The sequence below is a fragment of the Aythya fuligula genome, chromosome 2, assembly GCF_009819795.1.
Source record: "Aythya fuligula isolate bAytFul2 chromosome 2, bAytFul2.pri, whole genome shotgun sequence".
In the NCBI taxonomy this organism is placed as follows: Eukaryota; Metazoa; Chordata; class Aves; order Anseriformes; family Anatidae; genus Aythya; species Aythya fuligula.
The window spans coordinates 86,723,911-86,824,997 of NC_045560.1; the positions used below are offsets into that span (position 1 = coordinate 86,723,911).

Genomic DNA, 101,087 nt, shown 5'->3' on the forward strand with positions numbered 1-101,087 from the left:
ATACACTAATTTAAAATGTCAAACAATATGAAACAGTGTTTATTTTTGTTTTTTCATAAAACCCATGAAAGCTGATGATTCTTTTATTGAAATTTATTGTAAACACAAATGTATCCAGAGCAACTTGAGTAACAAATAAAACAAGGTAATTATAAACAATAAAGGCAAAAGTTAACACTGATCTGTACTTTCAACTGAATTTCAGATTCCATCTGAATAGAGCTAAGCACAAGTTTAAGAAATACTTCATTCAGTTTTGTAACACAACAATAATGCAAAAACAAAAACCAAAGTGCATCCTTTGGTTTGCAAAGGGAAAGAATGAGGTATACTGTTAATACTATGTTCATAGAAAATAGTCTATTTAAATGTTCCATGCTATTATGTACATGCCCATGCATACGTACACACAAACATGCTTTGTCACCTCTTTTCAAGCAAAAATGCAGTAACATCAAATAAGCTTGTGAGCTATTATTAAAATTAAATTTCCCCTGGGCAACTAAAATTGGGGTGAAAATACATGCATGAAAATCCATTTATAATCACTCTTGTGTCCTGTAATTACAAGCACAAAATACTGTGCTTTGAATACACAATTATTTTTCCTCAGAATGAGCCCATGTGCACAGGTCATGGTTTGAGCTTCTCCTTCTCCCTCTCCAAAGGTTTCACTACACGATTTTTAATATTATTTAACTACTGTGGCTAAAATGGTAATAACACTTCTCTGAAGTTTACGTTTGCAAAACCTCCATCAGTTTTGCAACAGGCATATAGAAGAAAAGTGATTTAAAGCAGCAGAACTTGTACATGTTGTATAAAAAAAAAGTAGCATGTATTTCCCTCTCTCTTTAATGATGCATTAATAGGCATAAAGGGAATTGTTGCTGAGTTGGAATATATGCATTAGCCTCCTCTGAGCTTAAAGGGACAGAGAAATTGATCTCGCCAAAGAGAGCTTTTCTCCATGATTTTACTTGAGCCATGAGTTATTTTAAACAAAACCAATCTTCATTCCCACAGTTTGGAATAAGCCTTTTTATTATTATTAAGAATGTGTTTTATTTCTATTTTACCTAGGTTTTGCTAAAGTTATTACTAGAGACAAATCATAAGCTAAAGGCAGGCTTTTCAGAACTTAAGTCAGAAGCAGCAAAGATATTTTTAAAGGATGTTTCATAAACAGATGACTTCTAAAGCTTAAAGTTTCCTGTGGTCTATGGAGATGATTTTTGTATTGCAAGCAAAAATAATAATAAACAATACGTATCTCCAAGCATGTAAAAATGCAGAAGGGTGCGGAGAGTCCTTGTACTGAACAGCCCACAGTCTAAATGACAAAGGGATTTTTAAGTTTTGTATTCTTGCATGTTAAACAGAAAAAATAATGTTGTAACACATCACTATATGATGAATAATTTAAAAACAATTAATGACAACAGACAATTGCAACTACAGCTTGTGTGACAATTCTTCAATAACTACTTATCAGTCAACTAAAGAGGCATCAGAGTAGTGAAAAAAGAAAGAACTAGAGCAGTGTGTGCACAGTAGCCTTTGAGAGGTGGCATGGCATAAAGAAAATAAAAGAAATAAAAATGAAAAGATGAAAGCTAACCTAGTTTTAAAATAGTTACGGAAGCTTGCTTTTTTTTCTTGAAGAGTTGTATAAACTGCTTATTTATAATTCAGCCTCTCAAATATACATGAATTGTTAGAGTAATGTGTACCTTGGCTTTGTCTCTTTCTGTTTTCAGACTGACTGCTATTTGAAGGCCTTATTTTATACAGCTGGGCTAATACTATTCCACAAATTGCTACCTTTCTAAAGCTGTGATGTGAACCTGCCTGAACAACTGCCACTTTAGCACCACAATAAAAAATACCTTTCATATAACAACTCTCTTCCTTTCAGGAGGAATAATGAAATGAAGCAAAGTAAAAAGGAATGATCATCCGTTTCCCCAAGTAGCAAATCTGACAGTGCACATAGCCGGAGGAGTCACTCTGAGGATATTTTCTCCCCTATAAAATTCTGGACATTCAGAGATGCTCAGTGGCGTACACATCCTGCTGCACGATTCACCCTGACCATGCCTTGTACTCACAGTGACACCACATCACCAAAGCCCACCTCACTATTGCATGGGATTTTCTGAACACCTCTCACTCCACAGGTTCCCAGAGGTTCCTCCTTTTTTGCCTCTATGTGTTCTCACTGAACACAGGGGGATACCAAGGAAAGCTTCTTTTATTACAGTTGGAAAGATGGGGCACGCTGCCTGCATGAGAGCAGGTGAAGGAAAGCATGCGCTACATGGCCCCCTGGGGCATGGAAGCTGCAGGAGGCTGCATGCCTGCATTGGGGTGAGCATGCACATACTCCAGGCCTCACTCTATTCATGTGTTAGGCTAAACATGGTTGTTTTCAGTGCTTTTACATGTCCAGATGAAGTGCCTGAAGAGCTGAGGTTTGGTTTTCATGCGGCTATTAACAGGCAGACAACCGATTTTTAACCTGGTAAAAGGTATAGCCTATGTTTGGAGTCTCTTTCTTCACATCAAAGCTACTCATAAAAAATAGTTTTCAAAATTTCAGTACCCCTAACCTCAGAGAGCAGATGTTTAATTAAGTTTCCTGTCTAACAGCCAGCTTTTGCACTCTCAATCCCGGGCTAATGAAAATGGTCATCACACCAGTTTAACTTAAATCATTCCCTGACACCATCATTTCTATTTCACCTACTGAAGCCTTTTTGTTTTAGCTTTAACTGCTTCCTAGTGGAATCAAGATAAACTAGTGCAGGCTGTTTTAAAAGAAGTGTGATGACCGTATCATGACTGTTTTAGCTAATGCAAGAATCTCAGGCAGACGAACAGAAGGGAAAGTGTCTTGAACAGAGATGCAAAGTTTGATTCTCATCCAGAGATGCAGTTGCTACTGCAGTTGCAGATGCTACTGTTGTCTAGTGGGAGAGCAGAAAGGGGAAACCTGGACCTGCATTTCTTATACCACAAGAAGTTGTTAAAAGTGGCCTTGAAATAAGAGTCTCACGTTTCTCTTTTCTAGTTCATAATTCACATTAACGGAAACACTAAACATTTGGTCCACTAGCAGATATGGAAGATTTTGACTACAGTATTCCTAAATTTTATACTACAACACTACAAAGTGGTCAGGTCTCAGTTCTGCAAGGGTCCTAGCACTAGGTACCATCCATCACTTGATGTATCTATGAAGCAGAATGCACAGAGGCTGAAGTCCAGTAAGAAATCTTTAAGATGAAGAGGATATGCTCCTCCTACTTGGCCAAGGAGGCAAAGATGAGCTGCAGTTTGTTCCACTGAAAGCTCTAAGGCTTTGCCTTTCCTTTTACACAGCAGTATCTTGAACCTTCAGCCCTGGCTGATCAATGTGTTGAGTAGTTAGGCCAGGGAGAGGCAGAGGTCACCTATAGAGAGTCCCAAATGCTCAAGATCCTTTCAGCCTTTGTACCAGAGCTTCACATGTGAACATGTGAAAATGTCAGAACCATAAATTGGCTTTTCCCTCCTCTTCATCAGAGGCAGCCTTACCTTCCCAGGTCTTCTATTTCGTTCTGTCTTGCTCTAGCCACCACTAACTGCTGCCTGAAAGCATAGTTTATGCACTTGTAAGTGCAAAGTTCAAGTTCTTCTTGCAGAATAAGTGATGTTTGCTCAGCCCATGTCATGGTTTAAGCTATGTAAGGTATAAAATTACTGTTTTAGGAAAAGCAAAGATTCAATTCATTATTCAGAGGTAATAGGATAATTAGAAGACAAATACTTCTTAACGATTATTAGTAGGAAATGAGAAAGGTCTAGCTTAGCTCTATGACATGTAGCCTAGAAACTGTATAGCAATCTGGAATTTCATTCTACGAGTGTTAACTATTTGGCTTCCTTGCATCCTTCAAAACTTTAGTCTTGTATCCTGAAGTTTTAGAAGATTAAACCATTACTTGTCTGGTGAATATTTGACTGAGAGATACGAGATGGTGTTAACGGAAATAATTTTGTAAGCTAGGCCAGACTCATAGATGTTCAGAGAACCCAGCAGACAAAGAGTTTAGCACCTGCATCCTCCCATGGAGCAGCTTAAGTGCCTGGGTTTTCACAAGTAACAGTCACTCATGAAGGTACTTACCAGTGAAACATTAATATCCAGCAAATTTTCATTGCTCTCCTGAGTGCGGATACTGCAGTGCTACAGTTTTAATGAAAACATTTCTGAAAACATTGCCTAGCCTAAAAAAGTCTTCTAGTGCCAAGTACTCAGGGGAATCCAGCCCCAGCCACAAGCAAGAGCAGGGTGCCGCAGGCTGACAGGGATCCACTGCAGCAGCGGGGTCACCGCACCTGGGACTGCTCTGGAACATCTATAAAGCAAAACCCATAGATTATTGCGCTGATATATCATCTAATGCAGGTTAACAGGGAATAAATAAGCGAGCAAATAAGAAAATAATCTTTTTGGTCCCAAGCCTTTGCCCAGCTCCAGAAGGAAAGCATTATGCTTACAGATCCCTTTCCAGCTTTTCTTTGGCGTTTCTGTCCCAGCAGCCGGACAGAAGGTGCTTCAGCCATTATTGCTAAAATAGCCGCTTCTGCCCATTTCCCCTGCAAAAGGGAGAAATCGTTGCCGTGCCGAAGCACCTGTCAGCCGCTTGGAAGCACAACCCCACTTCCCAACTCGCCCATCTCCCCCCGCCCCTGCACGGCCAGGGAGGGCTGGCGAGGCAGGGAGCCTCACAAAGCTCCCCGACCCCCTTCCATCCCTCTTCCTCCCGTTGCTGCGAGGCCAGGAGCCCCCCGGCCCCCCAAAAAAAACCTCGTCCGCCATCTGATGGAACCGGGGCCGCGGCGAGCCCGCCCCCAGGGGCGGCGGGGCCTCGGCTCCGGCTGAGGGAGGGAGGCAGGGAGAGAGGCAAGGAAGGAGGGGAGGAAGGAGGGCAGGCAGCCCGCAGCCCCGCCATGGCAGCCGGCCGGGGGCCCCGGAGCCGAGCCCGCAGGTAGGGAGGGAGGGATGCTGCGGGCGGGCTGGGGGCTGCCCGGCGCCCAGCAGAGCCCCCCGAGGGGGCCGGGGCGGCGCTGCCCGGCCCGCCGGAAAGTTTGGGGCAGGGCCCGCGGGGCTCCGGAGGCGGGCGGGGAGGGATGGAGGAAGGAGGGGGGGGCTCTTAAATGGCTCCGGGGAGCCCTACCTCGGCCGCGGGGCTGCGCCGGCAGCTGGCAGCGCCTTGGCTTCCCGTGGCCGGAGCAGGTATTTTGGTGTGCTTTGCTTTGCCGGTTGGCGGTGCGGGAGCCGGGAGCGCTGCTAAAGTGCGGGGGGTGCGGGTGAAACGTGCCTCTCTGCAAGAGCTCCGAGGGGCTCTGCCTGGCCTCGGGAGCAGGGGGAGGAGGAGGAGGAGGAGGAGGAGGAAGAGGAGGAGATGTGTGCTTGTGCGGGGAGTTGAGGAGAGGGGCGGCTCGGCTCTGCGCGCTTTAGCGGGCTCGCTCTTAGTTGTCCCTCAAACAAACGTCCCCCCCCCCCCCGGTGGGTATGAAGCCGAAAAAAAACAAAAAACAAAAAACAAACAAACAAAAAACTTCACTCTGAATAAGAGGTTCGTGAAAACCATCGGGCGTGCAGTCAGCAAGCAGGGCTCAACCGGCTGATGTCGGCTCCGGACCGCGCTGCGTTTTGGGGAGCTCCGCTTCATTCGGCGTGTGGCCGTAACCCCACGGCGCCCCGAGCCTCGGCAGGCTGCCCCGAGCTGCGCGTCCTGCTTTTACCCAGCCGAAGACAGTCCGTGCCTAGAGCCCTGCTATTTATGAGACATCGCAGAGCCGGGCTGGAGGAAGGATGCAGCACCAGGCTGTTGTTTGCCTCTGGCGTGAGGTGCCGAGGCAGGCTGCGTGTTGTTTGAGATGTTGGATGCGCGAGGGGGGGGAGAGGCGCGAGCTGAAGTGTTCCTAATCCCTCTCTTCCTAGGGACTGTGGATCTGCGGAGCGCTTCCCTCCGATGTGAATGCAGTGTCCCCTGTGGGATGCAGTAGGTGATGCCCAGCTCTACTGCAATGGCAATTGGAGCTCTCTCTAGCTCGCTCCTCGTAACCTGCTGCCTCATGGTTGCCCTCTGTAGCTCCACCATACCCGTGCAGAAACTGGCCAAGGCTCAAGACAAACAGGAAATAAAAGCGAGCCAGGAAAAGAGGGATCACACATCGACAAGGGACAGCCAGACAGGCCCGGGGAAGATGAATGAGATCGGCAGGAGCGGGAGGGAGGAGGGCACCAGGGACTGGAAGAGCAAAGGAAGCAGGACCTACTCGAACAAGGAGTCGTGGACTAAGCAAAAGCAGGCTTGGAATAGCCAGGGCACAGGAGGTAAATCCGGGAGCATTCAAGTCCAAGAGCAAAGGGATGTGGCTGCCGAGGACCCTCGGGTGGTTGAAGACTCATCTCTCCCAGCTGCTGTGGCAAGCACTACTCCTGAGCCTCTGGAGGAGTATGCCTACCCGGACTACCGTGGGAAGGGCTGCGTGGACGAGAGTGGCTTCGTCTACGCCATTGGGGAGAAGTTTGCGCCGGGTCCCTCCGCCTGCCCCTGCCTTTGCACTGAAGAGGGACCGCTGTGCATACAGCCCGAGTGCCCCAGGCTCCACCCTCGGTGCGTTCATGTGGACACCACTCAGTGCTGCCCGCAGTGCAAGGAGAGGAAGAACTACTGTGAGTTTCGGGGGAAAACCTACCAGACGCTGGAGGAATTCATGGTAAGGGCCAAAGCAGAAAGTCATTTTGTGGGCCCTTCTGTCATTTGAAGTGACGTGGTGGTCTTGAAATGCTTTCTCGGAGGGTGTTTTGTGCCTCTCCCTCCCCTTTTCTTTTCTGTGTTAATGCAACTTCTGCAGTGCTGTAAAATATTCCCCTCAAACATGACCTTTCTTGTTCTGTGATACTGTAACATTTTTAAATGAGGGGGCTGATCTTTACTAATTCCTGTGGTATTTGCAGTAAAAACTACTGGAAAGGATGCTGCTTGGTGGTGAAGTAGATTTTATGAGAATTTCCAGCATTGCATTTGTTCCCTTACTCTGCTGTTAACAGTGAAACTTCTACCTTGCAAGGATCAAGCAGGGATTGGGGAGTTGACTCCCATTCCTAGTCATCAGACAGCGGTGATACCTTTTTCCTAACAGTCATTACTTTTCTCCTTGTTATTTGCTGCTTGAACTGGGCTGCCAAGGTTGTGTAATACTTGGTTTCTGAGAATGGTTATGGGCCTTCTTTTTAATAAGAGCGTGGTTTACAATCTGGATTACAGTGATGCTTAAACAAAGGACTTGAAAAGCTTTGTTTAGAGAAAACCTTTCAGAGCAGGGACTTTTAAGCAGCACTGTGCAAGGTCATTATTGTTGAAAATGCAACTTGTTTATTACGTTGTACTGAAAAGTTCAGGAGTTGGGGCCAATTTCCTGGTTGCTTATCTTGACTTTTTCCCTTTTGTATTTTATAGTGGCTGAGATCTGCAGGCAGGCTCTAAGAATTGCTTGGGAATTACTATTAGATACGGGTCTGATTTAAAACCCCAGTGTGAACACACCTGAGATTTTAGAATTGAATAGGTTGAGGGGAGTGTGAAATCCAGTTCGGAACTCTGGCAGCTTGAGCCCCTTGCAAGGTGGAGAAAAAGAAAATGAGTTTGTGAAGGCTGTAAATAAGTTACCACTTCTATTCTCTGTGGTACCTATGTGTTCTTAGAAACTTAGTTCAATTTGTAATGTCTTTCCACATGCTTCAACTTACTGAGAAATAAATAAATAAAGGAGCAGAAAGACTCCACTCAGAGTAAATCCCAGCATTTTCCCGTGGCCTCTTCTGGTAGGCAAATGCAGAGCCGTGGTTTTCAAAAGTGATTTTCAAAGCATGGCAGGGAACATAGTGTCCTTCCTTTTGCTGTGTTGCCCTCAAGGACTGTGTTCAGCTCTGGGGCAGCAGTTTTCCAGTATAAGAGGAAGATGTTAGTTTTAACAGGGGCTGGTTGGTGTGATGTGATGCTTTCAGAGGTGGGTTTTGGGATCCTTTCCTTTCCAGCACAGCTAATTCTAGAGGGTGGCCAAAGCAGTCATGCTTCTGCACGTGCTCTCTGTAGGTCTCCATATCAAAGTTTTAAAGGCTTTTCCTCACTGTTTGCTCACGCTTCTCTGACAAGTTGCACTTCTTTATCTGTATACAGCGCTGTCATATTAATGGCTGTAATCTAAAATACCTTGTTAAGTGTGTGCTGAGAGGATAAAACCTTAGGGCTTCCTGTTATACTTGAACGTGGCTGGCAGCCTCTGTAAAAAGAGAATGCCCAACAGTGACACTTACAGAAATGTTGTTCTGCACAGGCTTTGGCTTTCAACTTCCTTTTTAATCCCATTCAGCCTTTAGCAGCTACATTGATGCCCTCCTGTAATGGAATATCATTTTCCTTACTTCTTTCTGTTAGTCAGCTTTGGGAAGGAGGGAGAGTGAGTGCCTTCTCCAGAAATTCAAGGAAAGTTATCAGTACGGCTTGGCAGTGGATTTTCAGCCTGCTTGTTTCGGCATGTGGGGTCATTGGGCTCTGACATGGGTTCCAACAATATGAGCACAAAAGTGTAAGTGCAGACGTTTACCTCTGCCACTGCAATCAGCCGAGACATCTGGCTAAGGAAAGTACCTATGCAGTCAGATTGCTGCTGAGTGGAAGCAATTGCAAATGCAAATAATAGCACTCAGTTTCAAAGGCCATTTTACACGTTTGAAGTTGACTGTCTTACAGAGCTTGCTAATATGCTACCTCTTGATTAAGGTCAGGGAAAGAGTTTTAAATGGGCAGCAGTCTGATTTTTCTCTCTCTGCACGTTTATCTTCTGTTTGTGGCCAAGAGTGACAGACACCACTGAAGCAAGAAAAAGGTGACCTCCTAACTTGCAAGTGCAGTTACTTGCACAAACAATCATGTACTTGCCATACAGGCAAGTTTGGGAGTTTGCTTATGTAAAATTCATATATGGCTTTACGTAGCAAAACATTTCCTCGACGGGAGCCGGTGCTAACTCACAAGCTGAGTTTGCCAGAGAATGGGAGGTTTGATGCATTTCTTCATTGATTGGCAGCTCTTCCCGCAGGCTTTGTGTGTGTGTGCACACATGTTTTTCAGCTTTTTAAAAAGGGCACGGATGTCAATACAAAACCAAAACACAGGTGTAGCAGAAGGCTGAGGTCTCATAAAGTTGTTTTCATCAGCACCACTCTGCTCTCCGGTGAGTGTAGTGATGCAGTATGGCAAAAGCATTGCAGGATCCATACAGGTAAAATTGGTGCAAAAGCCTTAGCTGGTAAAATGCAATTAGGAAAAAAATCTGCACAGAAGCTAGGGATTGCTGAGCATGTACCCCACTCGGTGTTTTTCAGTCTTACAGTAACATTTGAAGATATAGTCTGACTTACAAAGTAATAGTCTTAAAAGGACCATAGATTATCTTCAGAAGTGTATTATCATTTGGGAAAAACATACATTTTTGAAAGTTGTTGCTTTGTGTTTTGTTTAGAATTTCTGTGCTACCAAAAACTGTTGTTTTTTTTTGTTGTTGTTGTTGTTGTTTGTTTGTTTTTTGTGAATAACTTGGAAATCTGAAAGTCAACAAACTCAAATGGATTTGGAAATGTCTGTGAAGGGATACAGAAGTAAAAACAAGGCTGGTATGTTTATTCTTGTCAGCCTAATCCTGTTGATGTTCTCCTAAATTGTATAAGTGGTAAGAAAATATTGATACATATTCCAGCAGAATAGTAAATCAGTTTGAGATTATGATTTTTTTTTAAGCTTAGATGTTTTCAAGGTTCAAGGAGAAAATGTACATTACAAATAATTTATAGATTCTTTTTTCAGCTTTTTTTTGTTTGGCATGTGGAAAGAGGGTAGACAAAGCTCAGGTTACTTCAATGAGTGTAAATTACTTGTCACTTCTTAATTATGACAATTTATACTAAGTTGCTGAATAAACCCACTGCCCTTACTAAGCTAAAGTTTTCTTCATGTCCCAGTAGTGGGAAATTTACCTGTTTATACATTTGTGTCATTCGTGTGCTAGTGTTTTCCCTACATCTTTAACTTCATAGTACAAGTTATACATCTGTTTATAAACCTCCCTTTAAACAATAATAAAGAAGGGTGTTTTTTTGTTGTTGTTGTTGTTGTGTGTGTGTTTTTTTTTTCCATCTGTACTCTATTTTCTACAGGTTTTTACAGCTGTCTGGTGAATACTTAAGACTTCTGTGCTTCTTGTTGTCTTTGCATGGTTTTTGCATAGGCAGAGCTACTTGTGTTGTGTAGTTTATGTTAATAACTTCATCTGTAGACCACACTTCAGACAGAGGTTGCTAGGTCATATTGCTTGCAGCCCAGCCTGGTTATGTCAAACGTGCTACGTGTGAGTTCTGCTAAACTGGTAGTTTCCCAAATGAAGGAGTGGGATGCTCATTGCATTGGCTGTCATTAGAAACTGTGCTGCAGGGAATGTTCTTGCGTTATAGGAGTGGAGGAGAGGAAACGAAGGACCAAATGTGTCTTTTCATTCTGATTTATTTAACTGTTGTTATACATACGCTGTCTTATTGTCTCTCTCTAGTGATGATTACGTCTCCAAGTATTAAGCTGCCATTAAGATGAGGAAAGAAATGGTGTTTTTCCTCCAGCTCCCACTACATCATGATGATATATAAAAAGCAGTGCTCCACCATGTAGTCTGAGGATGAACAGATAAAGGTTGACACTAATACCATTTTAGCAGCTACTGTAGTTTGCTTACATGCCTGAAAAGAGCTATGTGAAAACAAACGTATGCAGAACCTCCTCGACCCTGCTGCCATTACTCATCCTGGAGGGCTGCACTTAGATGTGTGGTCCTGCTGACTTCAGGAAACCGCACAGGAGCTCCGTAAGGTATGAAAAGTGGCATAGTAACAGTGGGGGGAAAAGAGAGCAGTGTCAGACAAAATGGGATTCATGAGCATCAGAATCTGGCGTTTGGTTGTGGCATGTAACTGGTTCAGGATAACAGCATGGCTGGAGGTTTTGCTGTGCTTCTCCAATGGGCTCTTGTGTGAAGTAACCACACCAGGCATATCTCTGTTTTTCAGTATGTTCCTAAGTGAGTGGAGGATGGCACCTTTGGGCCAAGGAGTAGAGAGAGAGTCACAAACTGCTGTTTACACAGCAAGCTTAACTGCCTGTGACAGAGAAGTCAGAGGAGAGTGTTTGTCTCGTCCAGTAAGAGAAACACTGGACAAAATAGTGTCTGACAGATGACAGTGCTTATTAAAGGTGTGCTATGTAAAGAGGGAGGCCCTCTTTGCCAGGGCCTGTAGTGACAGGACAAGGGGCAACGGTTGTAAACTAAAAGAGGGGAGATTTAGATCAGATATAAGGAAGAAATTCTTCATGATGAGGGCAGTGAGGTACTGGCACAGGCTGCCCAGAGAAGCTATGGATGCCCCATCCCTGGAGGTTTTCAAGGCCAGGTTGGATGGGGCTTTGGGCAACCTGGTCTGGTGGGAGGTGTCTCTGCCCATGGCAGGGGGCTGGAACTGGGTGATCTTTAAGGTCCCTTCCAACCTAAACCATTTGATGATCCTGTGATTCTATCTTCATGACCCTGAGGCAGATCTTCATCTGTCACACAGGAAGGGTATTCATGACTGCGGTATCACATGGGTGGAGTACTCGGTTCATGGAAGATGTAGTCTTCAACCATACTTGCTGTGTAGGAAGGACGGCCATCGTTCCAAATTACCATTGTTAGACAAAACTTTGATCATTTTTTTCTCATTTTATAGCATTTTCAATGCTTTGTTTAATGGCTTGTTGCTGTAGAAATTTTAAGCTTATGTCAATTTGGAATTTTAGTAAACAACCTACTTAATTACAATATTAAATATTACAGATGAGGTACTTTAGGAGTGGCATCTTTTTGCTGTTATTGTTTCCTGATTGTTAGTAGAGGTTCTATTTTTTTATATCATTTTCAATACTGAACAGCATAGCTACAAAGTGAAGTTGTGGGAGAGGGAATATCTGTTGTAGTTCCAGGTCTCACTGAACTGCAATTTGTCACAAATTTGCACATTTTTCAAGTGATGCCATGAAATTCTGAAACCAATTGAAAGCTATAGATTTGCCTTGTTGAGCCTTATCTGTGAAATTGAGTTCTAGTAGCATTGATCAAGAAGGATTCCTAATTAAACAAACTAATGAGTGTGTTTTTATAATTTAGTATCTTTTTCTACATGTAACTCCAGAGGGAAGGAGTCTTACCAGTGACTGGCAAATAATGAGGGGCTCAGGTTTGCTTACATTCAAGATTTCACATGGAATTTAAATGATTGCCTGAGATAGCTGACACTGAACACTGGGTCAGAAATCTCATCTGCTGATACTCCAGCTCTGCAAGTGAACATGGCAGTTCATGAGCAATTACAAGACAAAGTTCTTGTTCCTAAGCCTGCAATAAAAATCTGCAGTACTGGGCTGCTTGTAGCACTTTACCAACGCATGATGTGTTTTTGTCCTGGGTAGAGTGCAAAGCAAAGAGAAATCTGGAAGCAACTAGCTAGTGAAGGAAGTCTGAAATAAATAATAGCAATAAAAGCAGAAAGCAACACAGCAACAGACCCTATTTAGGCATGCTACGCAGAGGGGCCAGTGTGAAAAGATGCATGAGTGCATAAACAAATGACAGCCCTGGCAGGTGGGAAGAGAAGTGGCAAAGCATGGATGAGCATTTAGTTGGAGATGATGGGAGATGATGCTGTGCAAGCATCAGCATGTTTGAACTTTGGAAGTGAGAAAGATGTGAAAGTGGCGAGCAAGCGGAGAATGGACTTGAGGAAAAAAATGTGACAGGCTGCTTCAGAAATAGGGAGAAGATAGCAGATGATCTGCAAGCTAGAGGTCTGCATGATTTTTCACAGCAAAGGATTTTTTTTTTTAGGCTTGAGGCTACTCTGCTCGCATTGGAGAAATGCAGAGGATGGTTGTTTGGCATCAGCTGGAATCTGGAACGGGAAGGAGTCCAAGCGAAATCAGCCTCGTCAAATTGTTGACCTTAAGTAAACCTAGAATGTGCACAGATTATGGATTATGGATTTAGAGGATCATAGTAATAACATGCAGCCGCACTGTCATCCTGCACTCTGAGCATGGATAGCAGAGTGGTTTTTGCAGTGCTGTGATGAGATTTACAGTGTACCACTTGTTCCTCCTTGGCACTGTTGCTTCCCTTCACCTCCAGCTCCTTGAGTGGTACAAGGATGTTACAGATGCCACATGCAGCACCTTCTCAGGAACACTGAATAGGACATCTAGCAAATACAGACATTTTAAAGTCCATATCTTTTCTTGAATATGGATTCTAATTTGTTTGGAATTAATTTCACTGAAGTAGGTCATTTAAGTAATTATCTCCTGGTACTTCTATTCTGTAGAAGTGTTCAAAAACCAGTAATGTTTCAGAAGGTAAAAAAGGGATGACCCTTTTCTCTGTTTCATCCCTTTCTTTGAATTGCAATTTCTTTTCAGAAACTTTCAAATACTGCAAAAAGAATAGTTAACTTCTAGGAAATACATGAATTCACAGGATGGTTTTCCTGACTTCTCTATGAAAATGATCATTTTCAATAAAATGCAACTTCCTGCTACCAAAAACATTCAAAACTGGAAAAAAATGCAATAAGGATTTACATTAAATTTCATATTTCATTTAGAAAAAAAAAATCCTTTATTTTTAATACAATATTTTTGAATTTCTGATGGAATTTAACCAAATTTCATCTTAATTATGAACCTATTGTGCTGGAATTTTATTAAAAAATGGATGGGGAAATTTTTGATTTATTTATGTTAAAATATAAAGAGTTCTTGTTTCCAAGATCCCTTTGACTATTTCATTTGGGGCACAGGTTCAGAGCAGAACCTGTGACTCATTCTGCAGCAGTCCTGTAAATTTGCAGTAGCACAGCCTTGTCTCTTGTGTTATTCAGGCCATAAAAAGCATTTGGTTTTTAAAAGGGAAGGAGAAAGAGATCGGGGAGAGAACAAGAGAAAGAATTAAAAGACAAGTGGATTTGTATTTCAGGTTTCTCCGTGTGAGAAGTGTCGCTGTGAAGCCAATGGAGAAGTGCTGTGCACTGTGTCAGCTTGTCCCCAGACTGAGTGCGTGGATCCGGTATATGAGCCTGATCAGTGCTGTCCCATCTGCAAAAATGGTAAGTGACTGCTGGAAAACTAGGAGGCAGTTTCTCTCAGAGAGATCCAACTGGCTCTGTTCCGTTTTTGCAAAAAAATTTCCATTGCTTCCTTCTTCCCCAAAGGGAGATGGAGAAGGATTGCATGTGGGAGGTGTCTTCCCCGTGTGAGGAGGCAGATCTCCTCGTGACTGGGATGGACTCAGTTATGACCTACATGGATTTTTGTTACCCAGGAGACAATCGGAGTGTTAATGCCAGATATTCATGTGACTTCTGGATAGAAAATTTGCATAAACGCATTGTGGATATGTTTTATATAGCCACACTAAAACACATGCAGGCTCCTCATGTTATCCACCTTTCAATCTGAGCAATAAAAGTTACTTTTGTTCTCCCTTCTTATTTGTTCCCCTTTCAGAGATTCTTCTCTCTCTCTCTCTTTTTTTTTTTTCCCTGAGGCAAATCAAATGCACCTTATTGAGCTCATTTAATTTTCATAACTAAATGAATTAAACTCCCAAGTTTAATTGAATATTTTTCGTAACTAAATTAGACAGAAAGTCTCTCTACTCCCAGCAAGGGCTTGCATTAGATCAAAGTCTTGGTCTATTTAGAAGAAAAAATTACATGACACACTAGCTCATCACTTATAAAGAAGAAATGATAATTTATTAATAGAAATGAAAGCTGCAAAATCTCAAATGAAATTATATTTTAAGTTTAAAAAAAAAAAGACATTAAAAATATTCAGATAATTTGCAGACATACATTATCTCTCTAGAATAGGTAGGTTCCGTTACATTAGCTAAAATAAACGGATTAAAACGGTGGGAAGGCTAGGGGAGGAGAGAGTGTACAGCATGTGCTTTCCACAAATTCAACAGTAGATGATAAGGGACAGTTAGTTGCATTGGACGAGTTTCGTTTGTATGGGTATGGAAGAAATTGCCTCCCATCCCTTAATTGGTCATTAGAACCCTGAAGGAATTTGTTCCTGGTGGTGCAGCTTAAGGGTACTCCTGCTTCGGAGGTGAAGAGACATTTTTTTGAGGCATGGAGGATGGAGGGCACTCTTGGCAGGCAGGATTGTCTGTTTTCAATGCCAGGGAGGAGCTACAAGCACACCATGTTAAGTCTGTGTAGTCTTTCTCGATGAAGGTCCCAGGGGTGTTGCTGCTGTTTGGAGCTCCCCTGGTTTTTCCTGTCAGTTGCACATGCTCCTGCACTGTGTGGTGGCCATCTCCTGCGGTCACTTGCCTTTGAACAATGCTTGTATGACAGTGTGGGCTTGGCTTGGCTCTTCCCATAGATTCCCTGATGCATTTCCCAGAAAGGGGGCCTGTTTCAAAAACCATGCATAAACATGCCTTAGTTACAACATGGCTGCCTGCTCTCAAAGCACAAAAGCTGAATAACCTGAGCCCTGTCTAAAAGAAAAGGGTGTTCTGGTCCTCAGCATCTGAGTCTCCCCCATTAATAGCATATTCCTTCAGTATACCCACAAGCTGGTATCACTGACCCAGTTTTAAACCAAGGTGACCAGAGCTGACTGTTTCCACTGAGCTGTCCTGTCACTTCTGTGTATGTCAGAGAACCAAGAGTGGTTTTCCTTGTTAGCTTTTAGACAAGGAAAAAAAAAAAAAAAAAAAAGAAAAAGGAAAAAAGAAAAAAGAAAAGCCATTAACAATAACAACAAAAACAAGATAGTTCAAAAGAAGCTTGGCTTTTCTGGTTCAGCAGCTTTGGTATAGTATAGTAAAGCAATTCCTGAGAAATCCTTTCCATGTAGGGAGTTGTTTTAAAAAATACCAGGTTGTTTGCTTTCAGAGCTTATTTTTAAAGGATCGTGCAGTTTGCAAGGAACTTCAGTGAATTGCTAAATGTTTTAATTAGATTGGAGCAAAAGCCTATTGAGCAGGAAAACCTAGCCTGCCTCATCCTGTCGTTTTCAAGCCTACTGGAACAAATGCACTGCGAATGTGAGTCAGGGGAAAAAATCCCAGCATTGTGCTTCAGGATTGATTGCAGCAGAGATGACCTCAGCGACATCGTGTCAGTAACCCAAAAGAGCGTAGGAGATGCACAGTTTGCTCAGCCACATAACCTGCGTGGTGGGAAAGGCAGAGCCTGCTTTACAGGGAGGCTGTGGAAAGCATGCAAGGGAGATAGATGGCTGCTTTCACACTCAGCATCCTGCCCTTGATGGAGCAAGAAGAGGTAGGAGGTGAAGTTTGGGTTCTGTGTGTTTACTCAAAGCTGTGCAGTAAAAATGCAGATTTTGTTCTCAGATTTCCCTCCCATTCCTGGCACTTCATTACATGCAATGCTCTCCCAACTTGCCTGGCCTGTGGATTGCTGGTGGTGAACCAACAGAGTCAGAGCTAGGAAAGTGCCTCCATCCCTAGCAGGACCACATACAAATGCCCAATTAAGAATTGTAGAGGAAATCTCATGGGGCTGGTCATTATTAGAAATGAGTGAATTCAGTCACTTGGCAGATGTGAGACACTGTGCGTTATCCCTTGTGGGAAGGAAGGGGTGTAGTTGACTTCTCTAACCTGATTCTACAAAAGTGCTGTTAACCCTTCAAAGGAGGGATGGATAGGCTGTGGTGCAACAGTGCGTGTGCATAGGTACTCACTTATTTTCAGCATTAGAAGTGAATGGAAAACTAGCAAAGTGAGGAACAGTCTTAGGTGTAGGATTTAATAACCTTCTGTATCAAATCCTGTCTGTCAAGAGGGAGCCTAGATACTTTCATAGCTGAAGATGTTTTCTTCTTTGTGAACAGGGACAGGTAGTACTTTAAAGAAGTATTTGTTCAGAAAAGTAGCTTACAGAAGGGATAAAAGGTGCACTTCACTGAGAAAATCTTTGGGTAGGGGGAATTTTCATGCTTTTTATGTCACAAGTCACTACAAGTGAACCGTTTTATGGTTATTTCATCTACGTGCCCTGCAAAAAAGCAGTGTGGGGACAGAGAATGGAAGAGAGGATTTCTTTGTGTGGGGATTGAGCTTCATGCTTCGGGTAACCAACAGCAGCAACAACTAGAAAAATCCTCCATAAACTTGAATCTGACTTTAGAGAGCTGCATGGCATAACAAGTGCCCCATTCCGATCTCCTTCCTGCTTTACAGTGCTGGCAGTGTAGTTAGCTACTCCTGTGGAGGCACATCCTATTTACAGTGATACCAGTGTGTTCAGAGTCTTGCACAAACATTTCTACAGTCCGTAGTTACTGAAGAATAAAGATAATAAGCATAGTGCTCTCTCTCCATTAGAAAAAGGCTGGACATTTGTTGCCAGTGATTTGTTTGGGTGGCAAGGGGGGTGGTTAGTACTGAAAGTGAATTATTTTCCTAAATTGAATTACCTTGGTTGTCCGTTCCACTTCTGTTTTCAGTGTCAGAGCCCCGGTAGGCGCACACAGCTGGATGCAGCCGTGCTTGCAGCCTGCCACCATGAAGCAGACACAGAAGCTGCGTGTATGTGTGTGTGTAGGAAGGCTGGGTTAAGCCAAGAGCCCAGACGGAGCCTGGAGGGAAAGAACGGTTGCTAGACCGAAAAATACAATCAGATTGTTCCAAGGTCTCCAACAGGTTTTTGTTTCTCTATACGGCTGAAAGATTGCCCCAGATAAAGTGAAGTTGGTTCTGGTGGCTCCTCAGCACTTACCTGTTTGGGCGTTGGTGGTGTTTCTGCATCTGCAACAGGCAGAGCGACAGGTCTCCTGTTGGCAAAGGCTCAGAGATTGTCAGTCTAAAATATGACCACAGGTCATAGTTATTGTCAGGTATGTGTCATCCGCGGGGGGTGTCCTGCCTGTTTTCAGTGACCATGTGGTGGGGGAGATGTTACTCCAGGTGGAGTCATCTCAGGTGCCTTAGGTGGATTCCATCAGGACCTCCTGTCATGTTTGGGGTCGTACTTACAATTGAAATACATGTATTACGTGGCTGAAATTGCTTCTGATAGTAAGGTGCATGTCTAGCATTGTCTATGTGGGCAGAGGGACCTGTCCCTCCATAACAAGGCCAAGGGCAGATCCAAGGAAGTTTCGCCTTGCAGCTCTCAAGTGAGCAGGGTGTTTGCTTTTCCTGCAGCCCCAGCCTTAGTCAAGCTCCATGGAGAATCTGACCTGTAAAATTTAATGTCCTTCTGCAGTGTGTTTAAATAAAATATGATATTCCCTCAAGCGTGTATAGCTTGGTCTCGGGAATGGAGAAAGTATCATAATGCTGTCCCAGTAGAGGTCGAGACAGGACTATTGCAAACATCAGGAATTTAACTGCTGTGAAATTTAAATAAGCAGTACCTTTGATTCTCCTCTCTTCTCTCTATTTATCTTCTTCAGTCATGCCTTGGCAGATAATTTATATAAAGCAGAGACGACACAGAAGTTTCAAAGTCTGAGGGTGGTTCTTCAGTCTGCATTAAGCAAGGGATCAAATCGGGTGGTTCTGGTGGTCTTCTATATGTAAAACATGGGAATCCTAAATGAATTGTCCAGTTGCTAAGAATTTGTTCCATGTTTCTGTGTGTATCAGTCACTTAGCAAAAACTTCCACACAAAGTTTCTGCTTTAATTGGCTGTATTTCATAAAATGATTTATAATACAGGACTGTTAAGCAGGAAATCTTAATGTTTAAGGGGGAAAAACACCATTAAAGTTGCATGAACAGCTGTATGTGATTAAAATTGCCTAGAGAATATGCAGTTAGGTGAAAAACTGTAGCAGGTATTTTGGCAGCTATATATTGAAAACAAAGAAATATCAGACTTGCTCCTTTATGGCTGCCTTGGGCATTTAGAGTGGCTTCCAAATCTGGTAGGTGAAGTCAGTAAACTAACAATAGTAATTTTTGGTGTTGTTTTCTGCTATTAATGAAGTTGAGATGAAGTTCAGTCTACATCATCTTAATTTAAGGGACTCTTTTAACCCTATTGTATCTCTGTGCTTGCCTCTCATTTTCTCTATTTACTCTGAAGAGTTGGTGGCTACACAAGCAATGTGCTTTCAGTGCAGAAATCACAGGATTTTATTCTTGGGCTGTATTTTCCTCTTGGATCAGATCTGATATAATGTGCACCATTGCAAAGTGGGCCAAGCAAAAATGTATCCAAAAATCACAAAGTCCTTGTTGTTTCCAACTCACACATATGTGCAGGAATGTGCATGCATATGAGATATAGTGTTGACTTGTTTTCATGTTGAGCTGGCTAAGTAGTTGCAGGTGCTGTTGTTTCCTCTAAGGGCATTTCTTTCATGTGTTTTGCTGACTTCCAAGTTATTTGGTTTATCTCATGATAAACAGCTATCAGAGGATGAGAAGGAGCTGCCTGAAGACATGGCAAAACTACCCATTTATACTGAGCCTAAATCTATTACAAGAACAAATCTCTCTACATACTGTACATATATTTATTGCATATATGTACAGTGTATATACTTTTTTTTTTCCACTAAGAAGCCAAAATGCTTTCAGCAAGGAGTTCTGTTGTTGAAAGGCGGCAGTAACTGTCCCCGAGTACATCGCATGCTGTTGTTTTGCTCAGGCATGTGAGGGCAATCAGAAATTATACTAGTGTTTAAAGTAGTACTTTTATATTAGGTAGGAGGATTCAGAAGATCCTATTAGAATATAAAGGCAGTGTATCCTGTAGGCATTCTAGAACTCACTCTGCAATATTTTCTCATTACAGGCTGCTGCAGAGAGCCTGAGCAGCTTTTCTTCAGCAGCCAGTTTTTCTCCTCTCTCCTGATACTGCAGGCTTAGCTCTTGTGTCACACCTAAACTCTGCCCTATCAGTCACTTATGGCAGCTGGTTGACAGGGCTGTTGCTTTGCTGTGGGTTGAAGCAAAAGACGAAGAGAACATGCCCCAAACAGTTGACTGGCAGGGATGGCCCCAGGTGAGCATGGGAAACAAGCTTCCTGCTCCTCGCAATATAGTCAGGACACTGCTTCAGTGTGTCATGGCTCCTTTGCTCTTCAAAGATATTTAGCTTCAGCTCCAGAAGCAGAAAGATGGAAGCCAATATAAAAAAGAATAATGTACATATGCATATATATATAAAAGCACTGAAATTCTTGGGGATGTGGAGCAGAAGAATAAATTTTCTGACACCTTCCATGTATTAAAAAAAAAAAAAAGTTCTAATTTTCTAATTTACCTTATGTACCTTACATTGTTGCTTACCACAGTGGTTTCAAACACCTGCCATCCTTTTTGGTCCTGGTCACAGGTTCTGGTTCAGATAGGAAAGTGACTTCATGCTAATATCCACCAGGGTACTGCAGTGAACAATGTGCTGTTGCTTGATTTGTCCTGCCTGACAGTTTCTGTTTTACACAGAGGCATGTTTGGGGATTTGCTTATTTTCCAGTGAAATGGGTATCCCCTGAGTTTGTATTGGAGTTTGTTTTTTTTTATATATCTTATCTGTCTGTCTATATATGTGTAAATTCAAGATATCCTGAAGTCATATTGTGTCCCCTTCAGTCTCCACATACTGCATCCAGTGTTGTTTCTTCAGTATTTGAAGAAAGTTCTGAAAACGAATACTAAGGGAGGTGGAGTTTTCCTGTACTCATTCTTTACGCTGGTTCATTAGAGAAGAAACCCCAGTGTTAAAGTTGCTCCCATGTTTTTCTCTTGGATGTCTATTTTGATTTTGTATATGTCACTAACTGAAATTGTGGCAAAGATTTGGAGGGCATGTTTGAAATATTTGTGTGTGTCTCACTATGTTATCCTTGGAATAAAATTCTCTATCACTGGAATACCGTAGTATTTGATTAAATTATGATCTCTTAGATTCTAAAACTGTGTCTTGTTCAAGATTGCGTTGCCATAGGTTAATATATTGCCTGGTATTAGCTGAGCCACAGCATCTGTCCACGTGAGCTCTCAATTGTATTCTCTGCAAATAATCCCATTTGTAAATAGAAGCTATTTATTAGCTGGGTGCTACAGCAACACGGTAATAGGAGTACATGGCTGATTAGTATTTTGTGGTGTTCTTAAAAGGAGCAATGAAGAAAGATGTACACTTCGTGTGTTGCCTTTATTTTCACTTGGTTTCGTACATTTCTATTTTGTTAAGTTAAATCAGGCATCCAAGAATTTGCATGGCTTTGAGAGGAAGTGGAGTCTTACAGTGAAGTGTGGTGGTATGCTAGCGTAACTGCTCTCACAGTCCCCGTCCCCATCCCCCCCCCCCGTCCTGCCCCCCAGAGGAAGATGGGGAAAAAATATGATGGAAAGAGCTCTAGGGTTGAGATAAGGACAGAGAGATCGCTCAACAATTATTGTCACAGGAAAAATAGACTCAGTGTAGGGAGATTAATATAATGTATTACCTATCACTGGCAGACTACAGCAATGAGAACTAGGAGCAAAACTAATAACACCTTCCCCACCCATTCACCCTCTTCTAGCTACTTTCCCCAAATGACACAAGGGAATGGGGAATGGGGGCTGTGGTTAGTCTATGGCGCTTCGTCTCCGCCGCTCCTTCATGGTCACTCCCTGCCCCTGCTCCATGTGGGGTCCCTCCCATGGATGCCGTCCTTCCTGAACTGAGCCTGCGGGGGCTGCCCACAGGCAGCAGCTCTTCAAGCACTGCTCCCACACGGCTCTGTCCCACGGGGTCGATCCATCCATCCCCCAGGAGCAAACTGCTCCAGCATGGGTCCCCCACGGCTGGGCGGCAGCTCCCCCCAGACCCCCTGCTCCTGCGGGGGCTCCTCTCCACAGGCTGCAGCTCCGGCCTGGGGCCTGCTCCTGCGGGGGCTCTCCATGGGCCGCAGCCTCCTCCAGGCCACATCCACCTGCTCCACCAGGGGCTCCTCCACCCACAGGGGGGCTGCAGTGTGGAGATCTGCTCCATGGGAGACCCATGGTCTGCAGGGGGACAGCCTCCTTCACCAGGGGCCTCTCCACAGGCTGCAGGGGAAACGCTGCTGCGTGCCAGGAGCACCTCCTGCCGTCCTGCTGCATTGACATCAGTTCAATTTTTCCCCTTTCCTAAATCTGCTGTCCCAGAGGCCCAACCAGTGTCACTCCCTGTCTTGGCTCTGGCCAGCAGCAGGTCCCCTTTGGAGACAGCTGAGATCTGACATGGGGCAGCTGCTGGGCTCTGCTCACAGAGGCCACCCTGCAGACCCCTGCTACCAAAACCTTGCTACATAAACCCAATACAATGATATGCTCAAAATCTCCCTTTACTTCTAAATGCAGTGCAATTTTCCGTGCTTATTTTTCACAGGAAGATAAAGTGTAATGGTTAAGGAAGATGTGAATAGATCCAGGTGACTTACTGGTGAATGGAAGCAGAGAATTGGCTGATTTTGTTAAACCAAATTTTCCAAACTTCACTTCTTATTCCATCGTTTGTGCTGTTAACCAAGGTGGCCTTTCCACACAATGCAGCACTAGTAATGCAAGTGCTGCCTTAACTCGTCATAACTCCTCTTCCCTTGGGATGTCTTCTATCTTAAATGGGCATGACAGCAATTTCAGAAGTTTTTTTTTTTTTTTTCCCAGACCTGTTTAAACTTTAAATGAAGCACAGATGTGATGCAGAACAGGAAAATTTGTTCCCGATGTTATTTTAACTAGGGGATGACTTGTATGCCTCTTCATATGTTTGGAAATAGTCCCTGAAGGAGTAGGAGTGACAGGCTCTTGGGGAAGAAGGCAAAAGACTGTTATTTTTATTAACATTTGTAAGATTGCAGTGCTTGTTAATTTTTGGCTTGTTGCTGTAAATAGTGCCTTACTGTTTCAAACCACTGCACTGGGGAACTCCGCTATGTTGTGTGCTGTGAGAGTGCTGAGTAAAGTCCCTGATGATTGCCATTGCCCAGCAGGTCAAAATTCTTTATCAGCTGGAAACTCGAGTGCTTTAATGCACATTTTTAAAATTTACATTTTACAATGCACACTTTTAAAAATTAAAAATTTTTAAAACTTTAAGTTGGAAGCAGCTTTCACTTCGTGAACCTTTGGGTTGCTTCCATGACGGTAGTTATCTATACAGTTTTGTTTCCTTGAGCATGTTCAGGTGTACAGTTGTGATTCAAAAAATAAATAGAAAATAACAGTGCTAAAATAATTCCTTACCTTCACCAGCACAGTTATCGTAATGATGGGCATTCCAAAGATGATAGGCAACCTAAAACTTTGATTGCTGGTTTTATTTAGGAAAACCTTATAGTGTTTTCTTGCTGCCTACACTCGTGCTAGTTAAATTTTCAATAGAGGAATGACTTCCTAATGAAAACCACCACTTTCTTCTAAATGTCCTTTTCTCCTGCTGAGTCTTTAGCTCTCTTTTCTTCGGTGCTGGAGCCCTTGGATGAGAGTAATTTCAACCTGTTCAAAATTCATTGCATAAAACCAGCATACCTAATAGTCTTGTGGATGATGAGTATTTTTCTCCTCTTGTTTCTTGCAGTGTTGGGACACACTGCTGTGGCACACTGGCTAGTGATCACCTTCCTTTGAAGCACTTGGAAGCAGCCCATCCATAAGTCATACTCAGTTTAGCAAATGCAGCACAGGGGAAGCAGCTTTTCACTTCATGCTCACCCAACATGTGAATTATTTCTTTCATTTTCCAACGGAATTGATCAGATGGAGCAGTGGCAGGGAAAAAAAGAACAAGCAATGCATTGTAGCGGGACCCAAAATACTGTTGAGTGAATAGCATTGAGTAAAGAACATCTATATCCAAGCAATTGGCTTGGGGCCTCTTGTGTTTGAAATACTTATTCACAATGTGTCAAGTCTTTTCTCAAAGGTAGTTCCACATGAGTGTAGTGTTAATTGCTTTTCCCAGAAAAAAAGTAAAGGTGTTATTTCCTATGCTCCAAAATAGTTCCCATTCCTTTTTGATAATATGATCCTAAACCCTTGGTCTAAAGCCCTCTGGAATATTTTGAGTTCAAAATGGAAATCACCAGTTAAGCAGGGCAATTTGGGGGAAGATACGCAGTTTACTGAGTTCAATTAAAGATAGAACATAAAGAGATTCATGACTGTTAGAGATATCTTACGAAGCCAAGCAGCAAGACAGCAAAATGGTAAATGTAATTCACCATATCCATATGTCAGGTAGTGAAAGAAATTGCTTGGATATTTTGATGACCTCTTGTTAAGATTTCTGCCAAGGGGTTTTAGTTAAATATCAATGTGAAATGCTGTCTGTAAACATCTGTCAGGCTTCATTAAGAAAGGCTTGCATTTATTAGAAGTGTGCTATTATATAAAGACTGGTTCCTCCCACCTGGTTTGTATAATGTTGTGTGTTTGCTGAGCACTCAGCAAAAAGAGGTTGCAGAAGTACAGAGAAGAGCAGCAAGAAAGCTCTGAACACTGCTGAATATTCTCCTGAGAGAACAGATTAGGGCTCTAGTGTTCATAGCACTTGAATCAGAAATCACAGGGTAAAGTGTTTTACTGGGGGAGAGGGATATTGCCAATAAACATCGTCCCTGTACTCATAAGGCAAAATCAAGGGAAAAGCAAGAAAATCAAAAGTCATGATGCATAAAAAGGTCTTTAATGCACCGTGTAATTAACCCATGTAACACACTGCACAAGATAGCGCTGACACATATTTTCCCAGGATTAAAATAAAGATTGGATCTTTGATAGGGGGAATAAAACACCAGCCTAAATGTAGCTACAGTGAAACTGCTTGGAGTGACATGCTGTAGTCTGGAAGAAATCTGTTTACAGGAGTTCTTCTTTGCATGGGCAGAAATTCAGTGTTACTGTTTCATACGATCCACATCTTAGAATATCCTATTTGAACTGCTTCTTTTTAAAGCACTTTGCAGAAAAAAGGCTAAGGTACCTTGACTTTAGCCTGACCAGATGCATCCTGGAAGTACACATATCTTATAGTTAAGCCAAACCTAATTAAGAAATCTCTAAAACAGCAGCAATCCTTTTCCCACACAACCACTGCACAATCATTTTGATGTTTGCTGGGACACAATAGTACCATCAAAAATTATGCTTTCAAGTTGCTCAGTGCATGCAGATGATGGAGGAAAGAGCTAATGAGGATGCCTCTTGGCATGTTCTGCTTTCAGCTATTCTGTGAAGCTGTATTTAAATGACCTAAAGGTAGGTCACCCATAAATTGCTTGTATAATAGCTATTCATGCTAGCTAAGACAGCTGTGGTTGGTCAAAGGGCTCTCTGTAGTTATAGTTCGCATGTGTTGAAAGCAATCTACTGAAGGGTTAATTAAAAAAAAAGAGGCCTCAGAAGCAAAGAAATGATAGCAGTTTATGGAGTTATTTGTTATGTCAATGCAATAGAGAAATGTGCCACCCTGCAATGGAAAGCTAATTATTTTCCTGCCATGGCAGCTTGCTAGCCTGATATATTGCTAATGAACGGATTAGATAGAGGTTTGGCAGCCACTAACATGAGCGAATGATTGCTTTTAAGACCAGTTCACTGATGCTGAAGTCCAAGCAGGTAATGATTATGACAACTTTCCAAGACAATTCTGCAACCGTTTTTTTAGTATATCACTCTCTCTCTCTCTTCCCATAGGTATTTATATCTAATTATCCATATACATGCCTAAGCATTCATGCATACATCTGGAATATGTCAGAAGATCTCATTACCTAGTTTGTAGCCTAAGCATTCAATCCACAGGCTGAGTTTTTATTTCAGTGTGCTTAAATAAGGTATGTGCCCCTTCTGGTGTGGCTGTTGCGTTCTGTTGTGATCAGGTAAGCTGCTAAAACACACAAGACCACTAACATCCGAGCACTGGGGGAAGCAGGGTCTGTGTGCTGCCGAACGCTGCCTGCCTTGCTGGCAAGCATGCCTTCCTAGAGTGAACCGCTTGTGTGCCTGCGATGCTGAAAAATAACTCGTCTTGATTTTCTTGCTGGCAGCTCATTTAGCAGAGGACTTTTATCCATTGCGCAGTTTTCATTACGGGAAGGAGAAGCATTTGTCAGTATGAGAGGACTTCTTAATTTCACATCAGTGGAGGGTTTACTCCTTAGTCTTTTTAGTTAAGTTCATTCTGACAGCTGATTATTTCCAGGGAAGATGACTAGAGAGTCACGTCAGTTATCTTGAAATATATGTGCTTGTATTGGTGTATATCTCTAACTGATTCGGTTTTGGCTCTGAGGTCTGCTCTGGTGTCTGCTCCTTCACAGGGCTGTGGTGCTCTCCTTCTTACATTGCTGCTGTCTGTGCAGTCCCTTGGCTAAAACCATACACCAGCAGTAACTTCCATAAAAAAAAAAAAAACAAAAAAAAAAAACATGATGTCAGCCAAGTGGAGAAGCAGTCTGGAACCTTTTGCTGTCCTTGAAGCAAGTTTCAAGGTACTGAGGAGAAGAGTAAATCTGCACTCTGATTTTGCAGGCTGCTGCCAGAGATTAATATTCTGGACGGATAGGTGAAAGAAAGTGAAAATTACCCTTGACACAATTCATGTTAGTGTTAATGAGATACGTGGATTACAAAATCCAGACCATGCAAAATGTATAGATTAAGATGACATAAAACCTGCTCATATTTATCATATTTACCCCAAGCTGGTATTAGTTCCAAACGTTTATCTTCCCCTTTGAGGTCCAGCTGGGAGATTTCCAGTGTGTATGTGTGCATATACACATACATGCACATATGCTACAGGGGCTCATTAGACACCATGCTTAGTGAAAAGCATTTGCAGTTTGAAGTTCCCTCTTGAAACACTTCCCTGCAGGGGTAAAAAGCCATCATCTCCTTAATTCACCTCCCAGAAATGTAGGGCCAGTAAGGTGGGTTGTGTGCTGGAGCAGCAGCTGTGCATTCCTCACAGGTTTTCTTGAGACAAGATGGTTGGCAGCTGACTTTAATAGACTAATTTTTCCATCTGGACTGTATTGAAATGAATACAGGGGCAAAATAGCTGCTCCTGTGGGTGCATGGACCATTGCACCCTTGTTGTGCAGAGAAAGCCCCAGTAGTACCAAGAGCTTCAAAGCTACTTCTGCTACAGAGCATTAGAGGAGAAGAGTTTGCTTTGGTATTACAGCCCCTGAGATGAGAGAGAGCATTTTGTCTGGCTGCCTGAAAATGCGTGCAGCTGTCATATCATCAGGTGTGCTTAGCTTATGTTGCAATTCATTTGTTAGGAGAGTTGAAATCTACCTTCTTTTTTTTCCCATTTCCTCTATTTAATAAGTGAAAACAGAGGTCTGGATTTAATCGTGAAATTGCTACAGGCCATGGTGCATCACCACCCATAATTCACCCATGACTGTACCTGATGTACCTGAGTTGGAGGTGCACCTGTAGCTGCATGGTGTTGGGAAGGGGAGTAGAATTGTAGAATCATGGAATCATCTAGGTTGGAAAAGACCTTCAAGATCATCAAGTCCAACCCGCAACTTGATCTACTGAGTCCCTATGGACAGGAGGTTCAACTCTGCCCAGTTGGGTAGCCCCATAAAAAGGTAGATTCCCACCTCTTGTCTTTAGATGTCAGTGTTTTAAGGTCAAATCTCTTCTTACCATGTAGTGGATTGTCTGTAAATTCAGAAGGACATTGTCTGTGGCAAGGCGGGACTTGCATGTGCCACAGCTGTGCACAGATTCAGACTAGCAGTAGGGAAGCTTTGCTATGAACATGCTTTTCAGGAAGTTTAACATCAAGAAAGAACTTTGTAAATGTTCTACTCCTGTGAATTCTGTGTTTGTGTAGTGTGATGTGACTGGCCTATATGCTGTGAAGTCTGTTGTAATGTTAAGTGTCTTCCAGCAAGTAAGAATGGATGGATACTGCTGCTAAGAGAGGAATAGTGCACTAATGAGATCATGGAAGTCATGTGAAATGGGTAAAACAGCGAGTTTAAATAGTGGGGTCGAGTCATTTCATACGTTTTTATAATCCCTCATCTTCTAATGGAGTGACTTCTGATTTACCTCTATGTAAATCGCGAGATGATTTAATCTATTATCTTATTTTTCCCTCCCTGCTTGTTTGCTTGCTTTATAATTAAAAATCTGTGTTCATTAGCAGCAATCCAATTGAATAGCCGTTAAAAACATTTTCAGCCAGGGGGTTGATAAGAGAAGTTAGATACAGGTACTGTTGTGATACAGTTGAGATTTGCTGTTCTTTACATGGTGGGTACACAGGGGGTGGTGTCCACACGTGTGAGTGCATGTTGTGTGGAGCAGAAGGCATACATGTAAATCTTCCTTACCAATGCCCTGGCCCTAACTTTGGCATAGGTCACTTCAATCACCTTTGAAGATCTCAGCCAAAAAAAAACCCTCTGTATTTCAAAGTCAAAGGTTGCTATGAGTTGAAATTAGCTGTTTAGTTTTTTATTTAGAATTTTTTAATATGTGTGTTTTGTTAAAATAAGGACTACTTTTTGATGCCACATATTCTTTGTGGATGTAGCTTATGTGGATATGTCTCAAATAACAAGATGGATCTGTTAATGCAGGAATGTCCAGTGAATGGCCAAGTGGAGCTGCATGTTTGTGTTGGGATAGGCAATATGTTTGTAGGCTGGGCATTTACAAAGCTTCTGGATAATCTAAATTCCTGGCTCGTTGAGAATGCCAGGCCACAGGGATACAGGAAAAGGTGCTACCAGTTGCTGCAGCTCACTGAGCCAGCCCTAATCTCTACAGAAAGGATGGGACTCTTGAGAAGTTGCTGTTACCTTCTGCCTGTGAACTTCTCCTGGAGTTGCTTGTCTTTGGGGTCGCAATATGTGCTTAGTTCACAGCAGGTTGTGCTTCTGATCCTTTCTGGTTTTTATTGGCTAGTAAAAGAATTGTAAGACATGGAAACACATGGAAAATAGCAGAGTAGCCTCCTGTGAATGTAATTCTTCTTCAGTGTGGGTCTGAACGTGGAGGTACACATTGAGGAAGGCAAACTAGACTTGGTGCAGAAAGGAAAAGAAAGCTTCCCTTGATTTCAGGGAGACCATGTGGCCTTTGTAACTCTAAAATAATGAACTTATTTTCAAACAGAAGATTATTTGATTATATTTGCCTTTATAATTCAAGATAAAATAATATGATTTAAATGGGTGTCATGCCTCCCATTTAGGGAAGGTGGAATGATGACATTTGCATTTTGTGCTGTCTCAAAGCTTTGACTTCCCCAAAATTGTTTTACTGTGACAAACCAGCCTCGGTGATAATTAAAGAGAGAATTGCTTAGCATAAATGCATATATATGTGCTTTCAACATTTTCATAGAAAGACAGCTGAGTAGTTCCCAGCAGTGAACTCTTGGTGCTGTTTTCCATAGAGAAGATTTAAGAAATCCTGAATAATACCCAAAGCCCAATGTTCCAGCCCTCACGAGATGCACCCACAGAAACACCATGAGTCAGTATGGATGGCTTCCCATGGATTGTTTGGGAGTTTCATAACGTGGCACAGATTTATTCAGTCAACCTCCATTTCTGAGGTATTTTTCCTAGGAAGGTCAATGATCTGTCTGAGCCTAATTATCCCATCTGGCTAGTGCGCTTAAGGCACACAAGTTTCCTGCAGTTCATGTGCACAAAGAAATGATGTAGTTAGCATGTTATTTGTTTAGCTCTGACTCCTCAGCTGAACTGAAAGGTATCTGCTGACAGCTGCATGGCACAGATAGCCTTGGCTATGGCTCTGGAAAAGGACAGAAGTTTTGCACCTCCAGCTTTATGGGGAGGGCTTCCTCTGCTGCTCTGCTGTTGTGACTCTCATTTTCATCATGGCTGTTTTACTTATTTGTTGGTGGTCTCAGAGGACAAGCTGTGAGCTGATTTGGATCTTTTTTTTTTTTTTTTTTTTTTTTTCCAGAATTTTCTTATATTCTTCTGGTAGCAGTGAAATATTAGGTGAGATGTCACTAGTGGCGTCCCCCAGGGCTCGGTGCTGGGGCCGGTCCTCTTTAATATCTTCATCGATGATCTGGACGAGGGCATTGAGTGCACCCTCAGTAAGTTCGCAGATGACACCAAGTTAGGTGCGTGTGTTGATCTGCTTGAGGGTAGGAAAGCTCTGCAGGAGGATCTGGATAGGCTGCACCGATGGGCTGAGGTCAACTGCATGAAGTTCAACAAGGCCAAGTGCCGGGTCCTGCACCTGGGGCGCAATAACCCCAAGCAGAGCTACAGGCTGAGAGAGGAATGGTTGGAGAGCTGCCAGGCAGAGAAGGACCTGGGAGTGATGGTGTATAGTCGGCTGAATATGAGCCAGCAGTGTGCTCAGGTGGCCAAGAAGGCCAACGGCATCCTGGCTTGTATCAGGAACAGTGTGACCAGCAGGGCTAGGGAGGTGATCGTCCCCCTGTACTCAGCTCTGGTGAGGCCGCACCTCGAGTACTGTGTTCAGTTTTGGGCCCCTCGCTACAAGAAGGACATCGAGGTGCTTGAGCGGGTGCAGAGAAGGGCGACGAAGCTGGTGAGGGGCCTGGAGAACAAGTCCTACGAGGAGCGGCTGAGGGAGCTGGGCTTGTTCAGCCTGGAGAAGAGGAGGCTCAGGGGCGACCTTATCGCTCTCTATGGGTACCTCAAGGGAGGCTGTAGCGAGGTGGGGGTTGGCCTGTTCTCCCACGTGCCTGGTGACAGGACGAGGGGGAATGGGCTTAAGTTGAGCCAGGGGAGTTTTAGGTTAGATGTTAGGAAGAACTTCTTTACTGAAAGGGTTGTGAGGCATTGGAACAGGCTGCCCAGGGAAGTGGTGGAGTCACCATCCCTGGAGGTCTTTAAAGACGTTTAGATGTAGAGCTTAGGGAAATGGTTTAGTGGGGACTGTTAGCGTTAGGTCAGAGGTTGGACTCGATGACCTTGAGGTCTCTTCCAACCTAGAAAATTCTGTGATATGTTCAGAAAGACCTTCGGATCTTAAAGCTGCAGCACTGTGCAGCTAGCCTTGTCTATTTTAAGTCTTTATATAGACCTCCACGAGCTCTGTATGCAGTCCGCTTACAACCTCCAAGGCAGTCCATCCTCACAGTGCCTCTGTAACATGTAGAACTGGTACTGGAAAACATTGCTAGAGGAGGTGCCATGTACATGGTCACACACACATAAGGGATGTGGATGAAAAGGGAAATGATCATGTTAGCTTTCAGGATACATTATTAGCATGCAAACTGCTGAAACCCTCCATTCTTTCCTAGGGCATCCGTTCAGAAGGCCTGCCAAAATTAGTATGGATTACAGACAGGCAGTATATTTAAAGTTCCACCAAGTCTATGTGCAGAACTGAAATCTTCAGAGACATCGTTATTAATGAAGCTGCTCAGTCATATGCAACAATATAGATATATATTTTAAGACATCCATTTCCATGCTTTGTAATCCTATTTTGGCTCTGAAAAGCATGGAATATAATTCTCGCTCTAAAATATTTTAGATAAATCTATGGATTCGGTCAAAGCCACATGTTCAGTATCTGCTGCTAAGCTCTTTCATTAGTGGCTCTTGACAAAACAGTGCTATGTAAAAGGTGACAGTCAAACTGATAAAAATCCAATTTTCTTTGTTTAATCAGAAACAAGTGTTCAGTCTTTGTGTTTTCTCTGGGAGCTTTGAGGCTGCTGGCAGGATTGAGATAGGTCTGTAGGTATCAGGTTTGTAGCTTGAGTTCCATCAGTGGCTATTTTCCCACTGGTAGGAACTATATCCATTAGCAAAGGAACAGAAGACAAGTATGCTTAACAGTGATAAAGATTATATGTGCTAGAACTATAAAAGAGAACAAAATACTATTGTATCCCAGGCATGTGCTGATATATAGAGGTTATGAGATACTGCAATAAGGAAGAGGAAGCTCAAAGGAAAAGCTTGCCTTTTTTTTTTTTCTTTCTTTTCTTTTCCCCACCTCTCTCTAGAATAATTTCCTAAGAGTAAAACAGCAGTTTCAGAGAGCCAAAGAGTGCTAGCCCTAGTCACGTCTGTGTCTGTAAACACAGACGTGCATGAAGAGAGTGTAAGCCCATCTCTTCTGATGCTGGAATGAAAAACAGGGTGTTCTTCTAATATAATCATAGAAATGTGAAATTTGTCATCAAAAAGCTTCTTATCCCTTTGTTTGGAAGATGACTCAGGAAAAAAGATGGGATACCTAGTTACATGGAATGAAGTGATGTTGCTTGCTTTCTCCATAAATTTCATTTGGCATGTTGATCCAGTAGATTGGAGCAATTTGAACTCCAGACATTTCTAGTTCATTTCTGGTGATCTTTTATTCTACAAACATCTTTATCAAATAGTGATTAAGTGATTAAAGGAAAAGAGATGGAAGGTATGAGAATGAGGAAAAAATGAGAGAATGAAGAAAGAAGAAAGAAGAAGAAATGAAGAATGAAGAAAGGGGAGGAGAAGAAGTCAAGAAAGATGGAAGAGAGAGAACCAGGCTATGCCACACTGAAAAAAAAAGTTGTGACCTATAGTGAGGTAGGCAAGAGGCATTCTTACCTTAGTCTGATGTGTTTTCTTGTTATCTACGTGTGGGGGTGGAGAGTGTACCCATCCACTTCCCATTACTTTGAAATGTCTGCAAGTAAAAAATTAGGGCGTGTGAGGCATGGAAAGCAGAGCAGTGGTGGCCATATGTTGTGCAGAGCCCCTGTGCCTTCTTGGCTGGCCATAACCCCGCAGGGCAGAGCACAGCAAATTGCCTGGTAGCTGCTTCTCTGTCTTCCCTGAATCACTCCTATGAGCACCATATCCAGTTCATTGTTTTCATCATCATCAACAAAGTCATCCATCAACGTCTTAAAACTTTCTCCCTTGGATGGAGTTAAGCTGCCATTTTATTGATGAGCTTATTGAGATTGTATATGTGTCTGACAGTGGCTTCCATCACAGCATGGTTCTGTGGCTTTGGCAGGAGAATTTTATCTAAGAAGTACGAAACAAAATGGGGGCTTGGCAGAGCTAATTTATTTATTTTATTTTTTTTTTTAAGAAAAAGGAAGTTGATGGTAGAAATCTGTAATCAGTAGAGGCACTGGAGTATTCTAGAAATAGAGCTATTAGCTGAAAATTCATTTATATATATATATTTTTAATTAGTTATTGCCTTCAGTCATCATAGATTTTTCATGAAGTAGGAACTAATTGTGAGCAGCAGAGGAATTTAAGGAACCTAGAAGTGAAATCACTCAATCTTAAGTTGTTTTTCCTGGGTACACAGACATGATGTTTTTCATTGTTGGATTAAGGTGTCAGTCCTAAAGCTTGTGAAGACACTATGTTGTCTTTTGCAAGTAAAAAAGACACATGGAAATTGTCCTTTTTTGGGAGAGTGGAGGAACGAGAGAGGGAAGCTGCAAGATGCAGTCCTACATGTAAATTAAAATATCCTCTATTATACTGAAATTCAGTGATGTATTTTATGCACTTTCAGGCTTTTGGTGTTTAGGACAAGCATCCTGAACATGACAGACCCAGGGAATGGTGACCTGAGGCTGTCTCATCCAGTAGGATTCAATAACATCCCTGTGCTCTGTAGTTTGAGGGAAGACTGAGATGCCTACTTCTGTTTGCCACTATCAAAGCTGGTGTCAGCTGGAAAAAAAAAAATATTTGAGGTTGGGGGAATGGCTTGCTTTTTCTTCCTCTTTCATTTTAAGGAAACATTGCTGTCTTCAAAGAGAAATGCTGAAATAACCATTTCTGATCTATCTTGTGACACCTATAGCTAATGTGAAGTTTTGGTAATGGACTCATTGTTTGGATAAAAGAACTCTTTCCTTGCTGTATTTGTGTGGTTTTATGCTTTCTTATGTAAGTACTTCAAGAAGGATTTGCAGCAAAGATTTCTTGAGCAGATCAGGCAATGTTTCATGACTTTGCAGTACCTCCTTCCTCAATACATGTGGTGCATAAAGTTTCTTTCTTAAGGAAAGACTTCCAGTTTGGGTGGCTTTCACAATGTTTGTGATTGTCACTATGTCTGTGATTTGTTTGCTTGTCAGTAGTACTGAAAAAAATGAGTTCAGAAACTAGGACTAGATTAGGTAGCAACAGTTAAGTGAGTGAAAAACAAAAAGTAAAGCCCTGCTTTAACAAGTTTACAGTCAAAAAACTTATTTTCCATAAGGTGTGTGTTGCTCTATTTGTGAATAAAATACTTAGTTCCATGGTCTAATCCCTAAACTATCATTTGTATATCTTGTAGACGAAGTGGTTTTCTCACCCTGACATGTCACCTTTCATTGCCACAAAACAAAAGGAATTTGGCTACCTCTGGCAAATGTTTTTCAAGATGGAAGGAAAATATCTGATCGTTATTATTATTTGTGAATGGGACAATTTAGTAGAGTATGCTAGTAATCCTGCACTAATATAAAGCTTAAAAGTACTGCAAAAAATAGAGAGTACCATCAATCATTAATCTGGAAGCTTGGCCAGTAAATGAAGCAAGGAATCTTCAGGACACCTTTAAATGTAATTATTATTCATTAAAATGCTTACTTCAGCTTAATAAGTTTGCTTATTTGACCCTTACTTGACTTTCTTTAATTGATTTCATTAAAGCAATAAAGAAGCTGTAGATGTTTAAGTAAATCGGGAACTTTCCACTTCTTTGTCCAATCTGTTTAATAAGGATATGTGCATTCAGGCATGCATTAGTGACATCTATATTGCCTGTCTAGTTTATTTGGAGGGAAAAAGAATAGAGGAAAAAAAAAGTGTAAGAGCTATTGTTAGATGAGGATTTACATCCAAACAAAGGTGAACTATCTCTCGGGTTGTTTCCTCTTTTTATATAACTTTAATTGCCAACCTTCTGACTCTCTGACTTGGACTGTAGCCAGGTTAGATTTGGGTCATTGCCTATTTATAGCGTTTTCAAAATAGACAGAGCAGGTGCTAAGTTGTGTGTACAATTATAAGTGGTTACTGTGGGCTTCTGCTATGTGAAATGAGGAAGTCCTGGAGAATTCAGATTGCCACTGTCATAATCTTACAGATTTTCTGCAGCACAACTGTAAAGAAGGATTTCTTTAATATATATATGGACATATAGATAGAATAAAAAAGCCAAGAGTTATCAAGTCTGATTTGATTGTTTCACAGTCTGTGGGCGTGCAGTCCAAACACACTGAAATTAGGATAGACTGTTTTCTAAAGTTAATCTCCGGAGAAAGAGGAAAGAAAAGGAAAAAAGAAAACACCAAGACAGTAGAACTGCACTGAATCAGGATCCTGATCTAGGACATGGTCTTCTGTTGCTTCCCAAAATAAGCATCAGCAGTTGCATTCAACCATAAAAAAAAAAAAAAAAAAAAAAAAAAAAAATACAAAGTGGTTTTTTTTTGTGTTTATTAATGATGTGGATGGCTCTGAAGGGCTTAATGAAGAAGTCCCTGCTCCCTTTGAGTAAGACTTCATGTTCCCTCTGTTGTTGCCCAGTCTTCTCCAAAATGTTCAAGTCTCTTAGTTTCTTATCTTTGGCCTGCAGTTTTCTGCACTTTTCAAGCTTCTGCTTACCCTCAGAGATTCAGTGGGTTGGCAGGGCAGAAAACCCCTTCCCTTCAGCCCTTCACACGTTGCTTGCTGCTCCCTCTTCTGCCTTTCAAGCGTCCTGGCTAGCAAATAGGGTAAACCTCAGTCTCTGTAGCTCATGTAGCTTAAAAGAATTGACAGTGGAGAAACAACACCCAAGAGAAATCTAAAGGGACTATAGAGAGCATTTGTGTATGTGGCTGGAGCTGAAGGTGTGAGGAGAAAGCACGCACCTCAGAGCTGCAGGAGGAAAGGGCGTGGTGGTGAAAGGACCTTGGGGTACAGAAATATGGGCGATGCCCACAGTAAGCACTTGCCAAGGAAAGCTCGGTTAGTGAGATGCTCCCATGTGACTGTGCATAAACTGTAGATAAGCATTGGGATATTTAATTTTAAAACAAGCTGCCAAACGTTTTGAAGCTTCCCTACCAACTGCTCCCTATTGTCCCCTCCTGAGCTGAACTCAAAGAGCACACTCAGTACCTAACATTTTCCTGGCTCGATCCCTGGTGCTGTTGAGTTGATAAAAAGCAGGCCACCCCTGAAAATGAGCATGGCAGGATTTCAGGGAGGAAAGCCAGCCTCACCCACGGTGCCCATTTGCCAGGTGCGGGAAGTAAGTGATCTGCTGCCATGCTGGGGCTGAGCCAGCCTGGCTGGCTGTGCTCGGCAAGATGCGGCTGCAGCGCCGGGAAGCCTCGTGCACTTGCAGAAGTGTATCATCCATAAAACACCTTGCAATTTAAAGAATATATGTTAGCACGTTACAGGGTGACAGTCAGCTGTGGCTTCCAGCCAGCTGGTACTTCGATCAGTGGAAGCTTTGCTAACATCAGGTGGAAATCCAACAGGACCAAAGTGACAGAGGGATCATAGAATCATTAAGGCTGGAAAAGACCTTCAAGATCTTCAAGTCCAACCATTAACCATTAACTGCTGAGATACTTAAAGCCCAAATTGCTGCTCTGCAAGCATGAATGTGCACCTGAAGTAAATGCCTCTCCAATGCCCCCCTTAGATGTCTGTTATTCCTTTCTTACCAGTACAGTGCTACCAGGGGATGCATACTAAGTGGAAAACTTCCTTGCAGTTATTGTTCTCCAAAAGCTCAACAGTAGCATACTGTTTGAGCAGAGGACTTCAGTTCTCATGTCTGCAGGCTTCTCTGTTCACATTCAGCATCCTTTGTAATATCTGAGCAATGTTTTCTCCACTCGTAGCATATAAGGCTAGGAGAATTGGCATACCACGTTTGTCCGTCATTTTCTCTGCAAATGGAAGTCATCTTTGGATTACTGATAATTAGAGGATTTGTTGATTCATTTGTCTGCACTGCAAAGCTAATGGCTATTTGAAAAGGAAATAAAGTGGCCTCTGAGTGAAACTGAATGGGAGGGAGTTACCACGGCAAGAACTGTGCCCCCAGCAGTAGGTTTAGGATTTCATGTCTTTCTTTTCTGCATGTTTAATATAATTTAAAATAAATGGGAAAATTGAATGGAGGGGGACAAAGGGGAAAATGGAATGGAAAAGTGGATATCATTAAAGTGAAAAATCCTCTGTTAAAAATTGTGCAGTCTTTGATGTCTTGGTTGTTTACATCACATAACATTAAAAATAGGATTGAAAACACGTTCATTTTATACATCGTGTCTCAACCATTCCCAACACTTTCAAGTTGGAGTCGGTTAAGGAGTTTTAATGATAATGACCCAATTATTTTTAAGACTTGGTAGTAAACATATTGTGTCGACATTTTAAGAGTTTCAATTAATGATTTCAAATTTAAAACTTGATAAAAGCTACTGTAAGAAATAAATATGCAGTATAACACTCCATTGGCCAGGCATACTTTAATCATACTTTATTGTTACATCAGGAAGCATTAATTAAAATTGGAAGCCTGTGAGTAATTATTTCTTTCTTTGCAGCTCTCTTTGAGTGGCATTGCTATGTTCAAATACTGTATGAAGGTAATGGTTACAGTGATATGAATGTCAGTAAATAGATTGTAGAGCTGAGGAACCACAAACTGGTGTTTCCCTACATGGCATGTACAGTTGCACTGTTTATTTTTTTAATTTAATTATTAAACTGCTTCTTTATCTCCCTTAAAAGGAGATGAGGACATTAAACTGTACACTTTATAATTAACATAAGATGATCATAGACTCTTCTTTGTCTTCTGGAGATGATAGCAATTCTGGGTAGGTGGTATTAAGATATCATCTCTTCTGTATTAGTTGCCTGTGAGCCCACACCCAACTGTAATAGTTGCTTTGGACCTGTTCATTGCTTTTCTTGAGTTTGAAGAGCAAGCAGCTCCACTGGTTGTGGGGAACAGACGCCACCCTTGCTTGGCAGCTCAAGAAAATCCTGAACCTATCAGACCCATAAGATTCCATCTTGAACCAGATGGGCTTGCTGCTCCTTGAAACATCTGTCAAAGCTACATATTTTTTTCTCTTCTAGGCAAATGCTCAAGAGAAGGAGCTAAAGAACTAAGAACAGATTAGTCTAAGTTGTCCTTCTGTTATTCACTCAAGTGCAGTCAGTTTAGTTCCAGTACAATACAGTCTGTATGGAGGTAGGCAATGTGGTGTGTTAGAGACATGGAGAATGGAGTCTGCACTTCTGTGCTCATTTGTTCTATTTTGTAAAGGCATGGTTTCTTCTGGAGAGCATAATCTTCTCTAAACAAAAACAAACAAACAAGCAAACAAACAAAAAGCAAACAAACAAACAAACAAAAAAAAAAAAGCAAAACGAGCCATGATAAAACCTGTAACTTTAAATTTCATTTAGCAGAATAAAGATTTTGTCAGTCTTTCTCTGGCTTTCCTTTGCTCTGAGTTTTCATCCAAGATGAAGCAAGGCAGTTTGCTGCTGGGACCAAGTGTTCACCTTGCAATGTGGACAGGTGCCTTCTGGCAGAGCTGAGCTCTCTTGCAGTAATGACTTTACAGTGAACCATGGAGAGCTGGTGACCTGGAGCGACCTTTTCAGGGAGTCTGATGTTCCTCTTCCCTGCCTGATTAGTGAGCAGCTAGAGCACACGTATGTCCCCTGTAACTTGCACACTGCTGTAGCGTTAGAAAATGTTCCTGTTGTTTCTAAAGAAGCACAGTACACCACACCTGGGTCTTGGCAAGCATGTAAAAGGAGAAATTATTTTCACTGATGGTGATTTTCTGACTGATTTTCTACTGTACTGTAATATTTTAACTGTAGACATATGTTTTATCTCTGATTCAAAATATGTCTTTCTCCTTATACTTCCTGCAGTGTAGTCATACAGCGTACAGTATATGATGCATAGTAATGTACTGTGTGTAATACACACATGTATATGTATATGTGTATATATATGTAGATGTGTGCATACACATATTACTAATTTTGAAAACTATGCTCCTGCAGTGACTTTTGGTGTAATTTCATTATCTCTTTTAAAAGGTGAATAAAATGACCTGCTTATAACAAGCAAATGGCAGGATCACAGCTTAGTCCCTTTAGTAACATCCCACAGTATGTACTCCATACTTGCTTTCAATGCCCTGTCTTCTAGCTTTCCTGAGCACAGAAAACGCCACTGAAAGGCTGCCACAATACATGGGGAATGTATTTCAGTCCATGGTTTTAAAGGGGTAGTCATCCTCCACTGCTGTTTTAGTCATTGAAATGAGGTCAGAAATTTCAGCTCTTGTTACATCCTGAGGTGACCAACTTTTGTGGCTTGTTATGATTTTTGGAAAGTGCCTGTTTGTGTGTTCTGGTTTGGCATTAATGACCACCTCTTGGTGGTAGCCCAGGACTGATGAATGCTTTCTTGATGATGGCACCCACCAATACACATACTAGAGACATTAAACAGAAGTTTAATATAAGTTAAAAAAAAAAAAAAAAGAAGTTTAATATAGGTATCCATAGATGACAACTGAATTTCCATTCTTCCTTTAAGTATATAGCTATCTATCCATCCACAACTTGTTGATCCTGACAAGAGAAGCTTGCCTTTGCAGTAGGTGTCTCCAACTGATACTTTCCATCTCCTATGTGCTGGAGGAATGTTTATATGGTATTATTTATATGGTATTATTTACTTGGCACAGCAGAGTTTGTAGCAGTGTGAATTGGTAACAGTTTTGCTTTTAGGGACCTGGAGGTGGCATACGAATTTCTGAAATTTGTGGAAAGGAACAGTGAAAGTACATGTGCATTCACACACACACAAAATATATACATATATGTATATATATTCACCAACAAACATGTCCAAATATTTTGAGTTCCCAATTTTCTTTGCCTGCAAGTGCACAAATCAAGAAGCACACGAAGAAGATACTTCTCAGTGCAGTGCAAGTTTTGAGCCCATATGTTAGTAACTTGATCAATCTTTGGTTAATTTGTGTTGCATGTTCTAATTTTTTTTTCACTGGAAAAGTTATGTTTCTGAGCCTGAGTAGAATGCCGCTTGTTTATGGATTGAGCTCTAAATTACTGACCAGCGTCTGCTGCGCTTAGGATGAAGAACAAGCCAAGTGATTCGTTCTTGTGTGGTGGAGAGGTGATTCGAGAAGCTGGATTTTCTTGTGGTATCTTTGGTTTTCTGGAAGCAAAGGAACTAACCAAAACTAACATCTCTACTGGTAGATTGATCAGGATACCTTTAATTGACCCACACATTCATGAGCCTCCAGTAAATGTTGATGAGACGAGTTTTTTTTCTTCTGTTGTAACCAGCAGCCATTTGCTCCTTTTGAATGTTTTTGCTTCATCCTGTATTTTATGTCGTGTCATTTTACCAAATCTTCTTTTAACATCATGCAAGCTCAAAGAATTTTTGCACTTTCATTTAGAGCTGATAATTGGATGCATTCCGCAAACTTTATAAATGTTTTGTTAACACCATTAATTCTTTGGATCTGATTCATTTTATCAGTAATTGAGATAGATGGCCTTGGAAGGTTTTCAGTAGGGCTCATACTGTACTATTATTCTAAATAAAATTGCTCATTTTATGTGTTTTTTTTTTTCTCTCTCTCTTTTTTTTTAATTACGTCCCATTTGTTGTTACCAGCACTGTAAGACAAGGTCCAAGGCGAATGTCAGAGACTTTGTTATGTTCAGTTCTTTCTGTTTTGAGCATTATAAATTGGTCTGAATTAATTTCTTTAGATCTTTGCAGAGCTCTTTCTGTGAGCTTCGAACGTGTATTTTCTGTTGGGACACATGATCATGACATTTAAGTGAAGTAAAATTGCTTTCAAAGTGATTTTTAGCAAAGTCACTGAATGTTTGCTTTTCTAGTTTGTGCAGTCAGTGTATCACTGGCGACATCTGGCAAGGTTAACAGATGATTCAGCAGACTAACACTGTTCAAGCAGTGTTTCATAGAATCATAGAATATCCTGAGTTGGAAGGAACCCTTAAGGATCATCAAGTCCAACTCTTGACACCGCACAGGTCTACCTAAAAGTTCAGACCATGTGACTAAGTGCACAGTCCAATCTCTTCTTAAATTCAGACAGGCTCGGTGCAGTGACCACTTCCCTGGGGAGCCTGTTCCAGTGTGCAACCACCCTCTCTGTGAAGAACCCCCTCCTGACGTCAAGCCTAAATTTCCCCTGCCTCAGCTTAACCCCGTTCCCGCGGGTCCTGTCACTGGTGTTAATGGAGAAAAGGTCTCCTGCCTCTCGACTCCCCCTTACGAGGAAGTTGTAGACTGTGACGAGGTCTCCCCTCAGCCTCCTCTTCTCCAGGCTGAACAGGCCCAGTGACCTCAGCCGTTCTTCGTACGTACTTCCACGTACGTGTTTGTTGGTTTTTGTTTCTGTTCCTTTACAAATTTCTTAAGAACTATAAGGAAAGTGCCTCAATATCTGAGTGATCTTCTTGGATCCTAAAATACCTGCCCAACTTGCACTTGTCCTTCGAGATTGTTCAGATACAGCATGTCCCTCACCAGTTTTGGACAAGTGCTTTGACATCCAAAAAAACTATGGTATATCTTTGTAAATCCCCAAGGTAGTGAATAATTGTTCACTAATAATTATTCACTAATAATTCACAGCACTGTGTATGCAGATCTGGGCAATTTACGGGAGAATATTCCACAAAAATATGTCTTGTGGCGACATTAACTGAAATTTGTATCTTCTGTAATTTGCATTATAGTATCTTGCATATTTGGAAAAATGGTTTTGTGATCCACTTCAAACAAGTTTCTTCTTTATTTCTTGGCACAAAGACTTCCCTGCACCTGTGGGCTGGTAGTAACCAAAGTACAACAAAACTGAAGTGATGCTATGGCATTCAACCTTCATCTCAGTGACATCTTGTAGCACCAAGTACCGTTGTGGCAAGTAGAAGAGCATGAGACCTAGGGATGCTGGCTTTCAGTAAAAGCTTTTTTCCATGGCAAGTACCTTCCCTGTGTACTTTGCTGTGTGCATGTCTGTTGTGAGAGCACAATCCAGCACAGAGCCGTGATTCAGGAAATTACAAGCTGGCACTTTGAGAACATCCACAATACCCGCTGTGCCTGCAGAGCAGACTGTCTGCCTTTTGCCTTCTTCAGGAAACAACTGGACGGCTTCCATGCTTTGAGAAAGATGGACAAAACTCATACAGCCAAGAGGAGTCCTTGAGGTGCTTTTAAAATGTGCTTTTCAGACATGTTTAATTACACATCCAGCTGAGTAAAACTTTCCTCAAGTTTTAAAAGTCCCTGGCCTGTACTTTGACTCATGCAGCTTAAGGGATGTGACATTATTTCAGTCTTGCTAGTGTTTCTCTTCTAATCCTCCAGACAGTCTTTTCTCTTTTAATCCTTTGAGCAGATATATTTTCAAAGGACTTCTTTTTGTTTATAGTCAACCGCTAGAACTGCTTGGCATCTGTGCCTATTTGCATCATCTGAGCAAGCAGGAACAGAAAATCAAATGCCACTCTAGTCCAGCATGTCCAGAGGTGATGTCCCGAGTGATTACTATATTTTCCTCTAAATTCCCATCCACTTTTGTAGAAGCTAGTTCTAATGTAGTTTCTACAGAAAATCTAAACCTCTGGTGGGAGAGGGAAATGATTTTGGGGAAAAAAATCAGAAAAGTTTGTTTCTTCAGTAAATCGTTCTAATAACACAGGTAGAGCCTCAGAGGTTTAACAGCTCAAAATAAGTGCTAGTGAGACAAACATACCAGTCCACACACATACATGATAAAAAGTTGTCAACTGTAAATCCTAGAAGAATTTTTTGCAACTCATGTCTGCAGCTGCTGTGGATAGAGCTGAGGTGAATCAGCCTGTGAGCTGCTCTGGTTTCTGCAGGTGGTCCAAAGTGTCTGAAATCTTGACCTTGAGACTTTACAGGCTCTTGGTACCCAAAGCTCATCCCCTGCCTTTCTTCTGTTTTCTTAAGGAAATACTTAAATTCTAGCTCATGTTTTCAATCATTAGTTATAAATCAACCTTTCCCTTCCCAGCATCTGTGGGCTGCAGCTTTGCAACAATGGTTGATATTCACTCTTTGCTCCTAGAGGTAACTGATAGTGAAGTCTCACCCCAAGCCCTTACGAAAAAAAAATAAAAATAAAAATAAAAATAAAATCATCATGGTGCTACTTTCAGAAGCTATTGCAGACTTCTTTGCAATCATCTAGTTCCTGCTAAATGTTGTGGAGCTACTCAACACAGAACATCCATAATTCTCTTAGACACCTCATGCAGGAGGCCGCAGAGCTCCCCTTTGCTGTGTGCACTTGGTTCACCTCGGACTGGTTCTGCCTCCATCCAGCCCACAGCAGTTGTTCCTGTTTTGCAGACTTGAGGCATAAAGCTGATGTCCCTGGTCTAACTCATACAAGCCCATGGTGAAGGAAAAGAGTCAGTTTTGCTCACATATCTAGCTCTGCTTGCACATCATTGTTTTTTACAGTAAAAGCAATGGCTTGGCTGCACAAACCTACATTCTTTAAATCTCTGAAATGGAAATAGCCTGAAAACCTGGTCTTTTTTTTCTTTTTCTTTTTTTTCTTTTTTTTTTTTTGATTAGAGAACTTTCCAAATCTTTCAACAGATTAGTAAAGCTTTTGCAAACCAAAAATCAGGAAAATATCCAGGCAGGTTTTACCTAGCTATAAGAACTTGCTAATAAGTATGTCCTGAAGTATTTCTCTGCACAGGAGAGCAATCCTTATCACACATTCAGACAGCTTTGTGACAGTTCTGAAATACCTTTGCAGTATGTGGCAGTTTGGGATATTGGCAAAGGAAACACAAGTAAAGTGCATCCTGTCATCGCTAGAGAAGAGTTACCAGAAAAAGTAACCTCATCCCCTGATCATATTAGAAGGAAATAAAGAGCCTCTGCTGCATGCTGCAGTTGTATTAGGAAAGACTCTTCAAACAGCAAGAGGGTTCCCTGTCCAGATTCACATGAGCAAAGTTTGTTCTTACTCGAGTTCATCCTTCAGTGTTCTTTGTGCTCCCACACATCCTGTAGTCTGAGGTGTATTAGATTTATACCCAAAGAAATTTGATGTACTTCCTTTAAAAGATTGCATGTATCTGAAAGATGGTTTACAATCTGCTTGGTCAATCATTTGTGCAAGTGCCATTACTTTATAAAAATGAATTAGGGAAACATCCAAAATATCTTAAAATCGTAGTTCAGCAATGACCAAATGCCTGTAATTTATCACAGTGGTTTTTTTTTTCGGTGTCATTTTGTCTGGGAGAATAGATTGGAGTCCTCCTCAGTTGGTTAAACTCAGTTGGCTGAACTTGTTTGGAGTTAACAGTTTATATGAGTGTGTCCACATGTGCATAGATATAGCAGTTCCCAGCAACACAACATCAACATTTTGGTTTGGAAGTTGCATGTATAGTCTTAGCAAATCCATGGGGAACTTCAGTCTTCGGATTGTTTAGAATAGTCTCCCCAAAGACAGCAAAAATATGAAGGGTCACAAGACACTTAGTGCCTAAATTAATTGAGCTCATTCTGGAAAACTGTAATAAGCACAGGCAAAAAGTCAACGAGCAAGCAAGGGACACCACCAACTATGAAGTTACATAGTATGTTGGATAGAGAAAAAAGAATATACATATTTTTAGATATCCAATTGTGTAATCCTTTAAAACGAAATATTAATGGAAAAAAAAAAAAACAAAAACACAACACAAAACAAAACAACAAAGGCATGAAGAAATGGTGTATTCTTCCAGCTATCAAATTGGCTATCAAATGAAGCCAATGTCTAGCCCAAGCTGGAAACATGGAAATTTCAAGAACCCAAAGGTTTCATGGAAAAAAAAAATAAAAAAATAAAACAAAAAACAGTAGATAATATATACTGTGTGTTTTTCTAGATTTACAATAATAGAATCTTAATAGGACATTTTTGTGTGTGTGTGTATGCTAGAGAAAATAAATAAATAAATAAAAACCATATGAGAAAGATACTTACACATTTTAGCTATTGCTGTTGGAAATCACCAAAGTGGTAGTGGTGTTTTTGAGTCTGCATTAAACATATGTGGATATGTTAGGGACAGCTGAAACTTTGGAACTAGCATTTTTATCAATACCCTGCAGGAGATCAGGAGATGTGTAAGTGAATTCATGCAACATGCACTCCTCTAATGAAAAAATGCAGCACCCATGGGGAGATAGCAGATTGCTAGCCAAGACAGAGTACTTCTGAAATTGGTTTACAGCTTGGTATGCTTGCATACAAGATGCTATTTCTTGTATGCATGTGGTGGGCAGGGAATTTATGTAGCTAGAAAAATAATGCAGGGATAATAAAATGTATGCGCGGGGTGACACTGAGGACTGTGATGCACGTAGACCTGGGTCTGTTTTGCAAACCACAAAGAAAGTGGATTTGAGAAAACTCACTTAGATGTGAGGTGCTCCTGCCCTAATATCTGGAGGAAGAAAGGGTGTTCTTCAGTTTGTTTGATTTATATTATATGAACTTCTTTGAAATGTCTGTAATGCCCTGGGCTGGGTCTGGGAGCATGCAGACATGCAGGTTTTGGCACGGGAGCCTTGCTGCTTATGCTCCTGGCAGGTCATTCAGCCCGGGCTCCAAGCCTTGATGGCCTGGGTGTCCCAAAGGGGGTTGGGTGATACCCCCCCTGGAAGGTCAACCTTTTGTCTCCCCAAGCCTCTGCAACTATAACTCCACAGGAAAAAGCAGCACTTGTTTTGCTGTGCTGACTGCATTCAGGATGCTTTTCTAGTGGAAATGTGCCTTTGCTCTATTTCCTAAATGCAGTGTCCCAAGTATTTTCTTCATCATTAAAGGAAAGGGCTTGTTGGAAAGTTCATTCATACCTTGAGCATATGGGAAATTTGTGTTTCAAACTGATACCCCATAGTCCTGTTGGTTAATTTCTTCACTCTTTCATTTTTCCACAATTTCTTTTAACATCCCCATTCCTCCTCCTGCCACATGGACAAGGTGCATACTCTTCTTCCTAAATCTAGATGACTGAATGTCCTGCACAATCTTCTTGAAATTTGGCTATCCTTTTGTGGATCTCATATTTGAAAACCAAACACAGGGCAGAGGAGCATCTTAAACTGAGACTCATGCTTGAGGGAAGACTCCTCAATGCATTTGACTCCATGATGTAATTTGCCAGAACTGACATAAATTCTCATAAACACCGTGGTTGACATGGGGAGCCTCCCTTAAAATCTATTTAATAAAAAACAAATAGGAAGCCTAGGCTTACTAAGTCTGTCCATAATGGGAGTTGAGTGTTGTCAAATGTGGGTAGGCAGGCTAGTTGTTTCCTCATTTTTTCTCACTTTTTAACCACTTGGAAGTGGAATCTGACTTCTCACCAGAATCCTTTGTTAGAAATGTTCTTTTAAAAGCAACATCTTGTGCAGGAAGAACTTGTGATAGATGAGCTATTGCGAAAAATAAGCGACTGAGTGTGGCTTTTAAAAGCTCCACTTTGAAAAGAAATGAAGGCTGAGAAAAGGAAGTACCAAAGAAATAAAAAACAAAGTTTTTCCTGCTGCCTTCCATTGTGTCTGACATTTTATCCTATTTTAGGAGTTTGCCTCTTTCTGACAGTATCTGCACTCAGTCATTACTTGTCAACATAGTTTAATTTAGCATGAATAAATATGACATAATTAGCTAAAATATGAGTCTCGTAATTACAGGTGTAGAGTTGTTTTATTTATTAAGACTTTCTGCCCAGGGAAAATGACACAACATGCCAGGAAGGCTTAAAGTCTGGAATCTAAATTTATCAATTTGATTATTTAACTGTAGTTAGGGTATTTTCATTTTGTTGCAGTATCCTTTGACAGGTCTAGTGTTTGCAGCATTAGCTGAAGATGAAGATGCATTTAAGTACAGCTTTTATGGCAGGCATTTTGAAGAGCAGTTGCCTCTGTTTGCATACAATTCCCTCAGAGAATCTTATCTTTCCAACTGGATTATTTAGTCTTGCTGATGGTATGGTTTTACCTGGAGCAGTGTTCCTAATACAGTGGAAATCAACACACTCATGCTTCAGGGAAGGCTGCTTGATGTATTTTACTCCTTGATGTAATTTCCCAAGAACTATACAAATTCTAAGTTTCCATTCCAAAGTGCTTTAGCTTGTTTAAAGCATTTAAGTGATCTTGTTCACAGCATTATGGCCAGGGCTTCCTTTAAATTATTCTCTTTGTTTTTTTTTGTGATTGCAATTTAGAAACAAAATGATGCCTTGTTAGCTTGTAAAATAATAATAGAGGAAACATTATTTCCACTTGCACGTTAGACAGCCAGCATATATTGAGTGCTTGTTAGAAATTGTCTGGTGTCTCTATACTGCAATTTTAAGGAAAACTGTCACTTTCTTCTAAAGGACATAGGCGATTTTCCCTTTTTCATAGTAGAAGGGGAGAAATGTATTAAAAATCATTGCTATTCTTGTGCTTAAGAAAGTGTACAGATCCTCAGAATATAAATTCATAGAACTCTGGCTAATCTTACAGCATGTAAGTCCTGAGATATGGTTTGAAATCCTTGGCTAGAAGGCATCGTAAAGGAGAAAATCCTTATTATCGAGAACTTCGGTTGCTCATCCTCTGAATATCACCTCTGCTGTCTCTCACATTGTAAGAGCTAGTCTAGCTCGATGAAATTATTAGGTGAAGGCTCAAAGGAAGCAAAGGGCTGTATATGCATTTTCATACAAGGCACGATGAAACTGTGGAACTCATTGCCACAGTTTCCTGTGACAGCCAAGAGCTTGCACAGATTTAAAAAAACAGAGAAATTCATGCAGAGAATGTCCAAGCAAGATGTAAGGATCCTGTGGGTCAATACATTCTTGTGTTGATTCCTGGGGGACTCGGTGAACCGGTAAACGGAATGTGCAGCTGATTTCCAGCATTTTGGATGGAGCTAAGCCCTTTTGGATAGTCGCGTGGAGCTGGCTAACAAGTAACTGAAAAGGCTTCCTTTTGGAAAGAAAACAGAAGGAAGATACAATGAAAGTTCCTAGAATCATGGAGTCTATGAGGAAGCTCAAGTCCCAACCATTATTTGCCAGATACCTCAGCACTGCGACCAGTGGCTTTTTAGTGTTTGGTGGGCAAAGATACCTCTGCAACTCCATCTCTGCAGAGCCACCTTCCTGTTACAGAGAGTTACCACGTGTCGGTGTGTTTGTATTATTCATGGTAGAGCCCTGAGTCTTCTTAGAGACTTCTGACTGTACTCATCCTTTGTTTCCTTCATCTCTAATGTGACAGAATTCATTTATGTTTTAACTTTTCCTCACTGTTCAATTAGATTTGTTACTTCATGATTTAATGGCCGTGTCAAATAATTATGATTTAGTATTTGGACTGTAGAGCAAACTACTAAATGTTCCAATAGATAGAAAATCATTGATTGTAATTATTATGATTAATTTCCGAATTAGGATTGGGGCACTGATATGCAAGGTTCTGTACAAACACACATATATATAAATAAATAAAAATGCAAGAAACAGCCTCAGACTTGAGACGTTTACAATGCAATAAGCAAGAAATGGTAAAAAGAAAAAGGCAAGGAAATCAGAAGATACCATATGACTCTTAAACCGCTTAAACTGCTTGCTACTTGCAGGCTGAATCGTTTTTCCTCCAGTCGTCATGCATTTGCTGATAGAAATGAGATTCCCCTTAAAACTCCTTCTCTCCTGACCACTTCTCAATTCTCTCTCAAAAACATATCCAGAGCTTTCATTTTGCAAAGTTTCCTTACCAAACAGATTTTCATGCAATGTAATACACAGATTTCAGTGACACATGCATACGTTGAAAAATTGGAATAAAGAATTAGAGAAGAAATTACTGATCTGTTAATGTTTGCAGACTTTCAAGTACATATTGGGCTACTAAAGCTTCTTGTATCAAGTGCAAAGGGAATATTTACAAGCTAAGTTCCTGAGCAAGACAGGGATAAATCATACGGTGCAAAAGGGAATGAGTCAGAGGAGCTGGTTGTTTATTCCTCTTGGACTGATATTTATTCTCCCTGCAGAAGGACATTCCCTCTCCAGAAAGCATTCCTTTTCCACATCTCAGAATCTCACGTATTTCACAACACTTTGATCCACTCTGTAATTAAGAGTTCCAGCTTTTAATTTAGTTTTGCCTTCTAGGGGGGTTATGTAAACTAATAACTTGTATTCCACACGAGCTTCCTTGGTTTTCCTTCTGATTGCACTTTGTATGCTACAGGTGAGAAGTAATCGTTTTTATTACCACAGAGTAGAAGAATACCCTAAAGACAAATGGGGTGGCTAACATTATAATCATAAATTGAGCTCTTAATTGCTGATTGTGGGATATTTAGGAGCGATAACTTCAGTAGAAAAGTAAAATGTAATTTCTAGTTTTGCCACTTCCATTTTGTTTACTACTCTTTTTCTAGTGCACTAATCAGAGTTTTATGAAAATCAGTTCAAAGAGTCTTGGGAATCATTTACGATTTCCTAAGGCTCTGGTTTTGCCTAGAAGAAAACAAACATAGCTTTCAGATAAACATAAAAGCACCAGCTGTTTTTCCTCCAGAATTTTTACATCCATAATACTTGCCTTTAGAGATAATTTTACAAGAAAAAACATATAATATGTGGAAATATTTAAGAATAGGTTTACAGTAATTCTGTTACTGTAAATACAAAGTCTAGCTTTAATGCATCAGTAACTGTTCCTGAGGTCTGATGAGCTGGGGGAAAAAAACAGAAGAGAAATCTTGGAGGCAGACCAGCTTGACCTTATGCCAGCTTGACCATCTTTGGGGTCCGCTGCCTAGAAGCCAGTTTGGTTTTTGCCAGGACAGTTTTCTGGACTATTACTTCAATAAAAGGCCTGATCTGATTTGTTATTTTTTCCAGAGCATCTTTGCTGGAGTTTGCTGACTACTCCTGTGAACAGTAGCTTCAGTAATATTTGTAGTGCCAGCTCATGGCCTAGTGCTAGGACATATAAATGGTTCAGCCACTGACAGGGAGGACCCTGTTTCTTCCCACTTAGAGGAAAAGACAGCTTTGCAGCCTTCATTTCTGAATTTCTGCTGTTTAGATGGTGAGCTTGCAATACTCATTTACTAAATGAGTACTGATTTCTTTTGAAGGTATGTTTGTGTCCTGCTGCTTGACTGGTTTGCAGTATTCCCTCTCACTAGCCAAGCAGCCCTCCCTGAGATGTTAGGGTTGATGGCTAAATATGCAAATTAGATTCACTGATATCTCTTAAAAAGTTGCAGTGGGGATGTTGATGGAAACTTTTGGCTTATCATCATCATCTTCAGTTTCTCTCGCTAGACCCAGATTAAATATATTGATGTACACACAAATGTGGCTACTCCAAGGGGATTCACTCCTTTGCTGTTTCCTTCCCAGTTTCAAACACCTGTGTAATGGAGAGAAAAAGTATGCACTAATAATGGGAGAAGAGTGCTGCAATATCAAATTGTGGTCTTAACTTTGCAGCACATGGAAAAATCACTACTGAACTCAGACACGAAAAATGAAGAAGTTGAGCAATATTATGTAGAAGATTTCTTTTGGGTAGTGCACAACCTTTTATGTCTGCCCCTGTGAATGACACGCAATTTCTGTGCTGCAGCACTTCTCTAAGATGAAAGGGTTTGTATAACTCACAGAGACAATCTTTGCATTTAACAAAACCGGTTCCTGAATCTTTCATAATTCATGTCTCTCACTTCAAATCACCTGTCTTTCCATCTCCACAAAGAGATGATCCCTTAAAATCATTTTACCAGTCACCCTACCTGCTTTCCTGCCTTTCTCCTTACTGCTTGCACTCCCACTAATTTGGTTTCTTCCAACACCAGTGGATTCTGACTGTTTTACCTTTACAGTGAATCATCCTTACATCTTCTGTTTTCCCCCTTTTCCTATGCCAAAGCATTCCTTTGGGAAGTTATTGATTCACGGATTGTGTAAGGGTGATACGAATAGACACAGGAGGAAATTAACTTGTAAGACAATGATGGATTTCTAAATATCCACCACTGGATTAAGTTGCAGTTTAATATGTTTAGATTAATTTAGCAATTGATTGCATTTCTAAGTAGCTGTCTTGAGACATGGTCCTAAGTTAAGTGAAGTCTTGTCAGGAATGGGGCCTTAAATTTGAAGCTCTGAGTTCCTGACAGTTTCTGATTGACAGAATAATAGCTATTATTTGGTGCACCCCTTCCTGCCCTTCAGAGGAGGTTTAGATTGGACATTAGGAAGAATTTATTCACAGAGAGGGTGGTCAAGCATTGAGGCAGGCTGCCTGAGGAAGTGGTGGAGTCCCCATGCCTGGAGGCCTTTAAGAGACGTGTGGATGTGGCACAAAGGGAAGAAAGAAAGTGGTTTTTTGAGCCTGTGTCAGAAATCGGGGGCTGATATACGAGGAGAAGCTTTGTGTGCCAGGGAAGGGGACAAGGTGTGGACCAGACTGGCAAACTGCTATGGCAACACCTGCCAGTGGCCTGAGGCTGTGGGCAGCCATTTTACCCCCAGTGCGGTGCGTTGGCTGGCACCACAGCCTGCAGGCATGGCTGGTGTGTGAGACGGAGGGCGAGGAGGCACATACAGCTCCCCTGAGCTGGCCCAGCAAGGCCGCGAGCTGCTGGGTGGACAGGCTGAGCTGCCACCTGTCCGGCTGAAGCCGTCACTGCTTCTGTCCATGTCCCAAGGCCATGAGATGAGTGTCCCTCTGGAGCCACCTCTTCCTTTCCTTCAGCACACAGAGGGACAGGGGATGGCTGCCTCAATTTTAGGAAGCTAAATCTGGGTGCCAAGCCACTTAGATCCAGGCTGTCCAGCAGGGAGGACCCACACCAGGCTTCCCCGAGGTTGCATCCGGGCCTCCCATGGGTGCAGAGCTGCTCAGGAGCACCCCTGGAAAGGAGGGTGCCCTTTCAGACCATCGTGTTTGTTTGGTCCCTGGTATTTTCTCTTTGTCTTCCTGAATGGGTACAAAATACAGTCTTTCCAAAGCAAACCGTCTTAGTGCTGTGTTTCGTAACCACCAGGGGAAAATCATTAAAGTGGAAGAAAAGGTAGAATTATTGATTTAGCAGCATGGAAGCATAGCATAACTTCTCCTTTGCTCATAAAAATACTGTGTCTTTTCTCAGCTGTGAAGTAATTTAGGTAGGTGCATCTTAAATTTCCTAAAGAATTTTTTCTTGGGAAAACCTAACATCTCTGTTAGTTACAGATACACATAATGTTGGCATCAAGTTAAAATGACCTGCAATTACAACTGTATACCTTGAAAATTATCACAACTAAAGACAGTGGTAATTCATTAGGACTGGTGAGTAAACAGGTTCTTCATTTTCCATTCTGAATCCCATACACGAGAACTGTTTTTTCCATTAGATTTTTGTTTGAGAAATACAGCTTTTTATTTCAGTGAATGAAGCTAAAAATGCATGGCAAAGGATGTTGTTAGAATCCATTATGTTTTAAATTGATGTATGACATGTCAACAACTGTAAATATTTTTTTGGCATAGATCCATTTTGCTTCTCTCCCTGTAATAAAGGGTATACTTTCATCTATTCTTAGGCAGCAGATTTTTGGAAACATTGTAAATGGGAAAACTGGAAGCAGGAGAAAAAGTGGTCATTCTTCAGTATATATTAAAGAAAGCCTTTTGTGAGACTGTTCTATTATGGTGTAAAAAAATGTTAGTCTCTTTTGCTTTAGGACAGTTTTACACCAGTGTATTCTCTTTGCTTAAACTCATTTGCTGCCTCCTGCACCACCTACCAGGAAAATTAGGTAGTGTTAGCATTAACGTTACAGCTCTCATCTCAAGAAGGCGGTGGCAGAGGCAGAGAAGGCCGGTGGATGTCTGGAGCAAGACACGATGGGGAAATGCGTGGTGGGCAGGGCCAGAATGTGCTTAGGAGTGTTCATGGAGCACAGACAGAAGTGGGGTAACTTGGTCATGGAGAGGAGCCACTGAGAGAAATACTGACAATGACTGAGATTACAGGTGCCTGAGGGGATGATGAATAAAGTACAATGGTGTCCTGAGTGGGGAAGTTTGGATGGTAGAAGGTGACTGTGTTGTTTCAGTGGGGAATCAGTTGTGCAACTGCTCCTCCAGTCACACAAGCATCTTTTCAAAGAGATCATCATGGGCTAAAATAGTGCTTCATTGTACAAGTGTCCACAACTGAGCGATGACATGCGTGCGCTTGAGTCGGTCTCAAAAGGACTCTCATCTTTTGACATGCAACTCAAAGGAAATTGGTTAAGTGAGCACAACTCCATACTTACATTCTAGAAACTGCCACAGGACAAGTCTCTAGGTATGAACTTGACACTTCTGATGCTTCAGACCATATATTTCTGTTATTGCACAAACTTTATTCCCTTTAAGAGTCTGAACTTCCAATCCCTGTGTCTGCAGCTAACCAAGTTTTGCATAGCTTGTCTGTGTGAGGTTACACCGCAAGTGGCATCTGTGACACCAGACTGCTGGTCCTCTGGTACAGCTGCCTTTTTCTAGTTTAGTCTGTGTCACTTCAGTAGATTAACTAGGGACAGCCACCTCTAGGGAAACCGGATGAGGAACGAGAAATCTGTATGTGAAGGCAAGCCTCCCCCTCCCCCCCCCAAAAAAAAAAAAAAAAAAGTGGCAAACCTTATAAAACACCTCATTTTGCAAGAGGACTAGGTGATTGGGAAAATTGGCACAGTCTGCTGTGACAGTCTTTTTGGAATTGAATACTCTAGACTCAGTATTTAGATGTAAATAGTTCTCAGTAAGGAAAAACAACCTCAGATTTAACATTCAGGGTGTTTACTCTAAAGTAGGATTAAAAAACATCTGACCCTTGACCAATAAAGTTTTGTTGCATCTTTGTGTACATATTCTCACTCTCCAGTGGTTTATAGTGACTAAAAAAATACACTGATTTATATTCCACTTGATCGCCAAAGCAGCATTACACTGTACTTCACTTCCATTTTAGCTTTCAATTTAGTTGTAATCTTTGGGGATTTTTCCATAATAATCCTCAAGCACCCATTAGCATTCTGCATTTAGTACATTTTTCAGGATGCATGCAGTCCTGCACCTTACCAGCTGGTTACTGTACACCTCTCAGTGACCCGATGAGCCCGGCTGATAGGCTGTACGGCGAGAAGTGCTGCAGAGGTTTGTCTAATTAAAAGTGCTTTTAGTTCCAGTGTTCGCAACAGCACTCCAATGCGTTAAATTACTGGCCTGTAGCACATGCTTTCAGAAGTGCAAAGCCTATTTCAATCTGCCTAATGGTTTTTTAGGATAACCTGCTCGGGATCTCTTGACAACAGTGTTTCACATGGCTTTACGAGTCAGAGGAATGGGCTGACATGTCCCAGCGAGATTGGCAGACTTTGGCTGCGTGGAGGGGTGCACAGTCTTTCACCAGACCCCCAAAACTCACCGAGTCACTGGGGTGAAGGAACAGGTGAGGTAGGGAAGGATATGTCCCATTAACACCACTGCTCCCAGCAGCCCCAAGACTTTCTGTGTCAAAAGCATCCGTCGTGCGTTTTTCCAATGCGCCTCTGATTTTCTCATTGCCTGGGTGGTGACTGAGTTGCAAGAAAGCTGAGAGCAAAATTGATATGCTGTTTGCTGGCTTCTAAGCGTTGATATAATTTGCTGTGAGATAGACACAATGTTCAGCTCATGTCTAATTGGTGCCGGTGTTGGGTGGAACACAATATCCCTTTACAAGCCGTAGGACTTCTGAAAATCATTGTAAGCAGAGTATTCAAGTCCTTCCATATTTTCTCTGATAAAGGAAGTTGTTTGATGTAGTTTATTTTTGTGGCACTCAAACCCCCTATTTAATTGGGCCCTTTTATGCTCTGAGGCTTTCTGTTTGCCGCGTGTAGTATTTGATTGCGGAGTGTTCAATGTGCCTGAGCTGCTTTTTGTTCCGTACACAAAAAGCCGATATCTAAATTCCCTTTCTCTGAATACACATGAAAGTCCACGGGGACGGCACTGTTGTCAGGATTATGGACTGTTCCCTTCCTGCAAGCCATTCCTGTCTGTGTAAGAGTAATTGCATGGCCCTGTTCACGGCAGCATTTTGCACTTTGCTTCCATAGGTGCTAATGTCACCGCAGAGTGAGGCAGTGGAGAACTGGACTTGGGAAGGGTCGGTGATGAAAAGGATTGTCCCAGGGGCAGTGATTGCTGTGCTTCATGAACTGTTGAATTTTCGGACACTTCTCCCATTTCTAGGATTGGAGCTGGACCAAAGCATGATTCAGTAGTGCTCAGACATATGATAATTTAAAAAGTATAACAACAGAACGTGATCATAAGCAGAATATTAAAACCCAACTCTAAACAAGATCATAGTTTTTTTTCCTTCTGTATTAAACCACCTGCACACAGACTGCAGCAAGTGCCCTGGCTTCGTTACCCCTTTTGTGGCAGGAGTGCCATTGAGGACACGGTCAGCCTGTTTTGTTACACAAGAACTTCATTCAGCTTCTTCTGGCTGTCCCCTTTCCACAGATGCTGTTGCACCCACCCTTCTAAATTACGTGGCAAAATGCTGTTTTTAATTGTTTTGCCTTTGGCAGATTTTCTTGCAATCTGTCAGTTCCCTGTGCATCTAACAAAACATGACCCTAGAAAAGGGAGGGGGTTTATTTATCTTAAAAGCACAAAGGCTCTGTCTAGCGTGAACAAAACACTGCTTTTATGAAAGATAGCACATTATTCCCTGTCGCAGCTAGGTAAAATTGCAAATGGATGAATACCTTTGTTTTTATTCTCCCTGTCATATATACACATTTACTGGGAGTCTATTAAGATATTTGCCATGGTTCTCTGGCTGCCCGTATCTTAAGGCGCTGATAAGCCACAAGAAACAGTTCATGGTTCTTCGGGGTCCCAAATTGCTCTTAAAATTGGGTCTACCCGAATCCTTCTTCTGTAATTGAAAACTCTCTTTTGGATTTGGTTCAGTAGCATCCAAAGGTACCGAGGCAAGTAAAAGGTTGTGCTGGACCAGGAGCCGTCAGCATACTGACAGCAGCAGGGGTGATGAACTTATTTTTGCCAGGGAATGAGAGTCACCGGCCACAGAGTGCTTTTGCTGGCTGCTTTTTGTGCTTTATCTCCCAAGCTGACGTTTCGCAGGAGATAGAGGCATTATATATATCCACACAAGAGGGAAACAAAATCAAGTCGGGGAGATACAGACCCCTTAGAGGAGATTAGAGCTTGGAAGGGCACAAAGTACGTGCAGATACCATCTGCAGAGGAGGTGATTAGATGTGAGAGGGATGCGGGAGGGAACGCCTGCACTTTAAAACCGAGCTACTTCAGCATACTGCTGTGGATGGAGCAGTCAGCTTTTGGGGTGCTGTGATGTGCTGGCATGCCTTGAAACCCGTCCAGAAATTGCAGTGGGGGGTAGCCAAGTGTTATTGCTGGAAAATGAAAGTTTTCCATAACACGGAAAGGCAACAGGACAATTTCTCTGAAAATAATGAAGCATTTGTTTCTAGAAGTTTTATCTCTGGTATAAAACTGATAGTTTCGTGAAAATGCCAGCTCAACTTTGTCATCTGTTGATGGGATGATCAGCAAGATGGGAACAGAACAGGGAGCATTGCTCTCGTTCTGTAAAAGCCCAAGGTGCTTCTGCAACTTGCACGAGGTGGGCAGGGCTGGTCCTCAGAGCCCAAAAACGATGCAGGGGAACTGGCAGAGGGCTGGGGAAGATCAGCAGGAGCAACAGGGGGCAGGACTGGCCTCCTAGGTCTGCAGGCCTGCTGGTGGGATGGTTGGGAAGCGTGAAGCAGGTCTACAAGGTTAGGAGTGGCTGTCATCTCCTCTCCCACCACGGCGATTTGGGGAACCAAACCCAGGTAGCAGGCGGAAAGCATCAGGCAGTAGAAGAAAACTGCCCTACCCTGTGTGCAAGAGCTGTAGGCTCTGAGATGTAGGCTCTGCTACCAAGTGCAGTAGAAGGCTTTTTATGGGTTCATCAGGATTTTGGAGAGGCTAATCACATGGAAGTCCAGTAAAGACAAGGAAGCACAGAGCAGCCTTTTACAAAGTATCTGATTCAGAGAGCTAGAAGCCGGGCATGTCTTTTAGGAGCTGTTGCTCTGTGTTTGCTCTGTTCCCATGTACTGCCCTGCACATCTTTTGGCTGCTGTGGTGCAGGTGAACCTCTGATCTCGCAAAGCACTGCTATTTCTTCTGTGATGTTGTGGTTCTCAAGACTTCCCGGGCAGTGTAGGATCTGCCTTTTCATGTTGTAACTGTGGGAAATCTCTCCGTGAAATGTGACAAAAAAGAAAAAAGAAAAAAAAAACACCATAGAAATAGTCGCTAAGCTAAATGTTGAGGTTACGTCCCTTACAAAGCACTCTAATCCCACAGTGATGAATGTAATATAACTACCAGGTCTTCTATCAGATACCTTAAAAGTGACCTATTTGACTGCTGCAAGGAGCTATTAAAAGGGCAGCTATTAGGGAGTTTAGTAAAAAAAAAAACGAGCCCGGAGCAGTCTTACATCAAAGTGTTACATTGCAGAGGTTGTCACTGCACTTCTAATTGGCTAAAATTTGCCGTGACTTATTCTCCAGGCAAACACATTAACTTGCAGTTGAACAGATTCCTTTGTCCATAATTTGGTTTAATGCCCGATGAAAACAGTTGATTAAAACATGATTTACCGAGTCACTGTATCTGACTTGTATTTTTGAGCTACTAGGAAGATGGGCCTGTGCAAAAGCAGGGGCAGGCTGCAGAGCAGCTAGGCACAGCTCTGCAGAGTACGGCTGCGCTTTTGTGGAAGGAGAGGAGGAGGAGGAGGAAAAGCCTACGAGAGTCTCTTGCGAGGTTGTCAAGGTTACAGGTACTGTTGCTTCTGTAGGTGAGTGGCTTGGGCATTCGCTGTTGATAATTTGGATCGGCTGTTTTCTTCTGAGATAACAGAATTTGCATTTTAATTAAATTGTTGCATTTATCAACACTGAAGCGTAAAACACAAGTCACCGGAAGCTTTTCACAGTATCGGCATAAGGACTTTGAAAAAAAAAAAAAGACTTACAATTGTTGCATTTACCCCCCTAATATTTCTGAACTTCTTAAAATATTTAAGAGAATTTAAGAGATGAGAATCCATTTACAAACAGATTCTCAGTGCATTCACCACCAAATGGGCTCAATCTCCTAGCTGCTTCGATCCCGATACAAATGTTGTTTTGGAAGCTAGGATTCGCCGTTTCAAACAGGGGAAAACCCAGAGCCTCATTCCAATCTGGTGCTCAGTGTGATAACGGAGGATTTGCGCTGAACCCGCTGCTTCAAGGCATCGCTGCAGCAGCAACAGCTATGCCTTAGCCCTAGGAAAGAAATCTCTGTTGATACCAGTGTGGTGTAGCTCAAGCAGAGCCTGACAGCGCCAGGATATACTTTAGGAAAACAAATGATGTCGTGGTAGATTTCAAACTGTGCTTGGAATTGGTACAATATGTCATATTGAATTTTCTGCCAGATTTAAGAGTGATGCGGCAAGATCTTAATCTACTGCGAAGATGTGCGGCACCACTGACTTCCTCAGAGCTGCATATGCATATGCAGCTGGGGATGTGGCCCGGGAGGTTTATACTGTAGATCAAATGATCTCTAATATGCTGCTGCTGCACGGAAGGAAGACCAGATGCGAAATTCGGACAGAGAGGTGGTACCAAGGACCAGCTCAGAAAGCAGGCAGCCCGCATTGTAGACTAGAGAGGAGAATCACCCTTCACTGCCCTTCCACCACTAACATCTAGTCACAAAATCCACCGCTGCTTTGGCATTAGAGGAGCCCCCATTTACTTCAAAATGTTTTTCATGTGTTAAGTGAGATAATTTTGCAGACTTTAGAACTCACAAAATGTCTTGCCCTTTGTGATGGGAATCTGGGACTCACGCTAAATCAATATAAACTGCCCAGTTTTAAGTAAAGCAGAAGTATCAGCAAATGCCATGCCTTCGAGGCAGCTTATCCACTTGGATAAGAGTTTGGAGGAGACACCTGCTTCTGTCTCTTCCTTCTCTCTCTCCTAAAGGAGAGTGAGCAAGTGGCACTTTTTGGTCTAAAACTAGCCCTCGTGTGCCCACTCTGCCTCCTCATCCCACTGTCCACTTAAAATCTTCAATTTCTCAGCTTCCCCACAGCCCTCTTAGGCAGATGGAGAATGGCATCGTTAGCTGGATCATCAACGTTGTCCCTCTGACCAGCAGCTCCCGCCTGGCCCCGCTTCCTTTCCTGGGATGGAGCCAGGGAAGGGTTGAGGCAGGCACGGGAACAGAAAAAGTCTTCGGATTTAGAGGAATGGTACAAGGAGGACTGCGGAATTCTTTTTCAATGTTTGGACAGTGTTGTACTGGTATTTATGAGCATAGGGTTGCTGTAACACAGGTGGTTCGGCCTCTTCAATGATGCCCTTTTCTGTAGCATTAACCACATCATGCAGGCACAATACTGCAAAGAAAGAGATGAGGCAAGGATGCCAGTTGACTATTCCCAATCTGAGCACTAGACAGGATTTGCAGGTACAGTAGTGATGGGTGCAAATGCAGAACCAGAAAATAGCCACTTTTCTGTAGAACAGTTGCATGACACACACACAAAAAAAATCCAGTTTGCTATATTTAATGTACGTTGTTGCTGTCATTTGGCTTTGTAGGGTCCCCTTCTCAAGTAGGTAGTTACTGCCCTTCTGTACATTTCCCCCCACATTTCCCCCATATTAAATAGTTTAGCAATTTAGGGCTAACTTGTTTTATCTTTACATTTAATAACTTTTTGATTTAGGAAAGACTGTCATGCACAGCATTAAAGTACTGCTAGTAATGAGTGGAGGCATTTGCATTCTGAATCCTCGTGAATTATATTTCGTGTGTTGCACGGTTTTTACTTCATTCCCTGGCTGATCTTTATAACCAAGTATAGCCTGTAACATTTACTTTCCCAGAATGAAATAAATCCTGTACATGGCATTGACATCACTTACGTTCCTCTTGTGCCTTTTAAACAGTGTTTAAATTTCAAGTGGTCTTGTAGGTCTCGGACAAATTCTCCATGGAAAGTGGATTGCACTTTTAGTATTTTAATTCTTTGTGCTGTACAGCTTTGTACATCACAAGGCTATCGCAGGCCAGTTGGCGAAACATTTGGGTATCTTTTTCTAATGGGAAGGCAAACCCATCTACAGATGGAAGAAAGCTTATCATGCACAAGAAGGTACTACAGTTAGCTGAAACAGAATTATATAGATTAGAGTAGAATTTCGTTAAACTCCACTGAGGGCAGTGTAGTTAATTAATAGTTCTGCTTTACCTCGGTTGAAGGATTCAGCACCTCCTGGTGTGCAGAGGGCCCAAGACACGTTCCCCTGCCCTGCTGAAGTCCTCCTCCCTGTTTTGTCCAGCCCAGTGACATTTTGCACGGACAGACTGAGGGGCCACAAACAGAAAAGCAGCACAGTAAGGTTAGGGGAGTGAAGCACGTAACTTTACGTGAGATGTGCTCTATTGAAATCTGTATTTGCTATCTGTTCTGCTTCCAAAACCTCGAACGGATGAGAAGCCACCCAAAATTACAGGAGAAGCCACGTGTTAGAGGCATTTGTCAACATTCAGTTCTAAAACAAAATACCTTAAAACAAATGCCTTAAATAGTCAGAGAATTCATGGGTACAATCAGGCGAACCAAATATCTGCAAGTCTTGCAGGTCTCTTCCATAGAGGAGTAACTCTTCAGTGAGGAAGGGCCTTTGCTGCTGTCAGTTCGCATCTGCCTCTCAGGCAGCTTCGTCAGTGCACAAACACGCCATCTGATCCAAAGAGAAAACTATTAAAACTGATTTGTGAGCTGTGTAGTTTCTTCTTTAAAATGTGTGGCTTGTACCTACTTTTGGTTTTCAGAGAAAACACTTAAAAAACAAGAAGTTTTAGAAGCTGGAGCCACGCTGTTTGGCTTAGTTGTGACAGCAGATCCATGGTAGCGGAAGGGTGAACCTCATCTATGATTTATTTACTTGCATGGCAAGCAGCTTGACAGTTGACAGGCTTTTGGCACACCCATATTCTGTCAAGAGTTTCAGCTGTATCATGTCAATATACGCTAGCCCATGCTGCACGTCCTGTCCTGGTGGTTGGTGGTGCCAAAGTGCTGCTAGATAGCCAGGCTCTGCCCAAGCCTGATCTGTACTTGTGGAACAGCGGGACAAGTTCCTCTGAGAACATGGATGGATATGAGGTGATTTGTAGGGTTTAGTTATGCTTTACAAGCATGTGTTGATATTTAAGGCAGAAATACTTTTTTTTTTTTTGAGGAGAACTGTAGGTAATACAGCATATGCAGCCATCAGCAGCGAAGTGAGGATGCTATCTTCAGAAGGAATCAGATTTATCTTGTGAACACTGTGCCAGTGGCTTGTTGTCCACCTGGTCCTTGGAAATGAAGTTATTTTGGTGTGCTATGAAAATAAGTGTTTGTAGACTTGCTGACTTACACAAAATGAGTGCTTCATTTTACACCTGAAAAGAGACTTTATTCAGAAGAGGCTGGAGTTATTCAGTTCTGGTGGAAAAAAGGCCAATTTTCTCACGAAATGGAAAATAAACTAATCTGATACTTTGACTACTACATGAAATGCAATGTATGCTTCGAATGGGGAAAAAGTAATAACATTTATAATCCGCTCCCTAATAGCCTACAGTAGCACTACTTCATTGTTGACAGCCAGATTTTTCTCTCGCTTAAACCTGTACTCAGTTATCTGGCCAGTCTGTGCCCAGGTGCTGTCGTAGATGGGTGTTTTGTACAAGGGATTTATTGCACGTTCACTTGCAAAGGGCAGGACAGCCCATGCTGAAAACCAGAGGAAAATCAGAATATAGCCAGCTCAGAAGGCAGGGTTTCCTTATCCTCTTTGCTGCTTTTATGCAATGTGCACAATGCTCACATTTGTTTAATGTGCCCGGTGTTACTGACTTTGTGTTAAGATTTTCAGGGCTTGAGAAATACTAAACTGTTCTAGATCGAAGTATGCTATGGGCGTCACATAATAAACTCTTTCCTTTTTTTAGGCCCGAACTGCTTTGCAGAAACCATTGTCATTCCAGCAGGCCGAGAGGTGAAAACTGATGAATGCACTATATGTCACTGTACTTACGAAGAAGGCACTTGGAGAATTGAACGACAAGCTATGTGCACTAGACATGAATGCAAACAAATATAGGAAATCTACCAGTCAAAGTACTTTCGTGGTTTTTATAAACTGTCTCACAGCAGTGAGCACCCTAGGCGACCCAGGGAAATCTGAATGAGAAGATTCTGGTGAGGAACAAAGAATAGACTATTGATATTTTGCTTTTCAAAATAACATAATACTGCAAGAGAAAGAAGTGCATATATTTAAAAAGTTTGGACATAAAGAATACTTGTCTTAATAAATGTGTTATTTTCACAGTGAGTACACTAAAATACACTCTATAAATTATTCTATGTATTTCTATAATGCCATTATAGAGGTTAAAAATAAATGTTTTATATAGACAATACAGATTAAAGTACTGTATCATTGCCTGTCCTGTTGTATACATGCACCATGGCTAAAACATTACACTTCTGTTCTATTTTTATATATTTTTTTTCTTTTTTCCTTTTGTTTTGGTTTTTGTTTGCTTGTTTCAGTGGGCCAGGAAAGAGCGAGTTTGCAACGAAGCTTTGACATTCTCACTCTTGAAAAAAATGTCTCAAAATATGCTTTTAGAGAATATGTGCTCACATATGAGTACTGCTGTAGTATGAAAGCTGGCTGGCCTTGTTCAAGTGGTATATATCTCCCAATCCACAGCTGAGATAACTGGGAGCAGTGGATTATATGAACTGGTCTCTTGTAGCTGTTGTTATAAAAATTTAATTAGACAAAATCAATTTCTAATACTAAGTTCAGACATAAGACATTGCAGCAGGGCACATTGCTCTGTGATATAAACAATACAGACTCGCGGAGCTGGTGTAAATGAGGTAAGTAAGCAGGTGGCATCGTTAATGTCATGCATAATGGATGTGACGAAGTGCAGCTTGGGTGGGCTATGGCAGCCAAACACTGGCATGGCTGCACAGTGCAAATCCTTGGATTTGCAGGAGAGCTGGTTCAGAGTTGCACCATCCCCTAGACCCTGCTCTTCCTACCTCGCTGGTGCTTGTTCAGTTTTTTGATTCAATGTCAGTCTGTCTGTCTGTATAGGGTATGTGACACAGTGTGTTGGAGAGAGTGCTTTTGAGCCAGCTCTTTGAATCCATTGCAGGATTTATAGCGCAGAGACTGACCCTGACGATGTGTGAAGTGAATCACATCTCCCCGCTTCAGCCATTAACAGCCTTTGTTTGGATACATGTTGGTTTTAATTTAGTTTATCTCCAACTCCTGGACTGCATCTGCTTTGAATACCTGTTAAGACAATGTCTTAAGAAAACACAAGCATGGGTGCTTACTTTTAAGCTTTTGCTAGAGGGAAGACTTAATGAATCAATACTGTAAAATGAATAATGTTGCTTGTATTCCCACTTACCCCTTGAGATTAACTGCCTTGCTGTAACCTATTTGCCATGTTTGCATATATACCAAGTGTCAATTTCTGATCCTACTGAAGACCATGGGAGTGTTGCCAGGGACTTCAGTTGATCCCAGTTCTCTCCTCAAGTCTGTGTTTTTAGTGTGTGTCTAACGTGTCTTCATTGCCTACTGAAGTCGAGTATCCACACAGCGCTGAGAAGGTGCCAAGAGCAACGATGTTCTTCCATGGAGATCTCCTTGAGACGAGCAGAGGTACCCATGTAGGAAGCCACGGTACAACATGAGTGAGAACAGAGATGGACTTGCAGCTCAGGGTGGAATTCCTTTCCCAAGTAGGCTTGTTCGTGTCTCCTTAAGAGATACATGTTTTCAGTGAAACTATGAGAGACTTGGAGTTGCCTGTCTTTCAATGTATAGCCAATAATGTTTAACTTTTTATAAATCTCACCTTGGACTAGTTACACTTTGCTTCTCCTTCACTGAAGCTCTTCTTAGGCTTTATACTGTGCCTCGGGGCTTGAACTGATGTCCTTTTGGGAAGTTCTGCCTTTACTGAAGTAGTGAGTACAAGGTTAAAGGATATTTTCGTGTGTATTTCTCGTGTAACTTTTATAACTTTTCTATTGCATATTTTTCCATCTTTCAGTCCTGGCACCAACATATTCATGTCATCTTTAGTGTTGATCCTTTCCCATTTGATACGGAATTTCTTGGGCAAATTCATCTTCAGAGCCAGCTTTGTGGGTGATTTCTTGAAGAGATATTTTAAGATATAATCAATCGATCTTTCTTTTCAAGATATAATCTTCAAGTCTTTTGAGATTCAGATTTATTATTATTTTTTTAAGATGTAGTGAAATAAAAGTCATAATGATCTTTGGACTTTCTTTATGCTAAGGTCACTGGCCACATCCAGCTTTGGCCTGTAGTATTACAACAACGAGAGCCTTTTGGTCATTTCTGAGGATAGGGAAATGGACTGAGTGACTCATCTTGGGCAGATGTGACCAGGCTCACCCAAATTTGGAACCAGAGTTTGCATACAGTAAGCTCAGTGTGTAACCTGCTCCATGCTGCCGTTCACCCATCAGGCAGATAAGCACCGCGCAGTCACCCACCCACTGCCCCCAGTGGGACAGGGGAAGAGGAAGAGAAGAGCAAAAACAAGACATGTCATAGGGCAAGATCAAAATAATTTAATAAGTGAAGGAGAAGTAGAAGAAAAAAAGATAGAAAGCAAAGCAAGTGATGCAAAGGCAATCACTCACCACCTCCCAGAGGCAGACTGATGCACAGCCAGCTCCTGAACAAAACCTGTTTAAACCTTGCTCCTCCCCATCTCATTGCCAGTTCGGTGATGTATGGCATGGAATATCTCTTTGGTTAGTTTGGGTACCTGCCTGGCTGCAATCCCTCACAAACTCTTGCATGTTCCCGATCTTATTCAGTGGGGAAGCAGAGTGAGAAACAGAGCAGGCCCTGACACTCTGAAAGATCTCTTCAGCAGCAGCTAACACACAGTGTAAAACAGTGTAACACACCAGCATTGTTTTAGTCACACATCTAAAACACAGCACCAAACAAGCTACTATGAAGGGTAACTCCATCCCAGCCAGACCCCATAACCAGTGCTAACATCAGCAACCCCAGCACATAGACCTTAAATGACCCCGGGAGCCAAGCTCCCAACATGTGACTGCACCAAACAGCTCTTGGGTCTTTGGAAATGGCATTGGAGAGCAATTCGCATCCCGTTTCGTACTGTTAATTGACATAGGCAGAGGCTTGAAACAGAAACGTTCCTCTCTCTTTATAGGAGTGGAAAGTGAAAATATGGAAAAGATTTAAAATTGAAAAACAGCCAATATAGGATACAGTTAGATACCGTCCACCTTTAATCTCATTTAAACTCATTTAATCTCCAAGAGAAAAAAACAGGTGTTCTGGTGGCCATGTGTATTTATCTAAATGTTATGGCTTGGTCAAGTAATATAGCTACTCATATTTAAGCCTAAAAAATGAGTAAAGCCATCTGCATCAGAACATTGTTTCCAGTGAACCAAACTGCAGACAACACTGGCTGACCTACTGAAACATTCCTCTGACAGCATAGTGGAATAAAAAAAAAACCAAACCAAAATCAAAATAATTATTGGAAATTTTATATTTATTTATAAAGTTAAGCAAGTAAGGTGCATGTTAGTGAAGTAAAAAGCTCAGTTATAAATAAATAGTTGTTACAAAATAAAGCTAACTTTTGTCCATAAATATTGTCCAAAAGGAGGCACACCTGAAGCCTAGGAACTCAGACATTTTTTGTTTTCAGTGCAAACATACAAGGATTATGTATCTGAATTTTTCCACTTCGCAGGTGGTTGTGTCCATAAAAGCTGAATTCCAGGACACACTGATAGCTCATGAATAATTTTGTATTTGAAGGTCTGTTGCCTGAAAAATGAATATTCTTCTCAGGTGTACTTAGGTAGCTGCATTGGCATGAGTATGAGATTTCTGCTTCCACTTCACTTGCTTCTGCTTATTTCCCAGTTGAAATATTGCCAAAGTATTTTTTTTTTGGCTCTGTCCATTTTTGTAGGACTGCACTAGACATGAATTTGACTTCAAACGTGTAAGTAGGTGCCTGAAGAGATGATATTCTAGATGGTTTCAAGTAATTATAAAATTACAGGTAGTGTGCAACAGTAGTATTTACACTACTCATTTAAACCTCAAAAAGATAGTGCAGGTAATCACCGAAAAAATTATGCAAGATTTTAAAGGGGAAATGAGAAAAGATGTGAGATATGAAACAGAGAAACTGAACATGACAGTGGGAATGTAAAAGAGGGAAAAACCTAACTACAATGTCATAAACATGTTTTACAGGGAGATTTTCAAAGCATATCTTAAGGAAAGTAAATAAGAAATGTAGTTGGACATAAATTGACATATAGGAAATTCCATTTGGAAATGAGAAAGAAAATTTTATTATAAAGGAGCCTGATACTGGAAGATGTTGCACAGATAGGTTGTGGGGTCTCCATCTGTGACGATGTTCAAAACCCAAGTGGACGCAGCCCTGAGCAGCCTGCTGTAGCCGGGCCTTCACTGAGAAAAGAATTGGAGTGGGTGATCTCCAGAGGTGCAAAATTGAAAATCAGATTACAATGAAATTTAATTTAGCTCTTTTTTTTTTTTTTTTTTTTTGGATTAAAAAGGATGATAAAAGCTTCTTCCACCTTGGAAAACTATCTCTTCTGTTCACATATGGCATAATAGGATCATAGAATCATTAAGGTTGGAGAAGACCTCCAAGATCATCTGGTCCAACTATCACGCTACCACCAATGTCACCCGCTAAGCCATGTCCCTAAGCACCACGTCCAACCTTTCCTTGAACACCCCCAGGGACAGTGACTCCACCACCTCCCTGGGCAACCTGTTCCAATGCCTGATGGCTCTTTCTGAGAAGAAATGTCTCCTAATTTCCAAACTAACCCTCCCCTGGCACAACTTGAGGCCATTTCCTCTAGTCCTATTGCTAGTTACCTGTGAAGAGGCTGTAGAAGAGGCTGACCCCCAGCTCCCCACACCTTTCTTTCAGGCAGTTGTAGAGAGCAATATGGTCTCCCCAGAGCCTCCTCTTCTCCAGACTAAACACCCCCAGTTCCCTCAGCTGTTTCTCATAGGACTTGTGTTCCAGGCCCTTCACCAGCTTCGTAGCTCTTCTCTGGACACACTCCAGGACTAAAATGTACTGTCAAGATTTGTAAAGTATTTGGTATTACTTTTTATAGTAACTTTTGCATCTAAAGTATGATAGCTGCATAATACATAGGAGGCTTTGAAAGACACATATTATTTAATGATCTAATACAATCCAACTGAACAAACCATTTATTTCCCTTATCAGCCAATGAATTTTTTTCACAGCTTACCACAGGATTTCTGTCTACAAAAATGCACATTCTGCCCTGTTTTTCTGCTGCATTTAGAAACAAAATACAAACTGGGGAGACAGCATTGAACTAAATATCACAGACTATGTTATTTTCCTGGCTATCCAAGAATTCAAATTATTCATCACTTTTTGAATTTGTTCAGTTTTTAGAAGGCAGCCACTCCTCAGAGCCCCCCTTTCTCTCAAGAATCAAAACAGAGAAAAAAATCAATACAACCTACTATATCTTTCCAATGGCTTGTATATTTTATGACTCATTCATTTTATATGCTTTTAAAAATATGTAGAGGAAAAATCCAAACATGCATGTAATTTATCAGTTACAGAGAAGTAAAAAAATTTTATTAATTAATCAGTAATAGAATAACATTTACATAATTAGCAGCACAAAAGCTAATGTTTAAAAACAATCAACTGTCAACTTACCAGAAATGTTGTTATATTCATATTAGGTTATTTTCATGTTATTAGCTAATAGTAATGCTATTTTTGTAACACATAAGTTTTCTGCTTTTAAAAAGACCTTTATTATTAATAAATACATTGCATAAAAAAGCTATTGTTGAAAAGAATAGGCAAAATATAGTAGAATAGCAAGTTAGTAAATGTCCACAATGTATCCATGGTAAACGTTAACTTTGCAGCTTATATGGGGTCAGTAATCTTCTTGTCAATTTAGAGCTCAGGATGATAGCCTACTTTATGTTTCTTTTGCAAAAGGGGAAAAATACCACGCATAACATAAACACCCCAGTTTCTGCAAATTATAGAGTACTGCTGCAGATTTTGTACAAACTGCAGGAACATCTCAAAAAGTGTAGTGTGCCAAGTATTTCTGCATGCACATATTTTACCTTGTTGGAAAGATGTGATTTAATGGAAAGCTTTGAAAATAGGAATACATATATCAGTTCGTAGACAATATGGAAACACAGCAAACATATAGTAGATGTAATATGATGAAATGAAAGTAGGTTTTACATTCGATAATTCTGAGAATAGAAAAACAAGTACAACTTTTTTTTCATGACTTTATATGCAAAGAAATTTCTTTTTTCTGTCCCCAACCATACATGAGAGTAAACCTAAAATATTTTAGTGATGAGAGATGTATATTTGTATATATACAGCATGTATACATTGGCAAATGAAAATTCTTTTCTTAAGACAGCATAAATCAAGAGTAATTTAGACGTCTGGGTCAATACTGTTAACTGAGATCAGGGTTTGTTCCACAGAATACAGGTATGATAAAGCATCTGAACTTGACTGCAATCATTGAATGAGAGAGAACTTTCATAAAGATCATTTCAAGTGCTTTTCTTCATAACAGGCAGAGTTAAAGGCAAACCCATATCACCACTTACTTTACTTTTTTTCCAGCAAGTCATAAAGGGTGTGTGAACTTTGGGAATTAAAGTGAATATCACTTATTGGGAGGACCAAAAGATATCGTTTCTGTGCTCTGCTAAAATGCATAAATGTATGCTTAGTGAAGAAAGTCAAATTTAGTCTATATATTGCCCCAATTAAAAAGCACATCATTTTTGTTATTCTTCCTCAAAGTACAGATACAATTCTATGAATGTCTTTACTTGTTGGAATGGTTGGAGATTGCTCGAAAGCCAACCAGAGCTTTCTGTTTCTGATGTGCAATAGAAAGGTAAATATATAAAAATGTCAAAATGCTGCTTAATTTATATTTCTATTGCCTTAAAAAAGCAGCATTCATTTGAGAAGGTAGTTCTCAAATTAATTTGCTGCCCATGCTGTAGGGAGCTCCATGTGCTTTTATTACTTGTTATGTTGTAGGCTTTTTTTTATGAAAACAAAGTCCATATTTTTGCAAAGACAATACTGCATAACATGCTTTCTCTCTAGCCATTAGTAATTCAAACTAATGCTAACTAATTTAGTGCTGTCGTGATTAGGAAATTATGGAGATAACATACGGATGGATGTGCAGTGCTTCAACCTAATGTAACAACCCTTTCCATTTGTGGTCTGTTTATTTCTAATTACCAAATGAAAATAAGGAATGGGTGGCCTTCAGTCATTCTGTGGATTACAGTTAAATAGAGTTTAAATTCCTAACTAACAGCTGTTTTTTTAACGTGCTCTTTCCCAGCTATTTGTTTTCAAATGGCATTTGATAAAAATAGCTATTTTATATATTCTGCTAGTTATGCTGTTTATACTAATGTTTAAGCATTAAAGTGTCACTGTAGAATCCTATTATTTTTTTTTTTCCATTTTCCAAATGCCTTAGTTGTGTCTGTTTTATATAAAATTTACTGTAGTTCACTCAAACTGGAAAAGCAAATCATAGTCATATTAGTTACTTTAAATGTGTTGGTTTCATTTTTCACGTCCACATCAAAATATACGTGGAGCTTCACACTCTGTCACATAAACAGTTTATTAGTGAGATGCTTTACATCTTCAATATATTTATATTATATCTTTTTAGCATCTTTACATGATATGCTGTATTTAAAAATTATTTCTTAAAAGTAGCACAGAATTTTTTTAGTCCTTTTTTGAGACTACAATACCTGAAGATGTACATATTTAAACCTGTAGTTCATACTTGTTCTTGAAAACACAAATACCTGCAAATCCCATTTTTTAGATGACAAAGAGCTAAAAATGACCTACAGATCTAGCTCATTGTCAGACATAAAGGAAAACAGGTATAAATGGGATTTTAACAGTTCTGTTTACGGAATACCAATTTAAATGAAGCTACTAATGAATGACAATTGACAAGAAAACACATTGAGTAAACCACTTACTAATTCTTGACAGTCATGTAAAAATAATGAGTGTCATAAAAAGCATCGTGGTATTTTACATTACTGTTTGTTTTCTTCAGGTCAGAGCAAAAGTGTTACGCTCAGAGTGGTGCCCTTAAAGGCAGAACAGACGAATGACCTAAGTAAAAATTTATTTTCTTTGTGGTGAAGTTACTAAGAGGTCACTACTAGCATCAGATGGAAAGAAAGTCTGGGGGATATTTTTGCACTTGGGGCTACACCGCAACTTTCCTGACCTCAGAGTGTGAATGCACACCCTGAGCTGTTTGCTACAATCCTCCTATCCAGACTGAATGAACTGGCAGACAAAGCTACAGCACAGAAATCTTATGCTAGGCTGTGTCAAAAGGAGATGAGGCCTACCAGCAGAGCACTAACCACAAAAAATAGCTCTACCTTTTATATTTTCCTCTTGTGATTTAAATAGTTAATCATCTTTACTGGTATTAACCTGGTAGATAATTACAAAGACCTTAAAATGAAGTAGACCTAAGCGATATGACCAAAAATATTTTAACAATGTGCAGATTTATCATTATTTCCTAAAAACAAGGTGTATCCTATTGATGTAACCAAAACAAACTGTACACATGTAAAAATATTTATTAATATTACCACATTAAAGTACATAAGAGCTATTGCAATACTGCCAATCCCTCAACCACTAGCACTTTGTTGCTCCATATTTCAAACTTTTGTCGCAGTGAAGACAGTGAATTCCATTACTAGGATTGTATGATCCTGGGCTGCAGATAACTATACGGACACAAAAAAAAAATGAAGGAATTTAAATGGCATTAATACAAAATTGTTTACATCTGAAATGTTTAAGATGTATCTTTATCTATTTGAAAAAAATATTTTTCCCCAGCATTCTGCTAGTTGATAAAAGCAGAATTTGCGCTATTTGGCTGCAAGTATCTTGAATCATAGGTCAATTTGGCAATGTTAGCCTTTCTTCAGGAAAGATCTTAAATGAACAGCATTAGTATTCAGTATGCAAAGGTATTTAAGACCTTCCTTCCTTTTGCAGAGTCTGTGTTTACCTGGGTATTTGGTTTTGCCTGGCTTAATAATGAATTCTTAGTCACTAATGCACAAACCTTCAGCAGGATTTTCAGTATTTGGTTTACCTTCATTTGTTGAGTCTGGCAGGATTCACTTGATCCTCAGTGGGCTGTTATTATCTTGCCTAGCATTCTTTGCCACTGTTACTGACTGGAGAGGGCTTTAGAGGTCTTACGAAATGTAAGCAAGAAAGGTTCCTTTGCAGATGACATCAACACCTTGCATCTTTAGTACATGAGTACAGGCAGACCAAGATCACTTTACAGCAAAGAGAAAGCTTTACAAGTACATGTAAGCATATTCCTCTGCTTGAGTACCAGAGAAATAACTATATGCTTTTTATTTAAGATTATAGATACACTTCTAGTAAATTCTTCGAAATTTTCAGTTTAATGGGAGCAAGGTAGAATTCTATTACAATTACTATTACTTCTATAATTTCTTAGTACTGTAATCTGCTACCTAGGGAAAAGCATGAAAAGGAGAAAGGAACCCTAGCAAGGAGGCCTGTAACTTACTTAGCCAGCTGATGAAAACTAATTGGTATACTTTCAATCTTTTTCAGTGACAAAAAACTCCTATCAGTATAACCATTGCTTTGAAAGTATGAACATCCAAGCAAAATATTTTATCTTTATAGCATAATTTATATACTTGCCAATTCACACACACTGAAAAACCCATAACATCTTAATTTGTTTTTGTATCCTATAAACTTTCTTTCTCATCTATCTGATAACTAAATATTTAATTAAATTGTCCTGGAATACTGTGGAATATTTCATATAAAAAGGGCTTTAAAAGCAGAAAAACAGTAAAATCAGGATGAAATTTTATGAAAATTTTTAAGGTGTTTGTATTCCCAGTTCTGTTCAAGACGCTTTTGCAAAGGCAGGAGACTAAATTGAATTAGTAGTCAGTAGAAACTTCTCTCTAAGTCATTGCCTCTACAAATCACTTGTTTGGTACCTGATGAGGCAAGGTTTTGATATGTTTCACCACCAGTGTGTTTTGCCAAACAGATTTCTCTAGAGATAGATACATCATCCAGTGACTAATCAGGTTAACATGTTTAATTGACTAAATCAGAATGAGATTTAGACTAGAAAAATGGTATAGAAGGTGAAGCAATATCTTGATTTAATGTCATTTTAATATAAAAGCAAATGGGAAAAAAATGAATGATTACATAATGTTGTATAAAAGAATGTTAGAGTGAAGCATGGGGAAGAAAGTGAAAGCAAGATCTAATACAGGAGATTTGGACTGGTAGATGATGCAGTTAAGTGTTACGGTTATGTTTAGTGCATAAATTCTATGATGGCAGTGTAAAATAAATGATGCATTGTGCACAGAGCACTACGTATGGAGGAACCAGGCCTAGTAAAGCATGACATGAAATTAGGTATTATAAAAATAATAGAGGCTACAGAACAGTGAAACTAAAATCCAGTTATTTTGATGTATCAGAACTTGAGTAGGTTTTTCCTTATGAATCCTACAGAGGATATACATTTTTTATTTTTTTTTTTTTATTTCTCCATGTTCATGAGCCTATGCCATAACATTTCCAATTCTGTCACATCCATATTGAGACCAGGAGACTAGAAACATCTGTTTTCATATTCCAAAATAGAATTAGCATATGAAAGGGTAACACAGTTATCTGAGGTTTTCAATGTATCTGTGGTCGTAAAATATCACTGGTGCTAACCTATGACTGGTAAGTAAGAAAGTATTATAAAATTGTCAGAAAAGGGAAAAAGAATCATTGAAACTATAGAGCAGCTGATCAGACTTAAACATGATAATAATGCGGTAATAAACTGCAGAAAACTATGATTTGAATGAAAATTTAAAAAAAAAAAAAAAAAAAAAAAAAGGAGTATTGAATGATGCTTAAAAGGAAAATAAGAGTTGGAGAGGAACTGGTAAAGGGATTACTCATTAGCTTGCTCTTAAGACAAATTCTACTATTTTTTTCACTAAAAAGATTGTCAGAAGTTCTTTGGACCAAATAAAAGCACTGATGATGTAAAAGGCACTAGGAAGAGCTCGTCTGAAATACCCTGTTAAATTCTAGTCATCCCTGTGCAAGAAAATTAAACTTAAAACAGGGCATGGGAGATGGTTTGTCAAATTCAGATTCTTATGAAAACAGATAGAAAGTGGTTGCCATGTTCCAATTATAAAATAAGGGAAGAAAAAAAAAAATCTGTGTAAGCTAAAGGGCAGTCTCTACATCAGAGCAAATGAATATAAACTTTCCATGAATTTCGATTAAAAGCTGAATCTTCTTAACTACAAAACAAGAGTAACAACAGATATTAAAGCCCCCAAAATGTTCTAAAATAGATCTTAAAATGTTTTAACTGGATTACATGAGCTGGTCCCTGCAACAACACAGGAAATTACTGGATAACCTAAGAAGTTGAACTCTGCTGTTTTTTCATGGAAATGCATTTATCAAAATGTTTCCATGAGTAAGTGCATGTATTAGAAAAAGCTCTCCCACTATGAAAAATAACAGGAAAATATTTTTTTTTCTCTTTTTTTTTGTAACGTATTTAGGGATTGTAGCAAATCACAATTGATTATGAATCCATTTCATATTGCTGAAAAAAAGAGCCAGTCGCAATGAGTAGTACTAGCCGTGTATGTAAGGTACACACTCTCCCATGTTAGCATGTCTTTGGAAAACTACTCATGAAGTCTGGGGTATAGGAAAGAAACGTAGAGAACCTGTAGAGGTCATAATCCAAAATATGACCCAAGAGACTGAACTGAGTTCAATGAAGACAGTGTCAGAAGAAGAAAACAGTCAGTCTTCTAAGGATGCACAAAAGCTGTTGCAAAGATAGAGTTGACAGAATTGTTTCCAGATTCACTGAGACATAACAAGAAGCAGCAGGTATAAACTACATCAAGGGAAATTACAAACATTCCTGAGAGAAAAGCTTTCCAGTAGTGATGATTTTGAGTACTGAGTTGTATGTCCTTTGGAGTCTGTGAAGTCTGTCCTCTGAGGTTTTCAAGATCATGCAGGACACATCTGTCAGGAATAATCGAAGCTGGTATCTTGCTTTGAGGTAGAATGATAGACTGATAGACTAGCAGAGGACCCTTTCATTTATAGTGCCTATGATAGGGTGTTTTGGATTCTGGGAAAGGAAAAGATTAATTTTACCAAGAGGCCAACAAAGGAAAAGAATGTATGTTTGAGCACGCTGGTAGACTGACATCTGCAACTATGTGAAGTAGTATATAGACATGTTTCAGGACTGGCTTTTTCAGATTCTTGGGTACCTCAGATGTGAAATCTTGCCTCTGTATCAGCCAAAGATACGTCTGTTATGATCCCAGCTGAACAGGAATCAGCTTCTTGGGCTAAAATTGGTGTAGAGCTATGTAATATTTCTGTCTAGTGCAGGGAGGTATAAAAAAGGATGTCAGCTAGGAAAACACTATTATTTTTCACTGCTAGTGTTAAATGGCCATCAGAGATAAGACAAAAATTCCGTTTTGAGGAAAAAGAAATATAAATTAGTTTAGTATGGACTAAAGAAAGAATGGACTTAGAAGACCAAAACAAAACTGCAGTCTGTACATACAAATCATCCTAAAAGAAGATATGCTTTTCTAAAATTGAAATCAATGATGCCTTGTACAACAGGACCTTGTATTGCAATAAATGTACAAAATTGATATATATCTTGTATCTTGCCCTTCCATATATATGTATAATTATTATTTTTTTTCTGGAAGAAATGGATTACAAATTTTTCTTTCTCATGGAGACAACAAACTGGAGAAAAACAATAGCACACAGAAGCATTTCCATATCCTGCAATTTTAGAATTGTCTCCTTCTGTTTTCTAATTTCTTCCATGTTCTTAATATTTCTTTTTAAAGTGTAGTCCGTGCCATAAACTGTCTTTGATATGTAATCCAGTGTTTCTTTCACATTTTTAGCTCTGGAGGGAATTATTCCTGTCAAAAGCTTGACAACAGATTTATTCTCTACAAGTCTGTCTTCTGATGTTCCTTTTGAGACTTCAGTCTCAATATCTGGAATCATATGAATAACCTTTTGCCAGGGGAAATGTAATCTGGCAAGCCACTTTTCAGAACTATGATCCTCAGCATCTAGGATAAAGGTTTATCACTTTGTTTAATTTTGAGGACTCCTATGAATAAAATCAACAGAATTCAATCAATCCTTCCTTTTCTTTATACCAAATGAATCACAAATATTTACTAATTTATTATTCTTTTATTCTCACTTTATTCTCACCGAGATCTCCACATCTCAGATCTGGAACAAAGCATTTAAGTTTGTTATTACATAAAAGCATTAACTAAGATTCCTGCTTTTATAAATATAAGGAAAAACATAATTGTCTTCTTTGCCTGACCTGAACAGCAGTACTTGAAACATATCTTATAAGATTGCAGATTTTCTATGTTAACTCAAAAAATAAAAAAGAAAAAGACCACTGGTATCTAGGTCTGAAATTAATTTGATTAATTTTAATTTATGTCAGTCCACAGAAACTGCGAGTCTGTCTTAAAGTCTAAATTAACAAGATTTTACAAATGTTCTACCCAGGTACCAACCTGACCCCGTACTGGCTACCTTGACAGACTTGTCAGGATCACAGCCCAAAACAGTTGGGCAGAACAATTTTATAAAATTACATAGCAAAATATTCTGTTCAATCAGAGCAAAAAGCAATGTAACTGTATTTAATGCTTGTGTGATAATGAATTTGTCACTTACCACAACACTCTGGACAGCCTGGATGTCTTAGAGCATTCATTCCATATCCTGGATAGCAGCGATCAATCCACACCATTTGCAGAGTACCTTCAATGTAGTATATTTCAGGCAACGGTTCAGCAGTCTTCTTCCTAACTTCTACTTCTTGCTTAAAAAATCTCTCTATGAGGTATTTTGCCTAAATTGAAACAAATAATATTTTTTTTCAGAGTTTTTGATGCAAAGAGGCAAGAATAGAAATAAAGACTGAAGAACATGGGTATGATTTAGGATTTAAAGGACATATTACTATGTTACTTTGTTTGTAGCAGGTAGGTGGAATGGTAAGAGAATAATCTGATATTCTTGAATACATTGTTTTTAATTTAGATAAACGTTGATCAATTAATGCAATATCTGTGAAAGTTTTCATGATTGTATAAATACAACTTTTAAAGCTAATCCATGGCAATTTTGCCAGTATTAAACATCTGTAGCTCAGCATCAATTGTTTTGCAGCTTTCCCTCCTACACAGGTACTATTATTTAGGTCCAATTAGATTTCATACTTTCTAACCATATTAGATATCTCTCTTAAATTAAAAAAAAATATAAATAAATAAATCTCCTGCAACAAAGTTAGATAAAGAGATTATTAAACCAATCAAACATAATCATACAAGAATAATGCTGTTACTCAAAAAGATTTGCACAAATAGGATCCTATATAGCATAAATATTTGTTTCAATCAGTGCAGAACCAGCAGCACAGAATTGCAGAAATATTAGGATACAAGAGAACTCTGCTCTGTCTCATCTACTCCAACTCCCTAGCCAAAAGCAATGTGTATTTTTAAGAAATCCTTATTTTCTCTGATTTTTTTTATTCTTTTTTTACTTTCTTATTAGGTGCATGACATTAGAATATCAGAGATTTTAGTTCATAGTATTTAAACTAAAAATGTGAAATTTAAACTGAATAAATGATATAAAATCTGTAACAAAAAATAGACTGATTAGCAACCTGACAAAGTCTAGGAGTAAGAAATCTCAATACTTTATGTCCAGACAGCGATTCATTTGTATACAGGGATTAATCATATATATAGAAAGCAAAACAGAAAAATGAAAAAAGCGTTATTAGGCTTGCAAAGTTCTGTACACACAGATTACAAAAAAAAAAAAAAAAAAAAAAAGGCAAAAACAGATTTATTTATACACTCTTATTTTGATCTTCTTGTCTGCATGAAAAAGATTAGCTTTGACCATGATCTTTCCCCACAGATTCATTTTTTTTCTTTCTAGTGGAAAAAGCTGCTTAATGAGGACTGCATATTTTAGCCTCCCTTGCCTCTCCAGTGGAATTCCAAAGGATGATTTTCATGCATGTTTCTTGACAATGGGGAGGAAGAGGGAGATGCTTCAGACCAATGTTCAAATGAACACTATACTGAATAGAGGGAGCACCTATAATTGGCATACTGTGAAGGATTTGCTTAGAAGAAGGCCTCAGAAAAACACTCTTCTAGATTGCCTTGAGCTCTCCTTTATATGTCCCTACAGCACTTTAATCCAGGTTGTAGGTGAATATACCCATGTACCACAAAATTTTCTTCAAAATGTGGGAAAATAAAAAAGCTCTTTTATCCACTCGATCATTTCTTTAAAAACATGACCTATCAGGCCCTAAATCCATAAATAGTAGGGGACTTTATCAGCATGTTTGCATGTTTCTGACATGAAACCTGTGTCAGCTTTCTATGGAAGAGTGTTAGGGAACAGCTAAATATGGAGACAAGACAGGAAAATGACTGACAGTACAAAGATGCAGCAGCCAAATAGTGCCACAAAGGCTCAATGTGACAGCATCATTGTTCATCTCCAGTGTTCCAACAGGTTCCTCACAGCAGTTTCCTAACAACTCATCTCTCCTCTCCAAGATATCTTCAGCAAACATACACCTGGCCCTTCTTGCCAACTCCTTTCTCTTTACTTATCATAGAACCATAGAATGGTTTGGGTTGGAAGGGCCCTTAAAGATCACCCAGTTCCAACTCACTCGCCATGGGCAGGGACACGTCCCACCAGTCCAGGTTGCACAAAGCCACAACCAGCCTGGTCTTCAGCACCTACGGGGATGGGGCATTCATCCCCAGTTTCTCAGGGCATCCTGTTCCAGTATCTCAACTCCCTTTGAGTGAAGAATTTCTTCCTTATATCTACTCTAAACCTACCCTTTTTTAATTTAAAGCCATTCCCCCTTGTCCTATCACTACACTCCCTGACACAGAGTCCCTCCCCAGCTTTCCTGTAGGCCCCTTCAGGTACTGGAAGACTGCTATGGGGTCTCTCTGGAGCCTTCTCTTCCCCAGGCTGAACAACCCCAACCCCAACTTTCTTAGCCTGTCTTCATAGAAGTGGTGCTTCCTTCCCCTCCTATGGCAGAAGGCATATCTTCCTCCTGTACTTCCCTTTCTCTTTTTCCTTTCTCCATTAAGAACCTCTGAATTAACAGTTGTTAACCTAGTAAGCAAAAGACTGACTTCTGTTTCTCTGCTGGAAGAGACAAAATCCTGAAGAAAAAAAAAAAAAAATCTTCAAGCAGCTAAAATTTTACCGGATTATTGATAAGATCACTTTGAAATTATGGAAAGGCACTCCATTACAAACAGCATGTTTAGTGTTTATAAGACAGCATATGTTCAAAGATTCCTGATTGTCTTGCTACTTTTCATACTCTTTAACAGACTTGATACAGAGCAATAGTGTGATCTGCCTTAGCCATAAGGGCAACAGGATATTGACAATTTTAACCAAATTTGTATTTTAGTGGATAAATTTAGTGGATAAATTTATGTTTTAGTGGATATAAATTTAATTTATATCCAAATTATATTTAGATATCCAAATTATATTTATATTATATAAAGAAAATTGATTTCTCTATTAAAGTATACTTCATATTTTATGTTGATATTATACTTACTATTAAGCTTATTATTAGCTTATTATGTTAGTTGCCATTTTATTGCTCCATCTACTGTACCTTGTTTAATCTATGAGATGCATCACAAGCACTTTGCTGACATAGTCTGTTGTCTTCTTCTCTGTCTAAGCAAGTAACTGTAACAAAATACAATTTATTTACAGAAGAACAGTCAATGAAATCAAAATTTTTTTATTTACTGGTTTAAGATTCTAGTCATTTCTGATGCAAGAATGTTGAAATTTCTTCCACATTTCAGATGTCTGACTTGCAACATTTTAGAGAAACCACAGTCTTTCCTCTTCCAGACATTATCAATATGTCTACATGTATGTCTAGTTTTTCATATACTTAAATATTTCACAGGAACTGTCATTTATTTGTGAATTGTGATGGTAAGGAAATGTGTAATCCTAGATGCTTCCCAGATTTATAGGTATCTGAATCCTTTCAGAAGAAGTAATCTACTTCTTCCCTAATTACTTAGCTATTATTATGCATTTATGAAGACAAGTTTTGAAACAGTCAGCCAGGAATCCTAACTGTTCAAGCTTCTGACTGTCCAAGCAATTGACTTGAGTTTTCTTTCAAGACCAACTACAGCAATATCTAGTATTTTAAAGATTCCCCCCACTGGTCTCCTCCCCTGCACAAATCTTAGTTCTGTATCTTCACCCCCTCAGCCCTTTCCATCCTCACAGGAAGCCCTATGGGACATTGAACAGAAGGAAAATTTGAAGTATGGACTGAATTAAAACTGTAGTTATATTTTAGTAACCCATTTGCATGGTTCCACATTCCTTGTCAACTGACTACTACTAACGTTACAGTGAAGGCCCAATAAATAGTTTAGAAGCTGCTGGCCTACTCTTCAGAACTCACATTAAATTAATTTGCCATAGTAAGTAGAAAATTATCTGTTAACATGTTAATTTCACTCCTTATATTATAAGCTTTACCTACTTCTGTCACAGAGGTAATTCTGAATGCCAAAAGCTGCTTAGAAATCAAAAAGTGCTAATAGCTCAAGCTAATAACGAATGTGTAGTTTACCACTGGGTTGTATCAAAGTTTAAATCCACTGGAATCTCTAACTGGAGAATTTCTCCTCCTTGATTGTAGAAATGTTTCAAACTATTGCTCAAACATTCTATAAAGCTTGCATATTGTTTAAATCTCACTTATGTCATCTCAATAAATAATTAACCTAAACTAGCTACAGTCTTCACATGTCAGTGCTATTTACTACAAATACAGTCTTCCGACAAACAGCTAACAGTTTCATTACTTTCGTAACTAGTTATATTTAATTTTTGAGAAAATTTAAATTGTAAAATGGAAAGTGGAAAACATGCAATTGGTATTCTTTTTCAGAAAGGTATCTTCTCAAACTGAATGTCTTGATACATAGTGACTAATCTAATTCAATAAATGGAAAGAATGAAAAAATAGCCTTTTTAGAGTTGAAATAATTAGAAAGAGTAAGCTCACAACATTTTTACATATGCGATCTTACATATATGCAGCTCAGCAATGACCAACTGCATCTCTTTAGGTTTTAGAGATCTCTTTTAATAACATAAAGTAAATCAAATGAACTACACTTATATAGGGGCTGCATCACATGTTCTTTCAGACCTCATTCACAGCATAAAGGAGCTGAGACTTTCTTTTCACATGGTTTCAGTGTTCAGAAGGAATATTCTGAAAACACGCCTCTATTAAAAAAAAAGTTTATATTAATATGAAAATGTATTTTTAATACCTGAACTTTATGCAGTGATAGGTAACTAAGAAACTGTAAGGTCATTTATGTATAAAGACACTCAAATATCAGTTATACCATTTTATTATTACGGTATATAAGGACACTCAGTAAGAAGCCTTAAATATTCCAGAATTCAGTGACATCTGCCCTCCTCAGCTCGGTGGGGGGGGGGGAGGTGAGGGGGGAGCACTCTGTTGTGGAGTGTAGCAACAGCACAAGAAGCAATTACCACCTCCAGTGGTGAGGCACTGGAGCAGGTTGCCCAGAGAAGCTGTGGATGCCCCATCCCTGGAGGTGTTCAAGGCCAGGCTGGATGGGGCTTTAGGCAACCTGATCTGGTGGGAGGTGCCCCTGCCCACAGTGGGGGCAGGAAAGGGATCTTTCAAATCTTTTTCAACCCAAACCATTCAGTGATTCTGATTCTAAGCCACCTAATTATTTGCTTTGAATAGGAAGGAAACTGAAAATACCAAAGTCAACCCAGTATACATGTATTTGACAACTTAATCTCATCTGGGTCTCCTTTACACTCCTGCTGTTCTTTAAAGAACACTAAATTTTGCACTTGTATTATTGCCACTTAAAGAAGGAAAGGTACTGAGATTCATCTCATTTAACCCCACAGCACATTCATGGAGGGATTTATATACCTATAATAGGTGCCTAGAGGAAGGTCATCTAGGGAGTTATGGAATACACTGTAGCACTTTTCTTCCCATGTTAGTGCGCATTAAGGAACATGATAAAGTTTTATGATAAAAAATAAAAAACATATTGATCTATCCAGAGCCATAAAAAGTTCTGAAGCTCTTATGAAATAATGTAAAGGACACATTTTTGAGTACATAACTATCTTTTTGCTATTGACATCGATTTCACATGCAATACTTTGAACAATCAAAAAACTTTAATTTTAAATACTTACAATGCTTTCGGCATACAAGCAGTAAAGTCCACTAGCTATAAAAAAAATAACCATTATTTAAAAGCAAGGCAGATTTTTACCTGAAAATGTAAAGAACATTTCATTCTGTAGACCTCCTCTCTGCATTTTTACATGATGGCATTCTGACTTAATTAAGATAACCTCACAAGAAAGTTCAGCAACAAGCTTGTTTAGTATCTGAATCAAGGCCTTCTCAAAAGAAATATTATGGAAACTATTGCAGGGGGCTGCGTGATACCGTACTGTCAATTCATAGTAATACTGAGGATCAGAGTAAGCTGCAGGAAAAAAAAAATACAAAAGATGATGAAGAAAATGTATGAAGTAAGAAGAAAAAAAAAAAAAAAAAGTAATTTATATACTTGAAAATAAAATTATTAATTGAAATCCTTAATTTATAAGCAAAACCTACTTTGAACCCCCACAGATTTTTTAATGATACATAAAATATACTGGGCTACTTAGAAATGCTTGACAGAGTTATACAAATCCACATTCTTAATTATATCCATAGGTAAGTCTTGCTGTTTATTGCTGTATTTTTTTTTTTTTACACCAACAGGAAACTACAGTAGAGGCATCGAGAATATGAAAGTTAAGGTTAAGAAGCATATTACAAAATACCCTGTAGTTTGTGGTGCAGTATTTCGTCTTATCCTTTATCATCAGTTATAGTAGTGTATCTAACATTACTTAGCTATCACGTAAGTATATTAAAAAGAGTAAAAAATGAACAGAAATTCCTTCTCTATCATTGTAAGTACCTGAACAAGCTACCATACAGGTATGAAATTTACTTTTCAGGAAGAATCACTTATTTCAACTTTATTGTGAAGCTAAATGCATACCCGGACATCTTTTACAAATATATCGATGTACCATAAAATGCATATTTTTTTTTCATGGTAACCACTCTATTTACATAAAGCTTAAGACCAACAGAACAAAATGCTAAGTTATTAAATTAAAAACAGGAGTGAAAGAATGAAGAAGAGAGGTCAAGGTGTGGGTAGAATAGAAATAAGAAAGCAGGGAGAGGTGCAAGGAAGAAAGAATGGAGGAAGAGAAAACAAACCAGCCGAAAGAAAAGAGAAAATCACAGGATGGCTTGGATTGGAAGGGATCTTAAAGATCATCTAGTTCCAACCCCACAGCCATGGGCAGGGACGCCACCCACCATACCAGGTTGCCCAAAGCCCCATCCAACCCGGCCTTGAATACTTCCAGGAATGGGGCATCCACAGCCTCTCTTGACAACCTGTTCCAGTGCCTCATCATCCTCGTCATGAAGAATTCCTTCCTTACATCTAATATGTATCTCCCCTCTTTTAGTTAAAAGTCATTACTCCTTCTCCTATCGTTACACTCCCTGACAAAGAGTCCCTCCCCAGCTTTCCTACAGAACCCCTTCGAATACTAGGATAGCTGCAGAACATGCAATTAAGACAGCTCAGAAGATCCTCCACCTTGCTTTTGAGTCCTCCTTTTCCTTTCCTTTGCTGCTGCATGTTCTAGATCTTTTTGTATTTGTATGAAACTTGAGTTTTGTATGCTAATATTTAGATTGGATCCCTATTGAAAAATGTAAGACTGCATTAAGTAAACTTTTCCATCAAAACTCCTTCAAATAAATTTCTTCCTATCCAATTCTGTCAAGCAAACTAATTGCTAAAAGTCATAGGTATTCTACATTAAGGCTACTGAGGTCAAACTCAAATTAATTTACATTGGAGGTTAATTTAGGTTATTGTGCTCTACCAAGCCTTTAAATGAGCACTGGTATGCATTTCAAATTTAAGATCAGACACCGTTCTGTTTAAGGCCATAGGAACTCTTGCCTACATCTCTACAAGAATAAATTTCTATACTTTAGGGAAGAAAGAGAGAACTAGTAATGAATGACATTGCCTTTATAATAGTTCGCTTTCACTTCATCAAAGACTTTACCTCCTGACAGACAACTATGTAATCAGAACAAGAAAGAATGAGCTATGAATATTATATAATTAAATGATACATACTTTATATTTTAAAAACACAATCGGGTAATAATTAAGGCATTAATCTGGTGTGAAATAAATCCATATGACTGTGCTAAAGTTAATCTCCTAAAGAATAATTCAATTTAAAATCATAGTATTTTTACGTTGTTAAGGATTTCTGCCTATTCAATTTGTTGCGTTTCATTATGTTTTATGTTTTTTTTTTAAAAAAGAACTGTGTTCATACATTTCTCAGTACACCACTGAGCTTCATCTAAGGCTCTGTAAATGCTGTTAAATGAACTGCCTGGTAGCAAATGCTAATAAAAACAGTTTATCCAAAGAAACTGAATGTATTTACCTCCCCAAGTTAAGTTCCAAGTAAGTACTACTTACTAATAAATAGCAACACATGTTTTAAAATAAAATCTTTTTGAACATAAGAGCACACTTACCGAGGTTGATAACTTACCGTAAATAACATATTTTAATAAGAGTTTTTTATCAGGTTGTGTTGCTGTTAACTTATAATGAAGAGTACAATTGTAAACTCCACTCAGATGAGATTTGAAGTGTCTCAATATTAAAGTTCCAGTTGGTGATATTTGCACACTGCTATTTTCTAGTAAACACAGTAATAAAATAACTTTAGCTGTCATGATGAGAAAATACATAAAGAAACAGTCCAAATGGTTATTTACTCTTAAACTGTATATTAATATGGATTTAGCTGAAGGCATAGGAATCAGAAACTGAAGTTTAGAGGGTGTCAATCAGTTCAGCTTTACACAAATATTCCTTATTGCTAATGTGTTTTTAAGTTTTGGTTCATGAAGCAATCCTAGAAACCTGCTTTTTTTTGACCTACATCTATTATAGTCTCTCCAGTATCCAATTCCAAGAGCAAAAAACTCCCATAATAATAATAATAATAATAATAATAATAATAATAATAATAATAATAATAATAATAATAATAATAATAATAAAAGTGATCAAATAAAGGTGTTTATGTTGTAATTTGTTTGTTTACTTTAGTAATTTTACCTTTATATAGTTAGAGAGTAGTAGCCTCTCAGTCTTCAGTCTCAACCAATCAACTAATTACCAGCTGGCAATGTTTAGCATGCATTAAACTTGAAAGTACATAAGCAGGACAAGAAGTTCAAGTTAAACGAGTAGTGTATGACAGACATTCCAAAAAAACACATCATATTTGTATGCCAAAATTAGAACTGTGTATGCTTAAGATTGTAAAGTAATCCTTCTGTATGGTAAGATAATTACTGTTATAGTAGCTTAAGTCTTAACACCACTCCTTAGCTCAAGACAGAGAAGAAGTGGAATCCTACTTTAAAGGACATATTATAAACATGGCTCTTATAATTAAGTTTTTTTAAGGAAAAAGAAAATAAATATTTGAGGTCAGACTTTGGGCACTGATGTTGAGTCCTATGTAGTCGTCGTTGTAGGTTACATGATGAGAGCTGATGAGCCCTTTCCTGACTTAAGAGCCCTCAGGTAGTGCCAATACAGATAAGGGTTCCTCAAATAGTAGGATGCAGCCTATCTTGCTGGCAGTTGTCAAAGTAAACCTTGGGATTAGAGCAGATTAGAATAGATTTAAAGGTAAAATACTCACTTTGATAAAATATTTTGATAATGGATTTTTTGTTCTATTTTTGGAGTAAAACAAACAAACTAACTAAAAAGCTATATTTAGTATCCTAAGCAACTTAGACATTTATCTAGTGCATGGAATTAGTGTGGTATGAAAACGTATTTTATACTGAAAAAAATCAATGCTAAGGACTTGAGATCTATACTACAGACATCTTAGTTTTTTTGCTTCAGATCAGTCCTAGTCTGGTTTTACAAACTGACCACTCATTATCACTCAAAGCAAACCTTTCCAATTAGCTTCATCCAAAAGGAATACAGTCTGTGCAATCAACAACCAGTCCACAATCCAAACAAAATGTAAGAGGGTAGGGTCAAGCAATTCACTTCAAAGCCACATTTCTATTCAAACTAACATGTTAGTGTGGATGCACACTGATTTTCCTGGGATGAAACATTAAGAAAGGGACTGAGGTGAGAGAAAAAAAAAAAAAAAAAGCAACCCGGATTGAACTGCATCTTTTTACACACTTGGCAGCAGGCTGTGGGACCACTTTGTTTCTCAAGAACCTATTTAAGCTTTTAGTCAACTTAGTTTTGCCACATATATAACTATATTTAAAATAAAATTTAAGCACTGGTAAAAAAAAAAAGAGTACTATTAAAAAGACTGGAAGTGCAAATTCTTTGACAAGAAAGGTTTGGGATTCTATATTAGATTTTCACACTAATGGGACACTGTCTTTCATTTTTGGGGGTGATGAAGAGGTTTTTAATCCTCTGATGAATTACTCGGGATGTAGTTGATGTGTCTCTAAACTAGGATAACATTTGCTACTGTAGGCTGAAATAGATAACAGATTAATATGGTCAGAAAACCATCACAGATTTAAGAACTGTAGTTCTAACTATTGGCATGTTCATCTGCCCTGTGTGGACCAAAAGCAACATCACCTGGAGAGCAGGAGCACTTTTAAGATATATCACAGTTTTGCTATATTTAAAAAATCTATTACTAAATTAAAAAGACAACAAGAAGTCCACAAAAGACAACGTTTGGAAATGCAGTGAAGAGATTTGGTCACAAGTATTTTTTTGAAAATGCGTCAGCAGAAATAGTAAAGACTTCTTAGAAGTCATGGATTTTATTTTAGAATTTTATTGTACCTTGAACAATGGATGCTTCACATAACAGAAAAAAAAATAAATATTAATCATTCATTATTTTAATTGTATGTCTATGTGTAAAGGATCTCCTATTGGATCACAAAATCAAAAGCCTGTGTTGGTTTTGTTTTTGTTGTTTTTGCTTTTGTGTTTTTGTGTGTGTATGTGGGGCGGTGTTTCCTAGTGTTAAAAAAGAAACCGCAGTTAAAATTCCTTGCTTCATGAGATTACCTGGATGAAAACTGCCTACTCAGATGAGTAGTCTAGACAGGACTCAACAGTCTCTCAGGAAGCATGCAGAAGTTATCAAAATATCATGAATATACAGATATGCACATCTGCTAAAAGCATCTTTGTTCTCCTGATTCTCCTTCCTTCCCTCTCCTCAGAACTGCTAGATATATGAACAGTAGGTTTTAGAAAATCTCGTAATTGACAGGCTGAGTGTGGGTATTTAATTTTTAAGTTGCTTTTGAGGTTCTCTGTTTTACAAAACCATAGTATACACTTTTTTTTTTTTTTTTTGCCTGTCAAAGGACATAGTCGCAGTCTTCCCAAACTTCTTTGAGTACATTAGGTAGCAATGTGTATAAAAAACTGTCCTTTAAGTCCTTTAAGTCCAAATTCCTAGGTTCATTTTCACAAAACTAGAACAAGCTTTCAATGACAATTTGCATTAGCAAATAGTCTAAGAATGAGATGCTTTCTCATCTTTTCTGTTCTATTTAATTGTTCAGGACACCACCAAAAGTGATGTTTTATGCAGTGAAACTTGAGGATGCAGAACATAAGAAGCAATTATTTTTAATCTTTTTCATCCATTTAAAGTGTATTTTGAAATACTCTTATTGTCAGACAGACCAACAGCTGATGTTTAAATACTTCAAAGTACAATTTCCAAATCTTAATAGAGAGGAGTCACTATACTAACTGAAGAAAATGGCTTGTTAATTTTAAAGTTGTAATGATTTTAAATTACACATCATGTAGTATTTAATTTTTCATTACTGTTTCAACAATACATAACTAGACTAGAACTATCTGTGATCAAAGTGACTTGTTCAAAAAATAGAACTGTTTGTTAATGACAACAGAAAGAAAAGAGTGTTTACTGCTGTTTGTGAGTTTTTTATTGTAGTCATGATGTTCGATTTATATAGTCAGAAAAACTTTTGGGGCACAAAACACCTTCTTAGGGTGTGTGTCGAGGGCTTGTCTGTCTGAAAAAGGATCTGATTTTTCTACCTATGACTGTTAGCACAATGAAAAATAGGTTCTCTGCCTGTAGACTTTATGCTTAAATAATTGCATTTATTTTGAAGTGTTCCAAAAAGCATAATTTTGTTAGTCTTTCCTAAGACTGGATTCACTATTCCACTTTCCTACTGAAAGGATTCTTCTCTGTGAACACACTGAAAAATTATGAAATAAAATATCATGCAATTTTTATGAATCCTAATTTCCTACTATTATGGAGATACATGAAAATACACAAAAAACAAGGATAGAGTTCTGATAGACACCAATATAGACTAACAAGAAAGCAAATAGGATTTGGTAGCACTGCCATTGTAAAAGAGTAAATAGTTCATAACCTAAACAATAAACTAAGATAGGAAATTAAACAGATTTATAAATTCATCGTAATGTACAATATACTTTAAAAATACAAGTATGGAAATAGTACTAAAAAACAAATGAGATATATACGGAAGTAAATAAAAAACATAACTCAAAGCAGGTCATGACCTCTAAGGAATCATTATGTGAGAAAAGTAGTAAATGTACAAGTAGCCCAGCACATTTCATGGAGAGATTAGTAGTTTTCATGCTATAGTAGCAGATTAGGACAATGACTTCATTAGATGCATCAGCAAGAGTATAATCAGCAGTTTAAACTAAGTGATTATTCTCTCCCTACTCAGCACTTATTTGGGCACTACTGAACACTGTATCTTGTTTGGACTCCTCAAGACAAGACAGATACTAACAAAGTGGAGCAAGTCAAGCAGAAAGCCTGGGACATTGTTAAGGAGTTAGAGGACAAGACACAGAGAAAACTGGGATTTTTATCCTAGAGAAGTGTAAGGAGGGAATTGCAGTGCTTCACCACCTAAGGGGAGTTACAAGAAGAATAAACTGTACCTTTTAAGAAGTACATCCCAAAAGGGTAAGTAGTAATGATGACAACTTGCAATACAGGAAATTATGAGTGAAAATAAGAAAAAAATGGAACAAGTTGCACAGAAAGGAAAAAAAAAAATCTCCATGGATAGAGGTCAAGGCCATAAGCAACTTCATATCTGAAGGCAGCCTGTCATTGAGCAGGAGGTCGGGCTCAATCTCACAGGCCATGACCCTATTACTCTGTCCTTACAGAACACTCTCAGCTGTCTCTCAAGGCAGCAAAGAATGTCACCCTCAGCATCTGTTGTATCCAGCATGCCCTGCTCTGCCTTGTACTCTTTAGAGAAGGCAACATCTTCTACAGAGATCTGCAGATCTGTTTTATTTTGGTTATCCTGAATTCTTAAAATAGAAAGTTAATGTATCTGATACACATACAAGCACGAAGTATCCTCAGTTAGTTGTTCTCCATTTACATTCCCACCTTTGTAGACAACATGCTTCTTTTAAGGTGAAGAGGAGGAGAAGACAGAGGGTGCAGGGGGCCATGTAAGAACATAAATCCTTACCCGAAGAAAGATAACCACCTGGTCCATTCCACCGGAATATCGGATCAATCAATTCTGAGTTTCTCAAATGATTTGTAACACATAAAATACGTGGACTGTTGTGATCCAGCTTGACATAAACCTTCACTGAAAGAAGTTTATTATCATTAGGATCAGACATTTACCAATGCTGTCCTAACATTGAGCTATACATTTTTAACACAGTAGTTCACAGATGATCTTGAATGGAGTTCTAATTTTGGCACTGATCCTGTTATATCTACATCAAAATAATACATAAAAATAGAGAGCATTTTTTTTCTCTGGACAATAACATTAAGAGAATTCTTTCTAGCTCTAGGTTTATATGGTTGTGTAAACAAGAACCACAGTGCACTGTAACATCCTCCTGAGTGGAGTATGTCTCTTAGTATGCTCTTATATGCATGGGCTTCTGCAGTTTACTGTCTCACTTGGTATCTAACACACACATGAAGAGAGTAGAGATGCACCATGTTAATCTAGAACGCTCAGACTTGGAAGCTCGCTGTTTACTTTCTATTCTCAATTGGCGTTTACCAATGCACTACATACCTAAATATAAATATATATGTTTATATTAAAAAAAAAAAAAGAAAGAAAAAAAAAGGTTTTAGTGCTGTACCTCAATAAATGGTGAGGTATTTTTCAATTCAGAGATGATGATTTAAGAAGCAAACTGAGTAAAGTAAGGATGTACTTAGTCTTTTGTCCCAGTAAAGCAGGTGTGCACGTCACATGAGATTTGCAGTGTACACGTGCTTCCAGATCTTTAATTGCTTCTAAAAATGTCAAGATCAGTGTGGTCATAATCACTCCCATAATATACATGATTTCAGTGTACAATTTGTTTTATATCCCTTCCTAATGACATTTTGCAAAGCACTTGTGTTCTTCAGAAGCATGGGATGCTAGATTATAGTATTCTGAAGTTGAACGTATCAGGCTATCCTAAAGCCATTGAAAAGCTACAATTAATATAAAACCACCACCATTATTGCACTGTGGTTTAGAGAATCTGACTAATAAGTGAAACAGAATCAAATAAACAAATTACTATTTATTTTACCACTGACTATTTCAGATTCCCCGCAGGTGGAAAGCAGTTTAGCTAGTTGTTGCAGGAAGGGATTAACATTCAGAATAACAGTTTCCACTTTTTCTTTATGGCAAGTGGCAGCAATGGTACCAGTTTTCTCTCCCCTTCAAGTATGGTTGTTTCCTTTCATTAAAGAACGAAAAGCCACTTATATTCACAACATTAAGTTGCTTAAACAGAATACAGACTTAGATATTAACATTTAATATAGAAAAAATAAATTCAGAATTTTGATAGTCTTAAGAACAGAAGGTATGTCCATCCCAGCTAATAATTCACTTGTTACTGTAGCTTCTGTTGCAGAAAACAGAAGAATATCTTTTTAATTTCCAATAACATATCATGGAAATAAATGTCATTTACAGGTGCAATTTCAGTTTTTAACCCAGAAGCATATAAATTAATATGAACTCTACATATCTATGCAATTGCAGGTGTGCTGACCATTTTTCATTGTAAATCCTTAATACTTTTTCTCAAAATTTACTAACATACTGGTTTTAATAATAGTCCACTGCAGAAAAATTATATAGATTGCATATCTGTCCCACCTTGTATTTTGTTTTTTATTTCCTCATGTTCATTTTGCTTTGTCTTATAGCAATCTACAACATATTTATATATCCATAATAAAAAGTAACAAAATTGCGGTGTCTTTGTTACTGTGACTTGCCAAATGGTAAATTTTTCCCATTTTCCCACCACTGTAAATTTCCATGACACCTTTGTAAACATTTGTTGTAGGAACAATATAGAAGTAGGGAATCTGCTAGAGTACAATGACTGATAAAATCTCTACCAGGTATAAATTTACTCTTCTTGCTTTTAAAATAAAATCTTATACATGTAATTAAAGTTCTTTGTTTTTTTTTTTTTTTTTTTTTTTTTTTTTTTCTTAATTCCTCGAATTCTTTCTGTTATAAAAATAGAAATAAATCACTTGAGAAACTGATCCAAAAAAGAACATTTATGCCAGGTATTTCAACAGTTCAGGATTGGAATAGTGTAGCACTGTATTTAAGCACATTTTGGTAGTCAAAACTCAAAGTACTAGATAATGCCAAGCATCTCACAACAACACTGGAGCCAAGTCACATGTACTCACAATGGGTATCAAAGGGAAGGTGTAAACGGTCTTTATTAATACAAAATGGTTTAGAAACAGAGTTGAGAAAAACATTTTAATTGTGCTTCCTAGCTTTCAAATTTCCCTTTTGCAGTCACATTATGCCAAGTTTACAGACCTCAGTCAGAATCAGAAGACAGAAAAACTAGACAAAAAGGATGAAACCTTCAGACCACTCAAAAAAAACTATTTAATATTAATCTTTAAATAATTTCGTAATGGAAGGTACTATCAGAAACCTTTAAAAAGAAATTATTTTCCAGAAATCTTTTACCTTTCAACAAAAACTAATACATCTAAGAAAATGCACCTCCAAAACAATATCAAAATATGTAATTTTTTAAATTCTCCTTGTACAACAAAAGTTTTGGAGATTATTTGTGGGTATTCACACTGCTGAACTTGTTTACAAAAACAGATGCAGAACTCTGAGAGCTAGCCAGTGGTACAGGTACAAAGATGTTATCTCACTCAGGTAAGTTTGATTATCCAGTATGTTGCTGCCCAGCTATAGTATATCTCCCTGGTACTAATATATTGTCTTTCATTCTGGTTCAAATAGAAGAAACTTGACTCTTTCTCCATCTGGAATTTATATGCAATAGTGGAAAAAGGGAAAGGAGGAGAGAAGGATGGAGGTAGGAGATGGAGAAGGAGATGGAGAGGGAAACAGAGAGGGAGAGGGAGAGCAGAAGCTAATTTTTCTAGCTCTAAATACATGAAAATTGCTTTGCCTTACAGTAAATTTTATTTTGCTTACCTTTGAAAGGCGTGCTTTCATTTGTTTTTGACATGTTTGTTCCGGATGTGAGAAAGGAATAGAAATTAGGAAAATATTCCAGAAACTATGCAAGTTTCCTAACTGCCAGCAGTATGAGGAAGGAAGCAAGGGAGAAATTAAAGGACTATACTTTCCATAGGTGTAACTCACAGAGAGGAAAATAATTACACAGGTTTTTGAGCTCATCTTAATTTGCATTGAGTGAGTACAAGAATTTTCAAAGTTTTAACCACCAGTTTTAAAATGTATCTCTCAATTTACATTTGAGCGCTATTATCACCAGGCAACTGCCTCCATTAAGGATAGCTTTTTCTCCATCCAGAAGTTCTTTCCTGAATCTGAAGAAATAGACACAGAGGTTTGTTTTTTCAAAAAAGGGGGGAAAAAATGTATTTGTCTAAAGACAATTCAACACTAATTTTTTTATTTTTTATTTTTTTTGTATTGCTCAGTCTGAAAAAACTACTTGTGTTAACTTCTTATGTAATAGTCAAGTTTGGAGGAATGTCCTGCAAAGACCGATGTACATTTTCTAGAATTCAACTTGGTTTTGTCTCAGTTTTGTTCTTCTTTCTTATACAGTAAGAGCCCTGTTGAAAGAACGATATTACTATTCTCATATTCACAGTAGAAACTTTTTTGTTGTTTGTGGTGGTGGTGGTTATTTTTTGTTTTTGTTTTTGTTTTATATATGTATTTTATAGTGACTAGAGCTCATAATTTCTTGGCATGCTACTAGTAAAGCTGTAACTGTAAAACACAGATAGAGAAAACTATGGGGAAGAGTCTTATTAAAATCAGACAATGTGCATTACAGAGACAGCAACACAATAAGCATATGGCACGAGGAACTGCCTCTTTAATGTAATTTTCATATTTTCCAATAATTGTCTAATTTATTAAGAAAAGAAAATGATTATACTATATTCTGGAGTTGGATGGATTTAATTTAATGAACAATTAATTCGTAACACTTCTTCATTTTTATTGTAGAACATTAACATAAGCTTCAAATCTCAGGTTCTGTGTACACAAGAAGTAAAATGAAGTAGGCATGCACAGAATGGAAGAAAGCAGTATTTCAAGGCAAAAGTCTTACAGCCAGGATGAAGAATACAAATAACATTGTTATTTTATAACAATTACGGAAAATAATTATTTACCTTGGTCTCATAAAAATTATAAAATCACTATAATAAAAATATATTTCAATGGTAGCAATATGTGCTTTTATGACCTATTATTAAACATACATGTCAGTTCAAAATTGTAATTAATTAAACCATTTGAAACAATTAAACAACAAGTAATATGATGGAGAAGGGCATTTCTGTGGTAAAAACAAAATTGGTATATTCTAATTGAAATTTGTTATGTTATGTTTAAAGAAAAGTACCTGGAAATATGATGGATCCCACTATTTTTAAGCTATTGCGTCTTGGCCCTGCACTTCTTAAAAATCCCTGTGAGGGTTGAACTGTAAAAAGATGAAACAATAACATTAATACAACACTCAGTTTCTCTCAAAAAGCCAACAGCATACTTCAGGCAATCTAAACCCTTTATTAGACTTGTTCTTCAACAGATTTAGTAACTGTCTAATGTCTTATGCAAGGCCTGTTCCTCACAAAGGCAACAAACAGAAATTACCAAGGTTTGATATACAAAAGCATTCTGAACAATACTTAAGTTTAGGCTTAGCTTTAACCATACTTTTAAGTCTTACACAAGAACTATCATGATTTAAATTAAGGCTGTCCATAATGGGGATAGTGAGGTTAGGTGCTATCCAAAATGGGGATAAAACTTAACTGCATTGTTATCATAGACGCCATCAGGATGTCAATCAATCTGCACACTGACCATTAATGAAGCAATTAGCTTAGGTTTTGATATTATTGTGGTTTTCCTATTTTCCCCATTAAATTAAAATACAAGGGGTTTTATGGCTACCTTAATTTTTATTTCTTCTATTTTAAATAGAGATTTTTCCAAAACTTTCATAATGATTGAAAAGTTTTGCAAGGAACACAAGGCTTCCGAAAGAAAACTGTAAAGAAGGATCTTTCAGTTGCAGTATCAGGTGGATATTCTAGTGCAAGTCATATCTGAGTTTCTTTTACAGATTTTCCAGATACACAGAATTTAAGGCAGCAGAGAGACCAGTGGCTAGCAGACGTCTCAGCATTTTGCGTTCTTTGTCTCCACCTCCCGTTTGTAAAGAACATGGGTTACTGTAAATTAAGGTATGTTTCTGATTTCTAGTTCTTTAGAACTCTGGGAAAGAAAGTAAATAACATAGGACTCTACAGTCTTGAACAAAAAAGATGGCAATAAAATATCAAACGTAATTAGTAGCCACTATTTTACAAAGATGGGCTAAATAGTTATGTGGCACCAAATCAGTGCTTGCTGCTAACTTAGGCTCAAGTCACCAGGCAACAAATAGTTGGGTAAGCTCATTTTAAATTAAGGCACGTATTGATGCACAAGAAAAATGATTTCATTTACCTTGACTTGAGCAATAACAGGAAATTATCAATTCCCCCATCTAGTATTAAGTTGGTAATTGTACTCCTCTACCATACAGTGTTGCTATAGAAAACAGAAGCAAGGCAGGCTCTCTAGCTGGAAGGTAGAGATAATCAAGGTAAGTTAAAAGAACTGTCTATATTCATCCTTTGAGAACAGAAGCAGAATATTCTATTCAAAAAACTTAGGGAGCAGGAAGAAATAAAACCTTGCTGGAGAAAAAAAAAAACTAAAAAATGAGAGAAGACCAGGAGTAGTCTCACATATGATGGATTACTGCGATTAACAGTTTAATTTATTTCATAATAATTCTTCACTAAGTACCACTTTTCAACTTTTTTTGAGGAGCAAAAATTTTTTAATTAACTTCATTTTCTCTAAAGACCTGCAAGAAAGATTAGAGGGTTTTTTGTTAAAAAACAAAGTGGATTAAAAATTTCTCACCTGAATATTTATACTGTCTTCCTGAATTCTGCTACACTGGCAAAAACTAAACTGAGTTTTCACTAAAATTCAGCTCACAGAAGCACATGATCTGATTCTCCAGGAACAAATATCAGCAGGTGTTTTTATTTCAATAAAAGCATACTGATTTATACCCATTTATAAATCCTACCTGAAACACAGCCTGTTTTTAAATTCTGCCAGTATTAACCATCCACATGATCTCTACATATCTAGAAAAGTTAGGACAAGCACTGCAAACTGACAACACTTTTTATGGGATGTTTAGGCACTAAGCAGGAGTCAAGTAGTATTTTTTTTTTTACAATAATAATTTACACCCAAAGATGGAGCTCTTGAACTGCTTATATGAGAAGAACTAGAAAAAGCTGAAGGAATGGAGTTAGTTACCAGAGGAAGATTATGTAAAACTACTGAAATAACTTTTCCAGTATCTTTAATGACATCACATGCTAGATTCTGAAATAGTCAGGTTACCTGCTCTTTTATGTGTATATGTTTCATTTGCACATCAGTCCTTTCACTCAATAAATGTTTCTGTCCACATATGAATCTGAATTCTCAGACATCCTTTCCCTCACTTTCAGATACTTAAAATGCCTTTAAACATTTTTCAAAACGTTTTTCAGGTTAACCTACTTGAATTCCTTTGCTCTTCTCCTAATCACTTTGGTTTAAATGACACTTCCTGCACCAGTCTCTAGCACAAAAGATCTTCTCATTCACACTCTCTATTTTAAGAGTGCTATGATCAGTTTAAACAGATGCTTATCATAGAAAAGAAGTATTAAGAGGTCATTATGTTCCACAGAAAGAGCAGCAAAAACAATAAAGGACAAAAGAAGTGCATCTACTGCATTTTAAAGACATTAAATGCACAATCAAATCTCTTCAAATTACAACTGCACTTAACAAGCAGTGGGAAAAGCTAAAGTTTGGGGTTCTGGGGGCTTTTCAAGAGAGAAAAATAAATGTGGCTTCTTAATTAATTCCCATGTAAGTTTTTCAGGCATCCCAATGCACTAGAAATGCATAGCATAACATGTGATCCTTCCTTGCATTGTACGTCTTACAGGTGTGTACAATGAGCAAGCAATGGGTTGCAGATGAAAACAGATGATGAAAAATAGTTATCTATCACTATCTGACACAGGAAAATGGGGCAATTCACCCACAAGTCTGGGGTGATTCAAGCCTCTTCTGACTGAAGAGCCATTCCAAATGACTGGTTATTACTGGAATTCCAGGGTGTATTCTTGTTACTTGGGGATTCATTGGGCAACTTTAAGATCTTCTGGAATTAAATTCAACAGTTTTATTGCTACCTTATGCCACGGAAGTAGGCCAAAGATTCCACAGGGAATTCAATTTAAGTGTAAAATGCTAACCTGTTCTGATGCGTTTAAAATCTCCTTGGCTGGAGTATAAAGTCAATCCAAAGAAATAGGTAGTACCCAAAGCAATAGAGAAATGAAGCTCAAGTATTGCTAAGGGAGAAATAGGAATAAAGCCTATAGGGGGAAAAGTCTCAACACCAGGCGGGAAACAGAGGGTGACTGCACTTGCAGACCCCCAGCCCCTGCCCCAGGGTCATTACAGAGGCTGGTTAGGTTAACAATGACTGCACGAGCACAAATTCATACACCCAGCTCACCCAAAAAGAATGCCGTTCCCCAGCACTGAATTTCACATAAAGTAATTCTGCCGTTCCATAACACATTTTATTCCAAATCTTTTAGTCTTCAAATGAATGCTACGGAAGCAAAATTTGTCATCTTCAAAGTTAATTTATCAGAAAATTCAATTTGGTCTGAAAAGCGCAGGAATTAGAGTTTAAAATGAGACTTAAGGAATTAATTAATCAATTTGCTAATTAATATGAGACTGTATTGCTAGAATGTTCAATTGGCATATTTTTGTTTCATTTATTTAGAAATGAAAATTCTACAACATGATAGTTTAAAAAAAAAAAAAAAGATTTATTTAAGTTATGGTAATTGCTAAAAGTTTTTTCAAAGCAATTATGTTTTAAGATAATTTTTGTAAAGAGGTTTCTGCACCAAAAGACTGTATAAATAGCAGTGCTACTTACTTAAGTTATTTTTGCTCAATCATGCTAATAGTCAAGTGTTTTCCTATATCCAAGTATTTTAATTACAGCTGGCATTTCCAAGCAGCCTACTGATGGTGTTATGTCGAAATATTACCATTTCTATTACTAGAAATATGAAAGTTATATAGGAAAAACTGATGTTCAGTTTCCAATCTGTCTCAGAATGTTGAAACCTTTTGAAAAAACAAACAAACAAACAAACAAAAAAAAAACACACAGTAATACATAAAGTATACTATGCTTTTGCATTAAGTATGTTACATTTTTCAAGTCAGCCTTTATATTTCCCCTCTGACAGTTACACCACTAAAACATTTTATAACTTGGAATACAAAGTTAATTTTTAACTAATTTTAAGTTTCCCTTATTGTGAAGCTAAACAAAGTTAAGTATTCTATTCCTTCAGATGACATAGGCAAGTCAAATGTAATTTAGACATTTTAAGAAACATGCTCCATGTTGTCCTCCAAGACATTAATTACTCACTTATGGAAAAACACACCAGCCCAAACTGCAAGAATTAGCAAATAAAAGAAAAATAGTTGAAAAGGTGTATATTCTTTAAATCAAACTAAACTCAGACTATATTAATAACTCCCCAATGCAACAAAATGGAATGTCTATTTTGGAGTTGATAATGTCTATTATGCTTGTTAAAACCTGGGGCAGAAGAAATAATACAACAGCAGTGTTTCAGAGAGTATATACTGAAATACTGTGAGAAATACTGTGTATGATTTCCCCCCCTTTTTTAATTTATTTATTTATTTTTTTTCTTCAGAGCAGGACTTTGAGCTTTACCCTTAATCTCATTTATGGAAACGGCCCTATAAAGGCATTAGTGAAACTTGATCATAACTAGATTGGCAAATAAAAAGATCCGGCACGTATGCGTAATACTGTACAAATTAAATAAGCGAATGTAATGCCAGCAGGAAGCCTAAATGAGTTACTACGTTCAGACTTCCAAACCTCATCTGCCTTAGCTGACAGACAGCAGCAGTGTTACACCCGAGCCATCCTGCTGTATCAGAGCTTTCGGCACCGAGACGCAGCTCCTTCGGCTCGGTGCCTTGGCTACCAACTATTCACCAGCTTGCCTATGGTGCTGCTAAATTACGCGGTACCTGCGGGGGCCGCCAGCAGCAGGACGAGGAGGAGCCCGAGGCGGAGGTGGCCCCGGGTCCCCGGGCGCCCCTCGCCGCCCATGGCCGCTGCCCCGGTGCCGTTGCCCGGCGGTCGTTAGCGGCCCCCAACGGCCGCGCCCCCGCCGCCCCCCGGCCCTTCCTCCCCGGCGGGGGCTTCCCCGGCGGCTCGTCGAGCTCCGGAGGGGCGAGGGAAGGGAAGGGGGGAGGCTTTCACATCCTCAAAGCCCCGGGAAACATCTGCCGCGGCTGCAGCTCCAGCGCCAACCGCCGGGGAGTGCGGGATGAGTCCCGGGCGGAGCTGGTGTAGGCGGTGTGGTGGGCGTCGGGAGTTATCTGGGAAGGAGGCGAAGGCTGGCAGGGAAATGTCGCTGGGCTGGGAAATACGGCATGTTGGTACTGTGCCAGAGAGGAAATACAGCTGTTCACGTCAAAGACATCAAGAAAAAGACTGCTCTGTAGGAATCTTAAAGTAAGGTAAAAGGCAGGCAGCCAGTACAGCACATCTGCACAAGCATCTCACCACCTCCTCCATGTTCTTTCTTCCATCGCAAATTACTGCTAAAAATTGGCATTAGAAATCATTCAGCCTCCTTAGCTGTCAAATTCGTTTCCCAGGATAATCTGGACAGAATCTCTGTCATCAAAATCCAGAGTAAAGCTTTAATTGCACTTCACTCTGCAACAAAGCAAGAGGTATCCTTGGAATGGCTTCCATCCCGTGCCTTCCCTGGGTCCTGTGTCTTCGCCTCTCCTGCCATCTCTTACTAAACTTTCCAGGAAAAAATGAAGCAGTGGGGAAGCAGGTCAGTTTGCAACCCTGCGTGTTAGCTCTAGTGTATAAACTGAATATGTTTTGTACAGAGATAACAGAGTATCAGTAAATACAGACATTAGTATGGTATTTTAAAGGCTTGTTACAGGTAAAAGTCAAATTTTGAAAGTATCATGTCACTAACTGGAATGTACAATTGTTATAGAAAATGGACACAAGTTGGGTCAGACCAAGAGTTCTGGTATTTATTTTTCTTGTAGTTATTTTTGTAGTTTCATAGCCACTGCTGCACATAGAATGATCTCGCATGTGACTTTTTACCCATTTTATTTTATTTTATATGATCAGTATATGAAAACTGTCATTGTCAAGAAGGAGGCTTTTTTTTTTTTCCTTTATCAGCAAAAAAAAAAAATCAAAAGAATTTTTTTTACCTTAATTCTGCATTATGGAACACAACTTCTTATTGCTATAAGCCTGTAGTGTAATAAATGTTAGGCTCATTTACAATTTCATGTTAGTCAAGAGCAAGTTAGGAATTCCAGGAAATTATATCCTCGGGACACTAACATAAATGGGAGAATGATCAGACTCTGTGCCCTAATTTATCCTGACAAACCCATAAAATAAAGGCTCCATAGTGTGAAAGGAGCTGTCTAAATAAACATAGTTTGATTTTTCTTAAGTGCCAGACCTTTGCAGAGAGCATAGAATTTATGCAGAGAGGGCCCCTATAAATCAGACTGCTTTATTTTGATTGCTAGATGAAGACTATTGAGCTTGGGATTAGGCAATGAGTGCTGCATTTTCTGACCTGGAACATTAGTGGGTTTGACAAGTGATAGAACAACTGGCAAAACTGCAAGAAATTAAGCTGCATGGAATGTTGTGATGTCCATCTGGCTTACTTATTCTAAGTAATAATTACAAGTTTTCTGTATTTGCATTTACCTGCAGTTGCATTTGATAAATTTTGTGTTAAATCTGTGTTTCAGTGTAATTCATATTTGTTGTCTAGATATGGACAGAACAATTTATTTTAAAACAAATCAATGAAAACACCAGATAATCTGTAACAAAATTGAAAGCACATTAATTTTTCCTCTCCTAGATGAATAAGTAATTGGTGTTGTCATTTCAAGTTGCTATCTGTGTCCCTGTGAGGGACGGGGTAGCTGTGGGACAGCTGAGCCACGTTACACACCAGGAGATGTTTCATTGTGAGTCTGTTTCCATTGTTACCGAGCAACAAGACGACTCACTGCTAATTTAGCAGCTCCATTCTTTTTGCG

General features: G+C 39.4%; 2 protein-coding genes across 2 annotated transcripts; one reads left to right on the top strand and one right to left on the bottom strand.

Annotated features, from left to right (window-relative positions):
* Nucleotides 1–6,000: 6,000 nt before the first annotated feature.
* On the top strand, nucleotides 6,001–62,909 carry VWC2 (von Willebrand factor C domain containing 2). Its single transcript, XM_032182268.1, has 3 exons — nucleotides 6,001–6,777; nucleotides 14,170–14,299; nucleotides 62,477–62,909. The coding sequence occupies exons 1-3, from the start codon at nucleotides 6,064–6,066 to the stop codon at nucleotides 62,626–62,628; spliced, it is 996 nt and encodes a 331-aa protein (XP_032038159.1). The 5' UTR covers nucleotides 6,001–6,063; the 3' UTR covers nucleotides 62,629–62,909.
* Nucleotides 62,910–71,413: 8,504 nt separating this feature from the next.
* ZPBP (zona pellucida binding protein) lies at nucleotides 71,414–99,084 on the bottom strand. The gene is made up of 8 exons (XM_032181105.1): nucleotides 99,003–99,084; nucleotides 94,162–94,242; nucleotides 89,742–89,867; nucleotides 84,731–84,880; nucleotides 82,336–82,554; nucleotides 79,623–79,699; nucleotides 76,598–76,775; nucleotides 71,414–71,505 (listed from the first exon to the last, which is right to left on the bottom strand). The coding sequence occupies exons 1-8, from the start codon at nucleotides 99,082–99,084 to the stop codon at nucleotides 71,414–71,416; spliced, it is 1,005 nt and encodes a 334-aa protein (XP_032036996.1).
* Between the last annotated feature and the right edge of the window lie 2,003 nt (nucleotides 99,085–101,087).

Coding starts and splice junctions, on each gene's coding strand:
- ZPBP (XM_032181105.1), bottom strand. CDS start 99,084: ATGGGCGGCGAGGGGCGCCCGGGGACCCGGGGCCACCTCCGCCTCGGG. Junction 94,243..99,002: donor GCTGCTGGCGGCCCCCGCAG/GTACCGCGTAAT, acceptor ATCTTTTTACAG/TTCAACCCTCACAGGGATTT. Junction 71,506..76,597: donor AGGCTGTCCAGAGTGTTGTG/GTAAGTGACAAA, acceptor GTGTCCGTATAG/TTATCTGCAGCCCAGGATCA.
- VWC2 (XM_032182268.1), top strand. CDS start 6,064: ATGCCCAGCTCTACTGCAATGGCAATTGGAGCTCTCTCTAGCTCGCTC. Junction 6,778..14,169: donor AGACGCTGGAGGAATTCATG/GTAAGGGCCAAA, acceptor TTTGTATTTCAG/GTTTCTCCGTGTGAGAAGTG. Junction 14,300..62,476: donor CTGTCCCATCTGCAAAAATG/GTAAGTGACTGC, acceptor TCCTTTTTTTAG/GCCCGAACTGCTTTGCAGAA.